We start from the raw sequence: 135,783 nt of genomic DNA on the forward strand, positions 1-135,783 counted from the left end.
TAAGATGAGATTGTGGAAGAGACATATGATTAGCTTTTAAGTGTGAGGGAAAATCTCTCCTCTTAAATTAATTTTTTTAGTGAAGGGAGGGCCAACACCACCCAATACTTTTGAAAATGAAATCATTCACGGACGAATGCATTCGTATCCGGGGAGGACGATGGATGACACTTACAGCGTCTCTCTCCCTCCTCTCATTTCGAGTGGGGGAGTAGGTTATCATAACGTTGCCAAGTGCTGGCATCATACACTATCTACACTCTGCTCCGTAAAAAGTTCTATTTGTCTACGTCATATCACGTGACGGGGACCATATCTTTTATGCATCGATGATCCCATAATTCTTCACGGAGAATGGTAGATCTCGAGGAGCTCAAGGAGAAAAGAAAGCACTGCTGCCCTTCAAAACATTCTCTGCAAAATTGAGACAGTGGTTTGGTGGGAAATCTCGTGCCCCGTTGCATTCGAGCTACCCAGATCGTACATGCGTTTTCATCGGTCTATATAACAGGCAGCATACAACACACTAAGAAGTGCCCGCGCTCTTCACTAAATATTGGATCGTATCCCAGCACTTGCAGCGCATAGATGGCGATTCTCGCCGACAAAGTCCTGCTCCGAGAGATCGCCTCCGCGGCTCTCCTCTTCGTCATTACCCGATTCTTTGTCAGCTCTCTCCTGCTTCGCTTGAACTCCTTTAAGCTCCCGCCTGGCCCGAAAGGGTGGCCGGTCATCGGCGCCATCCCTCTCTTGGGGAACATGCCCCATGTAGCGCTGGCCAAAATGGCCAAGAAGTACGGGCCGGTGATGCACCTGAAAATGGGCACGTGCGGCATGGTCGTGGCGTCGACCCCTGACGCCGCCCGGGCTTTCTTGAAAACCCTAGACATCAACTTCTCCAATAGGCCCCCGAATGCGGGCGCGACCCACTTGGCCTATGACGCGCAGGACATGGTCTTCGCTGACTATGGCCTGAGGTGGAAGTTACTTAGGAAGCTGAGCAATTTGCACATGCTCGGAGGGAAGGCCCTCGAGGACTGGGCTCGCGTCCGAACGTCCGAGCTAGGGTACATGCTTCAAGCCATGTGCGAGTGCAGCAAGCGAGGCGAGCCGGTGGTGGTGCCAGAGATGTTGACCTATGCCATGGCGAACATGATAGGGCAAGTCATTTTGAGCCGAAGGGTGTTCGTGACGAAGGGCTCCGAGTCTAACGAATTCAAGGACATGGTGGTAGAGCTGATGACAAGCGCAGGTATAGAAAGACATTTGAAACAAAAACACGAATACGCTTAGCTATCACGCGAGTTGTTAATTGCTCGAACATAAGGCAGGCTCACGAAAGTTACTCTAATTCCCTTACTTGATGTAGGGTTCTTTAACATCGGCGACTTCATCCCGTCAATTGCATGGATGGACTTACAAGGGATCGAAGGTGGAATGAAGCGCTTGCACAAGAAATTCGACGGGCTGTTGACGAAGATGATCGAGCAACACTCGGCAACTGCTCACGAGCGTAAAGGAAACCCGGATTTTCTCGATGTTGTCATGGCTAACCGAGATAACTCCGGGGACGAGAAGCTTAGTTTGATCAACATTAAGGCTCTTCTCTTGGTAAATACATGTCTAAGTGAATTGAACAAAATCTATCATGTCAATTCTTGGCTTCTTCATCAACTTGTGACGTTGATAAGTACTGATCTCGTTATCTCTTTTTCTAGAATTTGTTCACTGCGGGCACTGATACTTCATCGAGCATAATCGAGTGGTCGCTGGCCGAGATGCTGAAGAACCCCAGCATCCTCAAGCGAGCCCACGAAGAGATGGACCGAGTCATCGGGCGGCACCGACGCCTTGAGGAATCTGACCTCCCGAAGCTCCCGTACTTGCAGGCCATATGCAAGGAGAGCTTCCGAAAACATCCATCGACACCGCTAAACCTACCGAGGGTCTCGACCGAGGCGTGCCAAGTGAACGGCTACTACATCCCCAAGAACACGAGGCTGAGCGTGAACATATGGGCGATCGGGCGGGACCCGGACGTGTGGGAGAATCCTCTGGACTTCACCCCAGAGCGGTTCTTGAGTGGGAGGAACGCGAGGATCGACCCGCGCGGGAACGACTTTGAGCTGATCCCGTTCGGGGCAGGGCGGAGGATCTGCGCCGGGACGAGGATGGGGATCGTGCTGGTCGAGTACATACTGGGGACTTTGGTCCACTCGTTCGACTGGAAGCTGCCGGACGGCGTGGAGGAGCTGAACATGGACGAGGCGTTCGGCCTGGCGTTGCAAAAGGCCGTGCCCCTCTCGGCCGTCGTCACCCCACGGCTCTCCGTTAGCGCGTACGCACCTTAAAGCTTTCCCCAAAAAGCTTTTCCACTATGAGAATCCGACATTATCATGACACTCGGAGTTTTATTAGACTAGTGATGGGTGGTTCCCCAGATGGGGCCTATGGCGAATGCGACGTAACTCCCTCCTCTTTCGGTGTATTCTGTTTTCTGTGTTTTCGAATAACCCAGTGTCTTTGTGTGATTGTAATAATATGAACTTAGTGTTATATAATATACGTGTGTGCTTTGCTTTGATTATATATAACTTTGATAATAAGTTATATACATACATATATGTGCGCAGATGTTGTTATAATGAAAGACCTCTAGCAATGCTAAAAGTGATAGTTGCAGTTATTTACTATGGGCGCGTTTGGTAACGTTTCTGTTTAAAAATTGTTTCGGATAACAGAAATAGAAAAAACTATTTCTGCTCCGGGGAATAATTTTTTAACAGAAGAAGACGTTTGGTAAACTTGTTCTAATAAAAATGAACAGAAACACGTTTGGTAAATTTGTGTTCTTTTTTTTTGTTTCTTTTAATTTTTAATATTTTTCTAATTTTTCTTTCTTTTTTATTTTTTATTTTTTCTTCTTTTGGCTGGCGACCGGCCAAAGAAAAATAAAAAGAAAAGAAGAGAAAAAAGAGAAGAAAAAGAGAGGAGAGAAAATTTGTTCTTAAAAATTGTTCCAAAAACAAGAAACGTGTTTTTCTTATTTCTCGTTTCTATTCCAAATGTGTTCCTAAGAATAAAAAAATAAATTTGGAACAAAAATGCAAACAAACGTATTTCTATTATTTTTTTGTTTCCTGAAAAAAAAAAAAAAATTTGTTCATAAACAGGAAAAAAGAATGTTAACAAACAGGGCTTCTGTAACCCATGACATATATTTAATTAGTTTTTTTTGGCTCTTTACACAAAATGACAAAATGGTTTTAGTTGAAAGTTGTGGGACCCCGGAGAAATCGTGCGATGTCAAATCACTTTGCTAATGCTTCTTCCGAAATTACTTGCCTCAAGCTTGTAACTTACAAGAAAGAAGAAACCGACACCACCCAATTACTTGCTTTTTTTTTTTTTTTTTTTTGGTGACCGAGGATCCGCCGAAGCCTACCCTTGTCAGCTTATGCCGATTTGGGATCTCATGGGCCTTCACGGTGGAGGCTCAACAACACCATATCTCAGGAGAAACTGGCCTAGTAACCCACCGCCAGGGCTTCCGTTTTAATTGCTAACAATGCAAGATTTTGAACCATTGACTTCTTTTGCTGGAGGAGAGAACTCAACCAACTATGCTGCCCATGGTTGGGTACTCAATTACTTGCTTTACCTTATGTGTGAAGGCCAGGTTTTGCTTCCTATTACGAGATGCATCAAACGTGGGTTGAGTCGAATTTTAGTTAGGTTATAAATGATCTTATTTGAATTTATTTATGATTAATTTATTCATAAAATAAATCTTTTTAACCATACTCAACTAAATCAATACCCAACCCAACATATATTACTAAAATATTTTCATATTAAACCTAATGTGGGAAAATTTATATCCAAATTGAAATAAGAGCACGGAGAGAGAGAGAGAGAGAGAGAGAGAGAGAGATATGAGATAATCAAGGTGGTTAAGTCTTAAAAAGTTGTAAACCCAATTATAATTCAACCACTTAACATCTATATTATATTTAAATCCATTTATAATCCATTTACTCAATATAAACGACCCATATAATAACTTCGTCTATTATATATGAGTTAATAAATGGGTTTATAATTCACTTTAACATGTCTGTCTATAGATTGACTTCAACTAAAAAGAATACATCAACCAATTAATGAGAGGAATAATTATAAAAAAAAAAAACCATGAGTTTATTATATGCGTGTTAATTTAGTCTTAAATCTTTTAATTTTGTTAATTTAGTTAAAAATCATTGGATGACTTGCCAATGTAGTTTTTTCGGTCAATTTTGGTCGATAATCATTCATGTGGATGCCAAGCCTCTTACGTGGCATGGCAAATGCTAATGTGGATAACTTTTTTGTTTTTTTGTTATAAATTATAATCCTTTTATTTTCTTTCCTCTTTTATTTTTTTCTTCTTCCTTTGCCAATCACCATTTTTCTAAATTTTTTTGCTAAGAATCGACCTCGCCATATCTAGCGGGGTCTAGTGAACCTCAATAGAGGTTGGCCCTTGCTTGTGGCCAATCACTAGCCATTGCCAAGGCTCAACAACTAGTGGAGGAAGAAGAGATAGAAAAAAAGAGAGTAAAGAAGAACAAATTTAGAAAAATTGTTTGGAGAAAATGAACTGTTATTACCGACCTATCCATCAAAATAAGAGATTAACCTAATCCTTTTCCACAAAAAAGAGTTCCTTAGCTATTTAAAGTGCCCTTCACAATAAAGGTAACACCCGCATGCATGGTTTTAAAAATTTGAACCGTTCGATATATCCACACTTAAAGCAAAACAAAAGGAAAATTCAAGTGTAAAACTATCTTGAATTGACACTGTCAAAAGTAATTACGCAAATTTACTTCCATGATTAGAAATTTTCATGCAACACACTAAACAAATTCGATGCACTACAAGTTAACCACATCCAAGTTGGCGCATCACGTAGGTCCAACATGCAAAGTCACTGACTAGATACCCTATCTAGTCGTGAAAGTAATTTTGGCAATGAAATTTTAATTTGTTCAATATGATTATTGTAGCTTAGTATGCAATATTGTCATTGAACTTTTAATCCATTAAATATGGTTCTTGAACTTTTGATATTCATTCAATCATTTATCAAATTATATGAAAATATCAAATACCATCCTTTCATTTTTTTTTTTTCAAGTTCAATAATAATATTGAACAATTTCATATAGTTTAAGGATTAAATTGAATATACACTAAAATTTTATAGATCATATTGAATAAATTAAAGATTTAAGGGTCACATTGCACATTAGACTGAAATTTAAATATCAAATTATTTATTAAATCAAAGTTTATTAATTATTTATGTAATTTTTTGTTATATAAAAGATCGGAAGAAAAACTTGAATATGACCAAAATATCAGTGTATCCATCAAGGAAACCTACTCGAGCGATCAAGTCAAATCGTGATACGACAGAAGCGATGCCGTCTGGGCCCACTTTTGCTTGTTTGAAGTTGGGGCGGCTTCTCCCACCTTCCTCACGTCTATTATTTTATTTCCTTACGTTACCGTGTCCCATCTTATAATAATATAATAATAATAATAATAATAATAATAATAATGATAATATCTTGTAAACTATTATGTCAAGATATATCTTGGAAATGAATTACATAAAATTATAAAAGTTCATTTACAAAATTGACATAGCAACTAGCAAGTACCAAAAAGGGCCAAATATATGACCAAGTTGATTAAACAAGTCGTTACATTGTTACACATTCAAAATAGTAAAGAAAACTAGAGCATGGATCGATTGAAAGAAGACAAAGGTAAGCATCAAGATTGTGGATACCCACCTTGCATTGACACCAGGTCTATGTATGAATTTTCCATCGAAGAGTCGGCATCGTCTCACATAAATATGCTTAAAATTTAAAATTTGCCAAACGAAAGAATTGGGTTACAGCTTAATGATAGGACAAGGTGCACCTGACACAATTATAATATATATTTCTATCAATCAGATATTATCCAAAGCAAATCCTTTTTGAATAGATTCTTAGGAAACTATATATTTTTCTCTGGCGTGTTCATATGCGGAAAAAAAAAAAAACGTAATTTACGATACCCAAGAAATCCTGAAGGTAACGAAGGGTCTTGAGCCGCTCATACCCGGATCATATCTGCTTCAATAAAAACGAAATGGACATCTCGTACGCGGCAAGCAACGATACTAAATAAATAAAGGACAAACATCCTACCCAAATTCCCGACACGTGTAAGCCCGATAGCCTGGATGGCTCACACGCCGTGAACCCCCGACCTCGTCGACTTATAAACATAATGGGGTCGAGCTCAAATGAATTGGGAGCAAGCCACGGTACTAGCCTATCGAATTATATATAATTCCACTCGAAGCGCTGCGACAACGAAAGACGGCCCCCAAGGAGTCAGCACAAGCTCGCTGAATTCGAGCTGCCCTCTTGTCGGACATCGCTGGAATCACGACCACGGCAGACGGATTCGGGGGGCACATGATGTCCTGAATATGCGATCGCCAGCATTCAAAATGGAGAAATGGGGTCACGAGGAAGACGATTGGCTAAATTTCCTCCTTGCTAATGGTAGTGCGCATCTGCCGGAACCAAAATAGACTTGCCTGCGCACAAGGCGATAATTTATTAATTGAAAGGCCACTATGTATACTGTTGATAATGTGAATGCTAATGTACGTATCATGCTGTCCGTGTTAAGGTCATGGTTGCTACCCTACGATGCGAAGAAATTGGCCACAAAAAATATTCCAATTTTACTGAAAATGAGACATGAATCTGGTTCTTACTGGATATTAAATTTGCTTGTCTGTTTCACTATTTTGAAATGCAAGCGGATGCATTTTATTTTGCACATATTAAGATCGTGCAAATCTTCTAAACACATTAAGATTGGCGTTGGATTGAAGAGGCTGTGCAGTCTGGATTAGTTTTTGGTTTTGGAAAGAAAGTCAGTTCAAATATTGAGGCTTGTTTTATCTGATGAATTACACATGGTGGTGCAGCTGGGATTTTATGTTTACTAAATAATGCAAGTACTTTAAGGTTGTCCAGCGCCATCGGCTTCATGGTCTTACTTCTAAGAATGTTGTTTCTTTAAGTTTTTCCTGGTTTACGTGAAGTGGGGGGTAGCGGGAGCATTTTCTTTTCTTTTCTTGGAACATGTGCATTTTTAAAGAGCAAACATAGAGGAAACCTTGGCTATTTTGAAGTTTATATTGTTTTAGGTTGTACAAGTTTGCCTCTATGATATATCTACCATGTGGTGTTGAGGTCTAGCTTGAGTATATGAGATAGAGCTATTGAGGTCCAACCTATGCAGTTGAGATATAGCTATTCCGTTCAAGTGATCACTCCGGTCTGAAAATAGCCCCTTTCATTCACAATCTGAGTTTATTGCAACTGGTTGTTCAATGGTTTCTTTGGAGCAATCTACTTCACGTTTGATTGATTTGTTATCCTGGTAGTAGGAGAGTAATGGCTAGTGTAGCAATTCCCCCGCTGATGTTATCCTGGTAGTAGGAGAGTAATGGCTAGTTACAATGTAGCAATTCCCCCGCTGATGGCTAGCTTAATTTGGCCATAACACCACCCACCTGGGTGGCGTTACTGGCTTTGGGCCCTCTCCCCCTCGTGAAGGGGAGGGGTTCGAATCCCCAGTGCGTCCAGGGTGACTTAACCGCTGGCGTGAGTGTGGTGGCGACTTGCGTCGCCCCCCTTCTTCCCGCCAGCTGTCGGCTTTCGGGGTTTCCTAAGTCACCAAAAAAAAAAAAAAAAAAAAAAATTGGCCATAACTATGGATCCTGTTCTGTTTGCGATGTTTTTGAGTATTATTTCATACGATTGTTCAATGGTTGTTTTCGAGCACATGCAACAAGCCCATTGGACGGCTCATGTCCTCGGGAGTGGGATTACAACTTTCCATCATACTTTCGCAATTTTAGGAGGCACATGACAAAATTTATAGAACAAAAATCAATTTCTATTCCCCGGATGAGTTTCTAAGCAAAGAAATGCATTTGGTCATGATTCAAAATTTTTGTTTATGCAATAGAAATTTGTTTGACAACAAAATAAAATTTCTATTTCTACAAGGGTGGCGACAGATGATCGACGGTTGGAGGTCAGTGTCTGGCAATGAGCAGCTGGCCAGAGTCTGGCTACCAACGATGGGCAGTTGTACGTCCGGGCACGGGTAACAGACGTCCAACGGTGGGTGGCGGGCGATTGACGACTGGTGTCTCATGACCAGTGTTCATTGGTCGACGACTAGCAACCGACGACGCGCTTTCAATGTCCCACAGGTGGTGGACGAGTGATGTGCAATAACGAAAGTAAATGGCGATAAGACTTTTCTTTTCTTATTTTTGTACAAAAGTAAATAGATTTGTATGCAACAATGGCATCTTTGTACACAATAATGGACCCACACCAATGCCTCAGAAGGAGTAGGACCCACAACCTACAAACCTCAACCACATATCCGAGAAGCTCATAATTACAAGTTATTTCTTGATTGTACACAACAATGACACCTTCACCAATGCTTCAAAAGGAGTAAGAACTACAATCTACAAACCTCAACCACATCTCTAGGAAGCTCGTATTTACAAGTCATTTCCTAGTTGCGACGGATTTGTTGAATACCGTTACAAAGAACTCCAGAGAGTCTTATGCCAAGAGAATCAAACCATTCCTAAAGAAGTATGGAATTATTTTAACACCTGTCCCATGGGATCACTACAAACTTACATTTGCAACCAGAAAAGCATTAGAGGAATTCAATCGAGCATAGAATTAGGTAATAATACATTCGTCGCAAGAGCAAGAAATGACAGATATGGACGATCTTGCACGATCATTTCAAGAATCCTATGTCCAATTAGGGCTTCTCTCTCAAGAGCCCTATGATCAATGACCCTTGTCCTCATCCTTTGGAATAGACCCCGACACAATTTCCCATCATGCTCAAACATCGAATTAGCCCTAGCCAAACATACCTGAAAGAATAAACCAACACAGTGTTCCAAGATCCTCCGGAGCTCATGAAGAATCCTCCTCAAGTGGTCTAGATATGTGGAATGCCCTAATATCGCAAAGAAAATTCATCCACAGCACTTATAGTCCTCTTGCTCTTGACATTGGACTTGAAGATCTTGAGCAACAACACATGGAAGAGCAAATAGCACGGCATAACTCTGATGATTCAGACTATGACTACAATTCTCGAGATGGAAGATAGGCCTGTAGCAAATTTATTGTAGCACGGGTCATTGTAGCAGTGAGCTTGAAAAATCACTGTTCATAATCACTATTCATATCATCTTTAATAATTCTTGACCGGGATTCCCGAAGCCTATGTGTTTTTCAAGACCCATGAGTGTGATCTTTGTTTTATGTAAACCTCTTTGTGCCTATAAAAGGTAAGGAGGGTGTAATGTTTTGGGTAGAGTTTTTGAAGTAAAGTGTGGGCTTGTAAAAATTATCTCCATGTCTCTCTAAACACTTCTTTTTCTCCAGTCCGTGGATCTTCTAAGTAATGCAACCCGACTAGTTAGAAATGTTACTATCCTGACATCATTGCATGTCTCTATATTCTGAACTAAATTTCTAGATAATTCATAGTTGAAAGACAGTTCCTGAAAGGCCTGAACAAGAGGTTCGCCTAGTATGGGATATTTGCTGCATAGTTGCTGCAGCTAACTTGGTTTTTGGTGATCGGATCATTCATTCATTGCGTAGAAAATTGGGGATTAATTTTTAACCCATACAAAAAATATTAAAATTAAATAGTATAGCATGTAATTTTAGAAGCATTTTTTTTTTATTGCATTTGCATTGGAATAACGACGGATGTATTTGAAGTGATGGTTCTGAGGTTTAATTTAGTGAGTTTGACTAAGTCCATGGAGAGAGGGATTGGTCCAACTCCGATATTCTCTGAAGATCGAAAATTGACTTATGAAAAATGGCAATTTGATATTTTCGGAAATGATTCATATTATTCTTCTAATATTCGAAAAACCTTTTATATATTCATGCGGTAGATTTTGCAACAGATTAGAAGATTTCGAAATAATAAGAGTAATATCACGGGCGGAAACATATTTAATATCCTTATCGTATATTTGGTCAGTACCAGGGCAAGAAATTACCTGTTCTCTGACCAATCCGTGAAGAAAGAATTGAGCGTTGTGCCCTCGATTATCGGTGAACGTGAACGGAACAGGAAGTCGACATTATTTTGTGGTATTTTGGTCCCCACCTTTATTGCGTTTAGAAACAAAATAGGAAAGAGAGAAGGGACGATCTTTTCTTACTAGTTCCGTGGTGCAAGAGGGGCACTATAAAAGGACAAGAAGACAGACAACAAAAGGGCAGGTTAGATTTTCTTGTCTCTCGATCAACATGTCAACTAGGTAGCTTTTTCATTCTTCTCTTACCCCTTTGCAGAAAGGATAAGACGTGTGTGTGTGTGTGAGAGTGAGAAAATATTCAGTGGTTAGCAATCGTCCTACGTGGTGCGCACTTACCACTCGGAGATCGACACGCGTCCTGTGGGACCCGCTGGAAAATGGAGGGGCGGGCTCGGCTTGGCTCGGCTCGCTGAAGAAGAAGAAAAGACAGGTCAAGACTCCCGCCCAAAAGATTTCTCTCTCCTGCATTGAATTTTCTGCAATTTTCTCTCTCTCTCACTTTCTCTCCTCCTCCCTCTCGCGACGTCCGCTCTGCTCTCTCTCTCTCCCCCTCCGCGAAGTCGTCCGACGCCGACGCCGACGCCGACGCAGCCTTCGCTTCCTCCCCGAACCCGACTCGACGCCGACGCAGCCTCCGCTTCCTCCCGTGAACCCGACTCTGACGCCGACGCCCCTCCGCCTCCCTCTCGCGACCTCTAGTCCGCTCTCTCTCTCTCATCCTCGAAGTCGCGCCTCTCTTCCAGCAAACCCCGACGCCGACGCCCCTCCGCCGGTTGCCTCCGTCGGCGTCGAGTCCGTCGCCCCGTCTCCTCCGCCTCCGCCTACACGCCCGACGCCAACGCGTCGAACCACGACGGCGAAAATGGAGGAGAGAGAAACGACGAAGCAGAAGACGGAGATGAAGAAGCGAAGCGCGCGCTCGGGGTTCTGGACATGGGTCGTCGCGTCGGTCGCGTTCCGGCTCGCCCTCGTCTACCTCCCCAGGAACCTCGGCCTGTCCACCCGCCCCGAGGTCGCCAGCTCTCTCACCAGCATTCGCCGCCGTAACGCCGCCTCTCTTCGCTCCGTCGATCGATTCCCGATCCCCGATCCCCCTCCTCCCTTGAAATCTTGGAGGTCCATTTTCTGATACGATTTCTGGTTTTTCTTGTTTGTGCCGCCTGCAGCTTGGCGAAGGCTACTGGTTGAAGCAGTCGGTGATGTCTCCCTACGCAGGTTCGGCTCCGTTCGATCTCTGTAGGAAGGAAGCTGCTTGTTTGCCTACTGGTGTGTCGCTGTTTGATGCTTTGATCCCTTCCACAGGTTCCATGTATCACGGTTCTCCTTTGCTGTTGCTTGTTCTCGGACCTCTCGCTGTCAAAAGGTAACTACCGGAGTATAATCGCCGATGCATTTTGAAGGCTAGGTTGATTGTGAGCTTTGCTGGTTATCTGCTAGAACTGAACTAGATTTATCTGGCGCTATCTAAGCGGAGGCTGTGGCTTGTGCGAAAAGTTGTTTTCGATTCCAGAAATTGAATTTCTTTTAGGGAGTCTTAGGGCCCGTTTGTTTATGTTTCTTTTTTCTGTTTTTAAACACTTTTTCTGTTTTTTTGTTCCTGGGAACAAAAAAGAATAAAAAGCGTTTACGTTTCTTTTTTTGTTCTTACAAAAAAAAGAAACAAGAAAATATTTTGTGTTTCTTGTTTTTTCAAACACCTTTGAGAAACACCTTTTTTTTATTTTTATTTTTCTCTTATTTTCTTGTTCTTTTTTCTTTTGGCGGTCGCCGGCCTCGGCCATGGCCGGCGACCGGCCGATGAGGGCCGGCGAGGCCGAGGCTCGCCGTCCCGGCGAGGCCGAGGCTCGCCCCCGGCGAGGCCGACCTCGCCCGCGAGCCTCGGCCTCGCCGAGCCACCGCCAAGAGACGCCGACCTCGGCGGTGGCTCGGCGAGGCCGAGGCTCGCCGCCCGGGCGAGGCGGCCTCGCCGGATCTGGCGAGCTCGAGCTCGCCCAACCATGGCGAGGCCGACCTCGCGCCGGCCCGGCGAACTCGATCTCGCCCCGGATCCGGCGAGGCCGAGGCTCGCTCGCCCGGCCGGCCGGCGAGGCCGCGCCTCGCCCGCCGCCCAGGTGAGCCGGCCTCGAGGATCAAGCGCGCCCAACCTCACGCCGGCACAGGCGAGCTCGGCCTCGCCCCGGATCAAGGCGAGGCCAACCTCGCGCCGCCGGCGAGCCTCGATCTCGCCTAGATCCGGCGAGGCCGACCCTTGGCCGGCGGTCGCCGCCAAAAGAAGAAAAAAAAAAAAATGAAAAAAAAAAAAGAAAAAAAGGAAAAAAGAAAAAAATAGAAAAAATAAAAAAAATAAAAAAATTATCCAAATTTACCAAACATGTTTCTATTTATTTTTTGTTCCCGAACAAGTTTACCAAACGCGTTTTTGTTGAGAATTGTTCCGAGAACAAACACTTTTTTCTATTTCTATTCCCTGGAACAATTTTTAAACAGAAACGCAAACAAACACACCCTTAGTTTCTTGCGTGTTGTGAAGTTAATTATGTTCTGTAGCTTTCTCGCTATGCAGAATTGAAGGGCAACCAGAGCATCTTCTACTATGCAGGTATCTACTTCTCTCGTGTCTCGTAGGTAGTTTGCGATTTACTATTTTCATGCAATGTGATGTGTGGTGATCTTTATTGTACTCGTCTCTTGTTCAAAGCATGAGTAATTCAGTGTTGTCAAATACCTGGAAGGATCTAACCTAAGTACAGATTACAATGCTTCTGGTCCTATCTTTGATTCTCTGAGTCGAACATTTTGGGAAGTCAACTATTGGGTTGATTTCTGCTGGGAAAAGGGAGTCCGCCTCTGAAATGTGGATTCTCCTTTGGCCGACCCTTTTTTTTCTTCTACCCCATTTCGAGTCCACACTGATTGGGCGGATAATGTGTACCAAAGTAGTGTTTTTTGCAGGTTAGATAATCATCGTTCATTTTTCTCAGTGGGGTAACTGATTTCTAAGATAGATGTAGCCCCATGCATCAGGAAAACAGCGATGCCAGGGATACTACGATAGTTTGCGAAATTAGTTAGCTGAGTGATGTCGGAAAACTGTGACTGACCTGACGTTCAAGCTGGCGAGTCGTCTTCAAATGCCTAAAGAAGTCTCCGCCGCATTACTTAGTAAATCAATTTTGTAGCCCAGTCTTGGTAGTTCTAGTTCATGGTATAATTGGCGGATTAACTAAGGAACTCAATATTTTTCCTCTGTCCTTCAAATGCCTACTTGCGATGGCTAGAATATTTAGCTGGAACCACTGCCAATATACGAGCAGGAGTAGAAACAACTTCTTTGTGACTGGAGAGAAATTGAGTGGTACCCCGATTACTGATTAGATGTAAACTCCATGCCTAGGAATTATCGTGTTTTCATCTGCTTGATAACTTTGAAGCCGTTGTCTCACAATAAAGAGTCTAGTACTGATGCTATCCTGGACAGATAGGAATCTGACTCATCTATGTTATCCAGAATATCTGCCGATCAGTGAAGATTATGGCCGAGTCAGCTGATAACAATGCTGGGAAGAAGCTCATTTGAATTGACATTAGTTCGGATACTGTTTGCCCGTGGTGCTGTGTAGGCAAAAAGAATTTAGACAAGGCTATAGCCACTGCAAAGGATCAGTTTGATTTTGAAGCTCTCTCTCTCTCTCTCTCTCTCTCTCTCATTCATGCACATGTGTGCCTTTTCACCATGGTGTATTTCCATTCTCACTGATGTCTCATCAGGCTTGCAGATCAAATGGCATCCTTTTTTTCTGAATCCATCTGCCCCAAAAGAAGGTGTCAACAAGAAAGAGTATTACCTGAAAAAGTTTGGATCTCGATCAGAGAGCATGGAAGCTTGTATCCGCGAGGTTTTCCCTTTCTCCTTTTGAACACCATAAATTTGTTTACTTATGCAACTATTGATTTTATATCCTGCACGTTTTGCAGATTTTTAGAGGTATTGGATTGGAATACAACATGTCTGGTCTCACGTAAGATGCTTATGATATCATGTGTACATTGGATGTTTAAATTCCCAAAGCAAGAGGTTGTGCTGAGAAGATTGGTAACATATATAATATATGAGCAGGGAAATACTGTGGATAGCCACAGGCTTATATACTATGCTGGGACATGAAGGCTCGAGAAGCAACAAAAACTTGTGGAGGAGCTATTTATTGGCTACTTCACCCAGGGAAGATATATTGGTGACAGGTAGATTCACTTCCTGTACATGCATTGAGCTACATGTGGTTGTATGTGTCCACACATGCATCGAAGTGGATTGCTGAGCTTTGGAAAATCCCTTATCACTGCATCATCTCTTAAGATGCATCTTCTTCCCCTGTAATTTTTTCTTAAGAATTGGCTTTATTCCATTGGGAATAGTCTTTGTGAATCTAATATCCTCTACAGCCATATTGTCAAACATGCATCATGACCTTTGGCTTAACCTAGGTCTGAATAGTTTAAGCCTCTTCCCAAGATAGAAAAAGTTTGGTTTAGCTGATTCTACTGCCCAATTTGTCTGGAAGATAAACGTAAGATCTCTCCGAACCATTACGGTTGTTCTTAATAGTGTTTGAATGTGAGAGTAAGACACAGGAAATCATTGTTGGGTGTGCTGGTTATCCTAAATAAAGGTTACTAAGCTGGGAGAGAGGGGCCATTCTTCTCTAATTTTTAGCGTTAGATCCTCATATTCTGAGAAAATGTCAAAAAAAAAAAAAAAAGGGCTGACCAATTTCATCGTATGTCCTTAATTTTTCATTTGAATCATAAAGAGACCATTTTGCCAGACTTTACTCTATCCCCAGGGAAATTTGGTTAAGCTATACTTAACACGAAGCTAGAAATGAAGCTTTTTCCAACATTCTTTTGATGAAGCTCGCTCGTCTTCATTTTAATTTTTAGTGCACACTCGAACTTAACACTTTGTATAACGTGGATTCAGAGAATTCCTTGTGGAAGCTGCTGCCAAGGCTGGAGTAGACGGGGCAGCCGAGTTTCTGGATAATCCAAATAATGGACTGCAAGAGGTTCTCTCTCTCTCTCTCTCTCTCTCTCTCTCACACACACACACACACACATTGCTTCACATTCGAACCTAGAGATCAGGAGAGAATGCGTGACTAATTATGTAGAATATCTAGAAGGAGCTTTTCGGAGTTAAAAGATTTCATTTCTCTAAGCTGACTCAGGAAAGTGTTATCTCCTTTTTCCATGAATTTTTCAATGATCCTGTTGAAATCTACTGCAGTTAATCTCTTTAGTTTTGGCAGCTTCCAGATGTTTGCCGCTGATTCTAAGAATCTCACGAACCTTTTCATAATTTTCTTTTGCTCCATCAAGGTAAATGAGGAGCTCGAACAGTACTCATCGAACATTTCTGGGGTTCCGCATTTCGTGGTAAATGATGTTCTCTCTCTCCCCCCCCCGCCCCCCTGGCTCTCTGTCTCTGTCTCTCTCTCATATTTTGCCTTAATTTTTTGGATGACATAGAGATACCTTTTCTGAGATCATTATTTTCAACAGATAAATGGGAAGCACAGATTGAGTGGTGGCCAGCCCCCCGAGGTGTTCCTGCGAACCTTTGAGATTATCGCTAGTGGAAAGTAGATGAAATGAAAATGTCATCCTTGTGCGTTTACTTATAAATAAATAAAAAAGCAGGTTGTGTTATCTGTTTTACTATAAATACCATATAGGAAAAATGAGTGAATAAATTCTTACGGTTCTTGGAGATTTTGCTGGCTCTGTTTTTGCCATTGCCTGCCAACACCTTGTTTCAACAGATAAACGTCCACTTGTGATGTGCTTTATGGTTATGCGAATTCGCTTTTCTCACATACCTGACGATTGATTTCCTCGTTTCAATTACCCAAAGCCTGGCAAAGAAATGAACATCCGATCTTTTGCTCTCGTACTCTCTTTTTCTGAGTGAACAGAAAGTGTTGCCAGCTTCACTTGGCCGGAGTCTGAAAAACTACGGCATTTTGCTTGAGAATCCATAGGTAAATCAAGCTGCCGTTCGCTAAACTTTTGACTTAACTACAGAAGCGAAGTCATGCACTGGGACCGACATTAAGCATTTCATTGTAAATCTAACCCCAGAAGCCCAGCAAGCACCGATGTAACAAGTCGCAGAGTCTTACACGTCGCTCTACCAAGGGCAAAGCCCGAGCATCAGCAAACTCAGAGAAGAGAACCTGACAGCACCTTAACGCGAAAGCAAGACAGCGTGTCGTTTGGTTGGCCACTCATGCACTTTCTTTCATATGTAGTTTCTATAACTAAACCAAACCCAAAAATGGAAAGGCAACGACCAGACAATTACATTTACCAATATGCACTTGAGATATTGCTCGTATTTACAATTGCAGTTTCAAGCAGCATAACCAAGTCTAAACAAAGTAAAAGATAATTTAGAAGGAATGTATAATGGGTCTTTGGAGAGAGAGTCTGAGAAATTGGAATATGCACAGAGACTTCTTTACATTTCATCAAGTATATTAACAGGATTCTTTTTTCTCTTCCCAGTGTTGACAGTATCGTCAACATGAGCATTCACCTAAGATCAAGTCTCATCGAACACCATCACCTGTCAAACAGAAAAAGGTCCAATTAAGCACACAACTAGGAGAAGAAAACAGTTGAAATACCAGAACATCTTGATTTTTCTCAACTGCCCACACAAAATGGCACCACCTCTAAATCAATATAGAAGACATATAGCAATCCCATAACTTGTGAAGCCGCAAAATCATAGGAAGCCACAACTATCAGTCGGTGAGAGGCTGCCGAAATGTTGGCAGCATGCTCAACCCATAGAAGCTCATGAGGCTAGAAATGTACTACTATTTTCTGCCATTGTTTTAGGTAATTGTTCGATGATCTTTCTTTTTTATGACAACTACCCAGCCTGGCAAAATCCCCAAGAAAAGGAAAGCCTCCAATTATAAAGCAATAAGCTGCAAGCATAACAGCTTATCCTGGGTGTCAGTAGGACTTGTACAGGGATTAGTATGGAGGTTATAACCATTCAAAAGTTACCGATCCCAGTTGAAAACCAAATAGCATATCATCTTTTGTAAAAAGCTCTTAACGTGTCCTTAAAATGATTGCAACCCAACGTGCATAAAGCAGAGGGAGAAACAATCCCAATTCCTACCCCAAAAAAAGAGTTTCCCTGAGAAAGGTCACTCTGTGAGGTCAGACAACAACTAAGAATCGTGGTCTGTGCCACGGTGAAGCAATCATTGGAGCACAGTAATCACATGTGTATGCATGTATGTATGCATGTTTGCTGTTGGGATCTAGGAAAAGAATTACCTTGCCACATACAGGGCAGATGTCACTTCTCTCCTTCCACTCATATATGCAACCAAGATGGAAATGGTGAGAGCATTTTGTCATTATTCTTGGATTCTCAGGCGTATATTCTGCATTTAGTAAGCAGTAAAAATTGATAGAATTCATCAAGAACATCAACAATTTAATTAATCACAACATTGCAGTGACATGTTACAAAACTATAAACCAATACTGAACAAGCCAACTTGCACACAATACTTCTGCTGCCACTGTCTGAGGCAATAATCAGACCCAAATTCCAAGTTCATGGAAGTACTTCCCTAGTTTCCACATAAGCTTATTGTCAATTTTTATTCTTTTTTTCAGATGAAAGTTCTCTTCAAAATTTTCTCTAAAGAATCTGCATCTGTGCCAGCATATTCCCAGGAAAAAAAGGAAAGCACAAAAGCATACAATGGTAAGGTAATTTCTTTCAGAAAAAAAATCAAGTTCACCAGTAGATTGGATCTCTAAATAGTTTACAAGCTGAAAACTCAACTACATCTACGCATGAAAGTGAACAAGTTGAACTAGCCTAAGATTATGTCTCATCCCTTTTCTAAAACTTATTCAGCACTTCACGTTATTCAGAATTAGTTTAGCCCGCTAATAATTGTCAGCTCAATAAGAAAACAACAAGCAACCAATCTTCTAATACAAAAACTTTTACCTTCAAGACACGTCGGACAAACATCTTCCTCTTCTGATGTCGTATAAATATGCCCAATATCAGCATTCGCTTTTGCCAAGGATAGTTTAAGTGAGGTCTTATATGGTTGCTCTTTAAAACCTTTTCATGTGCATAGTTAGTCCATTTGCCTTCTGAGCAAATATTATCCGATTCCCCATCCTTGTCACTCCTAAGAGGTTCTGATTCCTCATTGGCATGACTTGAACCCTTCTCATGCCTTGGAACCAGTCCATCCCTCTGCATGCACAAACGCCTTGGCTCTACGTCATAGGGCAAAGGCCTTGGAGGAGAGTGGTACATGTCAGAAAAATAATTGTCAGGTGACGCTGTAGAAGTCATTGTGGATGCTTCCTGAATGGAAGAAGGGACGGCATGAATCTCTCTCCGAAATAACACTGTGTTGTACTGCACATCATGACAAGAGAGAGTCGAAATAGATTATCAAAATGCTGAGCTCAGTTAAAATATCCTCTTCAAGGTAATTATTTTTATTACTAATTGATGATCTCATGAAGGCTCAGCACAAGACGTGGGCTCGAAGCTCAAGTATGCACAACTCTATCAGATAAGTAGACCTAGCTAAACATAAATCTAAAGAATACCGTCTACCAAAAGGCGGGATTGACCATAGAGCAATATTGCTCTACAGTAACTAAATAACTTTTTCAGGGTTACATTGACCCATTAATTGTTTTTCTCGTTTCTCACATTCTCTTCTCATCTTGTCCTCCAACTGGTCGTATGCTTGTTCTTGTTCTCTCACGCTCGCCATGTGTCTGGTAGCAGGCAGCAATAAAGTGCTCTTAACCATATACCTTGAGCATTTCAAGTATCTCGTTATTACATGCTTATTCCCAGTACAGTAAATGTTGAATATTAGACTAAGTAGACATTAGAAAGCCATATAATGCCCACGGGCAATGACAGAGAATCCAAGTTCTTTTTCGATGTCACTTTTTCTCCCCTTGTTGTCATTTGAACCATGCTTTCCAATCTGACTAATGTGACAGAAAACAATGAACTGCTAATTCCATGGGAACAAAAATTTGCCCTGGTCAATCTCCAATTGCAGAGGTGCACTTATCAAGGCAACATAAAAGCAAGGGCATGAAAGCAGGAATATTTTTAACTGAACATGTATATTTTCAGTTCTCAGTAACAGGCTTTATCTGGGTGATTAATCAGCAACAATTGAAAACCAATTTTATCACTGACTTTTGTGGAGCTCATCATCCAAAGAAATGCTCACTGGTAAGGCATTAAAAGAGTAAGTGCGAGGTGCAACATACCACGTAAAAAAAATTATCAACCACGCAATTAAAGCAAATGCAGTTCCTATATGCAGAACTGCTCCGGAGAACATCTTCCAAGTCTCCCCTAAAAAGAAATTCAATTTCTGGAATCGAAAACAACTTTTCGCACAAGCCACAGCCAGATAAATCTAGTTCAGTTCTAGCAGATAACCAGCAAAGCTCACAATCAACCTAGCCTTCAAAATGCATCGGCGATTATACTCCGGTAGTTACCTTTTGACAGCGAGAGGTCCGAGAACAAGCAACAGCAAAGGAGAACCGTGATACATGGAACCTGTGGAAGGGATCAAAGCATCAAACAGCGACACACCAGTAGGCAAACAAGCAGCTTCCTTCCTACAGAGATCGAACGGAGCCGAACCTGCGTAGGGAGACATCACCGACTGCTTCAACCAGTAGCCTTCGCCAACTGCAGGCGGCACAAACAAGAAAAACCAGAAATCGTATCAGAAAATGGACCTCCAAGATTTCAAGGGAGGAGGGGGATCGGGGATCGGGAATCGATGACGGAGCGAAGAGAGGCGGCGTTACGGCGGCGTTACGGCGGCGAATGCTGGTGAGAGAGCTGGCGACCTCGGGGCGGGTGGACAGGCCGAGGTTCCTGGGGAGGTAGACGAGGGCGAGCCGGAACGCGACCGACGCGACGACCCATGTCCAGAACCCCGAGCGCGCGCGCTTCTGCTTCTTCGTCTCCGTCTTCTGCTTCGTCGTTTCTCTCTCCTCCATTTTCGCCGTCGTGGTTCGACGCGTTGGCGTCGGGCGTGTAGGCGGAGGCGGAGGAGACGGGGGCGACGGACTCCGACGCCGACGGAGGCAACCGGCGGAGGGGCGTCGGCGTCGGGGTTTGCTGGAAGAGAGGCGCGACTTCGAGGACGAGAGAGAGAGAGCGGACTAGAGGTCGCGAGAGGGAGGCGGAGGGGCGTCGGCGTCAGAGTCGGGTTCAGGGGAGGAAGCGGAGGCTGCGTCGGCGTCAGAGTCGGGTTCAGGGGAGGAAGCGAAGGCTGCGTCGGCGTCGGCGTCGGCGTCGGACGACTTCGCGGAGGGGGAGAGAGAGCAGAGCGGACGTCGCGAGAGGGAGGAGGAAAGTGAGAGAGAAAATTGCAGAAAATTCAATGCAGGAGAGAAATCTTTTGGGCGGGAGTCTTGACCTGTCTTTTCTTCTTCTTCAGCGAGCCGAGCCAAGCCGAGCCCGCCCCTCCATTTTCCAGCGGGTCCCACAGGACGCGTGTCGATCTCCGAGTGGTAAGTGCGCACCACGTAGGACGATTGCTAACCACTGAATATTTTCTCGTGTGGGAGAGGTCTTCTTCTTCAGTGGGTCTTTGAACGCCTGTTGAAGCCCGCCGCCCGCAGCTGCCCGTATTGAGCTCCTCCTCCTCCTTCAACAAGCTTGCTATTCAATCATCGACGATGCCATTTGCCTGCGTCGTACTGCCACCGTGACACGTCGCAGCAAGCTGACCTCAACATCCTTGCTGTCTCCAAGCTTCACCGAGCTCAGAGCCATCACCACAGCGATCCGTGCCAAGGTGTCCGTCGTTGCCGATAGTGTAGACCGTGAGCCATTATCGAACATCACCACGAGCCATCGTTGGTTCCACAATATGACGAGTCCAAATTCGGGAATGATATTACGAAATAGGTAAAGTTATTATTCAAATTTAATTTGGTTATTTCCTTACTTAATTCGTTGATATCTCTTTGAATGATATATCTTATCCAAAGTTTCCTGAAAAACCTTTTAAATTAGGGATTATTCTTTAATCTCACAACATGCATACAATTGACAGTCCGATTTCATGCCCGAAATATAACTTGCAATCACACGAAAAAATTGCCAATCAAATCTCACACCTGAGATATGATTTGTCAATTTAAAAAATTAAGTAGACACGAATGCCTTCGTTTGAATTGATTTTGTTTCCGTAAAAGAAAACCCTAAAAATAATAAATATATTCAAGTTGGATCGGATTCTCACAAGAATATCATATGTTTTAGGATAGTTTGCATATTTAGATTAGGCATTTTACTTATTCCGAATTTTTGAAATAAAAAATTCGGAAAATTTTGATTTAGGATGTTAGATTTTCTCTTTATTAATTTGAATTGCATGTTCGATTATTAGACAATTTTAATTTCGAATTTTATAAAAAAGGAAAAGAAAACATAAAAAATATCATGTGCGTCACCTGGAATTAGGTCATTTCTTGCAGTCATTGCATGATTAGGGTCATTTAAAAGGATAGTTTCATCTAATATGTGCCCATCATTAGATTAGGTCATTTAATTAATGTTGCATGACATATAGATTACATAGTAGGTTTATTTAATTGTACGTCACATGAGACATATTTTTGATTGCATTACACATAGATAAGATTTCATTAAATAATAATAAAATCCTAAAAAAGACTGAGCGATTACGTGCTAATTAGAAATCATATCTAGGACCGCAAATGTAAATTCTGAACTAATATTGCAGATGCTTTCGTTGCTACGAGGTAGGTCTTGCAATTTATTTATCATTTTATTGGGTGTTAAATTGGTTAATTGCGCATCCGTATGGTCACCTCATATGTTAGGAAAGAAATTAAAATTAATTCAAGCTACCTGAAAAATATTTTTTTAGAATAAAAGAGAAAATGTACTAAAAGGGCATTAAAAAAACTAACGTAATCAAGTCAGTAAAGTAATATTATTTTACTTGGTTTCTAATCGACCCACCAAAAATAGATTAATAGTGACTTTTAATTAAAAAATCATTTGCATGTTAAGAACTTGAATTTAAGTCGCGAGTTGATATGGACTTGGGAGAGTCCAAGCTAAATTTAGGCTTAATAGTTCATTAGCCAAACTCTAGGTGATGCATCCGAGCTTAGATCGCAACACTAAGCATGGATTCTCTCATTGCAAGAAGTTAATATAAAAAATTTTAGAACTAAATTTGTCCAACTTAAAAGAACTGAATTGGTATCAATGTGAAAAATTTTAGAACTAAATTTGTCCAACTTAAAAGAACTGAATTGGTATCTATGTGAAAAATTTTAGGACTAAATTGATCTAGTTAAAAAGAACTGAAATGGTACTAATTTAATAAGTTTATGATTTTTTTTTTCTTTTCCCATCATAAATCTTAGCTAACCAACCGTGCACTTCTTTTTATGTCATTGCCTTATTTTAATCCTATCCATTCCAGGCTACCCCGCAGTCAAAGATTCAAAGGTGCTTCGGATCACAATGAGAATGGTAGATGAAGTTTTCCCCCTTGGGGAGACAATATAATGTTGAGTTGAATTTTCTTTCTATCATGATTTTGTTTAGGGAAAAAGCCACGAAAAACCTAAACTTTGCCCAAAATGACACATTTACCCTAAACTTTTTTCAAACCGTAACATATTTACCCCATCAATGACATTTTTGTCTTTTTATTCTATTTTTTTTCCTTTTTCTATGTTTTTCTTTTTTTTCTTCTTCCCTTCATCGGCGTCCGGCGAGGGTCGCCCTCGCCGGCATTGGGCAGCCCTCGCCAGGCGTCGAGCAAGGATGGCCCTCGCTAGATCTGGCGAGGGCAGGGACACCCTCGCCCGACGCAAGCGAGGGCTACCCTCGCCGGCGACGAGCAAGGGCAGGGACACTCTCACCCAACACAAGCAAGGGCGGCCCTAGCCCAACGCCGACGAGGGTGACCCTCGCCCGACATCGGTGAGGGCAGCCCTTGCCGGACGCCGACTTCCCTTCCCGGAAAAGAAAAAGAATTTTTTTAAAAAAATGAAAAGACCAAAATGTCATATAATTTTGGGGTAAATGTGTCACATAACAAAACTCAGGGTTTTTGTATTACAAAAAAAGGTTTTGGGTAAATGTGTCACGGTTGGCAAAGTTCAAAGTTTTCACGTTACAAAAAAAAGTTTAGGATAAATGTGTCACTTTGGGCAAAGTTCGGGATTTTTCATGGCTTTTTTTCTTTTTGTTTATGTGGTAATTGAAAGCATATCAAATAAAAGCCTTACATGTGCTTTCAAATTTCAAAGAGCTCTCAATAATGTGAAAAATTTTAGGACTAAATTAATCTAGTTAAAAATGACCGAAGTTAGTTTAATAAGTTTAGAACTTTCTTTTTCTTTTCCCATCATAAATCTTAGCTAACCAACTGTGCACTTCTTTTTTTGTCATTGCCTAATTTTAACCCTATCCATTCTAAGCTACCCCGCTCTCAATTTAAAATTGAGTTGAATTTTCTTTCGATCATGATTTTCTTTATGCGGTGATTGTGAGCGTTTCAAATAAAAGCCCTACATGTTATTTCTACTTTTATAAAACTTAACTAGTTGCCGGAATATTCATTGACAAGACCGACCAAAAAAAGGAAAGACACAAGTTCTGTGAAATTTGATAAATGGAGATGCCTAGAGTGAGGATTAGAGATGGATGGACACCAAGTGCTGCACCATACAATTCATGAAAAATCTCAAATCTCCACTCTTCTCCGCAAAATTTTTACTTTTTCTGCCATCAAATCATGTGTGACCATGTATCTTGCCAGCATAGACATCATTTGGTATCATGTGCCGCGACGAGGAGAATGGTAGATATCGAAGAGCTCGAGGCGAAACCATTGGTGTCCCTTCAAAACCTTACCTACAAAATCGGCGCGCCGGGGTTTGGTGGGAAATCTCGTGCCCCGTTGCATTCGAGCTACCCAGATCGTACATGCGTTTTCATCGGTCTATATAACATGCAGCATGTAACAGAGGAAGAAGCGCCCGCGCTCTTCACTAAATATTGGATCGTATCCCAGCACTTGCAGCGCATAGATGGCGATTCTCGCCGACAAAGTCCTGCTCCGAGAGATCGCCTCCGCGGCTCTCCTCTTCCTCATTACCCGATTCTTTGTCAGCTCTCTCCTGCTTCGCTTGAACTCCTTTAAGCTCCCGCCTGGCCCGAAAGGGTGGCCGGTCATCGGCGCCATCCCTCTCTTGGGGAACATGCCCCATGTAGCGCTGGCCAAAATGGCCAAGAAGTATGGGCCGGTGATGTACCTGAAAATGGGCACGTGCGGCATGGTCGTGGCGTCGACCCCTGACGCCGCCCGGGCTTTCTTGAAAACCCTAGACATCAACTTCTCCAACAGGCCCCCGAATGCGGGCGCGACCCACTTGGCCTATGACGCGCAGGACATGGTCTTCGCTGACTATGGCCCGAGGTGGAAGTTACTTAGGAAGCTGAGTAATTTGCACATGCTCGGAGGGAAGGCCCTCGAGGACTGGGCTCGCGTCCGAACGTCCGAGCTAGGGTACATGCTTCAAGCCATGTGCGAGTGCAGCAAGCGAGGCGAGCCGGTGGTGGTGCCGGAGATGTTGACCTATGCCATGGCGAACATGATAGGGCAAGTCATTTTGAGCCGAAGGGTGTTCGTGACGAAGGGCTCCGAGTCTAATGAATTCAAAGACATGGTGGTAGAGCTAATGACAAGCGCAGGTATAGCATTCAACGAACATTCGAGACAAAAACACGAATACACTTAGCTATCGCGCAAGCTTCTAATGCTCGAATCTATGACACACGAAGGTTACCTAATTTCCTTACGTGATGTAGGGTTCTTTAACATCGGCGACTTCATCCCATCAATTGCGTGGATGGACTTACAAGGGATTGAAGGCGGAATGAAGCGCTTGCACAAGAAGTTCGACGTGCTGTTGACGAAGATGATCGAGCAACACTCGGCAACTGCTCACGAGCGTAAAGGAAACCCAGATTTTCTCGACGTCGTCATGGCCAACCGAGATAACTCTGGGGGCGAGAAGCTTAGCTTGACCAACATTAAGGCTCTTCTCTTGGTATATACATGTCTAAGTGGATTGAACAAAATCTGTCATGATGATTTTTGGCTCGTTCATTAACTTGTGACGTTAATAGGTACTGATCTCGTTATCTCTTTTCCTAGAATTTGTTCACTGCAGGCACCGATACTTCATCGAGCATAATCGAGTGGTCGCTGGCCGAGATGTTGAAGAACCCCAGCATCCTCAAGCGAGCCCACGAAGAGATGGACCGAATCATCGGGCGGCACCGACGCCTCGAGGAATCCGACCTCCCGAAGCTTCCGTACTTGCAGGCCATTTGCAAGGAGAGCTTCCGAAAACATCCATCGACACCGCTAAACCTACCGAGGGTCTCGACCGAGGCCTGCCAAGTGAACGGCTACTACATCCCCAAGGACACAAGGCTGAGCGTGAACATATGGGCGATCGGGCGGGACCCAGACGTGTGGGAGAACCCTCTTGACTTCACCCCGGAGCGGTTCCTGAGCGGCAGGAACGCGAAAATTGACCCGCGTGGGAATGACTTTGAGCTGATCCCGTTCGGGGCCGGGCGGAGGATCTGCGCTGGGACGAGGATGGGGATCGTGCTGGTCGAGTACATACTGGGGACGTTGGTCCACTCGTTCGACTGGAAGCTGCCGAACGGCATGGAGGAGCTGAACATGGACGAGGCGTTCGGCCTGGCGTTGCAAAAGGCCGTACCCTTGTCGGCCGTCGTCACCCCACGGCTTTCCGTTAGCGCATTTGTACCTTAAAGCTTTCTGCGGAAAGCTTTTCCACTACGAGAATGCGACGTTATTTTAGTATTGGGAGAACTCTTAAGACTCGTGATGCGATGGGCCGCTAGATGGGGTCTATAACGAATGTGGTGTAACTCCTTGCTCCTCTCGTGTGTTCTCTTTATTATGTATTTGAATAATTCGGTGTTTTTATGTGGTTGTGATAATATGAACTTAAGTGTTATATATACGTGTGTGCTTCTCTTTGATTATATTTATACATGTTGTAATGGAAGATCTCTAGCAATGTAAAAGGGGAAAAGTACTAAAAGTTTTAAATCTATTGTATTGGTACCAATTCAGTCTTAAACTTTTCAATTGGATCAATTTAGTCCTAAATCTTTCAATTGGACTAATTTAGTCATAAACCTTTTCACGTTAATACCAATTCAGTTTATCTAGCTAATTTTGGCTGGTCGGTACTAATGTAGACGTTGGTTGGTGGCCAATGAGGGCTTTATGGCCCTCGCCCAATGGCTAGCAAGCCTAGCCGGCTACTACGAGGAAAGTCCAAGGAGGATGAAGAAGGAAAAAAATAAAAATAAAAAATTTAATAAAAAAATTAAAAAAATTTAAAAATTGCCATTTAACGTCCGACCAATCGGCCGACTATTCACATCAGTGCCAACTAGCCAAACTTGGCCGAATTGAATTAATTGATACAGATATAAAAAGATTTATGACTAAATTGATCTAATTTCAAATTTTAAAATTGAATTAATACTAATGTGAAATTATTTTGTACTAAATTGGTCAAATTAAAAGGTTTATGACTGAATTTGTACCAATGCAATATATTTATGACCTTTTTGGTACTTTTACCATGTAAAAGTGGTATTGCAATTATTTACTAATCTCGTGACACATAATTTTAAGGGTTAATATCATAAGAAAATCTCAAATAAGTAAATCTGTGACAAATTTACCTCAAACTAATTTTTAATTATCAAAAACCCCTAATTGGTATTTCAATGACAAATTCATCCTAAATTAATTTTTTTACCACAAAAAATCTTAAATCAATACACCTATGAGAAATTTACTTAAAACTAATTTTTTGACATTAAAAATCTCAAATTAGTATACTTATGAAAAATTTATTATTTTATCATTAAATTTGTTGACCTAGATGGCACATGGTGATATAGCAAGTTTACGTGGAAACCCATAGGGTAAATATCATGAAAAACCTAAAATTGTAACACTTGCGATAAATTTGAGATTTGTCATGGCATTAAAACCTTATGGACTTACCACGTCACCACGTATCATCCATGTAATCAAATTTAATGTTAAAATTAAACAGAATTCAATATAGAGTAAATTTATCATGGATATACCAGTTTTGGATTTAGTTTAAGATATATTTGTCATAAGTATACCGATTTGAGTTTTTTCTTCGTGACATTAATCCTGATTTTTTTTTGGCTCTTTCAAACGGTATGGTTTAATTGAAATATAGTAGGAGGCCGGACATCTCCTGCAATGTCAAGTCACTCTGCTATTGCGATGAATGACCAACCCCACATCCCCCCGGGCGGGGCCCCTAGGGCTCGTACTACTTCCCTCGATACCTCCACGGGAGGGGACCGTCACGCGACGAAGGACCATGCTTCTATGGTTCTATCGAGGGAAACCAAGTAAAGGAAAAGATCCCATAAGCTCAACCTAATTCTAAAGCATTTCCTGATTAATCATACATATCGAACGGCTCAATGTTAACGTGTCCCATCTTAATAATAATAATGATGATGATAAATATCTCGTAAGCTATCATGTCGAGAGGTATTTTACCGAATAAATTACACGAAATAGTAAAAGTTAATTCACAAAATTGAGATAGCAAACTTTTGGAACGGTCGAATATATGACCTGGTTGATTTTATAAGTTGTGATATTATTACGCATTTAAATTAGTAAAGAAAACTAGAGCATGTTTTGATTGAAAGAAGACAAAGGTAGGCATCAAGATCGTGTATCCCCTCATTACATTGACACCGAGTCCATGCATGAATTCTCCATCGAAGAGTCGGCATTGTCTCACGTCGATATGCATAAAATTCAAATATGTCGGTCGATTGAATTGAATTTCGACATAGAGTTTTGTGGTATAATAAAATATTGAGATTGATGGATGAAGGTATATCTTTATCTTGCACGTTCGCAAGCAAAGGAAAAAGAGAAACACGTAAATTACGAGATCCGAGAAATGCCGAAAGTGACGAATGGTCTGGAGTCGTCGTATCAGAACTTGAACCCGGATTACTACATCTGCTTCAATTAGGAACGAAATGGGGATCTCGTACGCGGGAAGCAACGATACTTAATCAATAAAGGACAAACATCTTGCCTCTTTCCCGACCCGTGCAAGCACGAATCGCCTGGATGGCTTCCACGCCGTGACCCTCACGGAGGCCCCGACCTCATGGATCTATGTATGACGGGGTCGAGCTCAAGTGAGTCGGGAGCAAGCAACCGTTACCAGCCTATCGAATTATATATAAATCCTCTCGATGGGCTGCGACAACAAAAGACGGTCCCCAAGGACCAGCCCCTCGTTAAATTGGGATCACGAGGAAGACGGCTGCCTAAAATCTTGCTCCTGCTAATGTGTTTTGCTTGGTCTCGTGTTGCACCACATCGCTACACCCTAACCAATCACGAAGTACTAAGTACTATGAAATCAAGAAGAAGATGTACCATTTCAGGTTTCGGCTTAGTTGTGCAAACGTTTGACATTATATTTCGTGAACACCGAAGAATTTTCCGACTGCAGACATGAATCGGGTCATGGAGCAGCCACGTTTCTACTAAGACCATTTTGTGTTCGCAAGATTAAAAAGGAAAAGCGTACCAAACTCAACCGTACTTCAATATACTAAAGTTGATGGAACCGCTTTTTAAAGCTAGCTAGCACAAGCAACAGCCCGATTAGATGGCTCGTGTCTTCGGAACTGGGATAACAACTTTCTGCCATACTTCCGCAATCTTAAAGTCCACTCTAAGTTTGTCGCACGCTAGCCTCTCACTAATCTTAGGTGAACATCACATTACCAAGACAGGCATGAAATCATCGCAATCAATAGAGCAATTTCGTACTTATGGTAAATTTATACTCCGATAGCTTTCATCAAATTTTATCATTAAATTTACTAACCTAAATGACACATAATGACCCGATATGGTAACGTGGCAAGTTCACATTAAAATTTATATGGTAAATATTACGAAAAATCTCAAATTGGTGCACCATTAACAAATTTAACCGTACACTTGTAATGAATTTAACAATATACCTATGAAAAATTTGGGATTTTTTCCATGATAATTCTATGGATTTCCACATGAACTTACCATGTCACCATGTATCATCAATGTCAACAAATTTGATAGTAAAAATCGACAGAAGTTGTCACTGAGTATATTAATTTGGGTTTTTACTGCTAAAATATTAATTTGAGGTAAATACGTTATCTATGTATTAATCTATAATTTTTTGTGATAAAAAAATTAGTTGAGAATAAATATGTCATAAATACAATTATTTAAGGTTTTTCAATAAATTAATCTTAATTTTTTTTTTTTTCTCTTTTAGACAAAATGATCTGGTTGAAATATAGGACATCTCGTGCAATGTCAGATCACTCTGCTATTTACTATGGATGACCCACCTCCTCCTCGTTTTTGTTGGCTTGTCACAGACGTTCTGTAGGAAGCGAAAAGGCCACGTGACGAAGGACGGTCACTCCTCCGTTGCAAGGACGTGCGAATCCTAGAAGGAATCTGCACGAACCCCCGATTCCTTAATGCGTGAGGACCACTACCTTGCTCCCCATGACTTAAAGGTTCAACCGAAAAGAATACATCTGCCAATTAATGAGAGGAGAACTATTAAAAAAAAAATCATAAATTTATTTTTTATATATATAAGATAAGTTCTAAAATTATATTTTAATTATTTATTAATGTAATATTTTCGACTAATCCTGATTGATAATCGTTGATGCGGACGTAGGCTCTCTTACGTGACACGAAGTCGTTAACTTAGACGGTCTTTTACATTTTTTTTTTATAAATTTATATTTTCTTTTCTTTTCATTCTATGTTTAGAATTATTTTCCTCTTCTTCCTCTTTTGATTGACATGGCCGATGAGGATCAGGCTTGCTGGATTGGGTGAGATCTAGCGAGCCTCAATGGAGGCCAACAAGGTCAACCCTCACCTATGGCTAGTCGCTTGCCATTGCCAAAGCCCAATGATTGGAGGCGGAAAAGGGAAATAAACAAGAAAGGAAAGAAAAATTCAAAAAAATTATAAAAAACTTAGAATAGTATGTAAAAGAATCATTTATGTTAGCATCAATCATATTATGTAAGATGGTTAATGTCTATGGCAGCAATTGCTAGCCAAATTTGGTTAGAAGAGCTAATTAGTCAATCATAAAAAAGGTTTATGACTAGATTAGTCAAATTAAAAGGTTTAAAACTAAATTGAAAACCATATAATATGTTATAGATCTTTTGGGTTTTTCTCCATTAATGAGATTAATCAGCCTATTTGGGAATAACTTATTTGGAGAAAATAAAATGTTTTACCTACTTATCCATCAAAATAACATATTATCCTAATCCTTTTTCACAAAAAAGAAAGTTCCTTGGTTATTTGAAGCGCCTGTCTTTAAAAGGGCTACACACTCGTGCATGGTTTTAAAAATTTCAATTGTTCAATATATTCATACTTAAAAAGTGAAACAAAAGTAGAAAATTCAAGTAAAAGTGTAAGATTATTTCGAATTGACAATGTCAAAAGTAAATACCCAAAAAATTAGTTCCGTGATTACAATTTGTCATGCAACACTTAAAAAACTCAAATTTGATGGACTAGGTATCCCACCTATCCCATCATCTTTGCAAGTCTTGTAGGTCAATATTCTTCTGAGCAGTCATTTTAGTTTCCCCCCAGAGGGAGGCAGAATTTATCGTCATGCACGAAAAGCAAACAGGTCATTAATTCGTAACCGCTAGGGTCTAATCATCGCACAAGAACTCTTAAGAAAAGAGAAGTATCATTGTCAAGGAGTACGAAATCCGAAAAAATCAAATGATTTGACATATTACGTGGAATCCCTTACCAATTACAATGGTCTGGTTAAAGGAAAACAAAAGACTATTTGAGAATCTTGAACCCAAATATGTCCTCAAATCTTGGTTCTCACCTAGACCGTGGGGAACGGGATGTAAAACTGCTATAAGGTATTCCCTTATTTTGGGGAAAAAAAATAATGGGGGAATTGAAGGTGCAAGGCCAGCAGACACCAGTACGTTAAAATTAGAATCACATTCATGTAGCATACTAATCCTGCATATCAAATCGACAGGTCTTGGATCATCGGTGTTTGGTTAAGAGGTAACCACAATAAGACTGAGGTTTTTAATCCTATGAGAGCTTCCGACACCTATTTGTTTGATATACAAGGATGACAGGCTGTTAGGATACGTTTTTTATTTTAATGTGTCGATATTAGCACGCCTCACAATCTAAGTCCCCTTCTATCTTTATTTTCCCCAAGATGAATGAATACCCTTTGAGTACCCTCTGAGAGTTTTACATCACATTTATCCTAGGGTTCAAACGATCAAAATGAAGCATTTTAAGAACTTGCTTTTGTGGGTCAACGTACCGCTAAGTAATCACTTAGTTTCTTCCAAAGGGAGACAATATTTATACTCATGCTCAATAGGCAAATTGGTTGTAAATCGTAATCGCTAGAGTCTCCTCATCACACCGAGGCTCTTAAGAAAATAACAGTATCATTATCGAGGAGTTGTGAAATCTGGAAAAATCAAATGATTTGACATATTGAGCGGAATCCCTTAAAAATTACAATGGTCTCGTTAAAAGATAAAGAAAGACTATTCAAGGATCCAACATGTCATTTTTGCCTAAAACAATAATTAAAAAAGAAGAAGAGATAATTATATAAATGATTTTTAAAGTTTGACTTAATATGCAATGTCATTCATGAACTCTTAATTTGTTTAATGTAATCCCTGAACCGTAACTTAATGCATAATACCATCTTTCAATTTTTAATTTGTTAGATGTGATCATTGAACTTTTGGTAAATGTTTAATTTGGTCTCCATATTATATGAAATTGTTAAATATTATTCTTCATTTTTGTTTTCAAGTTCAAGGACAACATTGAACTTTACACATATTTTAGAAACTAAATTGGACATGTAACTAAAGTTCAAGGGTTACGTCGAATAAATTAAAAGTTAAATGACGACATTATACATTGTAGTAAATTTCACAAAGCATGTTGCTAATTGAATCAAAGTTTAGAGTTTATTTGTGTAATTTTTTGATTAAATAAAAGATTGGAAGAAAAACCTAAACACGACCAAGATAACAGTGTCCCCATCGACGAACCCCACTCGAGCGATCAAATCAAATCGTGCCATGAGAGACGGGATGCCACCTGGGCCGACTTTTGCAAGTTTGAAGTTGGTATGGTTTCTTCGACCTTCCACTTGAATATGGAGCGGATGGCTTTTTCCGCTATTATTTTATTTCCCTCTCCATGCTTCAATCGAGCGAAACCAAGTCAAGGAAAAGATCCCATGAGCTCAACCAAATCCTAAAGCATTTCCTGATTAATCTTACATATTGAACGACTCAATGTTAACATGTCCCATCCTAATACTAATAATAATAATATCTCGTAAGCTATCACGTCAAGAGGTATTTTACGAATAACTTACACAAAATAGTAGAAGTTAATTTACAAAATTGACGTGACAAACTCCTAGAACGGCTTGATTTAATAAGTTGGATATTATTATATAATTAAATTAGTAAAGAAAACTAGAGCGTGTTTCGATTGAAAAAAGACAAAGGCAGGCGTCAGGATCGTGTATTCCCTTATGAATTTTCCATCAAAGAGTCGGCATCGTCTCACGTCGATACGTTTAAAATTCAAATATGTCTGTTGATTGAATTGAATTTCGATGCAGAGTTTCGTGGTATAATGAAATATTTAGATTGATAGATGAAGGTGCACTATAGCAACTACTCTATATTTTTATCTTGCGCGTTTGTAAGCAAAGAAAAAAGAGAAAAACGTAAATTACGAGGCCCGAGAAATCCCAAAAGCAACATAGTGTCTTGAGTCGTCGTATCAAAACTTGAACCCGGATTACATGGGCTTCGATAAAAAAACGAAATGGGGCTCTCGTACGCGGGAAGCAACGATGCTAAATCAATGAAGGACAAACATCCAGCCTCTTTCCCCGGCACGTGCAAGCACGAATCGCCTGGATGGCTTACTCGCCGTGAGCCTTCCGGGAGGCCTCCTCGATCTCGTCGAATTATAATTATGATGGGGTCGAGCTCAAATGAATTGGGCCCGTCGAATTATATATAAATCCTCTCGACGGGCTGCGACGACAAAAGATGGCCTCAGGGACAAGCCCATTGAATTCGAGCTGGCCTTTTGTCGTACATCGTCAGAATGGGGTCGCAAGAAAGACGGCCGGCCGAAATATTCCCCCATGCTACTTGCTAATTAATGTGTTTTGCTCGGTCTCGTGTTGCGCCCTGCATCGCTACACCCTGATCAATCACGAAATACTATGAAATTAATGGCAAGAAGTACCGCTTCGTGTTTCTGTCATTAATTGGGTAAAAGCTTGACCTTGATCTTTCGGAGCACTTAAGAATCTCCCGACCACATATACGAATTAGGTCTTGATTGGTCGTCAGGCAATCAGCCATCACCGAAGCACACGACGACGGCAGAGGAAGAAGGAGGAAGGAGAAGAAAAATAAAAATAAAAATAAACTTTTTTTGTTCGATTAAAAATTAAAAACCGATTTTTTTATTTTTTTGCAATTTTCCCAAAAAATCAAATCAAATATTGAGCAATGAAAATATTTTTCACTCCATTTTCAAATTTCAACCGAATATCGAAAAATATGATTATTTTCTTGAGAATGACTTCCCCAAAAACAATTTTAAAAAATGTGATATTTTCTACAAAACAACTGGGCCTAAATCCACTCTGAGCTTGTCGAGCACTAGCCTTTCACTTATCTCGAGTGAACATCGCGTTACCAGGACCAGCACCGACCATTCAATGGATTGACCTGGCTTTGGTTTCTGTCGGGACAATTTGATCCATTATTATCATTTTTTTAACGTCATCAAAAGGGTTCTAGCCAACGAAAAACTCGAATCATACGTGTAGATAACTAACAAGTAACAAGAGATGTATACACACGAGGGCCACAGTAAACACTTTCTGCGTACTTGAAACCATGTTTCTGTCGGACATTAAACCAGACGACTTCTTGTATCCTCCATTTCCATCGCTGATGGCGGTGGCTTCGATGCAGACAGAGAATGCCAAGGAACGACATAGCTTTACGTAAGCAGACGAGAAACCCTGACTCAACAAGAGGAAAAAGAAAGCCAGAAAGAAAAAGAAGAAACACACAGACAAAAGAGCTTGGGAACTCTGCTGCTACGGTAAGCTGCAAATGAAAATGAAGGTTTCGTTCTGAAAAAGAACTGAAAGAAAGAAAAAACGAAGAGATTTAAGGCAGAGAGAACCGAAACTTTTATGCCAGCAGGAAATCATAGGATCTCAAGTAATCAAATTGATACTTCAGGAAACAATATGGAAGGCCAACATACTGCATAACCTAGAAACGCTCCAGACTTCATCTTTCTTCTTTTCAACTGTACAAATAGATTTTAGATAATCTGGGTTGTTTGTTCTGTATAACCAGGATAAATCCCCGTTTTTTTAGATTGCAAAGCAGTGAATTATAGTTAGAAAAAGAGGGTTTGACACATCTACTTGCCACCTCTACAAATCTCTGGACACAAATTCTTGAACACAACTAGATGCAGATGGTATTCACAGGGGGTATAATGGCTCAGGATAAAGGCTTGATGTTTATGGAACAAGTTCGTTTGCCTACAAATTTCAGCAACCTACCCATATACTTGGAGGCAATGCTCTTAAAGACTGGGCTCTGATTGGAAGGAACTTCTCTAAGTTCCCCCAACATCGAATCATAGATTCACCTACCGAATTGAAACATTGAGGGATAGTATATAGCTGCTCTGATTGGAAGGAACTTCTCTAAGTCCCCTCAATGACGAATCATAGATTCAACTTCTGAATTGAAACATTGAGCAATAGTATATAGCTTCGTATCAGTCAAGTCAATGAGTAGGAGGATTTCGAAAAGTACATCAAATAAATGGCTATGCTACATTCCTAGTAAGTCAACTGACTGTGAAGGGTTATTGAGAGGGGCCACTGATATGTGGTAGGATCCCCCAGAACTCATCCTGGAAAGAATCACCACTTGAAAGAATGAGAATTACATCACTGCATGAATGGCTTTATGTTGCAAACCCACAACATCTACATGAGCTGATAAGGATGATAATTACATCTAAAACTCCGTAAGTATTATTATTAAAGGGTTGATTCAGTAGTCTAAGTTGCTTAAAGAATCCAGTCAAATTTTTGGCCAAGATCAAACAGATTGAGCTCATAGAAAACGAGCTTTCCAGGAAACTTGAATACCAAAAACAGAAACAGAAGATTCGCAACATCCACCTAGACTACCTAGAAGTACATTACTCCAAGTACCTCAGTAAACATGGCAATTCCCCACTTCAAACCCTAAAACAACGGTAGCAGGACAGCTCCAACAAACAACTCTCGACAATGTTAGCCATGCACACAAACAAGATCATTTAACTACCAAAAAGGAATCAGTGCAAAGAAGCCTCACAAAATCTGCTTCTCCAGCTGGTATTGAATCTCTAAATCTTTCACAGTACTCTCACTAGCGCACAACAGATCAACTACCTATTACTACCACTATGATGAGACATTGATCCCATCCGTAATTCTCACAGAATCGGCAAATAGGTCATCTGGACAATGCAGATCCTCCTGCAGAAGCAAGACACTGCACATGACCTCGTAGCAACCTGTCATCTTCTTTCACTGGCAGACACAAACTGAAATCATAGATTGGCTTGTTCTCAGCTCTTATAAACATTCTGATGTAAAACAATCCCTATGATAGATGACACAGATTAACTCCTAACAGCAAATATATCTGCATCTCCGCAGCTTACCCCCTTACTCTATTGAATTCAGGAAAACTCAAATTTCTCGGCATAGCACGGAGCAGTGCAGGCAAGTGACAATGACCAATCACTCAACAAATCGCTTCATTGAGACGTCGCTGCGTGAATTTTTTCGCGGAATTTCAACATGTCGTTCCAGTGCACAGAAATTAGCTAAACCACCACCGTCAGAATTCACATATCCACAGAAGAAGTCAAATAAGGGGCTTCATTGCATGATCTGTCAAAAATCTACATCACACCACAAAACATTCCGATACTTTTACACATCGAAAACCTCCTAACGCTGCCGGAGACAATCACGCGATTCATGACCGGAGTCTACTTATCTTTGGTGGAGACCCCGTACTTCTCCTGCATCTTGGCGAGCTCCTCCTCCTTCTTCTTCTGGTCGAACTTCTTGTTCATCTTCGCGGGCTGGTAGTAGAGCACGATCAGGTACCGGTTGGCGACGTTGAACCCGGAGAGGTGGTCGACGGCGGTCTTGGCGTCGTAGATGTCCTCGTAGACGACGAAGGCCGTGCCGCGGGTGTCCTTGCTGGTGCCGATGCGGATCTGCCGGATCGCGCCGTACTTGCCGAAGATGTCGTACATCTCCTCGCTCGTGATGTTGAACGGCAGGTTGCGGACGTACAGGGCCCGGTTCACCTCCGGCGGGAGCCGCGCGTTGCCCTTGCGGAGGCTGATCGTCGTCATCGGCGGCGGGGAGGTCGTCGATCGGCGGGGTGGGGACTCGAGAAAGTGCGGGAAGACGTTAGGGTTTCGGTTGGGGAAATTGGGGGAGGTTGCAGTTGCAGAGAGGAGGAGGAGGAGAGAGGCGATTTTCGTAAATTGCCGCGAGCGAGTCGGTGCGGACTGGACTCGGGCCGGGTGGGCGGGTTCGGTATGCTGGTGGATCGGGCCACGGTCGGTTAGAAACAAGAAGATAAATGGATTTTCTGGGGTAACCGAAAAATACTTACAAATCATTTTTTTTTTTTGGGGGTTATTATGACAAGAACTAAAAGTTTAACGAGAATTAATAGCATAAAGGGATAATGACACAAACAATCCCTGAACTTTAATTTAATGTACAATTTGGTCCTTAAACTTTTGATTTATTTAATATGATCCTTGAATTTTAATCTAATGTATAATTTGGTCCCTAAATTTTTAATTTGTTTGATGTAATTCCTGAACTTTTTTGTACATGTTCAATGAATTAAATATTTTCATACAATTCGAGAACTGGATTTAACATATACCAAGAGTTCAAATATTATATTAAACAAATTAAAAGTTTATGAATCAAATTACACATTAGACCGAAGTTCTATGATTATTCATTTTAATTTCCCTAGTTTAAATGTAGGAAGTATATATGAAACTAAAACAAGTTTGGGTCAAGCCGGGCCATTTCAAGCTATACAAAGGTTACCCTATTCACTTAATTGATGTAGGGCACGCTAACATTGACGACTTTGGTAATTTTTTCGTTGGACTTCTTGTTATTAGATTAACCACAAAAAATTATTCAAAAAAGTATAAAATCTATTTCTAATTGAACTTTAAACGTTTTGATAATCTATCGAAATATTTTTCTCGCTAATTTTGATTGGAAGCCACTAATGTTGATGCTAGTAGACATGGCCACACACGACGTTGATGTGAATGAGTTTTGCAATTTAAAAAAAAAATATCAGATTTTTTATTTTTAGTTTTATTTTTATTTTTGAGTTTTTTCCCCTATTTCCTGGTACGTTGGCCAAGCAGAGAAAAATAGGGGGAAAAAGAGAACAAAAAGGGGCAAAGGAGAGGAAAATTATATATTTTCTAAAAAAATTACGAATATTGTTAATGCCAACACCAACCATTTGTCATGTCACATAGAATAGCCATGGTTTACATCATAAAATTTTTAGCCAATTTTGACTAAAACAATTACATTAATAAATCATCAAAAGGTTTAGGACTAAACTGATCAAATAGAAAAATTTAATAATGAATATTTTGTCACAAAACAACATATTCAGGATTTTTTGGATAATTACTCTAATAAACAAGATATGAAACTATTTATATACCCTTGCCCATTAGTTTAGTCTCATCATTTTGCTCGAATTTACGAGGCGATCTAACCATGGCATGATGCCAATTGGAATTACATTTCACGAGGCCATTTACCAAATTTTTATTTAGCAATTGGATCAAACATATGGCAATTTCAACTAATGCAAGGCTTAACTTATGATCATGCTCGGCAAATTGCCAACAAGAGCATGCCATAGACCTACACATGCGTCATTTTCAATAACACTTCCATCTCCCCCACGTTGCTTGACTTAACGAAAAATTCTCCTTCTTTTGGAGTAAAATGCATCATGTGCATATATAACACATCACATAAAATTACTCGCGTAAAAGTACTTCCGACTTTTTACGGCCTTTCTACATTCACCCTAACTAAGTCATGTCATATTCACACAAGTAAAGATAATATCCTTTTGAATTATCTTTATATAATACAAAAATAATAACAAAATCTGATTGTCAGATGCTATTTTTTATTTTTTTTATTTAAAAACTTACGAGCAAAATAGGCAAATAGTTTATGTACGAATTTTGCGTCTTACGATCAATGTAAGCTCATGCCAACAACAGTTATACTGAATTCCTTTTCACACATTTAATAAGGAAAGAGGTGATATGTTTTTGCCCATTTAGACCTAAATAAGTCCTTAAAAAGTATTGGATTCTCGTACAGACCTTGGATCACCTATATGTAAGACATACGGAGGGTATTGTTGAGTACATGGCAAAGAAAATAACCTTTTGAATTATCATTATTTAATACAGAATTAATAACAAAATTTAATTGTCCAATACTATTCTTTATTTTCCAAATTACAAGCAAAATAGGAAACATTTTACGTGCGAATCCTTTATAGGACAATCAGTGTGAACTCGTGTCGACAACATTTTTACCGAATTCTTTTTCACGCATTTTATAAGAAGAGGGTGGATATATGTCCGCTCGTATGGCCTGCTTGTTTAATTTATGTCCGTCTCCAGCTAATAGAGCTCACGGCATTGCTTAACGATGACATTATTATATTTTAAGACTAATACCACTCAAAATATTAAATTGGCACATTGGTACCATATTAATTTCAAACTAATTTTTAGTCCAAAATAATTTTTATGCCAAAAAAAAAAAAATCCTACACCCGTGAGCATTGATCTGTCACTTGGGGCTAAATGCAGCCGGATATGTCAGTGTTGCATTTTGCCCGAATTAAAGTAATTCTTCATTTTTTTAAAACGATTTGGAATTATCTATAACATAAAAATTAATTTGGGATTAATAAGTGCACCAATTTGACAATGAATACGACATGATATGAATTTGAGAGTTTTTGTGACACATAATTAATCTGAAATAAATGTGACACGTATATATCAGTTTGAAATTTGTAATATACTTTTATTTTATTTTGTCTCATGGGCCAAGATTGAATAAAAAACGAAAGGCCGGACCTCACGTCACACTTATCCCGATAAGTCAAAATTATTTCTCCGGTCAATTCCAAACCTAACACAAGTGATTTGGATATAAAATTTTCAATACGTCTTATCAGAGTCATAGGATATTGCTAAATCTACCGCAACTAACAATATATTTGAATAGATATATTTTTTTTGTACCTCATACAATAAAAAATTTACAATCACAACCATTTATTCGAACCTTACTTTTATTGCGGAGCTCAAATTAGGATGTCGCCAAAATATACATGACCGTAAAAATTTAAACCGCATAATAATGAGAATCTAAATCTAACAACTGTGAAATGATGTACTACATTGAAAATTGCAAATGTTGCTTGCTTCAGGTGTCGTTGGATACTCGTTAACAAAATCCTCCTTGATTTTTATAACCATGCAAAGCCGCACTGAATCCGGGAGCATCGTCTTCCGCATCTGAATACACAGCAAATTCAACGAACTTAAAGCCCCATATTTTGACCGTCATAAATCGAATTGAGTGCCGTTTACCTGCCGGAAGAAGCAAGCCCAACTCCAACCAAGATGCACCGCCGAACAGCCGCACTCCGTTGGCCGATGGCCGAGGATGGCCCGGCAGGGGCGACCTGAGAACACATGCGACGCAAATGCCAAGGGGCGACGGCATATCACCGGGCGGCCGGCCGACGCACGCGCCCGCATGTGATCTCAGGTCGCTCCTGTAGGGCCCTCGGCCAAAACCCGCACTCGAGCCCCCCCTGCAATCTCCGCCGGCGGATGCACCGGACGACGATACTGTGCCTTACCGGTGGCGGATTCCTTGGAGCTTTAATAGGCGAGAGAGGAGCCCGAAAGATCTGGTACTGCGCCCGGCTGTACTGCCAAAGCTTGACCTGCCCTGCCCGCAGGGGTTCCCCGCGAGTTCAAGCAAAATCGGGAGTACAAGTGTGTACTTTCCTACAACATTGTACTGGAAGATAAAAATATCAAACTAAGCTTTCGTATGGAAATGATGCAAGAAATCGCAAGAATGCAGTACGTGCGTGTACGACTAGAAGTGCCCATGGCGAAACGATTCGCGTGGATCTTCGCGGTATCGGATTGTACGTGCCCGTTGAGTCGTAAGTCGTACTGGCATTTTGCAACCGCCAATTGTACGCTGCCCCATGCGAAGATCCGAAATGACTTTCCTTTTCCGAGAAAAAGATATTTTCCCGAAAATGCTGGCGATTCCGTTTATTTTCGCCCTGAAATTCGTTCCAACGGATAAGGTCTTTTTAATTTTTTTTTAAAGAAAAAAGTCACAAAAAATTATAAACTGTACTCATACGATCCACTCATCCAAAATTATTTATTGTTATACAAGTAATCCAAAACTTATACTAATATAACACATTTACTCCGAACTTGTATTAGTATGACATATTTATCTCAATTTTTTTTTATAACACTAATAACCTTAACCTTGTATTTTCTAGAATGTATGTGTGAATATGTTGTGTTAAAAAAATCTCACATCAGAGAATTAATGTGGTGTACAACAATTTATATATTCTAATTGACTCGTAACTCATAAGTTTAAGTTTTTGAATGGATGTGGATTAAACTAGATATCATATGAGTACAAGTTTGGGATTACGTCATGAATACATCACACGGCTATAAATTTGAAATTTTTTGCGTCACAATTTTTTTTTTGCATTAAATATGTCGTGTGGCTATCAGAGGTATTACAATTTTTTTCAAGACAAAAATTTGAAACAAATGTGTCACAATGAATATAATTTAAAAATTTTCGGTGGTCTTTTCCCTTTTTTTCTTAATTGATTGTTCAACTTATCCTGCATTGAGGGTGTGCAATGCTCGAAATCGATTTTCCGCTGCCTGATTTTCCTGCTCGTACTAAGGTTGGAATTTGCAGGATCGATTTTAATTCGCGTACAGTAGCATTTCCCCGGTTCGACTGATCGAAGACGGTGTGATCCGCGGCCTGTGTTACCCACGTGAAATGGTTCGTGGAGATTGTCCGTCTTCCAACATTGGACTTTGGACTTTGGAGATGAGAACTATCGCTTGTGAAATTGCAGCTCGAATTGCAGAACTTGGGCTGCGCACAAAGGATCTGCGTAGCCAGTCGGCTCAAATAACTGGGCGAGGCCCTTGAAACGAAACCCATCATCTGGGTCAGTCCAGACGTTACAATCGTGGCATAATCCAATCTTTTAATGGGCTCTGCTCTTTTAAATCTTAGGGAAAAAGACACTAAGAACTGTGAATCATACCTATTGTGACACATTCACCTTAAAAATCTTAAACTATGCTCACGATACATTCACCTTAAAAATCTCAAATCCATACTAGCGTGACACATTTACTTTCGCTGTCAAATGATTTCCCTGCCAAAACCACGCTGTTTTCATTTGACTTAAGTAGTGCAATGCCATGTCAACAACATTTGACTCTCATTGTCTTTGTAGATAGATTTTTAATAGTAATTAACGATGAAAACGGAGGATGAATATATCATATGAGTATAAATTTGAAATTTTTTAGATAAATGGGTCGAGTGGGTATGATTTGAAGTTTCTTTTGGGCTTTTTTTTTTTTTTTTTTTTTTTTTGAGGGGGTGTTTCTTGTAATTTTAATTTTCGACCCTATTCTCAAAGCTTAATTTTGTGGTCAGCGGTCACTTGTCACGAAAATTTGGTGAAATATAGTAATTTCCGAAGATTGGATGGGGTAGTGGGACACTTGGCATGCGCAGAGGGATTGGGCATTGGGACCACTAGACGAGAGTCCAGAGGAAAAGAAGGGTCTTTGAATCGAGCCAAATATATGTGCAAATCACATGGCTTTCAATTGATAATTTCGAAGAGGAAAAGAGAAGGGTTGGAGATAAAGATATTGAAAGCCTGCCTCGACTTTAGCAGACAAAGAATCTATTTGACTGGTCATGCAGCCCTTGAATTTTGGGGGCCTTTGCCATTTTTCTCCCCACTTCTAGTTGTATAAAAAATAAAAAAAAAGGTTGCACACCATGCCAGGAAATGTTTTTGTTGGCCGGGATAATGGCGTTGCAAATACTGAAAACTTTCATCGTTTGAATGATAAGAAGCTTTACTCTATTCTTTTGATTCCATTAGGTAACTCGACTTTTCAAATTTGGCTCATTGGGAGGAGATGTTTCAATAGATGAATTGTTGTGTCTTGTGATTTTGTTTGTGGCTCACTTACTTTGCAAGAGTTGAGCTCGACCACCGGCATGACTCGCTTGACATTTTGGTATTGGTGAGGGAGAGAGAGTTTTTTTTTTTTTTCCTTCTCACTCACTTTCGGACTTTTTGCCCTACCTTTACAAGGCGTGGGAGTCGAAACCCACTTCAAAACTTACGCGTCCCCACCCCATCCCCTGAGATGGGGATTTGAACCCCTCACCTCCCCCTTCCATGTTGGAAGGGTGGCCACTGGGGCGAATCCCAGTGGTTGAGATAGAGAGTTGATTTGGACAATTTTATTGCTGCCCAATATGTCTGTTGGCGCATATTGGGCATATATATATATAATGTCTATTGGCGCGGTATTATTTCAAGGGAACATCGGAATGATAATATGTATTGAAAACAATTAATGTCTAATTGACAAAATTAACATCCAGTCTTGTCATTTTCCCAATGTCTAGCATTGGCTTGTACTTGACAAGTCAAGGAACTTAATTGAAAAAAATAAGTTGTTTAAATTAAGTCGATTATAGAATGGCCAAAAGTTCAGAGAATTAGAGTGTCATTATTCCTCGATTTTAATGATATATTCCGACGGTTTTGTCCAATTTATACTCCATATGTAATATCATGCGAAGTTCATTTCTCAAGTACATCAAAAGTAGCATAGCCCTTCTTATGTTATGAGGTTGACACATATACACACGAGACTACATGTTGTCTGGAACGTTTGGAATTGGCTTCCTAAATTTTGTAGATAGAATCTTTGCCTCGTAAGGTATCACTCGCTAAAGAAAAGAGTGATTTTGAGCTTATTTATTTGAAATATAGATTTCACATCAGAAATGGTTGAAGTCACGCCGCAATCCATGGGATATAGTTATTATTTAACTAAGGTATAATCGCCCAATTTCAATGACATCCACCCAAACTGGATCAATATATAAATTTATCCTAATTCACTTCACTCTTGGTCAAGCCCAAGTAGACACATCGAATTGAAAACCCTAATTGCCATTTGCCCCTTTCTGGTTACTTCCTTAAGTCTCGCACCTCTCACTCGCCACTCATGACACTCGTCGCTCCTTTTGCAATCTTGCTTGTCACTCCTTCGCTTGTAAATCCAGTCTCTCTCTGAGGTGAATAACGAGTGGCTATTCTCTTGATGGTTAGGTGCAATTCCATGTGAAGTACATGTGCTCATGTTCGATTAAGCTTTCAAATAAGTTTGTCTAGTCCAATCAGTTAAAAATTGTATTGATATAGATGACAACCTATTCCTAGACCCATTCGGAAACTAAATCGGACTAGATCCAATTCTTGGGTAGGTCAAGAAAACGGAAGGCCGATTGCTGACTTTAGGGTGGGAATCGAACCTAGTACTAACAATCAAAAACATTAACAGGTCCAATATGATAACAATAACATGAATCGGCGAAGTTTCGAAGTCAAATCAAGTACTTGTCAAATATATTAATCAGTGTCCATATGTTTAGTAGTGGTCCTCTTATTAATCATCCAATAATATGACCCGGGGTGGATTCGTCTGGGCCGGCAGTGATCTCCCCCTCGTGGGGGCCGTTCCCTCCACATAGCCGTCGTCGAGCCACGTCGGCACCACTATTATCCACCAACTGCGGGGATCAGATGAAGAGTCACCTTTCCTCGTGTCAATCGCCTATAATTAAGAAATTGAAGGCACACTTCTCGTGCAACGGTCAAAGTGGGTCTGCTACTGACCAAAAAAAAAAAAAAAAAGTGGGTCTGCCATCGACCGTCTCAATCTCGCACCATTGTCCCCTTCGCAATTGCTGGCAACATACGGGGAAATGACTTTTAAAAAAATCACAAAATCTATTCAATTTAGACATTTTAATCGTATCAATCAAATTAAAAATCATTTAATAATTTATCAATTTAGTCATTCCGATCAAAATTGATAGAAAATTACTAATGTATACATTGAGCATTTTATGTGGTATGATTGTTGTAAACGTGAACAATTATTAAAATAATTCAAATTGTTTAATTTTTATATTATATTTTTATTCTCTTCCTTCTTCTTTTTCTTCTTTTTCTTCTTCCGATTATTATTAAGCCTCGATGATGGCCGGTGATCCGCCGCTAGAGAGGGCCAGCAAGGCTTGAGGGCGAGGCTCCACTTCGCCGGCCTCAGGCAAGACCAAGCCTCCCACGAGGCCAGCAAGGTTAGCCCTCGCAAGCTCTCTCGTGGCTGGTCGTCAAGGTCTAGTGACCAATGGAGGAAGAAGAAAAAGAAGAAAAAATATAAAAAAATGTTTATCGACGCTATAAGATGGCGAGATCCACATCAACAATTTCGACTAAATTGGTCGAAATAACTAAATTGACAAAATATTTAAGACTTAATTTGTAGAATTGAAATGTTTAGAACTATACTAGATCTTTTTTTTTCTTTTATAATAATTTTCCCACAACGTATACTATTCATATTCCTCTGAAAATATAATGACATAAATGATTCATGAATTTTGACTAAATATGCAATGTGATCCCTAAACTTTTAATTTATTTAATGTGATTCCTGATCTTTACCTCAATGTACAATATGATCCCTCAATTGAAAATTTATTCAATGTGGTCATTGATCTTGTGACATATATTCAATTTAGTCTGTAAATTATATAAAATATTCAATATAGTCATTCTATTAATTTAAATTCATGAACAATCTTAAATATTTTATATAATTTATAGATTAAACTAAGTACATACTAAAAGTTAATGGATCATATTGAATAATTCATAAATTCATAGACAACGTTATATATGGAGCTAAAGTTTAAGAATTATATTATAAATTGGTCGTATTATTTTTCCTTCTCTAAATAGTAAAGAATTTATAAAGTGCTCCAAAAAAAAAAATCACGAAATACGCGACCCACGACAGAAATTCCCCAAAAGATTTTCTCGAGATACGGTCGTCCAAGGAACAGATCCCCATCTTGCTTTGTCGGCTACGTGTTCGTCGATTCGCCTCTCTGGAGGTGTCCCTGACGGAGGAGGATTGGAGTAGAGGGTCCGAATGACCCCACTCTCCATGTATCGTACATTTTCTCTAAGCCAAAACTCGTATCTTGCATTTACAGATACATGCATATCGTATTATTATACTTTTGGACCTTAGCTTGCGAGAATACTAACACATCCGGTGGTGGGATCGCGCCAAAATTGTACTATGCCTCGCCATGATGCTTCCAAGCACTTCTTCGAAGACTCCCACGTTAGGAATTCAAAGATCTTGGAGACAATGGAGATACGGATCTCTGCACCTGGACTTACTTTTAATCCATCTACATTTTTTGCCATCGAGATTTTTCGATTTTTCATGTGCTTAGAAAAGGACATCGGCTCTATCAGCACATGCTCCGATGGATTCACTCAATCAAAGCCCCCGCCAGATCTTTACTAGATAGGAGAGAGAAAAGCGTGTTTGATCGGGACTAATCCTCGTATGGAGTTCTTGCCTATGTAAAAGTCTGAATCAATTATGGCCCTGCGCATTTACCTTGCCCGGTTCATATGGGACATGATTGGTATTTGGACCCGGCCTAGGATCGGCTTAACACCCTTATCCAAGACTATGCAAACACATATCCAAATAAGGTGTGGGTGGCTTTGGACGAATGCGCTTGGATGTCCAGGCTTGGAAGCCGCAAAGCACATATCCAAATATGTGCACCTTTGAAGTTTGGACGAAACAAAAGATTATGTATGGACCTCATGAACATGTTTTTCTGACAACAAAAAAAAAAAGAACATGTTTATATTGTGAAACATTATAATTCATGACTATTAACCCATTAAATGTTGTGTTTAATACTTGTGTTGAGATAGTATCTGAAGAATAGTACCGTGGCATTGGAACATGATTACTGGCTCCAATTCTTCTCTGCATTTAGACATCACCTTAATTAAGGGATGTTATATATATGCTTGATTATATCGTGTCGAGCCTCATGAATTAGATTGATAATAGAACCTTTAGTCAAGTGAGAGAATGTCAAGTGAGAGAATGTTGGGCTTGACGAGGTCCATGGCTTATTAGGTCTATTATCTAATATTTGATATATGCCCAATTTAATAAAATATATTATGGGCAATATATTTTTGACATTTAATTAAGCATGTAGAATCCATATTTTAAACATTTATGGAAGGTTGAGATTTGTTAGCTTTATGATTGGTTCCATCACTCCCGCCATATAATATCTTTTTTCAGTGAAGAATGAATGTATTCCGTTATCGAGTAAAATATATTATGGGCAATACATTTTTGACATTCAATTAGGCATGTAGAATTTATATCTTAACCTTGATGGAAGGTTGAGATTTGGAGGTTGGTCCCATCACTCCCATTCTATAAGATCTATTTTTAGCGGAGAATAAATGTATTCCATTATTAGGGTTTCGCTATATCCACAAAATTGAAAAGAGAAACATACACACCCATGGTAGAATTTCTATAAGATCTCTTTTAGGCATGTAGAATTTATATCTTAACCTTGATGGAAGGTTGAGATTTGGCGGTTGGTCCCATCACTCCCATTCTATAAGATCTCTTTTTGGCGGAGAATAAATGTATTCCATTATTACGGTTCCGCTATATCCACAAAATTGAAAAGAGAAACATACACACCCATTGTAAGGATTATAGAGGAGAGTACTGAAGATTTATACACACGGGAAGACATCTTATTGCTTCTTGGATCAATAATATTTATTAATTTTATATCATATTCATGTGATTGAAATCCGTTTATTCTAACGGTATTGTCAATATTAATTTTCGTATGGAGTTCTCCACATGACCTGCGCATTTACCTTGCCTGGCCTAGGATCGGCTTTATACCCTTATCCAAGACTATATACACACATATCCAAATGAGGTCTTGGAAATGGAATCCGCAAAGCACAAGATCGCCTCTTGTTGAGACCGCGGCCGACAGAAAATACAAGTGATAATGGAGGATTTTGTACGCTATCCTTGAATAATGATGCTAATCATCACGTTTATAGCATTTCGGACCATGAAATTCGTTTTGTATTCAAAAGGTGGCGGCGTCGACCGAAGCCATTCTAGCTTTATTCTAAAGGAAGGACCTCTTCTTCTTAGGCTTCCTTGATTCTGGGCCTGGTGGTGGTACTAGGCGGCTTCCTACCTAAGTTTTTCTTCTTCGTATGTGTCAAACGCAGGGCAACTTTGACGCATTCCCAAAATTATTATCCTAATACAGGCCCCACCTGTGGGAGAGTGGCTGTCATCGAGCCAATAGGATCCCACGTTTCTGCAAGATCGGCCAATAAGATTCCACGGTTCTGCAAGATCATCACGATATAAATTTCTCTGGCAAAAGGAAAGAAATGAACTCACGTCACGGCACAAGAAAGAGAGAGCAAGTTTTCGTCCTCCCTATTCATTTGCTCTCTCTCCGTTCATCTTTTTTCAGGCTTATCATTCACGCCTAACTTTGATATCTGACCCTACAAGGGCGGGCATTTCATTCAACCTCCTCTGTGATGCTCTCTCGCTGCTTGATCACCTCCTCCCTCTCCTTCCTCTTCCTGTTATTGGAGTCCCACCCTCTCAAGATTCTCTCCTCGTGGACATGCGCCTGCGCCTCTCTCTTCCGCAGTCGCCACCCTAGTCCCAGTCATAGTCCAGTTCAACCCCCGAGATTGTCGTCCTTGAAGGAGAAGATGAGTCCAGCTCCAGAACCAGGCAATGCAGAGGAGTCCCAAGGAGGAGCGCCGTCGCTGCTCGACTTGCCGGAGCTCGCTCTGGAATACATTCTCGAGAAGCTCCCCCCAGAGGGGCTCTTGAGCATGTCTGGGGTGTGCACAGCTTTGAGAGATAGGTGCAGGAGCGACTATTTCTGGGACAAGCACATGAAGCGGAAGTGGGACAGAGTGATTGGTCCATCAGCTTATAAGGTGTGGCAATTGTGCCTTTCTCCTAGAAGGGATAACGGTGATTCGAATCAGGGGAAGCAGAAGGGGTTGCTGAGGTTGTTTTCTCTTGTTTGGCCCTGTTCATGGGCTGGTGAGAGGATCAATATCGGTCAAGACCAGACATGCTCTCTGCCTTATGATTCATCGGTCATGTCTTGGTATATTGCCCTTGAGACTGGGAGGTTCTGGTTCCCTGCTCAAGTCTATAATCGCGAGGTATTCCACGCTGCTTTTATATATTTTTCATGATCTTCGTCTGGTTTTGATTTCGAAATATCCAAGGTTGTTGATATACTTGAGTTTGCTGATGCAAATCTGTTAGGTTCAGTTCTCTTGCTCATTCTACTCTTCTTCTGTGCAAACTTCTGTCCTGTTTTGCCCTGCGATTCAGTTGAATCTTCTGCTCTGTTTTCTTTTTTGATCTTCTCTGAGAATTTTTTGCTGTTGCAATTTATGCAGAATGGGCATGCTGGGTTTTTGTTGTCTTGCTATGATGCTGAGCTCAGCTATGATTTTCGAACCGACACCTTCAGAGCCAGGTATATTGCTGATGATACCTCCCTTCAAACATAACCATGAATCGTTCCAACACTTGCTGAATTGACATATTCCTACTGTATTATACTAGTATGGGTACCATCACAATCTTGTTGATTTTCGTGTTCCTGCAAGATTTAATTCCTCAGTTCATTTAGAGGCTTGATTGTTTGGATCATTTGGAATTTGGTTCTTCAGGTACCCCCCACATGGCAGGAGGGCGATGGCGCTGGAGACCGGGGTGACGTGGGAAAGGCTGAGGTCCCCTCAGGTCGATACTTCTCCACACGACCTTCACTTGTCTGATTGTTTGAAGGATCTCTGCCCCGGTGACCACGTCGAGATTCAGTGGAGAAGAAACAAAGAGTTTCCATATGGTATGCTGTTTCATCACAAGCTGTAGTTTTTCAGTCTCGATGCATCGACTTTCTGCTGAGAAGCTCGATCAATATTTCAGTAGATTGTTCGGGGTCGTTCCATTTGATCATTCATTCTTTTCTTAAATGGGTATTTGTCACTGGGACTTGAAGTAAACATAGATTTTGGAAGAAACATACGACAAGAAAAAAGTAATCCTAATCCTAGCTAGTACACTTATTGAGAAGCCAAGGACAAACGAGTTAAATGCACGTCTATGCAGTGCCAAACTCCAAAGAGGACCTATTCAACCTTCATCGTGGCACCACACTACCCCTCACCTGAAATTGAAATTAAAATTAAAATTCGTTGTACCTAATTCTGAGATTACTAGCTCTTGCTGGCTTGGGTCCTTCAGGCTCTTCCAGTCTAAAATTTTTATGATTAGTCAATGCAGTACGACATTCAACTGCATCCTGTCTTTCCCGAGACAGATTCTGAATGGCAATGTACATGACTGGATGTCGTTACGCGTATTGCAGGTTGGTGGTACGGCGTCGTCGGTCATCTGGAATCATGTAACAGGAACGAAAGTTACTGTCGTTGTTCTAGCAGCGGTGAGTTCATCATTTAGCCCTCTTTTTTCTGCAGTGGAACTCGATTCTTTGCGTTGTGTTGGCACAATCAGCACCAGAGACCACCACTTCTCAAATTGACCCCTTTTGAAAACAATATCTAGAAAAAGAAACTATAGACCGAGGCAGAGTTTTCAATGAAACCATTCATTAAATGTGAGAAGCTTTCAAAGAGGTGGATGAGATGATGATCATAAAGCTAGAACTTTCAGAGAAATAGACCGATGTCTCGGCTGCTCCGGTAGCTTTCTTGATTCCCCAGCTTTCCCATGTATGGACCACCCTCCCTTCTGGGCTAGTTTTGATTGGTGCTCTAGGCAAATGATTATCGGTGTGCCATGCTTTTCACCAACAACGTGATAAGTTGTGTCTAAGTGGAACATTAATGGCCGACCATGATGAAAGATCTCAACCTTTTTTCTCTCTTTAAGGCTCTTGTTTCTACTCGAAGTTGGAATCTCGTGGCTTTGTGGGGTTAATATTTTAATAATGATCGGTATAGTTCTCTTCGATGTACCGGCGTCATATGCCATCTAAACGGATCCTAGGGCGCTGATTCTTCCTCATAAGATCCGATACACAGCTAAGAACACGAGAGAGTTGACTGCTCTTCGCCAATTCACTATATTCACTAGGCATTTTTGTAAGAATTTTGGTCACCATAGACAAAGGATGCGTTCTGGGTCGAAATGCATTAGAGGAATGTTTTCCTTGGAAACCACGATTGCTTTCATCAATCTGCTTTACAATGATGTTCCGTAAAACATTACCCACTTCATCTGTTAGCTCTTTATGGATGACCTGACAGTCGATTGATGATTTGGCAAACAGGTGCTGTGGTTCTGGAATTCAATCAGTATTCAGCAGGGTCACCGTGGAGCCGCACAACCATAGACAGGAGAAACCACAGGGAGGAAGGAAATGAGGTGGACGGATTTTATGGAGGAATCAGAAAGCTCAGGACCGACGACGAGATTTCCGCATGGAAGCGGCTCTGGCCAACTGAGCTATTAGAATAGGCTATGATCCCAACAGCCTGCTTTGAGCGCAGGGCGAGGATAAATTTGGAACAGTTTCCCATTCAAGAGGAGCTCTGTTGAATCTTTCACCAGGCGAAAGTGGCTGGATAGAAGCTGATACTCAGTCGGTTGGATGAATGTGAAAGTCTTTTTCCCCCTCTCCACCTGTGATTGAAGATTAATTTACATCTCAGCAATTCTGACGAATCGCTTTCTTTATTATGTACAGATGATATGGCATATACAAATGAAGGTGTCAAATGTGACTTTTGCCTACTCTTTGAACATCTGCTTGTTTCAATCCTAGAAACACGAATCAACCTAGCAATAATTGAACCAAAAGAAATAGATGAACGGTAGGGGAAGTGAAGCTTGAGCAGATATAATTGATGAAAGGCGATAGTACCTCTCGTTCCTCCACTGTAATGGCTGGGCTTTTCATACATTGACAGGAGAAAAATACCTCTGAGAACAGTTCGTGGCGAGGGAAGTAATGCGTTTTTGTCGAATCAACAACTGTACGGTGTTCCTACTGAACAGGAGACGATGTTTACCTTGAACTGAGGTGCGATTGACAACACCAAAGAGCACATTCAAGATGACCATGGATTCGCCCAGAGTGCTCCTGAAAAGCCTCACAGAAACTTCACTTCACATGCATGGAGGTTTTGACCCCATAGCCCAAGCAAAGCAGCATTCTGGGTGGTAGCGGACAAGCGTCATCCGACCTGCCGTGCTCACTTCTTTGCCCTCGCTGCACTGGCCTGATGGCTTCGACCCGGCTGACCCAAAGCTCAATCTTCTCAAAATGTTTGGTTTCCTCACCGCTTCAGCTGACGGAGAATCTCCCCTCTTCTCTTTTGTCCAGAGCTCTCTCCCCATGGACGTGCTCCTTAGGAGGAACTTCTTTATCCTCTGCCTATTAGATTGTCTTGTGAATCTAGCAGACCCTCCATTTTCTTCCCCCTGATCTCTTGTGCTTATGACTTCAGGTCCTGAGAGAGCGGTGAAGGCTGGCTTGCATGGACTTGCATGGTTGTCCATCTTCACTAGCCTCACTCTCCTTGCAAATTCCACTCCCCTTGGCTCTGCCAATGCCAGCTTCCTTTGCCTCTGCGAGGTACAGAATCAATTTCTCCACGTTACTTCAGAGGCAGTAAGGATATTGGCTTATGTAGTGGTGAATGAAAATCACATTCGAAGCTAAAATAGTCTGACACGACAAGGAATTCCAAATGAAAGTCGATCCATTTATGCAAACTGAATGTTTTTAATCATATTATCACATTCCACGTGATGAAATATTTCGTCATTAAATTGAAAAGTTAGCTGAGTTGGTTAAAACTCAATACCAGATTACTTTTGAGGGGTCAGCAAATCCGAGCTCCTACAAAGGCTACTTTTCTATGCTACTGCCAGGGGCCTCTTGTAGTCAGAATTGCCTGATTATGGCGGACTTGGGCAATGTCGTGAACCGATTACACTAGTAATGCTTGGACACCTAACTTGATCTAAAATGAAAAATCTTGATGTTTTGATCTGGTTAAACAAAAATTCGAATACCTGTTTTTCTTCTTCAGGGGAGCCCGTTTGGCTGGTCTCGTCGTGGGCCGGGCCGAATTGCTCCACGGGCTCCACCTTCTTTTTAGCCCTCCAGAACTGCGCGCCGGCTTCGGCTCTCTCTTCCCCGACGCTCCCCTGCCGAGTCCACCGAGTCGACTCGCTGGGCCTCATCCCCACCGCCTTGTCGCCGTCGCCGCCTGCGCCGCCAAATCCCCTGAATGGAGACAAAGACCTGCTCCTCCGGCGGCCCGAATCTCTCTCCTCTGCCCTCACCCTCTCTAGCGCAACCTCGAACGGGTCGAAGTTGTCGTCCCACAAGCTCCTCTGCCTCGCGAGCCTCTTCCTCACGCCGGCGTAACGCGGCGACGACGCCGGAGAAGCCCCCGGCGTCTGAACCCGCGACCCGTCGGCGCCGTCGTTCTGGAGCCGCGGCGGGAGCTTTAGCGGCTTGACCTTCCAGTCGCAGAAGAGCTCGTCCGCGAACGCCATGCAAGGTGGCTCACGTGGCCTCTCTCGCGGCTGCGGCTCTTCTCGCCGCGGATGCTGCTGTCGTTTCACGGGGTTCTCAAGAACGATGTCGGCGAAGCGGCGGCTGGTCTCGAACTCGAAGTCGCCGCCGTCGTTCGAGGAGGCTCCAGGAGTGGGGGGCTCGGTCTTGGGGCTCGCGGGGGCACTGTAAAAAAACAGTGCTTCGAAGCTGCAACCGTCTGGGCTTGCGGGAGCGCTCAGATGGGTGTTGGAGGCGGCGGCGTGAGAAACCATGATCGCCATTACTACGATTTTCTTGAAATTTTCTCGGCTGAGAAATTGAGGAGGGAAAATGAACGTGCCGAGTATTGCAAAGAGCTTTGGTTTGGAGGCCAACTTGGGTCTTCAACCCTTTTCTTAATCCTGAATTCAGGGGAAAAATCTTGGCCTAATATAAGAGAGAGTTTTCGTGTGCCTGCTTTTGTGGCCAAAGCAATCTTCAAAGTTTTGCATCGTAAGCTACTGCATTACTAATAAAATTTATGTTTTTGTGGTCCGAATAAATACTAAGATTGATTTATAAAACATAACTGGTATCCGATTAGCCGGATCTTTAGTAGGTTTACAGCATATAATTTATTTTACTCCATGTCCACTCGAAATCTGTCGCATTCCTCGGTCTCATTCTTATTCTGTAGGCCGGTTCAAACAATCGATACGATTCCTCGTGATTGGAGGGTTCGCGTTCGTCCATGCCATGGAAGTCGCAGAGGGAAGGCCTCTGTTTTTGGCCTTATGCAAGCGCGCGGGTGTGCCGTGATCTTTCTTGTGTTCTAAGTTCTGACTTTATGGGTCGAAAACGACATGGAATTGTTCACGCCAACGCAATTTTTATATCTCGGGTTGGGCGTGATTTGCTTTATTGGTCTCTTCCGTAGTGTTGCGATCTGTTGTTGATGTCGGAGAGGTTGAAGATGCGAGGTTTCGTAATTCTCGCGGAGGACGCAAAGATACAAAGCAGGAAACGCCAGGGGACGAGTCCTACCGGTTGGAGCCAGGAGATTTGCCAGGATGAAATAGGAAAGGAGGGGTCGAGACAGGCTTCCGAGAGAGAACTGACGGCAGCAATGATCACACACCCTCTTCAGCCTACTGAAAGTGCAGCCGAGAGGTTCGAGAAAGCCACCAGAGGAATTTGACTTGATGGGATTCTCTTACAGGCTTGTGATCCTTATCTGATCCATTTACAAAAGTTACCAACTTCATAATCCAAGTTATTAGCCTACATTGGAAACCTTGCTGACCGATATAATGAGAAATGACCATCATGGAATTCTATCTCATGAAGACGGGAAAACTCAATTTCTGTTTGCTTCACGAAAATCACAAATATTTCGTAGCCAAAAACTCAGCAAGAACTCTCAATGAGTGCCATTCCTCTTCTTAGCTTGATAAACACGCCAAAGCTAATGCAAAGAAGTCAAGGGTGTAAGAGATTTCTCCCATTTTTTAATTTCCACGAGGAATTAGGAAAAACTTAGTCGTTTAATCTAATATAACTTGTTGTGGGATGTTCACGACGTGGCATGCATACATGTAACCCCATAGACAAGATAGAATTTATATCATCAATGTTGTCGTGTGATGGCTTTAATTTTTTTTTTTTTTTGACATGATAGCTTGGTTTAAATCTTATAATTTGGAATAGATTTGCTCTATCACACCCCCTCAAGTGAAACGGTGGCGAAGTCACTATGAACTTGTCACGTAAAATAAGAAATTGGGATTTCCATAAAGGCTTTGTCATGACATCAGCCGTTTGTGCCTGTGTAGGAATTAAACTATTAACTGCTTCTTGTTGATTAAATCACGAACAAAATGATAGTCAATTTCCATGTGCTTGGTTCGTGCATGAAAGAGGGGATTTGTGGCTAGATAGATTATCCCTACATTATCACAAAGAACAAGTGGTGATTGGTGGAGAGTGTATCGAAGATCTCGGAGGAGTTGTAATAGCCATGGTAATTTAGAGACTGCAATAGCCACCACTTTGTATTTTAATTCAATGCTTGACTAAGCAACAATAGGTTGCTTTTTAGAACTCCAGGATACCAAGTTAGGACCAAAATAAATGTAATAGCCACTAGTATACTTTCGGTCATCAGAACAAGCAGCCCGGTTAGCATCCGTAAACACAGTGAAGGTCAGTTGGCGCATAGGCCACAAGGTAATCCATCACGAGTAGTAGTTTTGAGATAGTGCAACATTTATTTGCTAGCTGACCAGTGATCCATGGTTGGACAATGCATAAATTGATACACTTTATTGACAGCAAATGATAGATTTGGCCTAGTAAGAATGAGGCATTGCAGTGTCTGAGACACTGTACTCCTATATGTGGAGGCATCATTCATTGGTTCACCACTTTGCTTCGACAACTTAGAAGCCGAGGGAGCCATAGGTGATGGGCAAGGTTTTGCATCGGCCATGCTGTGCGAGTGAGAAGAGTAGTGGGAAACTTGGATTAAGTGAGGGACAGCCCGATAGAGGATCCGTAGGCTTCGATACTAGGATTGTAGGATAGATTTCCCAAATCATTAATTGCAAACTTAGTGCCAAGTCGAGTGATTAATTCAGTGATGGAAGAGGTAGAACTCCTAGTAATGATAATATTGTTAACATATATTAAAAGAAGTAGAATATGGTTAGATTTAAATTGAATGAATAATGAAGAGTCAGTAGCAGAGGTAACAAACCCGATGAATAATAGGTATGAACTTAGCTGAGAAAATCAAGCTCCATATAGAGCTTTTCAAAAAAGACATAGATGGCCAAGATAATGTGAATCAACAAATCCTAGGGGTTGCTTCATATAGACTTGTTCTTTAATGGGTCAATGGAGGAGTGCATTCTTGATATCCAATTGGCATAGAGACCAATTATCTATAACAACTAAGAAGAGAACAACTCGAATCGTTGTCGGTTTGATGATTGGATTGAAAGTTTTATCATAGTCTAAGCTAGCTTGTTGAGTAAAGCCATTCGCAATAAGTCATGCTTTGTATCTATCAACGGAGCCATCATTGGTTTTTAGTTGATAAATCCACTTGTAGTTGACCACATCATGGAAGGATGATGATGAACTAGTTCCTAAGCGTTATTTTGAATGAGAGCATTAAATTCACTGGCCATAACTTGATGCCACTTAAGGTCTTTGTTTGCAACACGGGTGGGTTCACTTGGTGTCAAGCTTAAGTGAAAACAAGAATACATGAGGTGATTAATGGATAGAAAAACTTTTGATTTATGAATGTTATTTTTTAGATGAGTGACCATTGGATGGGTAGAACTTCGCAATTGAGGTTGAGAAGATAGTATGAGTGGAGCTTTTGGAGAAGAAGATCCACATGGAATTGTGGAAGTAAAAGATTGTTGAAGTGGTGATGAGGAATTACCCTTGATGTTAGATGGATGTAATGGAATTGATGTGGTAATGGACACCCCTTGAAGCTGTGGGGGCTTAATAAAGGGATAGTTAATGCAAGCAAGGGTACTTGGCAATGGTGATGACAATTGACTAGATTCTAGTTTAGCCAATGGGAACAAGTGCTCATGGAAAATCACATGGCGAGAAACATATCTTCGGTTAGTGCTGCGATGCAGACAACGATAACCACGGTGATGAGTAGAATAATCAATAAAGGCACATTGCATTGTCATATTATCAAGTTTATGGCAGTAGAAGGGGGCAACCAAAGGTAGCAAGCACATCAAAAAACATGCAATTGTAAATAATCAGGTTTCTAGCCAAACAATTTCTCATAAGGAGACCATCCACTCAACGTCGTTGTAACTATGCGGTTAATCATTAAGACTGCAATGAGGAAAGCATCGGCCCAATATAGATGAGGAACAAAAGCTCAAGTAAGCAATGTGATGCCAAATTACACAATGTGATGATGCTTGTGCTCAACCCGACCTTTTGTTCATGTGTGTGTAGGCATCAAAGATGATGTAGGATGTTGCGAAAACGAAGGTAAGGATCAAATTTCTTATACTCACCACGTCCATCAGTTTGAAGGGCATTAATCTTGCAATTAAAATATTTTTCCACTTGAGATTTAAATTGCACAAAAGTAGAGAGAGCATCATATTTCATAGTAAGTGGAACAAACCATGTGTATCTACTATAAGCATCGATAAAATGATATACTAATGAAAACCATTCATTGAAGTAATAAGAGATGGTCCCCACACATCTAAATAAAGTATTTCCACGAGAGCATTGCAAGTTGTTGATGATCTAGTAAAGGGAAGAAGACATGACTTGCCTAAGCGACATGATTCACAAAACCTAAAGGAGGAAAAAGGAGATATTGACATACCATACTTTGAAATAACTGAAGAAGTAACATGGGCAGTCGGATGACCCAAGCGCTCATGCCAAATAAAAGTAGAAACTCGTTCACCAATAAAGCAAGATGGAGCTGGCGATGATTTATATGATTGCAAAGGGACCTCATTGGTGGTATTTGCATTATTAAGATAATAGAGTCTATTCTTATTCAACCCTTTGAGCGGGAGGTTCTGAGGATCAATCCCTAACACAACAGAAAGTAGGATGAAATTCAAATACCACATCGTTGTCTTTAATAAAATGATAAATATATAATAAATTCTTTTTGCTAAATGGAACATGATAAACATTCCATATTTTAAAAGAACTTGTAAGAGAATGTAAGATTGAAGAATCGAGATGTGATATTTGCAACCTGATTTGTAGTATAGATTTGATCTATGCCAAAATAGTTGGTTCGAATGTTCAAATTTGCTATGTTAGCTGTAAGATGATGAGTGGCGCCAAAGTCTGGGTACCACTATGGGTCAAATGACTCACTAGTTGAAAAGGCATACGTTGCAGATGGAGAGCCGGTATTGGCTTTATAACCATGATTAAATTGTTGGTAGCATTGAAGAGCTAATAACTTGCACAACCACAAACTTGATAGATAATTCAAGAATGAGTGTAAGTACTATCATAAAAATTGTGACCATGGCCTTAGTCGCGTCCTCAACCATTTAAGGGAGTATTTAGGTCATCGGATGATTTGATGCAGCATTCATAATTGGAGAAGACTCTATTGGAGATATAGTGATGCGGCTTTGAAAAATAACTTCCTAATAAGACTGAGAAAGTCATCAAGAGGTAGTTGATAAAGACAAGATGTGACTAAGGCAACAAATGCATGATACTCTGAACCCGAGCCACCAAGAATGTTGAGAATTAATTGGGAATTAGAGATGGGATGAGCAGTTGCAAAAAGTTAATTTGCAATGTTCTTAGCTTTTTGAACAATGCTTTCATGGAAAAAGAGCCATTCTTTAGAGATCGAAGCTAATACTCTAATTATATTATGTGGGCTTGAGATTGAGGAGCATAAAGTTTTTCAAGCGAAGTCTCAAGATCGATAATGTCTGAGAAAACTAATTCAATAAGAGTCGAGAATGCAACAGAGGATGAGTTGACCTTGATAATGCCTCGCAATATGATCCGAGTTGTTCGTCATAGTATTAGGAAGACATTGTAATGAAGAAGAGAAAAAAATTGAGAAGCTCTAATATTATGAAAGATTAAAAATTTGAATTTGATCATACACTCATCATTGTGGAGATTTATATTTTATATATATATATATATATATATATATATATATAATATACGGGAGCGGGAAAATCACATTTGAAAAGATTTTACAAAAGATAAGAATCCACAATATTATCATAGATTGAGGAAAATATACTCTATAAATGGAACTACGCAAATCAAGAAAGATCGAGTTTATCTATGAGATTGGCGCAAATTATGGAAGAATCCTATGAGATTTTCTCTATCAAAAAAGACTATTTGATGTTTTTGGTCCTTAATTAGTTGGAAAAAAAAAATGTTGATTTGCGATGAGGTTTCTTATTTTCCTACTCTCCTTTATGGCCAAACAAGGATAGGATTGCGCTTAGTGGGTAATTTTTGCAAACATTAAATTCACGCAAGTAATCTAATTATATTTTTAGATTTTTTCAATTCATTCTTGTTTTCATTTTGGAGAAATTATTGAGAGAAATAATTACATAACAGTTTTTAATTTATTGTGAGGATAATGGTTTATTATGGATTACAAAAAATTAAATAATAAATAATTATAAAGTGTTGTGAAATTTACGGAGAGATCCTGAGTTCGAATCGCTGCGTCGTCTGCCATGCGAGAAAAAAATCCACGACTTATCCGGGGCAGCAAGGATGATGGTGACTCTATTGCTCCTTCAGAGTTTACTTCGACGCACGGAGGTTTTTTGGGTACAAAAAAAAAATTGTTGTGAAATCCACTCATTCAAAAATTTATAACTAATGACAAATTATTATTATCATAGTGCCAAAAAATTATCATACTAGCAAAATCCATTTATAAATCATAGGGGTTAATATGCTCTCCATCATTAATCACATAAATCTTGCTTAGCCTCGACCAATCAGTGACCGCCACGTGAGGCTAGAGACCAAGCGTGCGGCTACGGACTAGGGGCATGAAAATGCCTCTCCGACCAGCAGCTACAGCGGAGAGACAAGACGGTTGAAATTTCGGAAACCCGCGCCTATTTTCGGTTCCTCGTATTTTCCGAGCAGGTTTTTTCAGACATGCGAACGCAATCCGAGAACGGCAGACACTCCCGGGCACTGTAATGGAAGCCCTCCAAGTCAAGCCCCGCCAGCAACGACCAGCCGTCCAGCTCCAGACCCATCTCATGAGCCCTCCCCTTCCCCTTCGCTCTCAGGCCCAAAGTCTCCTTCGCCGCCGCGCCCCGCTTCGGCTCGCTCTTCTGTTCCTCCGCTCCCGCCGCGAATCGGCCTCAAGTTCCGATCTTGGACGCGCCCACCTCGCGGAGTCCCGATTCGAGGAAGCAGGGCGTTGGCGGGAGTGGGAATGGGAATGGAAATGGGAGAATTAGGGTTAAGAGTAAGTCCGCCGCCGATGCTCAGCTGAAGCAGAGGTGGTTGGACTCGCTCACTTGCCCTGTCGCCGCCAGTTCCGGGCAGGTGGGTTGTGATGGAGGTGGCTTGGGCTCGGATTGGGTTATCGGCATCGACCCGGATCTCTCGGGTGCGTTGGCGCTCTTGAAACCTGACGAGTCCGGGTTTTCAGCTCAGGTTTGGGATTGTGAATGGCCTTTTCATCGTGCTCTTTTGTGCGTTCTAAGTTCTTTTCTTGATTACTGAGTGCGCGGCTGAGTAGGTAGTTGATGTAGCCTCTATCGTTTTGACTGCACGAAAGAGTGCTCTTTGAGGTCCTAGGTGTTTGATGGATGGACAATATTGGGTTTTTCTCTAGAATTTCGGTCGTAAAATATCAGGTTATCGAGTTTACCATTAGACATTAAATTTGAAGATTTTACGTATTTCAGAATGATGTCTTGCTGGAGTGGCCCCTTCATTATCCAAGAAAGAAGGGGTTCTGTTTTTGTTGGTGATTGGTTGAAGCAATATTGTGCAGGTTGGGCGAAAAGCCTCCCGTAGGAGGCATTGTGTTTACGTTGAGCCTATCGACGATAAGCTTTAGAGTAGAAATAATGGGGCAATATATGAGAAGCTGTCAATTGCATAATGATTTTGCCTATCCGATCTACTTTATTTTTCCATTTTAGATGTAATTCCTTAGCTTCAAAACGTGCATAATTTGTCTATCCTAGTCTAGAGAGAGACTGCACTTGATCATGACTTCTTCAAACTTATACTGATCCTTATTCTTAAGCTAGAAATTTTAATTGGTATAGGTGTTTGATTCTCCTGCTGTTCCAGTACTGGTTGGTAAAAGAACTCGAAGGCGATTGGATCCCAAGTCTATTGTTCAGTTGCTTCAGAGCTTGGATGCTCCCATTGGTACTTTTTTGAAGTTTGGATCCTGCGTTTCACTTTCTTTTATCAGTGAATGCTGCATCTCACTGTTCGTTTTGTCATCTAAAAGATTAAGTTGTTAGCCTGTTGTGTCAGCTTTTTGTTGGGTGTTGTGGTAGTTGTTAACTGGTCATACTGTGCTTCATGTTGTTGTTGTTAACGGTTATCCCCATTGTCTTCTATTTTGCTGGTCTTGGGCTGGCTGCAGGCTGTATATGATACCAGTTTGCATATTAAAAACTCTTTTGGACTTTATAAGTAGTGGATCTGCTTGATATATAGAACTTTGTACAGTATAAATAAGAATGCAAACTGTTGGGAGGCGGACTAGTGAGATTGGAATGGTCGGAAATGCATATGAGCTTTTATTTATGCTTCCACTTGCATGGTGGCTAGATCCATATGAATTGAGTATCTTTAGCTTGCATTGTTGGTCCAAGAAATCATTCTGGAAGTGCAATTTCAGGGCTGATCATGTTTCTCCTGTTTTGGTGCTAGGAGATCAATACAAAATATATCACTTATTTCCTTTTTCCCATATAATCATGAGTTTCGAATCAAGCCATCAGAAAGGAACGCATTCATTTTCTTATATACATTGTTCTCCCCTTTAATTGAAGGTCACTGACTTTTGGAGCTTTTTAAATTAGGGACAAAGGCATACTTAGAACAGTCAATTCCATTTCCTAACGATGGTAAACAGGTTAGTCTGAATAAAATTGATTTTCTGATCTTTTTGAGATGTTTGTATGCCTACTCACCAAATATCATCCGTCTCTTCTTTCATTCTTCTCTTGTGGCTGCATTTACATTGTGGGAGAAGAGTTGAATTGAACTAATATGTACTGACCTTGCCTTGTGTCTTGACATTTGGGATCATTCACATGAATTTTAATGCACCATGGCTCAGTGCAAGGAAGTCTGCATTAAAGATAAAAAGAAAAAAAATGCTTATTAAAGATGCACTTTCGATCTGACCAAGAATTTAAAAAAAATGAAAAATAAAAAATCTGATCAAGAATGACCCATAATTCAGTTATTCATTCTATCGGGCTTTGAGTTTGTAAACAATTGTGAAGTTCATGACTGTAAGCAAGTTGCATGTCGTCATTTGGAGAAAGGTGTACGTGCCAATTCTTCCAATTATTTTGTATCTTTCTAATCTAGTGCACACACTTTTTCTGAGTAGTTTTTTGTATCATACCGGCAATGTTGTCAGAGCGACTGTTGTTTGCGCATAGAGGAGTAAGGTGATTTTTCTTAAGTATTCTCTTTTTATGGTTTTCAGGGATGGTGGAGTGGAGGTTTTGGATATGGCTTGTGGATTGGAATCTTAGTTTCGTCCGGATTTTCTGTGGTTCCAGTTGCATCTTCACTGTGGAAAAATGTATTTGAGCTCTCTGGGAGTGGCTTGACAAAGGTAGGTTTGGTTTCAACTCAATCACTGATATAAAATTACATGCTAGTTTTGTTTTGGGAAGTTGAGCCTGTGAAAAAGTGTCCATCTTCTCCTTACACGCAGGTTCTAGTTTGGCATTCCAGATTTTGACACTTAAATAAATCTATCTCAAGAGTAGTTAGATTCTGTAATGTTGATACGGTGACTCTACTGGTCAGAATATTGATGGCTCTCTACTAATACGCAAGTCTAACTCATAGTAGAATCATCTTCTCTGCCAATTCAGTTTTGGCTAGTTATCTTGTGAGAAAGAGCCCCCTGGTTAGCGTTCCATGTTTCAGATGGATGAAATCGTGGCTCATATTAGCTGTGGCCCCAATGAATGGATTGCTGTATTATATAGAAGTCCCACAGTGAATCAATACACATGTGACTTTGGGTTATTCTGTCTCCCTCATCATTGCTTCGTCTGGTGGACTGAGTTTTTTTTCCTTTATTTTTTTTTTTATAATCACCTGAAAGTATTGTGGCAATTTACTTTATTGAGATGTTTAGTTGGTATGCTCACCTTGGAGATGCTGATTGGGACAGGATGACAGTCGGAGGGTTGCATCAAGTTTGTTTCCTTCTTTAACTGATCAACTTAAAAGGAAGAAAGACCATGGTAATTGATCTTTTCCTTATTTTCTTGTTTTCTTCTTGGTCGTGCCCTACAATGTTCGCATCATATTACTGTGTTGAGTGACATGAATGTTTTCAAAATATGCCAAATGGGAATTTATTCATAATTATTATTTAGCTGGAGCCACGGACTATGCATTTATGGTATGGACATTGGGTTTTTTTAAGGCGTGGGAATTTGAAACATAGGAAAGCTTATCTAGCCTCAGCCGCCATTGGAGAAATTCGTTTCTAGCAAAACTGTCACGATAACACACTAGTGGTTACTTCCCGATAGCCTAGTTTAGTAGATTCAGTCACGGTGATCTACTGAGTAAGTTTGATAGGATTTGTCTGAAGCATTCTCTTGATTTGCCACGATGCAGGTAGAGCCGAGGCTCTTCTTATTGCTGCCTATGGGAAAGGCTTGAAGTTGAAGTCAGATTCATTATGCATTGTTGAGGAACTGGTCTCTTAGCTTTTCTCTTGGTCGCTCTACTTGTTTTCACCAATTCACTTTTCTGGGGGAAACCTCAAAGAATACTCTTACGAGCGAGCAGATGAGTCCGGTTAAGCTATTCCACGGGTCAGGATCTTCCTCCAAACATGATTTAAGAAGCTCCAAATTTCCACACCCGAGATTGAACTTCATCGGGAGGCGAAAGACTAGACAAAGGTCAATTCCAGAAAGCCAGTTGAACACATCGCTTCTCTAGTTGTTCTTAGATCTTGGAGTATTTAGATCACCATAGCAATTGTTCCAGGACGTGTTCGCATTTATACCAAGCCAACGATGTAAATATGTCATTTGAGGAGGTAGAGAAGCTGCTTGAGGCTTTCAGTTCGTGGCTCATGCACAAGTAGGAGAGCTGATGTTCGGGATCAGAGGTGAGCGGTCCTAGGTTTTGTCCAAGTGGAACTTGAAATCTACCCATTAGAATAGGTTCTCTAATTTTTGAACTTGAAAATTACTGTGTAGGAACCTATAATGTACTCGTCATAGGTTTTTAAGGTCTGTTTCAGGATTTATCAAGGTTTCACTTATACTATTTATTAAATGATTATAATGAATTATCATTTTGAATGATCACTATTGGTTACAATCCATTGGTTACTAATATTTAGACACATGGAGATTATGAAATATTAATAAAGTTATTGATTATGAATAACATTGGAAATGAAAGTTCAGATTAGTGATTTTCAGCTATATATTTATTATTGAATGTCATGAAATGCAATAAGATCGCTCGAAGACATAGAATAAAAAAAACACAAATTTAGTTTAGGTTTCAAATTTTCAGATTTCTGGGAACCATGCTCACCCTTATATGGGACAGGTGGATTAGATCATTGAATTGGAGGTCAATGGGCTGTTGAGTCGGTGAACAACTCAAGCCCATCTCCAGATTCATGGGTTTTTCGTGGTCGTAGCAAACATGTACAACCGACTCCAAAACTCCACAGCAGCCACCCACTTGGCACAGACATTCCCGAATGATGTTCGCGTGGGTGTCGACCGCGGACGTGTAGCTGTAACCCCCTCTCGCTCTTTGCATCGGTGATGCCGACTACCACAATTTTTTTCTGTAACTTGGACGTATCGTTCGAGACAGCTCCGCATGAATGATTTGGCCCACGTTACACGCTTTTACAAGGTCCAGAAGTTGGTAGGTGATCAGGAACGAACTCTCCCATTTTGTGAGGCGTGCATCTGATGTGAGACGGAACAACGAGTGGCGTTGGTCACGTCTCTTTTAGTCTATAGAAACAGGTCCATTTCTCGGTAAAGTCACCTCGAAATCCCTTCATTCGACCAGTGTCACGGAATTTCAATATGGAAAACGATTCAGTCTGCCGAAAGAGATGGCCCGAATTCGCGCGAGACTGACGGCTTGCTTACCGCCCGCATTTTTCCGAGAGCATATCATTACTCATTCCGACGGTTCACCAAATCTTTAATCACCTATCGGCTGGAGCGAAACCTCCATGAAATGGAATAAAACACGATAAAACCGTGAGGATTGTCCACAGAAGAAGCCAGGAGAAACTCGTGCGGTGGTTGGGAACCGAGTCCCGTCGAAGAGGCCCCGCCGAGGCCGGCCACGCCGGGAGAGGCGGGGCCGTTCGCGCACCTGTCGCCTTCTGATTGGAAGACGCTCGTCGCCTTCTGCATCCACGTCGCTGTCTTCCGGACGCGGCAACTTCTAGAGCCATTCGTGGTAGGACGGCTTCTTCCACGCCCATCGCGAGCCCCTTCAAATAAAGGGTCCACTTGGACTCTACATTCGTGTGGCTCTCCCTAATGTAGCGCCGAACATCATAGGATATTCATTCGGCGTGTCTAAAAAGAACCACAAAAAACTTTTTAAAAAATAATAAAAAAGGGATTGTCTAAAAAGAACCACAAAATAAATGCAAGAAATTTTCAGACTCCTTTTTAAGTAAGAAAAGAAAATAGTGGCTTGCAGCGGTAGGTTCGATAAAAACTAGAAAGAGAAAGACCTACCAGTCTAGTCCACCTAGTCAGAGCGACATGGCCGGCGTGAAACTTAGTGCATCTAGAATCAGAGAACTCCAAAATTAGGGGGGCATTGGGATCCTGGAAGATTCTGTCCTAGGATCGCTATCTACATGAACCTATTTTGGTCGTGGTCAACGGAATTCAACCAGAAGTAATTCTCCTCAACTAATTTAACGAACCGGCTTGATGAAATCGCCTTTTCCTTTTTCCTGACATCTGGAAAATAAAAACATGTGGTCAATCTCCGCAATTCATGAGTTACGTCGTCGCACGTTGTCGAAAGGATGAGCTTCTCATTCTATTTTTCGAGCGTTTTTTTAACATGCACTTAAAGAAAGAACCTTCAGTAGTAATTTGAGTTATTTCATCTACTTTTTTTTTTTTAAAAAAATTTGGCGTGAACTTTTGTGATTGAGTTCAAAATTCGATTTAAATAATTGACCGGAGCCTTCGGCGATTCTATTTGCAAGTCTAAAATCGACACTAAAATGGAGGATGATCACTAAAAATTTACTAAACTTCACACTCACATATTAAATGCCCATCCACACTTTCTTGTAACTTGTATTTGAGTTTTGTCATTTTTCATATTTATTTACATCCTTACGACCCCACTTATTTATACAAATTGTACTTTTTTTTCCCAGATCGCCATTCCAAAAAACCTAACATGCACTTCTCTCTCCTCCATTGTCTCTCTCATATCCCATCACTGATCAGCCACTGTTAGTCCTAGCCCCCTATAATGTCTAACCGTCACCAACCTCCAACTCTAGCTAGTGACAGTTGCCTCCCATGGCAGACCTACGAGTTTATGACAAAGCTTGAAAGGAGTTTGCTCATACCAGCTGATTTCATTCTACATTATTTTAGATAATTTAATTTTCAAGATATTGATTCTGTACAACACGAGAATGATTAATGTATTGTAACCTTTAAAGTTTTCTTAATATATCACTTTACAAATACTCCTACGACCTTCTTTTACAAAATGCAAACAATAAAGTTTTAGCCTTTTCTTAAACTGGCTCCAGAATAGGACTGGTCGAACAAATTTGTAACACCAAAAATTGAAAAAGAAATTGCTCCCGCGCGTGCAACGGAAGTGGAGAGGAAGTCAAGAAATATCAATGAATTAATTAAAGAATTAAAAAAAGAATGTGGACAGAGAAAGAGAGCCAACTTCATTAATAAAAATAAATAAAATAAAAAAAGATTGCGGAGAGAGTTTAACTTCCAACTGAAAACTACCTACCACCCTTCTCCCACCATCTTTCCCACCTTCTCTGTTTCGGGGCGATTCAATTCATGTCTGTCTCTCTACCTTCTCTCTCTCTCTCTCTCAACGCCCACACTCAAGAATTAATTCTCTCTCTAAAGGGAAAAATAAAAACAAAGAAGGTCTAGAAAGGCAATTCCCAGATTAACATCTTCCACCAAACACGAACAAAAAGGCTTTTTGAACGACTCCGTCACGTTTCTTGACCTTCTCTTCTCCATCTTCTTCTTCTTCTTCCATCTAACACCACGCCCAATCAAAAACTTAGGACCTTTTCTTTCCTATTTGGCTGTCCACTTGATTGGGTTCCCAGAAAAATTCGATCTTTTTCTTCTGGGGTTTCTACATATCCAACAGAAACCCTTGCTTTGCCTCGTTTCGATTTGGTACTTTTCTTGGTCTTCTCTGCTTTTGATTTGAGTTCTCTTTAGTTTGTTTTCTGTGAACTTTTTACTTGCTCTGTTGGTTGATGAGAAAGCGAAGAAGCAGATGCTAATATGAGAGCCAATTGCCAGTTGGGGCTTTGTGATCCACGCTAGGAAGCTAGAGTAATGAGTGAAAGACAATGCTCTTAGATCAGTCCAATTTGGCTGGTTTTGTTGTTCTTTTTGACGAAACCTTGCGACTTCGGAGTAATGTGTGATCTGTTGTAGTTCAAAAGTGGCATCAGTGAATGATGTGTAGCTGTTTTCAGATGCTCTTGTTCATTTTCTATCAAGTCACCTGCAGTCATGTCTCAATAAATTGCTGAATTTACGGAGGAAGCACGAACCTATCTTTTACCAAAGAAATTTCTGAACACCGTCTATGCAAAAATTGTTTGCCTCATTATTGGTCGAGGAGTTTATGTTTCGCATCAATGCCGTCCCACCAGAAGGTATCTGTACTTTGATCTGTGAGCATTAATCCTCTGGGGGTGGCTTAGATTCAACGACATATTGGTCACGAGTTTTGATGCTTACACTGCACGGAAGTTTGAAAGCTGCTTATCAGAACAAAAGATGGTAACTGGAGGGAGCTAAAATGATATTAAAGAGAAGCATAATGTGGTCCTTTTTAGATGTGCGCTAAATGTATTGAGTAGCCGATATTTGTGTTGTCCGACTCTGTTATCTTGGTAAGCTGAACAACATGTACTGTAATATACGTGAACTAGAATCTGGTATTCTAATGGTTCAGATGAATCTGATACTTGTAATCATTATGCAGGATTTCCAATTACTTGTGTACCCGTTTTCACAATGTCGAGTTTGGAGGAACCACTTGGTCTTGACAAGTTGCCCAGCATGAGTACTATTGATAGGATTCAGAGGTTCTCATCCGGTGCATGTCGACCAAGAATGGATGATATGGGAATGGGGAGTTGCTGGATTGAAGGAAGGGATTGTAGCTCATCAAACAGTTGCAGGTATTCTTTTGAATTGCTGAAGATGACCAACAAGCTTAAGCTGTCTTCTCTGTTTCTTCTGATAGGATTTAACCCGGAATTTATTAATGGACTTAGGAAATGACATGCTTGTATTTGAAGGGTTTGTAACATCTTTTCCTTTTCCTTTGGTGACGGCTTAACAAAAATTAGATCATGAGCAATGGGCGACCCACAAGTCCTCTTTTCTGTAGTTAAGAGTGAGAAGTGCATTCCTGTATTTTAGGTAACATCTAAGGTGCCTAAAATAGTTCATGCTAGATTATGGGAGCTTGATTCTAATGGCTTGGGAGTATCAATCATGAAGGAAGAAAAAACACCTTCTATTTGGGAAATTTGGGAAGAAAATCCTATCGAAATTTGGGATAGTCATTCTTTATAAAATAGGTAGCTGATATTGAAAGCTGACTTCTTATTCTTCCATTCAGCAATGATTATGACGAGTTTACAGAAGACTCATTCCCATGGACAAGACATACCCGAAATGGGTCCAAAAATGACTCCTACGCTCGATCTTCAAATGGAGGCAGGAAGGACTTGGTGGCTGGCAGTACATGTACTTCCTGGTACTTCCCAGACCATCAGTATAGATCCAAGTGTGATGAAAAAAGCATGCGCACCACGTCGAACAAGGTGACCTACTGGCCACCCACATGCTTATAATTTTTTTTAGCATCTAAGTTCGAGAGAATCTTTCTTTCTATTGTCAGGTGTTGGTCATCTGAACATTGTCGTGCTTAATCAGTTTTTGACAGGTATTCCGAAGTTTGTGAAGATTGTGGAAGTAGGTCCAAGGGATGGATTACAGAATGAGAAAAATACGGTGCCTACCGCAATTAAGGTGGAATTGATACGGAGATTAGTGTCTTGTGGGTTGCCTGTGGTTGAAGCCACAAGCTTTGTATCACCTAAATGGGTTCCCCAGGTTAGTGGGCTTCTCGATTCCAAGTGATGCCATAATTTCAAAGCATTCCTTGTTGAGAGCCTCAATGTCCACAATACAGGAATTACTGCAATATTATCTGTAGTTCTAGTTGCCTGTTAGTTCATAAACTCCATTAAGCAGTGATGCGTACCTATGATCCTACATATTTGGAATGAAGATCAGTCAAAATGTTTAGAGCTCATTGATTTTCAATTCTGTGAAGCTTTCTTACGCATCTTCCTGAAAGCCTATTTATATTTGTCTAATCTGTGAACTTGGTTTCAGCTGGCGGATGCAAAGGATGTAATGGAAGCAGTACACGATTTGGAGGATGCCAGATTGCCTGTTCTGACCCCTAATATGAAAGTAGGTAGTCATGGGCTGAATCAAGAAATTATTTAACATTATGCTACTTGAATTAAAAGATGTATCATGGATATTTGTCCTATATAAATTGGCACATCTTTTTCAGGGATTTCAAGCAGCTGTAGCAGCTGGTGCTAAGGAAGTAGCAGTGTTTGCATCTGCTTCCGAGTCCTTTTCAAAGTCAAACATTAATTGTAGCATTGAAGAGAGTCTTGCACGTTACCGTGCTGTTGCTCAAGCTGCTAAAGCGCTCTCAATCCCTGTCCGTGGGTAAGTGCTCTCTCTCATGTGTGTGCGTGTGTGAGAAGCCACACAGCACAATCTGCAGATCTCCAGAGTATTGACTTTTATTATATTAAAACTGTGATGTTGTGAGCAGTTCCCTACCAGTATGCTTGTGTCTCTTTTATTCTATTGAAACTAGATACAACCTTACGAAGCTTTATATGATTGCTAGAGTCTAAACTCTGGTAACAAAATTGGTGTACCAAAGAAAATTTTGCTGTCTGTGAATTATGTCGGTTAGATGATAATAAGAGCAAATCCCTTCGTTAGGACTTTTGGTGATTCCCTTCTTGGAATGCTTTGGTTTTCTACTTACTCCAGTTGTGCAGGAAGGAGGATGCTGGAAATTGACAATGTTTTCGGCTGCATTATTAATACAAAGGGGAGAAGTGGTGGAAATAATTTTCTAGATTTTGTCCTTAAACCTTGTTTTCTTGATATTGTCCTAAAAACCTGTTACTAGGTGTGAGACTTATTTTTTCAGGGCTGATTTCAATCCCTACTTGGGTGTTTGTTTGAGTGATTGTATCGTTTCCTTTTATCTACAATGACATGTTGCAGCAGTTCACTTCATCAGGCTTTGGCTGTTCAATTGAATGAGCTTTTTGAAAATCTGTAGGTATGTCTCGTGTGCCATTGGATGTCCAGTAGAAGGAGCAATTGCACCTTCAAAAGTTGCTTATGTGGCAAGAGAGCTACATGACATGGGCTGCTTCGAAATTTCCCTTGGAGATACAATTGGGGTTGGTACTCCTGGTAATTTTCAGAAGCGACAAGTGCTTGTCCTCATTATTTAGCTCCAGAAAGTTTTGCCTAGGATATACTTCTTTTCGTGACATGATGCATTTAAGTAAAGTCTCTGGGTTTTATCTCGATAGAAAGCTTTTAGAGATGTTAGAGAGTCATCAGTTTTAGTTATGTCCAGTAATCAACAAAGATGTACTTTTCCAACAAGCACATTGGATGAAGATGAAAGTGTGATGATTCGGTGTTCTTGGCATGTATTGAAAACCTTCGACTATTCACTTCCATTTGTCTTACCTTCATTGCTCTGCTCGATGAAAGCACATCATTCTATCTTTTTACTCGGTGAATATTCAAAATTCGTTTAGTGATTAAGATGCTATGTTTGTTGAGGACACTTGTTCAGTTGATTAAATGCCTTAAAGTTATCCCAAGTAACATCCAATTTCTGGAGAACATGACAGTTTGTGAAGCTCTTTGATCTTTGCTATTACTAATCTTTGCTATTTTTTAAATTAAAGGGAGTTTCCTTTATTCACATTCTTTTAGTCTAAAGCAGTTGTCCACATGATTTCAACTTTCCATTGATCTTCTTGCTTTCGACGTGTGTTTCAGGAACTGTTGTTCCAATGCTTGAAGCTGTAATGGCTGTTGTCCCAGCTGACAAACTTGCTGTTCACTTTCATGACACCTATGGGCAGTCTCTCCCGAATATTTTGATATCCCTCCAAGTAAGTTGCTGAAAAACCATCTTTTGTCTTGCCTTTGATCTTCTAATACGCATATATTATGCCCAAAGCGGCTTACAGTCTATCTTTATTCTGTTTATCATTCCGTCTATGCCGAAAATGGAAGCTGTCTTTGCATGAGTGGTTTTCTTGCCAGCGAACTTTCTTTGAATTTGGATCTTCCTGTAATTTTATGGCCTTTCACTAAATTTGGAAGACCGCTTCTCTATTTGAATGTGATACCCGGAGCATCTTGGTATACATATGTTATGGATCTTCCTGTAATTTTATGGCCTTTCACTTGAATTGGATTGCTGCGGTTTCTTAAGCATTTTCTTTCATTTCTTTTTTCATTTTGTAGCTCATTTTCGATAATGCGGGTCCAATTGAATAATTCTGGTTTCATAGTCTTATAATAAGTTTCTCAAAAGAGGACAATGGAGAGTCTCTCATCTTGATGCATAATTTCACTCTGTTCCAGCATATTAGTATTCAGTCATTTTTTTGGTTGAATATTACCTCGGAATGATATATCTTACTGAGTTTTTTGCTGCTTAGCCCCACGAGAGACCTTCGTGCTCAAGATGATATTTGTTTTCTAATTCTTGCGCTGAACTTTGACAGATGGGAATTAGCACAGTAGATTCCTCCGTTGCGGGATTGGGCGGTTGTCCCTATGCGAAGGGAGCAACAGGAAACGTTGCAACAGAGGATGTGGTTTACATGCTCAATGGGCTCGGCGTGAAGACCAATGTGGACCTTGCAAAGCTCATGAAGGCTGGAGAATTCATAAGCAAACATTTGTGCCGGCCATCTGGTTCAAAGACAGCCGTTGCCTTATGCCGTGCTACAGCAGATGCCTCTAAGATATGAAGAAATTAAAGTGCTATGTTTTTCCATATCATTTTCTTGCCCAAAGCAAGATAATTTAATATATGTATTCTGGTCAGGATCGTATACTATCTCACGTCTAGAGAAGTGTAGAAGAAACTGGAAAGTGTATTTTTCGATGATGGTCGATATAGATGATTCAACATCATAATCTAATTCTTTGTTCAACTCAGAAACTGAGATAAAAATATCCCAAAGCTGATTTTCTTGGATCTGTCCTTGCAATTTCAAATAATTTGTAACGGCAACCGGATGTGTGACCTTCAACCAGAGATAAGAGTAAGTTGCAAACTTATTATATCAAGTTGGGCGATGGAAATGTAAGGAAGTCAGAGACGAAAGAACATGCCAAAAACTTGATAGCGATAACATCATGACTCGTTCAAATTTGTTAAACTTCATTTTATTAACTCAGTCACAATATCACCTCATTGAGACTTCAACGGAGCCCCTGAAATTGTTTTATGGGAGTAGTTGAATTTCCAATGATAGTGGGTGGCACCATGACCTTGACCAGTTAAGCAAAAAAGAGAGAATAAAAAGGCGAAAGGAAAGAGGTGGTGAAAAAGGAGACTGATAATTGCTAGTCCACCAAAGATGCATGTTCTTTGCCCTAATGATGCCTCAGGGTACTCAATTAGCCACATTGTCTCATCTCACCTGTGTCCTCCCCTCCCGGTCAAAGCTATTTTGGGCACTCATGAAATCCATCAAGATGTGTTTCACTGATCTGCCCCAAACCCCTCTCTCGCTTTTGTGGGGATCAGTTGTTGTGACTCATTATGAAAAAGCTGGAGGGCTCAAGTTTGTGTCGTTGAATAGGAGCACTAAGGCACTGTTTCTTTGTAATTTTGCTGTATCATCTATATCCTGTACGAAAAAGGAAGCTTATATGGGTTTCCTTTCTTTTCTTTTTTTCTTAGGGTGGATTATCACGCTGTACTCCTGATAAAAAAAAAAATCAACGTAATAGACATGTTAAAAGCACTGCATGCAGTATATGGGCATCAACGGGTGCTGAGCATTTTCCTGCTAAGTCAGCTGCTTGTTGTATGATGTCAGATCATCATGTCTAAGATCCACAAACCAAAAATCTCTCAAATAACAAATATTGACTCTGAAACCTGGAGTATTTTTGGACCGTCATTTGAGAACGCCAAAATTTCGCGATATTTTTCTTTCTCCTGTGAGGTGAATTTTCGCGAGTGTCTGAATCTTGATTCGGTACCCCTGTCTCGATGTGTATACACACTATTTATAATTTTCTTGCCCAGAAATATATGGCAAACCCCATGAATCTAATGATCCCTCTATTTGTCTTCTGTGCATCTATGATCATATCGGACCTTGTGTGAAAACAGTGAATCAAGCAAGAAATCTTGTTTGCTTGTGAAGAACTCATCTGCTGGGTTTGGGTTTGTGGTGGCCTACACAACTGGCAAAGTTATAATTTTGGGTTCATGTGGGTTTCAAATCAAGATTAAGCTCCTTTTGAGATCTCTGAGTTTTTGGAAAGGAGACGGTGAAGTTAGAGAGAATTAGACGGAAAAAAAAAGAAAGATGAAAACTGAAAGATGATCAGTGGGCAAAAGGCAAAAGAGGAAAAGGTAAAGAAAAGGAGGTGATCTTTAAAGTAAGATTTTCTATTGCATTGTTAAACAAGTCACCGGGCCATCTGAGGAGTGCGCAAAAATCAATTGTCCATGACTTTCATACACTTGAGACTTTCTTTTTTCATTGCGAATGAAGACAACATCATTTGCCCTAAGAAAAAAAAGAATACTCCGCATATTCACCGCCCCCTTCCTCATGGCCCACCATCAGCTCCTACTATTTTGACTATTTTGAGCATTTGTTTTTCTCTTTTGACCACGAAAAGAAGCTCTTTTTATCAATGTCAAGATGCCTAGCATAAAGAAAAAAGTGAATGTATTATTTTACTTCATTAACGAAGAAAAATGAGCTGCTACAACTTCTGAAATGCTAATACCCATTATATTGCCCTGACTGATAGTGGGGAGAGACGGAGAGAGAACCGCTAACATTCTGTCTCATTTGATCCAAAAATACAGTAAGATAAGATGATTAAGAAATTTCTTTTTCTTTTTAATCAATGTGTGCATGTCCTCACTTCTATACATGCCTTGGGAGACTCTACATGTATAGATGATTCATAATTATGGGACAGGAGTGAATGAGTAAATGGCATCTGCTACCTGGAAAGTGATATGAGATCAATCTCTCTCTCTCTCTCTCTCTCTCACACACATTTGTTCAACGTCTTGACATAAAAAGAAAAAGAAACAAACAAACAGAATTGTCTTTTAACCCCAACAGTACCATCACTCACTTGGCTTTTAGAGGCTTCCCAAAGTCGAAAACGGGCTCTGAAATCAGAAAGCAAGCATCTCCTGCAAACTCATTTACTATATCTCCTTTCAGGCACCAAGCCCTATGCAAAAGTTGACTCTTTCCCTTCATTGACCCTCCTCCATTTCAGCCCCCCTGAAGCTCGAACTCCAAGGTGAAACACCAGAAACCAAAATACAGAAACCCACAAAAAGGGGGAAACCAAAAGGGGTCTCTTTCCCATGTTATCACCCCTCGAAGGAAAACACTGATTTTGCTTTGCTTCTTCTTGGGATCAGATCCAAGAAAATGCAAAAGTTGCTTCGTTCCCACTTTTCAGTATCTTGAGGCTGACAACATTCCATGTACGGATTAGGCCACACTCCTGAAGTTGATGGGCTCGGGAAAGGAGTTTGCTTGCTTCTCTCTGCTGTTCTTGTTGTTGTTGCTGTTGGAAGCTTCCATTACTGTTGATGGTTCTGCTAGATTTGCAAGCTTCAGGACTAAGCCCAGTCCTTCTGGGTTGAGTCCAGTGATGCCAGATAATGCAAGCTTCGGTGGAGCCAGATATGGAGAGGGCGATGGCCCTTTTGGTGATGAAAAGAGAAGAGTTTACACAGGTCCAAATCCTTTACATAACAGATGAACTCTTGAGGCAGAGTTTTTGCCTTCTGTGCTGCATCAAGCTATGAATTGAAGGTGTTTCCTTCTTGAAATTTGATTTTTTCTTTAAGATATATTTTCTTGACTATCTCTGTTAATGATATCTGAGGTTTGAGTATGTACTGTCCATAGTTTTGCCCTGAGCTATATATTCAGAATTTCATGTAAAAGTTTTGGCCTCCAGTTTTGGATAGCGATAGTTTGTCAAGTATGAACAGAGAAGATGAATCAAGAACTGGTGAAAATAGCTGCCATAAATGGAGTAGTTGGGTAAATGAGTAAACTGGGTTGTGTTCGTTATGAGTGGTTTGGTTGTTTTTTTTTTCCACTTTTTGGTGGTTGTGGATCAATGGCCAAGGGGGTTAATTAAGCTGTCATTTTCTTCTGGGGCTTTCGAAAGCTGAAAGCTGCGTTCAATTCAGTTTGAGCTTTTCCTGTGGAATCGATTCGTTGCCTTCCTTTCAAACTAAACAAAGCAAAAAAGACAAGAAACAGTGAAAAATCTCATACAGCTCAGGCAAGAAAGAACCGAGCTTATCGGTCTTGGGTGATTTGAAGTTGTCCAATTTAATAGATGGTACTGTTGCTTATTGCCTGTCAGAATTTAGATATTTATCCATCAAAAGGTATAGCTTTCATTTTCTTGATTTTTCATTTAGCAAGTGTGTTCCTCCATGAGAGAGAGAGAGAGAGAGAGAGAGAGAGAGAGAGAGGGAGAGGGAAGTGGGGGCAAGTTCTGGCAGACAAACAAAGGTCACAAGGCTGCAGGTAAGAAGGTGTGTGACAGAGGCAGACTCGAAAATGGTGTATCTATGCTGCGAAATTTACGTCTCTGCATGCCAATATGTATGCGAGTCATGAGCCGTGCATTTGAAATTGAAAAGGGGAAAAGGCCAAAAATAACAGAAGAAAGAAAGATAAACAGGGAAATTGTGGCTGTTCCTGTTCCATCTGAATCTGAAGCTGGGACTAGTGCTGCAGAACTTCCTCTCAGACAGCTGAGCAATTTACACCATCTGGTGCTCACTTGGCTGATGCTACACTTTCGCACCCAAAAATAGTGTGGCATGCAATGGTGAAGTGCAGATTTGACTCCTCCTGAGTTTTGAGCTTTCATGTACGTGCGATTCAATCTCCTGGGATTTGTCTCATGCAATCAAGTCTCTATCATCTTTGATTCGGGTCATTTGGCCCTGTAATGTTTTTTTCTTGATTTTGTACAATCAAGTACTTGGTTTACATGTCTTAACTAAATTAGGATTAGTTTTTTTCTTCTAATTCTCCTAGTTTGTTTTCGGTAAATCGACGCTCATTTGATGCCATCTTAGCATCATGGGACAATTTCTCCCATGATCAAAACGCCATGTGATTAATTAATCTGACGATCCAGTGAGAGCGATTAACTGGATGATTCGATTGTACAAAATCGAGAAAGTTAGAGTTAAAACCTTCTAAAATTTTCGTCTGAGGGCTATAGAAACTGGGCCTTGTTTGACCCCAACAGGAAAATGGCTGGGCCTTAAAATGCGTGCAAGGTCCTGGGCATTGTCCGGTCGCTATCCATCTGCATTTTATTTTGAGTCTTGTTAAAGAGTTTCCCGACTCCCGACAGACTTGTAATATGAATTATTTCGATTTTTAAACTATTGATTACAGTCTGAGAGTTTACAACTTTATTCTGAAATGGCTTCTTAGCAAATGTCTAGGGACTCTTTTCAACAAAGCCCTTTACTTGTTTTCATCTTATGACCGCCGAAATGTTACTTTCATCATCGAACATAGAAATTCTTTTGAAATCATAGCAATTTACAACATGGGAGAATTTTTTGGGTTAAACTATTTACTTCATCTCTGTAATTTTAGAGAAAAAGAATAAGAGTAGACTCAATAATATGGTCATTTTTTGATTATTGCTTATGATTGTCTCAAGACTTATTTCAAAGTTACATAATATGAGGTCAACTCACAATCTACTTCACTCATCATTAGGGGTGGTAAATGGGTGGATCAGGTTGGGTATGGGTCAGGTCAACAATGGGTCAACCCATATTTGACCCATTTAATCCGTTTTAACTCATATTCTTGTAGTGTAAATCTAATTACTCATATCTGACCCGACCTGTACCCGACCCATACCCGATCCGACCTGTATTGCTAAAACCTACTTATTGTTAAAATATTTTTATGCAATACAAATTTTTTAACAATTTTTATGCAATACAAATTTAATGGAAAATTTTTATAATTCTTTTTAAAAAAATTTAAAAAATCGAATTTTTAATTTTTTTTAAATTATTTTTAAAATAAAATTTTTAATTATTTTATATTTAAAATATAATTTTAAATTTTTAATAATTTTTTTAAAAAAATTTCTTCTTCTTCGGCCGGCGACCAACCACAAGCGAGATTAAGCTCGGCAGCATCGGATAGGGCTCGATCTCGCCAATCCAGCGAGGCCAAGGCCCCGCCCGACATTGGTGAGCTCGAGCCTCGCTAGATCCAGTGAGTCTCGAGCCTCACCAATCGTCGGCAACCTTCGAGGGAGCGGTGGAGGCAAGCCACGGCGGCGAGTGGCGGAAGCGGCTCGGAGGCGAGCGACCGAGGACAAAGGTCGAAGGGCTGTGTCGATGAGGATTTTCATGTTTTTTTAGGTTTTAAAAATAAGTCAAAACGTGTGACCCATTTTCGACCCATATAAAACTGAACTTAAAATGGGTCGAATGTGGGTCATGGCCCATTATAATTTCATAACCCACATTCGACCCATTTGTGAAAAATATGGGTAAATGGGTCCACCTCTACTCATCATATAATAGGCGCGACATCAACAATAACATCTGAGTTTTTTCGCAAGGGACGAAGCTTCACCTTTTATATGGTCATGAGATTTTCCGTCTCAATAGTTATACCAGTTGAGTTCCTGCAAAGAAGGGCTTCCTAAGTCAAGTAATTAGGAAGTGATTTCTCACAAAATCTTCCACTTAATTGGAAATGGTCTAACTTTGGTCAATTAAGGTCTGCACGGTAACATTTTTATTTCTCCCAATTTTTGTTTTTTTGTTCCCCGAACAAAAAAAAAAAAAAAGAAATCTGTTTAGTAAAACTTTTGTTCCTAACAATTTCTCTATTTTTTATTCCCGAGAACAGTTTTAGAATAAAAACAAGAAACAAAAAAAAAGTAACTTCTTGTTCCCGAAAACAATTTCTAGAAATAAAATAATTTTTATTTTATTTTTCTTTTGTTCCTCTCTTTTGCCACAGCCACCTCCAACCGTCCGGAGCCACCGCCAACCGCCGGCGCCCACCGTCTCCAGAGGTCGATGGCGGTCGGCGATGACGGTTGGTGGCCGATGATCGTGCGGTGGTGGCGGCGGGCGGTGACGAGCGGCGACGGTCGATGGTCGGCGATCCGTGAATAAGAATAAAAACGAATAAATACAAAAAAAGAAATTATTTCGTACCAAACGCATTTCTATTATTTTTCTATTTCGGAGTATAAATTTTATGTAGTTACCAAATACCTTATTTTACTAAGAAATTGTTTCTTGGAATAAAAATATAAAAAAATTATTTCTCAAAAAAAAAAAAATTTCCCAATCAAAAACGTTGTCATGCGCATTTTAAGAGTCCATCATTTAATTTCCTAGGGATTATTTGTGCGTCTACCTAATTCTTCCATAACCAAACAGGAAATTAAATGTGTGTTTATTTGCAGGAAATGAATAATTATGAAAATATTTTTCATTAATTAGTTATTTCAAATGATTTTTCTAATAAAATAATTTTCTACGTCATTCAACACGGTGCGTAAGGGGAAAAAAAAATGCCGTAAATGACGAAAATATGCAAGTTTCGGTGACCGAGAAAAGAGTATACACCGCAGGGGCATTTTCGAACTTGCACGCGCCCATAAATCCTCCTAAAACGGTAAAACCCTACCTTCTCCTTCCCAAACCCTTCACCCGGAGCTTAGTTGCAGAAACTTCTAGTCACTCCCTTCCCCACTTCCCCCTCTCTCTAGCTCCTGCTCTTCGGATTCCTCTCTCCCAATGGCGAAGCGTCTGATTCCAACTCTCAATCGCGTTCTGATAGAGAAGATCGTGCCTCCGTCCAAGACCAATACCGGGATCTTGCTCCCTGAGAAGACCACCAAGGTTCCTCCCTTTTCTTCATTTTTCTTGATACGGTGTTATCAACTAGAATCCATTTCGATGACGTGCTGGAGGACGAGAAACGTGTCGTAGGATGTCGGATTCTTTCGTGATTTATGTAGCGTGGTCCTTTTAGTTCCTGCTGTTGCCATTGCGGAGCTGCGGTGGCAGTCTTAAACCTTGTGATTGCGGATTCTTTTGTTTCCAGTTCGTTGAGTAATTTCGTGTGTGGAAAGCAACTTAATTGTCGAATGAATCGTGCGCAAGTTTGCATCTTGAGTTGATAAGTGCTTTATCCTCTCTTCGATGCCCATCCGAGTGCATGAGTTCTTCTTGACGTTGCTGATTCTGTTTTCCCTTATGGGTTATTCTACGTGCTATGCCGGATTTGCCTTCTGCGGCAATGTTATTTGTTTTTCATTTCTTTTTCGCCCCACTTTATCGTCTGTGAGGAGCTCAAGGATCGTTTCTGCAATTAGTCGAGTTTGCTTAAAATCTCCCTCATCTTTTTCTTTGCTGTTATAATGAAATGGCGGTAGTAACATTGGGAATAGTCCTTTTTCTGAAGATTTCTCCGAGTATGGGGGAATCTGATTTCTCAAGTTTTAGCTAGAACAAGGTTTGGCATTAGCAAGGATCAAAGGAGGCTTTTCTTTCTAAGATTGTGAGCGATAATAGTGGTTTGGTCAATAAGTATGAGTTCTTAATCCACGGTGAGTAGTTGAATAGGTCGGAAGACATTGAGTGAACATTTTCCATATCATTTGAGCACATAGTGGGTCTGTTAGCATGATGCTCTACCTCTACTGCCATCCATTCTTCCGGTAGGATTAAAGTCATTCATTGTTCCCATCTAAAACAAGGGTCTTCTGTTCTTTTTGAGAAAATTCATCTTCTTTTCTCAATAGAGTGAGTAAAGATAGGTGCTCTCTCTCTATACACACGCGCATGCGCGCGCGCAGACATATGGGGATATCCATTCAATACATAGTTTTGTCTAGACCACTAAAATGAAGATTTTATGGATCGAAACCCTGACATGTCTCAATCTACGGCATTGTCTTTTAACCGATTTTTGTATCTCTGTTAGGATTAATGACGCTGTTTGTTGTCCAAACATTTTAATGCTTGGTTGGTCTCATTATTCTTCCCAATGCTCGTGGTGCAGCTGAATTCTGGAAAAGTTATGGCAGTGGGTCCTGGAGCTCGGGATAAGGATGGGAAGATTATTCCTGTTAGCGTGAAGGAAGGAGAGACGGTGCTTTTGCCTGAATATGGTGGAACTGAAGTAAAGCTTGGTGAGAAAGAGTAAGTTCATAATCTTGCGTGGCTTTGTGCTTGCAGGTTGCAACTGGTTCAGTTAGCGTGCCTTTTGCTCTGTCATGAAGTTAGCGTGCCTTTTGCTTCTGTTCTGTTAATACTGCAACAACTGGTTTCTTCATTTGCTCTATTTGATCTCCCTCATGAATTGTGCCTTATCAATCACTTGCCACTCCAAATGAAATAAATGGCGGAGGCTGATAGAATACTGTTCCATGGGTAACCCCCCCTTAAAGATTGGCCACTACGATGACTTTCATATTTTTGCCAATCCTGACTTGTCATATCATGTCCATATTTGTAAGGTTCATATCGGCGGTAGAATCATAGTATACTTTGCTGCTACACTGAGCCTGTGGCAACCGACCACAGGGTACAACATTTTCGTTGGCTCGCCTTTTTGAGCAAGAAATCGTGCTCACGATTTCTTCATGCTTCTTTCTCCTGTTTTTGCGATACCTGCTTCAGGCTATTGTTTGTGTTAGCTTTAGATTTCTCATTTAGCCACATCTTCAATGATGCAGGTATCATCTGTATAGAGATGAAGACATCTTGGGGACACTCCATGATTAGCCTGCTCTTCTTTTACTCTGGAGGCATTGAACAATTACTGTCAAGGAGTGCTGTTGTTCTGCAACTTCGTTTTCTTTTTCAAATGATCCATGAGACTTCAAACCTTAGCTAGAACTGATTTGGACTGAGCTTTCAGGAACACTTGAGTCTACGTTGCAATGGAAAGCTATTGATCCTCATTACATAAATCTTTCTTTTGCCATCGTTGTCAGCGACTGATTGGCAACATTATCACTTTGAGTGTGATGTCGCGCCGAGTGTTCAGACACCGTTGGGTGGGACCATGTCTTATCAGGCTCTCAAGGCGCTTGGCTCCTACAACTGACGCGTAGTAGGCCTTTCCATCAATCCCTGCAAAACATAAATGCTCGTTTGATCGAGGATCTTTGCAATCGAATCGGGGAAGCTTAACGAGGCTTGATCATGCTGGTCAGTGTTTAAGATAAAAAGCACAGCACAAGTCGGTAAACTCTTGGCAAACTTTAGGTGACGGACCAGAGCGTGCGTTACATGCCCCTGTTTTGCAAGATGCGCGCGAAGCGGTCTCTGTCGCATGATGTCACGAAAATGTCCCAGTGCTCAGATCCTGGAGGCAGGAATTTGCTGCCAAAGGGTATCAACTACCGAAGTTTACCTCATTATGCTTAGTGTTTATTTAGCCTATGCTTCTCATCAGAAGCAAGAGTTTTCAACAGACGCATCACATCACCAAACAACAAGGCCTCGTGAACTTCATAGGTACTTTACCAACGGACGGCCACGCTTTCAATTGTCACAAGCTCAGCTCGTGCTGAAACAGATTCAAGCCCTTATACTGACAATTTTGCGTTATCAAATGAAAAGTTTATCTATTCAATTGCTAGATAAGTGCTTCCAAGGCATCCGCTGATGTAATCTTGTTGGTGTATTCTGTCTGATGTTAGCAACAATGAATTTCTTGACCTGTACAAAGCTGACTATCTGTATGTGCAGCAACGTCCACAATTTTTGCCCGAAGAAATTTCTTCATTGTCTAGAAACCAAACATCAACAGGGGAAAAGGTAATGAATCCCAGGCAATTGATGAACCTTTTCCTAACAAAATCAAACCCCTGCTCTTTTTTATAAGCTGAGCAGTGTTGTTTCACCTCGTTTCCTTGTCAAGAAAGCAGACCTATCGACTGAATGTTTTACACTGCACGAATTGACTATCCGCAGTGCAAACAGCCAACTAATCACCAGCTGGTATTGGCAAATTTCTCTTTGACATTATCATTATTGCGTCTCTTTCATATAATAAGGTCAGGACAAGGGTGACGAGGACTGATTAACTGCTATATATATATATACTCATTTTTGTTAGGTGCATCCTCATGAATTGTGAGTTAAATATGACACAGCATCTCATTCAGAATCAAAACACTTCACTACAGTTCGGTTCAGTAAGCAAAAGCTATGTCGTCCGGAAACCTTACTTTAAATGAGAAATCATGTAGAGATGACTGAAACCCCTGAACAACACCCCATGTGCACCAGTCCACCATTCATTATGCACTAATGTATACGTGTCCGCTTCACATTTCTTGCAATGTATTGAAATTTCTGCGAAAGATTGCAGTTGCAATCATTGACTGATCTGCTCGTCTTCTAGAAAAAAAAAAAAAGGCTTATGTTTTATATATCTGACAATCGTTGAATCATTTTCACTCCATGTTCTACAAGAATACTGTATAGCGCATCAAGTAAACATTTTGAATACAAATCTGTATAAAAAAATAAACAAAGACGAGGATGATTGATAGATCAGAGAGTACGAAGAACTCAAATCATCAGGGTCTGCAATGTAGTCCCCAAAACCATCAAGAGCAGTCCATTCAAGAACTTATCACCCCAAGCTGTTAGAGCAACGGACCCAGATGGCTCATCGTCATCGGCGCTTTGTTCTTGGGGATTGTTGAAACTGGACGGAACCACAGTGTCGGGTACCGAGTCATCCCCCGAATCAGGACTGACCGGACCTGGCGACTGGTCCGACGGGTCCTTCAGACTTTCAGGCAGGCCTTGCCCGTGCGTCACATTGATCATGAAGTGTTGGCCGTTCTGGCATTGCTCGCCGTCGTAATCGCTGGAGAAGAAATAATTCGGCCCCTCCTTTACGAGCGGAACGGGCACAGTGACGGCGTGAGTGGCGGTGTTGGAAGGATCGCTGGACGACCATAGGATGGTGTCCTTTTCCCGGGCATCCTCATAGTCACAGAGCTTGTACGTGGTGAGGTTGTATGTCTGCACAACCGAGTGGTTGGTGTCGGTGTTGAATACTGCATAACCCAAGAAGGTTCAACAATTATAAGAAAGAAAGAAAAAAATCCACTTCAGACATAACTCCTGTGCAATCATACAATATTTAAAGTTAAAATTAGCGAGGGAACAGCACTTGGTCAATTAGGATGGTGCTCATCACTTAACTACCATGATCTAGTTACTGAATTCATTTCGGCGTGAACAGTGAAAATCAGACCCTTTGCCTGATGTTCAAGCAGATCCTGACAAATCACAAAAATTGTCTAATTTGCAGAGCCACGATCACAACTGATGGGATCAAACACTTGTAATAAACTCACTCCAAATAAAGGCAACAACTCCGGTGGCACCATAATCAGTTTCCAATAGTTTCACAGGCCAAACAAGCCCCAACGGCAGTGTGTAGTAATGCCAAATGTGACTTAAAGCAAACAAGAAAACCCCCCACGAGAAAGCAGATGATGTTTGAGATTGTTGTGGTGTGAGAGAGCTTACTGAGGAAATCTCCCAAACTGAAGTTCTTGGCAGAAGCCCACTTCTGGTAATCAACCTCAGGCTTTTCTTGGTTGTCATACCAACCGAGGGAGCCGCCCACGGTGTAATTCTGATAAGCCTCAGCACATCCTGAGAGGGAAATGAGAGCAATACAGCCGGAGATGCAGAAAAAAGAGGTCACCAGCCCAAAACCGTACCTTCGCTGTGCCATTGTTTCTCGGGATCCGTGGAGCACAGGAAGTCGCAGTTGCTGAATGTTATGTTCGAGTAAACAGTCGATTTCAGGACAAGAAAAGGAGAGAGAGGGTGGACATGGAGGTTGAGTTGTTTCCAGCCTTTTCTTGCGACTAATATGACCCCACTGCCGTCTTAAATTACCAAACCAGTCTCGTCCGTGCGTGTCCTTATTCGTGAGCTAGCTTCGAAAACTCTGTGGTACCTACAATGGAGTCGGGGTGGTTAATGTGGGAGGACTTCAATTTCTTTTCCGAATAAGACTAGAGACTTATTGTCCGGACGCTTTATCCTGTCCAAATCACGAGGGGTTTCACAAGTTAAAAACAGGGATAATTCAGGAGATAACCCTGTGAGAGAAGTAACTCTGCTTGCGGTTGTACCTTTTCTCTCTTTTATATGCTCACATGAATGTTTCCGCACTGGCGCAAAGATAATGTCGGCAATCACGTAAACTCAAGGAAGGCCAGCAGCTAAAGAGAATTAGCCTACCCAATGATTCATATTTGCGTAAGTTCAGCTACTATTTTGTTCCATCAAAGCTAGTGAAGAAACCCATTTTAGTGAGAATCAAGCAAGGAATAGATCTTTTAAGCAAACCCCGCCCAAAACGCAGTTCAACCGTAAAAACCTCTGCACCGGGAAAAAAAGCAAAGACAGACCCCAGAAAAGAAGAAAAAGAGCGAAAGTTCGTGGGAGATGCTTTGCTTCTATAGCGAGCTTACTCCATTATTGCATGGTAAATATTATCCCCTCGCTTTCAAGCAATTTCCCATCACGATCACCGGCGATGAACGAGCCACGTGAGCTCTGACGGAACGCATTTCAGTGCGGGTATAAATTCGGGTTCCTTTTTCTAATCTTTTTGGGAGGGTTTGAGGTTTCGTTCTGAAGACATGGCTGATCTCGGCTTCTGCATTTGCATGTTTGTGCGTACTAAAAGATAAGATTGCAAAAAGGGGTCCAGACAGGTGTGCGACTTGCAATGGACACCGCCCTGTTCACGACACGAGGCATCACATGCGCTTGCTGATTACTTTGGGGTCTTTTATCAAGGACCAAGGCGTCATACGGGGGCTACTATACGAGATTGATATTCGTGGGGCCGATCGAATTCCGTGAAATCAGTGGTCATTGAACGGGTGCGCAGGATGGTTATGGTGGTCTGGTCTCGACAGTGAGCCTTGAACCAGAGGATAAAATGGATCACGAACTCCATAGACGTTAAAAGCAAAACCTTTCAACAACACGCATTGAGTTGTTTAAATATGGTATGCCTCGTACACACAGATTTTTTTTCAATCTTATTATATTATTACTCTAATTCTCACTTTCAAATTTTTACCCCACTTCCTTACGGTCAAAATCAACACTTCAAACAAAATCATTTTTATCTTAACCCTCTGAGAATGTGAGAATTCAAACTTCCTATCTCTCCCTTCCCCTATGCGAGAGTGGAATGCCAATAGTTAAGAAATATTTCAATTGCTAATATTTCAACGGAGTTATGATGATGGGCTCATCAATCTCGAATCATGAATATGCAAAGTTATTATCATTCAAATCAAAGATTTCTAATGACATGGGATCTTTATGATAACGTGTATAGGGCCGCTAGGGCCCCTGGAGGTCGCCTCACTCCATTCTTTTACTATAAAGAAGGAAGAAAAAACAGTGCGGAGGAGAGTGACATAAAAGTTGGTGTCGGTAGTGTGGGGTGGGGTGGAGATCCAATTACATGGAGCTTTTTTCGGTCCATTTCACGTGGAGATGCCAAACGTACGTTGAACTTGACCTTTCCTCCGCCCATTGCCGTCCGCTCTCCTTTAATTACGAAATGCAAAATATCAAGGCGAGTGACATTCTGTAAAACGGCCCACCAATGAAATTTTGTCCGGAAACATTAAAAATCTCATCGGTTTCATAAGTTAGCTAGCCAGATGTTCTCACTTACCGGCTTCCTCGAATTCTGACCCGGCTGGAGGCTCCAGATTTCAAAGCAAATAATTTAAAGAAGGGGCGATGGTTGCTGTACTTATTTTCCATGCCTATCCCTGACGAATTGACTCGAGATCGGTGCTGCAATCATTGGGCGAATTCAAACCGGAGGAGCGTATTGCATCGCAATCATATGTACCTATCATGGCTATCGGTTGCACATGCAAGCCAGCTACTCAGTTCACAGATACCAAAATCGAGATCTGATTGCGGTTCAAGAATCGTCGTTATTTTCATCAAGCTGAGGATCGAGTTCTCGTATTTGATCTGGCGGAACAGAGTTCTGGAGTTCTTGAACAGCCTCTCGAACTGGAAGCTGAGAGTTCGCTTGCTTGGAATCAGAAACCACTTTCTATGAGTAGCGAAGAACAGATCATGCATCGCTCCGTGGTCAAGAGCCACTACTCAAGAGAAGTAAATGATACTATTAATAGCCGCAAGCAAGCATGAACAGTGACAAAAGTAACTTTTCCATATCCAAATACTGAGATTAAACTGAAAAAAAAAAAGGCATTCTTCAGACCCCCTCTCCGGATGAAGTACTTAGACATCAACCACCATAAATTGCTGCAACAAAGGTGTATTACCCCTCTCGATAGCACATTTACATATCCTGCTCAGCATCCTCCTCATCCTCATACTCGAGTTCCTCATCGGCTGTTGCATCCTGGTACTGCTGATACTCTGACACAAGGTCGTTCATGTTGCTCTCGGCTTCAGTGAACTCCATCTCGTCCATGCCTTCGCCAGTGTACCAATGCAAGAAAGCCTTCCTCCTGAACATAGCCGTGAATTGCTCGCTGACCCTCCTGAACATCTCCTGAATTGAGGTCGAGTTACCAATGAAAGTCGATGCCATGGAGAGTCCCCTGGGAGGAATGTCACAGACACTAGATTTCACATTGTTCGGAATCCACTCAACAAAGTAAGAGGAGTTCTTGTTCTGGACATTGATCATCTGCTCATCGACTTCCTTGGTGCTCATCTTGCCTCTGAACATGGCTGATGCTGTGAGGTAGCGACCATGGCGTGGGTCTGCTGCACACATCATGTTCTTTGCATCCCACATCTGTTGAGTGAGCTCTGGGACAGTCAAAGCACGATACTGCTGAGAGCCACGGGAAGTGAGAGGGGCAAATCCAACCATGAAGAAGTGAAGACGGGGGAAGGGGATGAGATTGACTGCAAGCTTTCGGAGGTCAGAGTTCAGTTGCCCAGGGAACCTGAGGCAGCATGTAACCCCACTCATGGTAGCAGAAATCAGATGGTTCAAATCGCCAACTGCAATAGAGTACACACGTATAAGCTTATGCCCCCATTATTCATCAATTGACTCGAATGACAAATAATGAATAACAGCAAACAGAGATCACAACTGTCCAAGTTTAATTACAGTTGTAAGGCATTTGACAGTCAAAAGATGATTGATGGACTCTCTCGAGAATATTATCAGATAGCAAAGTGGTAATGAAGTCAGTCAAAAGATGAATCCACTGCTTCTAGACTGAATTATATGAGTATGATACTCACAGCTAGGAGTCGTCAGCTTGAGCGTCCTGAAACAAATGTCATATAGAGCCTCATTGTCCAAGACCATGCACTCATCAGCATTCTCCACGAGCTGATGCACAGACAGGGTGGCATTGTAGGGCTCAACCACTGTGTCTGATACCTTTGGTGATGGAAACACTGAGAAAGTGAGCATCATTCGGTCAGGGTACTCTTCTCTGATCTTTGAAATCAACAAGGTTCCCATTCCAGAACCAGTTCCACCACCGAGCGAGTGGCAGATTTGGAACCCTGCACAATAAACAAATCCTCGGTAAGACAGTTTTGCAAGTAAAGTGGATAAATCAAACAGCACACGCCACATCCTCGCAAAACTAAGTTTAGTTACAAAACTTTAACTCTCTGCCTCTGCTCCACATGTTCATTACAATAATAGCATTTACCGAAAGCAGATTAGATCCAGCACAGACAATGCCTAAGCTGGCAGTTAAAATCAAGAAGAAAGCTATGGATGTACCTTGAAGACAGTCGCAATTCTCAGCTTCCTTCCTCACAACATCAAGAACGGCATCAATGAGCTCTGCACCCTCCGTGTAGTGCCCCTTGGCCCAATTGTTACCAGCACCAGACTGCCCAAACACAAAGTTGTCTGGCCTGAAGATCTGGCCATAAGGACCTGTCCGGACACTGTCCATAGTACCAGGCTCGAGATCCATGAGCACAGCACGGGGTACGAAGCGCCCGCATGAAGCCTCGTTGTAGTACACATTGACACGCTCCAACTGGAGATCAGAGGTGCCAGTGTAGCGTCCAGTAGGGTCGATGCCATGCTCATCACAGACAACCTCCCAGAACTTGGATCCAATCTGGTTGCCACATTGTCCACCTTGGACGTGCAAGATTTCTCTCATTTTCGTTTATCTGGTAGGACATCAAGAGAAAACATGCCTCAAAACTCAAGAGGACCACGGATGAGACCAATAATTGGGCAATAGAAACCCTCGCATGAATCAAACACATGATTTCAGCACATAAATCAAGCAGGTCCGAGAAACTAGTAAAACGACTCTGAACCGACAATTCAAACGAGCCTCAGAAGAACAATCAAATGAATCGACTGAAAGGAATCTCCGAGTAAGCATTCGCGATTTCTCTCTATTCCGACACTGTCTCGCCCGCGAACGATCTCCTCATCATCTCAGCATAACATCACACCACCATGCATGGAGGCGCCTATTCAAAGCCCAGATCTCAAGTTCCTCGAGAAATGCAGCACGAAATCGGACGAAACGAGGCGCTGAACACCAGAAAATCATCTGATCGAACCCAAAACGAACAGATCCGGGCCGTTCTCTCACCGACGGAAAGGCCAGAAACAGTGACATTCTCGAACGGCACCGTCGGAACAAACGAAATTTGCTCAAAACAATCAACATCACTTGTCGAGCACTTCATTTTCACTCTCACTGACCAGAAATAGCGAAGCAAAACCGCAGTAATCGAACTCGACGCACATCTTTTCAAAACCCCAGCGGAACCAAACTGCACCGAACGGCGACGGAAAAACGAGAAGCGCGTCGGCGGAACTTACCGGCGAGGAGATTCCGGAACGCGAGCGAGGCGACGGCGATCGAGCGACGGGGAGCGAGGCCCGATCGGGGTTGCGCGATGAGGAAGGGCACTGAGAGGTTGCGGAGGACGATGGCGAGAAACGACGGCGTTTTATAGTGGGGGTTTGAAGAGAGGGAGAAGACGGTGAGGGGAGGCTTGGCTGTGAGATCGGACGGCCCTGGCTCTTTCCCTCCCTTTCCGTTGCGGACCGCTGGATGCCGTCCGATGGCGGGGCTTGGACGGTGCGGATGGGCGCTTGGCCGGGCGTGGGCGCATTATTTGGTTTTTTGAAATATTCGGACGTTCGGCTGTGCTTGACGTTTGTGACCTTTGACCGAAATGACGATGTTGCCACTGTGACCTGACGGTGTGCGTGACTCGGATTTGTAAGAGAATTTATTAATTTATTTCGGAAAGGTATAGCTTACCTATGGCAAGAACAAGTATAGCTCAACGGACGAACAAACGTTGGCGCAATTGATGTGAGGCTATTTGGATTTTTTAGGGACAATTTTTTTAAGGGATAATTATAAATATGGTCCCTAAACCTGGCGCAATGTGCAATATCATCCATAAATATTTAATTTATTCAATTTAGTCTATAAATTTTAGTTCAATATGTAATATCGTCCATGATTTTTTAAATTTGCTTAATGTGACCCGTTCATTGCATCAGTCTATTCTTTAAATTATCTGAAAATATTTTATCTATATAAAAATGTTCGATGTTATCTCGAACTTAAATTGACGGAATGACGACATCAAATATTTTTATATAGTTTTATAAATTAAATTGAACATGTATTAAAAGTTCAAATATCACATTAAATATTTTCATATAATTTAGAAAATAGATTAGCATATACCAATAATTCAATTTTCATATTAAATAAATTAAAAGTTAAAAAACGATATTGTATATTTGATCAAAATTTAAGAATCATTTATATTATTTTTTCCATTTCCTTTTAAAGTATTTTAGGCCGCTTTTAGACAACACCCTTTAAATCTCGCGGACCGATCTAATTTGAATCTCTTGTACGTGTTGGAAATCCTTCTGCCAGGAATGAAAGATAATCAAACTTCTAGCTTGATCGATCTCATATAAATTACACCGAGAATCGTCACGTTCATATCAAAGCCCCATCTAGCATTGCGGCAGCACGAAAGGGACAAGGCTCGAGGAGATGCCTATCGACATTCCCTGCCCTGGCCCTGGCATCACAAATCTTCGATTGTTAACGCGAGGGGGCAAAGTGGGTAAAAAGCTCGAATGCGTATTTAGTATTCTCCAAAAACCAAAAAGTACGCAAGCAATGAGATGATGAACATTCTTGGTATCCATTCTTTTTGGGAAATTCGCATGGGAGATATTTTTCTCTTGCTTCTCGAGACGATGGATGAGCGCAAGAGGACAGAGCAAGTGGGAAGAGAAGAGCTGGGCTGGAACGGGCGGGGGCCGCAACGAGATAGCGATGCGGCCATGTGACCCGCCAACCACTCCCCCTCCTCCCTTGTAAAATCTCACCCTCGCCCTTCCCACCTACATTCAATTCGACCAACCAAATTTCGCTCTTCGTTGAAGCGTCCCTTTCGCTTATTGGTACCACATGGCGCATCGCAGATTGGGATCGGGAGGTGTTGAGCTCGATGGGAGGGAAGGTGAAATGATAACAAAATCGGAAAGATTCATTGAATTGGCTGTTTCGAAAACAGCGACTTACTGACTCCTGAATTCTTTCGGATATATAAATTGTTAGATTTGAAATCTCTTAGGTTCTAATCATATATGTGTTGGGATTACAGACTATTTTTAGTGATTTGTCCCTAAACGATGTATGGATTTGGCTCCTTGATCGACACGTGTGTCACACACGTCTCTATCTAAGCCTAAGTAATCATCGGGCGCGAATTTATCATCAATGTAACGACGCTTGTAAAAGATTTCCTGTTGAAATATAACACATTGACCATTCTCGAGATTTGACAATTGCTTTTTACCTAGCTATATCACTTTCTTTTGTGATCGCAACTTTGCAAGCATGTGGCATCATCTGACTCAAAAGGCGATAATGTTTCTAAGTCGTTGAGTGGGATGTTATTTGTCTAAATTGCTGGGTAGAATGAATGTGGCTTGTCTTGATGTGCTTCTGTTGGTGATTGCTCAACCAAAACCAAGTGAACCAATGCACTCTTTCGCTAGTACTATGCAATTAGCCTGTTGAATCGATCTTGGATGATCGAGTTCATTTTTCCTCGATGCACGAGTGATCGATATCAAGGCATGAATGGATAAGAGTTGTACATGGTCCCAACAGCAAGGATAAAAGCTTAGACCTCGGCCCTTGGAAACGCTATTCTTTGTCAACTAGGCCGTTTCTGGGACCACAGTACTCCTTAAAGAGTTTCAAGGTTCATGTTTCAGCTCAACATGTCCAGAGATCTCACAAGACATCTCATAATAAATATCCTTCGAAATTCTCAAATGGACTCCTCTAATATAAATCATATATCCCTGGAAAAATCAGGCATAGGAAATGAATTTGATCTTTAGTCCGATAAGCTACCAAAGGCGGAGCTAAAATTCACGAGCCAAGTATTCTGAAGCTCCAATTCCATTGTAACATGTTCACGTCTCAGAAACTCTGTGCAACGACCGCGGATTTCTTTTAAAGGGTTTCGAGCGTCTCGGATAATTGCATGGCACGTGGTTGCACAGTGCGTGATGCCTATACGTTAAACAAGAAAACATCGAGCACCAGGCAGGATCTCGCCACTAATGAAAGAGAGAACGGAGCTCGTTCATGTGGTCCTTCTCACTTGCCACTTAAAACTCAGGAGGAAATACTTGCAATTATGTGCAAACACATCGTGTGGGTTTCTCTGTACACTCGAAATTCATGCTGAAAACGCCATATTGCCTCTGTGCTAGAGCTGGTTTCTGCGCCAGATCCGAGCGACAGAAGCGGATTATATAAATCGGCAAGGGGGGTCGGTGGGATTGTGACGAGATCCCTTGCTTTATCTTAAGGAAGAATCATTACGGGGGATGTTGAGATGGGTTTGGAAAAAGAAATTTCCTCATTGGACGGTAGCACTGGTCCACCCGCCTTTGGTGCGAGCAGGACGTGGCCGGGTTGTGTTGGGTGGAATAAGGAAATCAATGTCATTTGGCAGGGCTTGCGGGGTGAGTTTGTCTGTGGTTTTGTCTAGTGCCCAGGAGGAGTGATCTTGGCCGGAATTGGTTTATTGAAAACTTAAAAAATCCGATGACCCGAGCTGCTCCGGAATCCATTAGCTTCTGTCGTATCGTCAGGGGGCTCAATAATTGCTGCACAGTACAGATTGGCAGCTCAAATTAGCACATGAGCTCACCGAGGCAAGTGAAGAACACAGTACTAACATGGACAGCTAAGTGGGATTAGCATCCCCAATTCTTTTTTATTTTTTTCTGGATTTCCATCCACCATTTCCACTTTCTTTTTTCTTCTCATGGTTTTTAATAAAAAGATATGAGGAAAGACACACCAAAAGTGTTAAAGACATTTACACAACGCTCAATTTCATTCTGAAATTTCTCCAACGCTAACTTCAACTTCAAAACTTTTGAAATTTGACCACGGGATTGAATCATAAGCGCCACTTTTCTAGTTATTAACATGCCTTTTTGCGCACTTGTTTACATTCCACTACTAGCAATTCATATTTAATAAAATGCATAGTAATCAGCTGAGACGAAGTCAATTTTTTGTAAGTTTGCTTGATTACCAATGAATTTATTTGCTTGCCCAGTGCCATAAGACTTGGTGGTCGATAGTTTAATTCATGACTTCGACCAATCCTATTGAAGGATCTCCGGGGGAAACCGGCCGGGCAAATTGGGCCGGCTTCTGAGAGATCGAGGCTCTGTTGCTCGGGACGGTCGAGGATGCTGCCAAGAAGATGAGTTCACGTGAAAATCTGCTGGAGGAAAAAGGCAAGTCTCGATCATGAATTCGAGATGCTCCATTTGCTGTCCAGCCTAAGATTGTAAAGACAGCGTTGGAAAACGACATTTCTGTGTGATTTATCTCTTTCCTTTGTTTTCTCAGATTCAGCCGCACACGTGTCGCCATCCTAAGGCTCCTACGTTACCGTCATCATTTCCATCCCACTGCAGAGTAGCATATGTCGACCCATTTGAGGCCTCTGCAACTGCGTTCCCTTCCATTGAAGTGCAAAATTATATTATGCCTGTAAATTTCAAAGGAAAATAATTCAAGATAAATGAAAATAGTTTCTATAAAAAATAAATATTCATTTATTTGCCGGTTTAGATCCTTTGGGAAAAGGGATATTTATTTTACCAGAGGAGGAAATTTTTCTCATAAATCTTAGAATTTTGTTTTTAGTCTATGGAAATTAATTTTTTGTCATCTAAACGTCAAAAAGTCGAATAATAATTTTTCTTCAAACAAATAAATCATAAATTTTGTGCCATGTGTGACGCCTCTCGTATATTTGAACAATAAAGAATGAGAATCAGCATGCTGATGGAGGTAATTTGACTATGCGTGAAGAGCGTCTCGTGTATCTTCAATTACAAGGTCGGTCGGAATTGTTGACCTTGCAATAATGGAGTCTTTGACCGCTAGCCCATGATACTCTCTGTCCCCCCGCCTTTTGGTCCTTGCTCCGCTTAGATTCCCAAATGGATTGCTTTTCTTTCATATTCACCTTTTTGCCACTCTACTTTTCTTGGATCCCGGACGTGTCATGGCGAAACAGGGACACGAACCTTGTCATTCCACACGATTTCACGACACCAACTCTGCATAGTAGCAGATCCCAGCAACCGGACCTCGCATTGCGATATCATTCACCAAACACGATATTTGCTTATCTTATCACATCGCATCATATCAAATCCTGCAAGTGATCCAAAACTTGATCATCCAACTTAAAGTGTGGACAATGAAAAAAGTAGCTATTACGGTAATCGTGTTTAGCAAAATCTTTTAACGTACGGAAAAGTTATTGCTCTCTCCAATGAAATGGGTTGTCGATGCTTTTGAAATTTAGAAAAATTATACTTCGTGCCACTTTGAGCATTTGGACAACTTCCTCAATCTAAATTAGCGAAGATCGGATTGCATGTGGAGTTGAATTAAGAAATGATTACTCGAAATGACACTCGCTATAGGGATTTCATTATCATCAATGTTGTTGTTGTTACCATTTGTCGAAGTACACATGGCATGGGTAGATTGCAAGATAAGATGTCGAGAGACTCAATTACGGCTACTAACTTTTCAAAATTCAAAATTGCCGGCAGCGTTTAATAAAGGAAAAATCACTGCGAACATAATTTTTTAAAATTGAATGACGGTAGGAGCTGAAAAAACGAAGTTAATGCGAGTCCCTTTCCAAGATACCTATGCGATCGGAAATCAATTGCTTTAAACCTTTGTGCCGACCTCTTCTCTAGGCTTACGTAAACAAATTTGGACTTATTAGCAATACCACCATTCTCTCTCTCTCTCTCTCTCTCTCTCTCTATCTTTTCTAGCCCCTCCAAACATGGTAAAAAGATATTTGATACCTAAGCAAAAGGTTCTCAATTTAAATACTAATATTTGGTTAAGAAAAACAACTACTAATATAAAAGAAATTGAATTTCAATTTGCAACTAATAATTTTGAGAATAGTATATGTTTGTTAAAAGGAAAAGAAATAATTTAAAAAAAATGCTAAATCAATCTTCCAGAAGCTTATAAGAAATGGCCTAGCCCAAGCCCATCGAGTATCAAGGCCCGTGATTGAGCTTCTCTTTCCTTAATTGGGGGTTCATGATGGAGCTTGTCCTCACCAGCATTAAGCAAATTACTGCTTCCGTTAATTTCTCTCTTGGTAATGATCGGAGGGATGAGGATAACCATGAGAAATAGGTTATTACATGATATTAGGTATAAGCATGGTTCGGGTGAATGGTCATGGTTCAGGTGGATGGTTCCCACCTTAGAACATAAAACCATCTACTAAGTGTTGGTTCCAAAAAATTGAAACTGAGGCCTGCCATTGATTCGATGGATCCACCTAGGAATTGAACCGCTGATCCGATTCGGTTCGCGAGTGGATTTAAGGAATCGGTCCTTAATTTTTACAAAACTTATTTGGCCTAATATTCGAGTCAAATTGCGAGCTAGTCATTTTGATTAAGAATTGAAAACTACAAGGTAGAATGAATAGATAATACTTGTTTGCTAAAATTTTAATTTATTCGAAAATTGTTGAGTGATCCTCTCAGGCTGCGCATGATAAAATTTCTGTTTCTTGATTTCTCTGTTTCTCTGCGTTAGGAATATGTTTGGAACAAAAATCCGTTTAACGCAAATTGATTTCTCTATTTCTGAAACAGATTTTTGTTTCAGAAATTGTTTTGGGGGAGAAATCAAAAGCTAGAAATTGTAGCTTCTCTGTTTCTGAAATAGAAATAGAATTTTTTTTTTTGAGACTCTGTTTAAGAAACATGCATGACTTATGTATTTCATTTCATGACTTATGTATTTGAGATTTTGTTTATTTATGTTTTAAAGTTGCAATTATGATGATATTATTGCTATAGCCATTCTTCTTTAAGGAATGTCATTGAAAGATCATTTGGGGCATTGAAGAATCGCTTTTTCATTTTGAGGCACATGCCCTCATTTGCACTTCGAAAGCAAGCACATATCGTAATTGCATGTTGTGCCATCCATAATTACATCCACGATCAATACAAGATGGATAAGAACTTTTCCCTATATGGAGATCCGATGTACGTGGCTGAACCTACGCAGGATGAGCTTGCAAACATTCAGTTGACCGAGGAGGGAAACCAAATAAATATGCTTAGGAAAACCATTGCCAATAAAATGGCAAGGGAATAATATGCCGGAAATTCCATGAAATTGTATTTTCAACTTTTATAATGTATTAGTATTATTTCGACTATTATTTTGTATTTGAGAATTTCCTGTGTTGTTATCTAATCAATTTCTATTTCTAGCACAACTTTCATTTTATTAATTTCGAATTGCTCGCAAATTGCGCCTCCCTCCATGTCAACTAGTACCTAACATAAAATCACTTTGTGGTCTCAAAAGAATGCAAAAAGTGTAGTGACTTAAACCCGAATCTTGAATGAGGAGAATAAATACATTCACTATTTGCATATTAGCATTTGAAAATACCAAATCTTTTATAGTTTGCATATTAGCATTTTTATACTAATTACTAGCTTTTATTTACATAAATTGCTAATGTTTTGAAGTTCCTAACTACTCTATCGAATTACCAATATAAATTAAAGTGATTTATCGACTTTTATCAAATTAAATTACCATCATAAGCACCAAGAAGAGTGAGGTAAAAGGATGGGGACAACATGATTCATAGAAATAGAAATTTTTTTCTGTTATCAAACGGATTTACTTTTTAAATATAAATTTTGAGTCGTTATCAAACGGGTTTCTTTCTTTCGAAACTTGGCTGGGAATAGAAATTGAGAAATTGATTTACGGCGCCGAAATCAATTTGTTTCAAAAATTTTATCATGTGCGGCCTCAAAGTTTCTTGACACCGAAAACAAGTGGAGAATTAGACTCACGCTAAAGTCCTAACCTCACAAAGTTAAAATATTAATCGCCTTATTCATATTTTTTTCAATGTTAACTTAATTTAATCATGGAAATGGTTTAGGAAAAACCTACTCATACTATTAAAATAAGCCATAGGCTCTTATGGACATCTCCAATTGGTTCTCTCTTTCCTCTATACTTGTTTATTTTGTTTTAGTTGAGAAAGCAAGTAAATGGAGTATTAGAATAAAAAAGAAAAGTAGGGGGTTTATCCTATCACACACATAAGAGACAAAATTAATTCATAATGTCCAATAATTATAAATACACATATATGTACATAAATATTTGGTCGAAAAAACTACAAAATAATAAAGCAATTGAAATAAAATTTCTTTTTAAAAATATATATATACTGGTCTAATGGGCGCGTGGTTCCACACCTAAAATAGGGAACTGAATTGGTACTCTCTTGTTCTACTAAATTTGAATTAAGAACTCAACCAGCCCCCATGGGAACTGTAGTTCCAGTTCGATTCAGGCAACTCAAGTAGTTTCCAATTCTTTTGCATACTCCTATTGGACATCTAATATATGATGTATACTCTATATTTCATGATGAGCTGAAAATACTTTTCTTTTGAATATTTATCAATGCGTACAACGTGTTATTTATCATCACGTCAATCACCGGGTAAAAAAGTGAAAGGTTTGGTATGTCTCTTAATCCCTTTCTCTTCCATCTCTACTAAGACCAAATAGACAAGTTGATACGTATATCAGCCCTGGTGACATCGAATGGCATACATGAGTTCGCCTCGGTAATCCGTATGGGGAGGACATTACGTTGTTCATGCATCGACATGCGGAGCTCACGACTTGATTCAATGTAATCGATAGAGAAATCAGGCTGAGCTTATGTGAAACTGTCATGGCCCATTAGTAAAAGTGGATCGTGTCTTGACTTCGGGATCCCCAAAATTTGTGTCTGAGAATCCATTACGAAAGCCCGCAACATTTGATGAGTTGGGTCGGTCCCGATGGAGACGGGCTAAGCGAGGGAAAACGAATAAAAGAAATCCAAATCAAGGTAAAATAAAAGGAAAACAAAAACAAGGGAAAATGTCAAAAAAGATGCTCAGATTTTTAATTAATGGCAATAACTTATATTTACTTTCAAAACTGTAAGTTATGTGTCTCGACTCAGCAAAATGGTGCACTTATTTAGAAGATCTTCGCAAATGTCCCCACTCATTTCTTTTCACATGTATCAACGGTCAAAACCTAACCAATAAAGTAAAAAACATAAACACTGCCTCCGCCCACCACCAATGTCTTCGGCCACTGGCTTAGCCCCCTTTTATGTCTTGGAAACTCCACCCAAAAGAATTGTCACGGTACCCACCGTTCTCCTTTCCACTTCCTCTCTCTCTCGTTGGAATCATGCCTCGGGGTCTCATTGGAGGTCGTCGTTGGCCGTCACGACCTTTGAGAAAGGAAGAGACTGCAAAGGGAAGAGAGAGAGAGAGAGAAGTTGCTAAGAAAGGGAGAGAGATAGAGACTGACTTGGCCCTGGTTGGAGGAGATAGAAAGCAATGCAGCTGCTATGGTGATGGGTGCGGTATGTGAAGGTCGTGGGCGACAGTAAAGGGGGTGCCGGTCGAGAGCTCGGGTGTTTTGACTGATGCGAGGCTAGGAGCTTTTAAACAAGAGAGGGCATTTTGATCATTTCGTTCCAGTTAGTTAAGCAAAAGGCATCAAACTTATAATTTCAAATAGAGTTATGTTTTTCGTATATAATTTAAAATACGAGGCATTGGTGTTTTTCCAAAATGAGTAGTTGGTTGAAAGACTTGAGCCTAAGCTTAGCTCATTCTGTAGTGGTTTTGAAGCCACCCTACTTCATCTCAGGTGTAGATAGCTATTATACTTTCATAGGGACAGTGGCTAGTATTAAAGTATTGACATGAGATTTACCTTTATTACCGATATGCCTCTTAATTCCCACCCAAGCTTTTCTTTTTGGGTGAGTGGGAATATGAAAGGTGATATTGCGAAGTCTCTCACTCCCGGACGGATTTCTTGCTTATTTCTTCTCCCATTAGCCTTTTAATGACCTATTTAGATCTAACAGTATCAAATTTATAATTTTGAAATAGAGTTATGTTTTTATTATACAATTTAAAAAATGAGGCATGCTTTTAGTATTTTTCCAAATAAATGAGAAGCCCTCGTGGAGTCTCTCCCCCACTCTCACTATCATGCACATGAGAAGCCATTGCAGGTCGAGTGAGAGGTCCTCCAATCTATTTAGCTCTAGGTCTTTTAATCAGGGAATGACGACCTCTGTCGAGGTTGCTATTGTCCTCCTCTATTACGATTGTTCCCCCCATTATTTTCCTAATTCTATTGTTTTGAACTACTCTTCCTCCAAATTTACTTGGCCGAATTAGTTTTAGTAATTGAATCTTTAATGTATATAAACAAATACGCTCCAGGTTCCAATATGCTGGTGCAATGGTACAATCGATCAAGCTCGCTTCTTTCCTCGTTCATGGACATCGAATTGTAGAATAGCAAAAGAATTATCATCAAAAATTGTTCATTGTATTGGTGAAAATTGCACATTGCCTCCTCCGTGGAGCTGTCTAAGTTAACCCCCATAATTTAAATTGTCTAGTCAATTCGCTACAAATTGATTTTTGGCTCAAATTTTGCCCAGAGTTTAATATCTAATACCTACGTGAGGAAACTCACGGTCACTTTATATAAGATGTTCTAATTTGGAGCCACTGATAAGATTGAAATGATTAACATATACTATTTCTCTTATGGAAGGCATTCAAAAGTCACATGCATTTTCTTTTAATAACTCCAAATTCAAATAGGAATAAAATTGATTTAATCCAAACTTGCATAGGAGAAATGAGAATTAAACTAGCTATTAAGAGCCTTTTTAGTCACCATTCTCCTTTCATAAACAATTTCTACTTAGAAATGATTTATTTATTTATTTATTTTGTTCCTTAAACGAGTTTTTGAGTATTTAAAGGTATTTGGTAAGTGTTCAAAATTTATATTATCGATATAGAGATGCATTTGGTAAGATCACAAATTCTTTTATAATTTAGAATTTCTTTTAACTTTTTAAATAATTTTATTATATTCTTCTTCTTTTTTTTTTCTTTTTGTTTTCTCCTTCTTGCTCTTTGGTCAACGATCTCGTTGGAGTATTGCTGGCCCCGTGCAAGGCGAGCCTCCCGGCAATTGAGTGAGGCTTGGTCTTGCCTTGGCCTTGCCCAGCCAAGCTAAAGGCAAGGCTAAGCCTCACTAGATTTGGGTGAGCCTTGGCGAGGTTGACCTTGTGATGGCCTAGTGAGCCTTGTTGGCAACTAGGCGAGCTTGGCCTTGCTAGATCTGGGCGAGGCCAAGCTCACCTAATAGCGAGGGAGGTTTGGGTTTGTCAAGGGCTGGTGATGCTCTGATGAGGTCATTGGCAAGGCTAGGTCTGTGATCGGCCGAAGAAGAAGGGGAAGAAGAAGAGGAAAAAAAGAAAATAAAAGAGGAAAAAAAAAGAAAAAATGGACTTGATTCTATAGTTATTCCGGAAATAAAAAGTGTTTTTCTTTTTTTACTTTTTGATTATATTCCAAATTTATTTCCAAGAACAAATTCATTCTCGATAATAAAAAAGTTATCAAATAGATTTCTGTTATTTTTTTATTACGAGGAACAAAACAATATAATTGCACACTATTTGACTACTTAACAAATAAGCCCTAAACTACACCACGCAATGTCACACGCTGAAGCCCATCGAGCTAGGATTTAGAATTGAAACACAAGCCCAATTTGGATTTGTTTTTGCTATTTTTTTTTTTTTTTGCTTAATCTAAATTTTGCTGTCAGTGCACTCTGACTTTTTCCGGAAGAGTTGATGGTAGATTCTTACATGCTTTTTCATAATTTTAAAAATTTTGAATATATTACTAATTTCGCTTCTGTGCAAATGCTAACAAACCTGCCCCCATAGAAAAAAATTTCCAGGAGTTGGCCGAGATAGAACTAGATTACGAGGTCGATCGCGACAAATCCTGGAAATACGGGGGGACGAAATGCAATTAACCCGTTGTCATCGCTGGATTGGTCAAGATTCCGGCCTGACCGTTAAAAATGCCCGCGGCGCAATATATTTTTATGTCCGAAAATTCCATTAAAACATAGGACGCGGTTTTTTTTTCTTTTTTTTTTTTTTTTACTCCCATATCATTTTCCTTTTCGAAAAGCAAGCAGTGAAACAGAGCAACTACTCCGTACAACACCCGCCTGCTCAGTTCGTCCCTTGGTTCCTCTCCCGATTTCTCTCTCGACTCGCCGTCGCAATGCGATTCCGCTCCCGGATCGTCGAGCTCGAGGCGATTCGCTCCTGATCCGAGCATCCCGACGTCCAAGCCCGGCTCGTTACTCGCTCGTTCCCGCGAGATTTGTAAGTCCGACACCTCCTGTTCTCGGCTCTTGCTTCTCGATGTTACTGTAACGAGCATTGGATTCGACTTCGTCTGTTTGTTCTCTGTTCGAGACTTGAGTTCGATTGCCGTGCTAGGCTCACGGCATTTTGTTCTTGATCTCCGTCGTTCAACTGTTATGGTTAATAACCATCTTTCCCATTTTGGGAATTGGAAGCTCGGTGTACATGGATATGGAAACTAAGCCACAATAAACCTTCGAAAACGAAAATATTCAGTTTTTATTTATTTTTTATTTTTTATTATGAATTTTTGGGATATGGTAAGCTTTGGCTTCAGCACCGATTGGCATTGCAGCTAATATTAGTGGGAATGCTTTTCTTTTGGTGAGTAATTCGAAGAATGCACGGAATGGTAGCTCCGTTTTGGCAACTGGGCCTCTTTCTGCTAGTCGTACTGTGTATTGGGGTCGTTAATTGCATAATGCTTGCTGTTGTTCACCTAATGAAATTGAGTAGGTTTGGTGTCCCCTGTCCCACATTGCTTTGTAGGTTGAGAAGCCCTTTTCTTTTCAGCAATTTCTTTGGCTTCCTTATATTAGAAGCTTACTTATTGTTTCAGACGGGTTGATCTGCCCCCCACCATGACGAGGATAACTCGTGAATTTGGCACCGCAATCCAAAGACCGGTCCCTGCTGTGTCTGCTGACGTGATATTTGCATCTACTCGGTTTCCAAAGTATAAGATTGGAGCCAACAATCAGATCATAGATGCAAGAGATGATGCGAATATTCTGTCCCTGAAAGAAGTCGTTGCGCGTGAGACTGCTCAGTTGTTAGAACAGCAAAAGCGTCTGTCAGTGCGTGATCTTGCTAGTAAATTTGAGAAAGGGCTGGCTGCTGCAGCTAAAATATCTGACGAGGTAGGTAGATTTAGCAGATTTAGTATTTTCGCCTTTTGTTTGCCATTGTACTTCAAACTGATGAATTTAGGATATATTACAATCCATTTCCAGAATAATGTGCAATATACTCTACATTGAAACAATGATTTTCGCTTTCATACAATCCTTGCTTATGTTCTTAAATTGAAACTAAAATGTACACATTTCTCTTTGCAAGTAATGCTTATAGAGATTACAGATTTTCATCAGCAGTGCATGTGGTAACCGTCCCTCCATAGTGCTGTTAATGCAACATGCCGTTTCTTTCTTATGGAAACAAAGGGAAATCTTGCTTGTTACTTTCTGTGAAATTGTTTGATTTGGTGTACCTACACAAATGAGGTGATATGAGCAGGTTGTTTCACTGCTCGTATGGTGATGGAAGTAGCTGAATAGAGTAGATATGATGTTAACAATTACTTTCACCTTTCGGTCATGCAGTGAATATATAACTTGGACGTCAAATATTCTTCACCAGGGCTCTTCTTTGCCCTTTAATGCTAACAAAGTCATTAGTGAATCCATGTAAATAGGCTCGACTCAGGGAGGCTGCTTCCTTGGAGAAACATGTTCTTTTGAAGAAGCTTAGAGATGGATTGGAATCCTTGCGAGGATGGGTGACAGGTAGAAGCAAGGATGATGTCGAAGAAGCAATTGCCATGGTCAGTATTCATGCCCGTTCCTGATATTACATTTTCTCCTTTTGAAACAGTCACTCTTGTATATGTAAGGTCTCTGTCTATGTCCTTTGCATTCCCCCTCCCTCCCTCCCTCCCCTCTTTTAATGGCATGATCCTCCAACATTCTTCTTTTGTAAATATATGCATTTCTTGGAAACAAGAAAGCAATATGAAGTTGACTTGTTGACTCCCATGAACTTATTAAGCACACAGTTCATCAGACTTTGCAGGCTATATGATGTAGCACCAACTTTTTTAGTTTTCTGCATGAGTGGTTTTAGGCTCCCATGCGGCCTCTTCTCTGAGTCTAGCAGGTCACAATTAGCTCACCATTATGACAGAGAAATATAAGTACAGGTGGAAATTAAAATTGTAGAATATAGTTGAGTATTTTAATAATTGTATCCTTGTTTAACCAGGAAAGAATGCACACCGTTGAGTTGCTTGGTAATTTTTTTTCTTTTTTAGCTCTTGAGTGCATTTCTTGTAATTTCCTTTGTAGCAGTAGATTTTGTTTGTTGGATATGTTAGCTGCAGGAATGACTAAATCCATTGTAATTTTGGAAAGCACAGTATAATATTTTTAATAAAGTGGGTGCTGCAATGCCAAAAAGGTAATTGGAGTTGGCTTCTTGTAGGTGGAGTCTTTGGCTGCTCAGTTGACTCAAAGAGAAGGAGAGTTAATCCAGGAGAAGGCTGAAGTAAAAAAATTAGCAAATTTCCTCAAGCAGGTGCACTTCTTTCTGATGGAAGTTTGTCAATCTATGTATCATCTGTCAACGAGTGTTGATGGATCCTACTTGCTTTTGAGTTTTCACATGATGCTCTCTTTGTAGATATCAGGCTCTCTGTTACACATTTTCCAGTCAAATTCTGTTTTATGAATCCTTTAGACATTATAAACAACCTCTGGTAAAATATGAACACTCAATCTGAGAGTTTTCAGGGGCCATTGGCTTGAATGTTGGAATGATACCATCATGTAGTTAGCTACATATAATGGTACCCAGTAGTAGTAGAGGTTGACTGCAGTTTTAACTGTTTGAGGGCAAAATGACAAGTGATGGAAAATTGCTGATTTAAAATTGTCTAATGAGACATGGAGTATATATTTAGAGGAGTGACGGGTATTAAATGAAAGTTCAAGACATGTTTTTTTCGTTGACAGGGTTTATATTTAGGCTTGATGTATAAAGTACCAAATTGAGGGGACTTTTCTAGCCAGTGCATTGTGCATCTTGTTGTAATAGGGGCTACAGGCTATATCGCATCGTTTGATTTTGCAGGACAAAAGGGTGGATTGGGTTTGTCAAAATGAGATTTCCTTAAAAAATGATACTAAACAAGGGCTTTTTTTTCTTGGGGTATAGGTTTTGTGCTACACTGCTATAAGTATACCCTGCAAGAAATTGACGACAAGCATGTTTTAATATGAGCAAATAACTATGGGAGATCCATTTTTGACATAATTGCTTTTACCCCCTTAATTTTCTGGGAACTGCATGAACTTGGCCCAGTGTATTTAGAACCGTCAAGTCTCAGAGTAATGAAATTGCTTTAAGTAGAAGCTGCTTGGTTGTGTAAGAACTCTTTGTAAAAGTGGACAGCAGCTCAAAATTGACGAGAAGGAAATTATCTGTTTGAATAGGACTTACTTTGCACAAATTCCCTTCTGCTATTGACCGGTTGCTTCCATGTTAGGCTTCGGAGGATGCCAAAAAACTTGTTGATGAAGAAAGGGCTTTTGCTCGTGCTGAAATTGAGAGTGCCAAAGCTGCTGTTCGAAGGGTAGAAGAGGCCCTTCAGGAGCATGAACGTACATCTCGAGCATCAGGGAAACAAGTATGAGTTACGGAGGCCCTGCTGTCTTCATGTTCTCTGATAGCAGTACTGTTGGAATTGATCTCTTGTCTAGTTTGGTTTTCTGATGATGACTTACCATTCTTTTAAAAATTCTTTGGGCACCATGATATTTTTTGCATGATTACCCAAAGTTGAGCATTTTGTTGCTTGTATCTTGGAAATTTGAATTACGATACAATGGCCAGTGGCATTTGGAATCTGCTGTTAATTGCATATCTCACTTTTTTAAACAGTTCGAAGTTAGCCTTTGACAACGGATAACAAAACTCTTTCCAATCTTTTAGGACTTGGAAGGATTAATGAAAGAGGTTCAAGAGGCCAGGCGGATCATTATGCTGCATCAGCGAAGTAAGGTAAATGTGCCCGCTTGATGCCCTTTCGAACTGCACCCATTTGTTGCCTTGATAAGCATCTTAAAAAAAAAATAATTTATTTTCCTTGATGCATGTGGGCAAGATACCTACTCCCTTTTTTAGTAGTTTCTGCAATTTAAGAGATTCATGCTACAGCTGCGGCAAAGTAGGTTTGTTTCAGTTTTGGTGGTCCTTAGATGCAAATACTCACGATTCATGACCCTATACGAGTTCCAGAGGAATGGGTAACTTGGGTGGTAGTGTGCAATCGTGAGGAGGAAATTTCTCTAAGTGAATTTTCCATTTTACCACTGTGTTTAATAGTCAAAGTTAGAGTAAAAAAAGTTAAGAGTAAAAAAGGAAAAGTAAGAACAAAACTAAGTTGATGCATGATAAGGGGAATATCGGGAGTGATAAGCAAGCCAGAACAAAAAGAAAAGTGGCTGTATCCCAAGCTCAACAGCTATAAATTGCCTCAAGATACGTTTTTTGTTGTCGTGATATATAAAGAATAACTTTCCCTGGATAGTAAGGGTAAAAAATACAAAAATTACCCAATAAGTCGTAAACCTGTTGTATGGATGTGAATTTAATTCTAAACGTTTTAATTTTGCCAATTTAGTCTTATAACTTTACGCAAAATTCCAATCTGAACTTTCTGGTCAATTGTCACCTGTTAAGCAATATAAGTTATATTTCTGAGGAGAGAAGAAGACAAGATTTCTTTAATAGTAATCACATAGCCAAGCTGGGACCAAAAAGGAAAATTAACCAGATACGTGTGCTTAAGAGGTCAAAGATTTAAACCCATTATAATTTCCAGAGTGTGGCAGCTGCAGCTAAAATATTAAAAGTGGAGCCACTCCATGCAATTATATCAAATATATGGAGGAGAGCATGCTTCATTTCTTCATAAAAGTACAAAGGAAATACCTGCTGTTTAATATACAAACATGTGAAAAGTTTCAAGGATTGTCAAGTCGCAACTAGATTGTTTATGATATAAGATGAGATCTTGCTTTTGCTTTGATTGGGTGTATTTTACAGATTCAGTTATTCTTAGTTACTTTTTCTTCTTTTTTTTCCTTATGTTTATGGTGATTGAATGTATCTCGTGACATAGGTCATGGACATGGAATATGAGTTGCACGCTTTGAGGAATCAACTTGCAGAGAAGTCCAAGCGTTCACTTGAGCTTCAAAAAGAGGTTCCTTCAATGTTTACCTTATTCTTGCAGATCTGATGTGAAACGATCACAATTCCTTCTTTCCTCAACTTCCAAATTCAGTGGGAATTTACTTATAAAACATTTATCCCGTGGGTAGAGCCACCATAGAAATGTAAACTTGTTTTTGTAAAGTAATCAATTACCTTTTCCTTTATTCCTTTTGCTTTCTCTCTTCATCCAGCTTTCAGTGATGAGAAAGGGAGAGATGAGCTTGCTTCTATATGAGTTAGAAGGAGCCGAAGCACTGGGTTCCTATCTGCAGATTGTGCCATGCTCTGACAGCGCTCCAGGACTATCTGAATGTACAATTCAGTGGCACCGGATGTCATGTGAAGGTGGCAGAAAGGAACTTATATCAGGTATATGTCTGTATATCTTTAGGCTGACATGCATATAGGGAGGCATGCCTGCATTCTGACATGCATATATCATGAGATTCAATTGTAGCATGAACTCAAAAACTGCTATATGAAATGCTACTGCTGATGCTTAATGGTTTTTAGCTTACGTAGCAGGAATTTATTGTGTAAAAGTCTAAATTCGCTTGCCTTTTCCTGAACTGGTATTATAGTCATTTTGCTTTATCTCTGGTTTACTGGAAACTCATCTTCATAAGGCAGAGGACTAAAGCATGTGGCCAGCTTGTTCATGTAGTTAAGTTTATCCCAAGCTCTTTGCTTCAGCTTAATGACTCTAATGGCTATTTTGATGTGAACTTTAAGAAACACCTCCTCATGGACTACTTTTTGTAGTGGGACATGATCAATTTTGCAAATATCCTTTTCTAGGTGTCAAACATAACATGTATGCAATGTGGTTGGTTATAGTGAAACTTCAAAACGTTGAGACCCTATCTCTTATTGTAATGGTCATGGAATTGAATAACTTCTTAATGGTGTTTTTCCCTTCTGTTGTCTGAGTTGTGAGAAGAAATTAAAATGGCATGGAGAAGAGGGAGACTTACCTGCATTTTCTTTGAGATACATGGTCGATCCTAATTTTTTTAACCTTGTATGTCATGTGCTATTTAGATGCTTTCCCACATAATTACATTTTGTGCAACATATGCTCCATCTTATGTCAAAGGTAATGATCATGGATGTCTTAAGCAAAAAAAAAAGTTTCTTTGCGGTTCCTTGATTATGTTGAATGTATCCTGATGACTCTGTACGCTGGAACCATGTTACTTATCCTTTCAGAGAACATTTCTTTTGGGTAGCATTATTTGAATTTGGTGTCACTACTTGGTACTATTTTAGGAGCTACCAAACCTATCTATGCTCCAGAGCCCTTTGATGTGGGGCGACTACTGCAAGTTGATGTTGTTTTTGATGACCAATGCATTGCCTTGACAACCACTGGTCCGATTGACCCAGGTCTGATTAGGCTTCTCTCTATTTCTTTCCTACTATATAGGACACTGTTTTGGTTTCAGCTTCTTTATTGCTTTATGCCACCTGTGTTCATTCTGCATTGTTTGGTTTTTCCATGCAGCCGCTGGTTTGGGCAGTTATGTTGAGGCACTTGTGCGGAAACATGACACACAATTTAAGGTATCCCGTGCTTATCCTATACACTGCTTTTGAACAAAGTTTACAAACTAATGGAATCTGAAACGTGCGAAAGCATTCATAGCTTGGACAAATATACTTGTTACATGCTAAGTTCCACATCTTATGTGAGAGGGCTTGTCAAGTGATGTATAATAAAGTTTTCCTCCAAAAGATCACTACTTAAGTTTTTTTTTTCTCTTTCTCTTCTTCTTCTTCTGATGGGGTTGGCCTCTTTAGATTAAGTTAGGTCATTATAGGAACTAAAACTGAGTTTGGATGCATTGAAAAGTGGGTTGACGAATAGCTAAGGAAAGATTTGGGTTGAGGATTTGAAAACTCGTCTGATTGGAATGGCTATGGAAATACCAGGTGTAGAAATTCAATGCCTTTAAAATCTTCTAGGCCCACCGCAAGTGTTTTCTCAACAACTGTGAAGAAAACTTAGAAAAGCGGTGTGCTAAAAACTCATTTTCCGAATTCACCCTTGCCTTTTCAACAAAATTCCCGAACTGCCCGAGCCTTTTCTTTCATCTGGACATTATAGTCAGTTTGATAATGATCAAGTGACATTGCTTCTTCGGCTCAAACCAAGGAATCCCTTAAGTTGATACAAATGAATCATCCTTTCCACAGAGGTAAATCTTTGCCTGCTAGGCAAGAGGATGGCAAGTTACAAATTCTGTTTCGGTAGGTTATGGACCCGAATCCATTAGTATGGAACATTTTCTTTTCCAAGTGAAATCCCCTAGTATATGAAAGGGTGAAAAAATGCTTTCGTTGTTGTGTCTCATTATTTTCTCTCTTTCGTACTTTTCCTTTATTTTTAAATAACACATGATCAACTTTTGTCACATCTTCTTCACCCTCACTTTCTGCCCTTCCCAAACAACACTCAAAGAAACCATTCCCTCACCTTTCTTTTCAAAGCTTCCATTTTTCTTCGCCTTAAATTTCCTCACCTACTCCAAAAAACCTATCCAAACATAGTTTAAAGGTCGTGCAGGTTAAAATTCTACATCACATGAATCATTTCTTGAACCTACTCATGACAAAAAGCAACACGTGAGAGCTGCCTTCTCAATCTGTACGGGCACCTAGTCTTGTTCTGGGTTTCATCGAGCATGCAAAGTGATGCTAGTGCTATAAGTGAAAAGCTTGTAACATCTCAAATCCTACATTTAGTTGAAGGAGGCTTGTGAAGTGATACATTAGTTGTGATCCAGCCCAGAAGGCCATTGCCTAAGTACTAGAGGTGTGCACGAGAACCTATGGAACCTGCCAAATTGACCTGATCGGATAGGTTTGAAAGTGGGTGTTAGAGTTTGTATGGTATGCCTGTGAGTACAGGTTAGGTTCTACGATTTAGAGGTGTACTCTGTACCCTCCCCACAACCTGTATCTTATGCGGGATAAATAATTTTTATGACTTTTTATTTTTCTATGTGAAGTTTTCACATTTATTTGTTTGAAAATTCCAACTTATCTGAAATCTCCGAGCCTTATCACTCTAACTAAGCTTTTTTCTCTTCTTTTTGCTGTGTTCAGATGTTTGTGTTTAGTTTTGTCTTCATATGTGAAGAGTAATTTGTCATGTGAAAATGGAAACGAATTGATTTTTGGTCTGGAAGCTTCAACTAGATATATTTAGGGAAGGTACACAGAAAAGGCCTACCAGTGCCCATGTAAAATTCTCATCCATTGACATCTCTGTTGGTCCTTGTGGCTGTTGATTTGCAGGTGGTGGTTGCTCAGACCAATGGTGTGGAACATCCATTAGAATCTATTCACGTTCTTCACATTGGGAGAATGAGAATGAAGCTTTCTAAAGAAAAGACAACCGTAGCTAAAGAATATTATTCGAGCTCAATGCAGGTATCAAAACAGTGTGGCTAGTTATTCTTTGTTTTGCAGTAATTATTCTTGTGTGGTCCAAGGAGTTATTATCAGCTTGAAATTCTGACACTTACTTTGAGGGACTGTTGCTTTTCCACATGTTCACTGTGGCTTTGGAAAGGTACAGCCTTATGAGATTCGCTGCGGTTGCACTCAACAGCCGTATTTATTGACTTTTAAGAATGTTATGATTGACAACTTTCTAAATTCTTACTCTAATCATATCTTTTTGTCGGTGGCATTTCTTTGAAAGTATATATCTGGTGGCTTGTTCAGTTACATGTTACTCCCCCCACGCCATGCTAGTTTTCTCTTCTCTCTTTTAAAACCCATGTGTCTTGGGCGCCACTTATAATGTCCTTCGCTGTCTCTTTAGCTGTGCGGGGTTAGAGGTGGTGGCAATGCTGCAGCTCAGGCATTGTTTTGGCAAGCTAAGCAAGGAGTGTCCTTTATATTAGCATTTGAATCGGAAAGAGAAAGGAATGCTGCCATAATGCTTGCCAGAAGATTTGCTTATGACTGTAATGTAAGTCCTTGCTAACTTTTTCTAGCTGCTCTTCTTGTACATGCATGCAACACAACGCCTTTGACCATGATGCTGTTTTCTGCTGTCCAGTCCACACCGCTTGATTTATTTCTTACTTCTTTTCCTGATTTCTTCTGTAACTCTTCAAATTGCCCTTGCCAGATCATGCTCGCTGGACCAGATGACAGAGCACCTATAGGTACCCGATAATCTGATCAAATCTTTACCTTTTTGTAGAGTGTAATTACATTGCCCTTTGCTTTGTCTACTGTATTATAAGTTGACGAGCTTTCGATCACCGTATGTCTTGTGGGATCGTGTTCCTTTCCCCATTGTTTGTCATCGTTTTGGGTGGTTCTAATTCCACTTTCCTGTATCCTGTTTTTCTGCCGTTTGGAATCTTTGTAACGAATCTGATTGCACATGGTGGAGCATTTGTCCCCCCTATGAGACTATTTCAGGCTTTGGGTGACCATATCCAGCTCATGCCAGACCTTTTCTGTGCAATATGTTGAAAGTGATTACATCGATATAGATAAGATCGGATGAAGCGAAAAACTGTAGCAATTTAAGGACAGGGCCTGGATGTGAAAACTTTGGACGCATAGGTATATCGGCGAAAGTACAGAATTTAGGTGCAAATAGCGAAGTTGCAAACTTCACAATATGCATATCCTTTAGTCTAAAGGAAAGCAAGTTGGAAGTACACGATCCGATGACAAGTACGGACAGCAACTTCACAATATCCATGGATTCCTAGGCAGTTTTTCGATACTGACGACGACAAGACCAAAACTAAGAAGAAAGAGAATCATAGCTTCGATGCGATAGGATTGTGCTCCGTCATTCGTGGCCCCGGGAGGGAACTAGCTAAAACAAGAATCGCTAGCATCGAGAGCAACTTGAAGAGAGGACCATCATCAATGACCCCGAGAAAGATTGGCAGAAATCATCATCTCGGGAACTAATTATATGGATCTTCTGTCGAGTGAGATCGAAAGTGATTGCTATTGGCGATCGGATAATGCCCATAAGCACGTAACAAAAAGGAAGCAAAATCCGAGGAAAAGGTGAAGCTTTTGGAGATGCAGGGGATCGAACCCTGTACCTCTCGCATGCAAAGCGAGCGCTCTACCATTTGAGCTACATCCCCAGCTGCTCTACTTTCCCCAACAAGATAATAATATTGATTCTAAACAATAGACCTGTCTTTCTCCCTCACGCTCCAAAATCAAAAGGAAAAAGAGTGAGAAAAAGAGCAGAAGGATCATTCACTTCAATTCAAAGCCTTTCTCTCTCTCTCTCGCCCGCATCAGCGGACCGACGGAGCCCTGCGATTCGCCGCCGCCGCCGATGGATTTCCAAGTGGTGGTGTTGGCCGGCGGCTTCTCGAAGAAACTCGTCCCTCTCGTCTCTAAGGTCGCTCCCTCCACCTTCCCGCGGTTCGGAGATTTTCTCCGAGGAACCGATGCGTTCTACTTCGAGAACGATTCTCGAAGGTTTTTCTCATCCTTCTTCGTGTTTTTTTTTTTTTTTTTTAATCATCATCTCGGTTCGTATTCGTTGCAGGAGGTGCCGAAGGCGCTGCTTCCGGTGGCCAACCGCCCGGTCCTCTCCTACGTCTTGGAGCTCCTGGAGCAAAGTAACCTCAAGGATCTCATCGTCGTGAGTTCTGTCTCCCGCTCGTTCTCTTTCTTTGACCTAATCGGGGTTGCCAGCATGTTGTGGTCCGCATTCGCGAGCGCTTTTTGGTGCTTCTTTCGGAAAGAGAAAAACTAGCTTTGATTTTGCTGTGCCAGATTTTTGTGCAGTGCTTCCTAAGGGTAATTGGATTGCAGTAGATGATCTAACTCAAGTATAAGTGTATGAGTTTGTTCCTTCTGTGATGTGGACTTCATGATTGTTTCTGGTACCGATGCTAGCTTGTGTGCGTGTTGTGGTTTTAGGTTGTCGAGGAGAAGATGCGGCTTTCCTTGTTGGAGGCTGGATATCGGGCGCTTATGTGGACCGTCTGCATGTTGAGGTATGGGACTGTGGTTCACTGCAGTATGGCATTGGGTGGTTCTAATCATGGTAGTTGTCCTTTATTTATTACTAGCCAATTTGAGCTGGGGAGGAGAGAAATAACATTGAAACAGCTTTCAGAAGAAGAGACGCAATGTTATGATATGTAAAGCTTAATTTAATTGACATAGTTGGACATTTTTCATAAAGAATGTTTAAGTGCTGATGCTGTTTTTTGGAGGTTAAAGAGGTTCCTGAAGCATCTTGATATATTGGAATCATTCTCTCTTTGCAAAATCCTCAAGTATGTCTGATGCATGGAGATTGGACTGTAGATATTGGAAAAATTTTGCGAATGCTTTTACACTGCGCTCACATGATAGTAACTGAAAATAGGCCGCTTCCAGTCCGTTTTAAGTTACAGTACATGGATTCTGGAGCATTTCAAAGTTGCAAGATTTTCCATTGAAATTTCAATCTCCAATTTCGAGTCCTTGAAAACAGCTTTATGTTTCCTAATTCTTCCTGAAAGCTGGGCATTATAATCCTTGGTTATTTTGTGTCTTGATGATTTACACTCTGATTAAGCTGAGTACTGTTATTTACTGCACAAACTTTTTCTGAAAACATTTTTCTGGTGAAAGGGAGTGGAAACTCTAATCGAGACCAAATCATTCTAAAAGTCTGGGAAAACTTCTGCATGGCCTTGTGATCATCTGATTTTGACTTTCCTTGATTTTACTCTTGAAGTTAATAGCTGTCCCTTTTGAGGTTTTTGCTTCATTTTCTCTGTTCTAGTGATATATATTTGGCTGATGGCACTCCATCTAGGATGGGGCCACTGAAAGTAGAGTAGCGTAGCTAGTTATGATGCACTGACAATGTTAAGTTCTGAGAATTGATTTGTGCCAGTATTGTTCTGTTTGATGATGCAGACTCAAGCTGGCAGTCTAAAATTACTTAGAAATCCCCAGATTTGAAGAGTTCAACCATTTAGATTAAAATCCCTATTTATTTCTCTTTATAATTTGCATGTCTGGCTTATACCATTCAGTTTGGAAAGTATTTTGTTTAGGAATTGGAAGAATGCAACTGTCTTATGTACTTCAGGTTTTGCCCTTCAATTAATTTTAGCAATTAATATCTTGCAGCTTGTGGTACATTACTGTGCAATAGCATGATCTTTTGATTATTTGGTCTACTTCAGGCCTTCTAGCAGGACAAGTTATATAAATGTGGTTTTGTGGAATCCAGCCACTCGGACAACATACTATTAGTTGTGACGGCTGGTGTCATGCCAATAACGCAATCCTGTTATGCTCCCCTTTTCTAATCTAAGTTATGCTTCAAGTAAACCAATTCTTTGTGATAATCTTCTTCATGAAAGAGTTAGGGAATACTATTTGACTACAGGTCGCTGCCGTACCTGAGGACATCGGGACAGCTGGAGCCCTTCGAGCCATTGCACATCATCTGACTGCAAAAGACATCTTGGTAAAGCATGTTACCTGTTTAAAATTCTCATATGCAACATAAATAATCAATTCTGTTGCAAATGTTTCTGCAGGTCGTGAGTGGTGATCTTGTTTCTGATGTGCCTCCTGGAGCTGTGGCAGCTGCACATAGACGACACAATGCTGTGGTAACTGCAATGCTTTGCTCTGCTCCTGTAAGTGGTCCTGCAGATTCAGGATCCTCTGGGGTAAAGGACAAAACCAAGAAAGCGGGACGTTACACCTCATAGGCTTGGACCGCTCAAAGCAGTTCTATTATACATTGCCACAGGTTCAGCATTTATTTAATGTAACAACAAATTAGAGATATAGCGGAGACATTTGCTTACATACTTAGAAACTTCATAGGGTAGCCTCTTTTGCTAATTGCAGGTGCTGAACTTGAGAACGTCTTCGTATTCAGAAGAGTATACTTCGTGCAGTAGGGGAGGTAGTCAATGTTTCTTGAACTTTTCTATGGTTAATCTGGTTAGTGGCATAATGCCTAGAAACCTGTTGCTTGATATGGTGACAGTGATACCCTCATGCATGTCTTCATTATGTTGTGAAAGAGGAAAGAGCAGTCTACCCTGGTTCTGCACTGCCTTAAGCATCCACTGTAGCATGGTGCATTTATGCATGAGAACTAACGAGATCACATTCCTAATGTCTTTGGAGTATTGGCATCAACTAGTCATCCTTCTCTCTAATGCAGATGGAAATCCGTGCTGATCTCATTGATGCTCATTTATATGCCTTCAAAAGGTTGGATAATCTATTGCCTCTTAATTTGCGAGTCTGAATAAGTGGACACCTTTCCCTCAACTTCCCTGGGTTCTTTTTTCCTCCCAGGACTGTGCTGCAAGAGATTCTAGATCAGAAGGATACATTTCAAAGCCTAAAGGAGGATTTATTGCCTTATCTCGTGCGGAGCCAGCTGGTTAGTTTCTGAAGTCCCTAGATGAATTGTTATCAGTGGTTGATAATTTCATATGGCCAGAGTTGATTCATTTCCTATCTGAACCTTAGAAATCCGAAATATTATTTAATGGTGCACCGCAACCCGAAGAGAATGCAAATGAAAAGGTTGCTTCCCAGAACAACCAAGTATTGCTGTCACAAATTCTGTCTAATTCATCGAGGCCAAATTTCCATGAACTCCATGAGTTAGGTTCATATGGTTCTGCCTCTTCTCGAAGAACGCATAAATGTTGTGTATATATTGCCAGCAAAAGCAAGTATTGTGCCCGCTTGAACTCCATCCAAGCATTTAGCGACATCAATCGAGATGTGAGTGTCTTTTTTTTTATTCCTTTTTTTTCTGCCTATCCAATTTCAACTTGAAATATCATGTACTTCATCTTGTTGAGTCGAAATTTTAAATTGTCTCAGGTCATTGGAGAGGTAAATCATCTGTCAGGCTATTCTTTCTCTGCTCATAACAATATTATCCATCCTTCAGCGGAGTTGGGATCTAAAACTACTGTGAGTTGTTAATTTAATTCAACGTATTCATCCTATTGGCATCGCCCATGTAAATAGAACTTTACTACTTCCTTTAATAGGTCAAGGGTGATTATGAGATGCCTATTTTTGGCTGAAAAACCTATTGTTTCATGTATATTACAAGTTCCTGTATGAGTGTTGTAAAGTGGTTTTATTGTGATAGGTGGGACCACATTGTATGCTTGGGGAAGGATCTCAAATGGGGGATAAATGTAGCGTAAAGCGATCTGTTATAGGCCGTCACTGCCGGATAGGTTCCAATGTCAAGGTATTGTAATTTTACTTGAATTGTAAGATCAAGCTAAGGAAATGATTAAGAAAAGGCCGAAATAATGTCTTCCATCTTTCTATAACTTATTTTCTATCTTCATTTGAAATCTGCCCAAAATATACGAAGTTCTTGGGAAATATTGTTTTTGAGACAATTTCCTCTGCTTCTCCCTATTCTCCTCTATGCAGATTGTTAATTCTATTGTCATGAACCATGTTACGATTGGAGATGGTTGCTCGATACAAGGGTCTGTAGTTTGCAGTAACGTACAGCTTCAAGAACGTGTTGTTTTGAAAGATTGCCAGGTTCTCTCTCTCTCTTGCTCTCTCTGACACATGCGCACGTGCATGCACATGGGCCACTCACATGTGCAAACTGAAGCCTGCATGTCCTTTAATAACCATGTAGTCCTGTGGTAGGCTGAAATTAACTCGTCAATACATTGCATTTGATTCCAGGTTGGAGCAGGCTTTGTTGTTATTGCAGGCGGTGAGTATAAGGAGAGTCCTTGGCTAAGAAGGAGAAATGAGTAGATGGTTACTTATCATCTAGGAAGAGAGCAATTAGTATTGAGGTACTTAACTGAGGTATCTGGGTTTTCCATGATCCACAGGAGGGAAGATTTCGTGTTGACTGCTGTGGTTGCAGTCAATATAGAGAGGGTTGTCAGTGGGGATGAAAATGCCCATGTTTTGGGTCTATTCTCGTGCTCGTTTGTTTCGCCTGTATTAATTCATTGAAGTTTCCAATGTGGTGCTACTGAATTTTGCAGAAAAATTCCGTTGATTAGAGAATATCAAAATAGAGTAAGATCAGTTTTGTCAAAATTTCTGACTATCAAAGATAATCTGTTTGTAAGGCAACTGTGAAAAGTTTCTCATGTGCAATTGTTGGCAATTTCTGTCATCTGCCTTTTTGGAAGCTGGTTTACCTTGATTTACCAAGTGATATGATACTCTTGATGAGTGTTATCTATGATCCGGTAATTTAATTGCTACTTGCATTCTTTCACATCATTTGGTGTACGAACTGTGCAGACAAAGTGTTAATTTACCTAGAATTACTGTATCTCATACGAGTTTGCAATACTTTATGAACATTCTCAACAGTGTCAATATAAGTGGGGCTTGCTTTCGTGCCTTGTTGATTCATCTTCTTCAAGTCATCTCTTTATTTTCTGGATCTTGACTTACTGTTGTTCCTCTGTCCTCTATCCAGTTTTCAAACTGTGGGGCATATGGTAAGTGGCAATCAATGAGAGAATGGCCGGTGCTTATCGGTCCTACTCTTGCAGGGTCAATGAGCCAGTATTCATTGTATGGGGAACGACCCCGATTTTTCCCTGCTATTCAAAGTCCCAAATCTGAAGGTTTTCGTTCAGTCTGCCTTGTGATTGCTCTATATGGTTAAGACATTTTGAGGGGAATCCCCGGATAAGATGATCTAGGCTTTTGATTTGGGGAGTAATTGTTTGTGCCTGCCACTACACTCACCACTAACAAAAAGCACCCACACAGTTTTTTACGGGAACTATTATTGCTGTGGCATGTCTTTTCTCCTTTTTAAATGCTTTTGCAGCTGGAGAGATGCGGTTCGAAGGTTAGGATTGGATGAGAAGGGGTGATAAGACAGTCTCTCGTGCTTCTTCCCAGAGAATCTGAAAGTAGGATTCCGACCGATAGAGCCATTAAGGAATCTCGCTGCTTTCTGGATCAAAATCGTCGGGCCTCGCCCTCTCTGACATCACGTGATGGTGCGACCGCAGAATATGAATATACCGTGCTTGCTTTAAAAGTAGCACAACGCTCGTCCCATCTTTAAAGGAAACAAAAGAAAGATTCTGTAGCCTGAGTGATGCTGATCACTGTATATAAATGTATATATTGTTGATGAGAGGTTAGCGAGTATGTATGTAATGAAATGCCGCCCAAGCCTCTAGTTGATTAACACTTGCTTTTCAAGATTCATGCTTCGATATGAGCGATCTTTTGCACTAGCCACGGTCAGGAAATGCCTTTTTTTAAGCCCATGGGTGGGTCTTTCGACTCTTGGTAAAAACATTGGGTAACACGGATTTAATGGGCGACCTAGGCCCTATTTGGGTTTCCAGCCCATAGAAGCTGGGAAAGCCTAACCCCAAGACGTTCTGTGGTCCGAACAGCTGAACGCGCCAGGCCCAAATTCGAGTCTAACGTTTGGCCAAAAATGGCCCCGATTGTATTTTCCAAAAAAATGGGCTGGGCTAAGCACAACTCAAGGCCCAAAAAATGGGCCATAAGAGGCCCATAATAGAGCTCAACAGGCCCAAATAATTAAGTTAGGCCATGCCCAAGTTAAGGCCCATTTAAGATTCATATTGGCCCAACCGGGCCCATCATAAGGACCACTGGGTTGTGCCCAATTTAGCCCAAAGACTTGGGCCGATAAGAGCCATATCTTGGCCCACCTTAAGGCCCATTTGACGTTGATATCGGGTCAACCTCGGCCATCATAAGGCCCACCGAGCCAACCGTAGCGCAAAATTGTAACGTGTCAGGCTTGGCCCAAGTTAAGGTTATCCAAGCATGCAAATTGGGCCAGGTTGGGTGGTGCCAACTTTAGGCCCAATTTAAGGTTTGACACATAAGCAAAGTTCTCAAATGTACAAGAGGTGTTTACCTTTTTTGGCTCACAACAGTTGCGAGCATAGTGACCTTTCTTGTCACAATTGTAACACCTCACCCTTGACATTTTCTTCACTTGAGGACGTTTTCCTCTCTTATATTGGTTAACTCTTGATTTCTTGCAATAATGACTTGATCCTTTGCATTCACACATATTGAACGAATCAATACGCTTGCGCTTATAGCTCAAAGCCCTTTTTGAGCTACAACTAGCATTGCAAATATCTATTTTCGGCTCAAATGCCGTTAGGTAGTCCTCTACTAGCTCAAGGTGGCGCACGGCATTCTTAAGATCTTCCATAACATGGTCAAGAGCTTCTAGTGCTTCTTGCTTTTCCAGCATATATTGAATCTTCATATTTAATATTTCACAATTGTTGCCGTTCATATCAGCAATTACGTTCTTGGTTGTTGAAATCATCGATCTGAACACATCAGACATGTATACACGAATAATTAATGCCTATCATTTATGCATTTACTTTGCACAGACTCATCATATCAATGAACAATTTCAAGTAAGGTTTCAGAATTAAAATGTCACTATATTTCCAATCATCCTCCAAAAATCCTAACTTAAAATTATTATTAATATAATTGTCTTATGCAAAATAAATTTTATGAAGTTACAAAAACTTCTATGAACTACCCACAGCAGCCAACAATGACAAAAAGCAAATAACATTTGACATCCAATAGAATGATAATGCTTTCACATAATACAACTATTCACTACACTAAGTAATATATACAGAAGAAAACATCAACATAGAAAGAGATATTCACACCCAAAAAGCATCTCAAACTAATCTAAGAAATAAATAGGGAATGTCCATTCTAATCTATTAGTCAAAATATCTAAGAAATCTGAAGGCACATTTGTCAACCATGAAAAAACTTTTGGAGAGCTTTCATGTTGCCTCCAAGACGCATTTACTCTGCGCCATGTGGCGCTCAATCTAAGGATTGATGTTTTGGTTAACTCAATCATGTAGTACTCTCTTACAAAAGCTACTACTAGCCTCCTATAACCCGGGACCACGTTGACCTCCCATAGGCGATCTAACACTGCTTGCCATTCAGGTGGAAGAGTGTTCATTAAGGCCGGCACCTTCTCAAAATCCGGCATAAGATAACCATTCTAGATGATTTCATGTATCATCTGATTGACCCTAACCACATGTGATACTAAATCACCATCATGCCACCGGTAACTAGCTAACTCTGTCATCAGCCTTTTAAGTCTTGCACTTCCATCGTCCATTCTCGGAATTGCAGGTATCCGTGCATAACGCATCATATATATATATATTTTTTGTGATCCAGGGAACCCCTCATAGCCGACAGCTGCGTAAGTAAATCCTGGGGAGGCACGTAGGAAACCACCATCCACGTACCCCGGGTATGTCGCCAATGATTCGCCTGCCTCCTTGCAACTTGCGTTGCAGGGGCTTCAAACGACCTCCAGCGTGGAAGTCATGGAGCCTACCAGCGGAGCCACCGCGGCGAGTGGTCATAACGTATCATAGTTCCTGCAACAAATGCAGAACTAAAAATGGATCACTTATAATTCATAATGAACATAAGGGAAAATACATAATTTTCCATGATTCATGCAACAAATGCAGAATAAAAAATGGATTACTTATCACCCACATAGACATAATTGAAAAAGAAACATATTTTTTTTCTTCGGGTCAACGGTCAACAATCAAAGTCAACGTTCAACGGTCAACGTCGGAGTTAACGGGCGGCGGGTCGAACCGGACGGGCTGGTTGTGTCGGGTCAGATAGACCGACCCAGCACGTGCGGCACACGCCATCGACGGCCCCCGCGCACGTGCGTCGCACGTGCGTGCGTCAGCTCCACGCACGTGCCTGCATCTTCGTATCAGCGCGTGCGTTGCACGTGCCGAAGACGTAGGTTCGTCCGGCTGCGCGTGGGGGCGCGTCCGATGGCCTTTGGCGGCATTCCGCCACTGGGCACACATGGCGTTCTCGTTGCATCGGGCCTCGTCTCTTGACTGCACATATATGTCAAAGCGTTCAAACCGTCCGGGCCACGAAAAGCCGCAAAAGAATAAGGTTCTATCAAGGAGGCTGGGTCTAAGGAGAACTCCCAGCTGTCCTTCACTTGATGGGTTCCCAGATCGTCATCCTTCGATTTGCAGTGGACGGTGAGAGTGGTTCTGACCGGCAAACCGTTCTGGATCTCCACGTGCGTCTTCTTCCAGGTGCCTCCGAGGCAGCTACTCATGAAAAAGGAGCAAACAAGCAGGAGCACAACCAATGGCTTTGTCATTTTGACGGCGGGCAGCGACGAAATTGAAGGCACACCCCTCTGCCCCTGTTTCTCTCCCCTGTTTTTCTTCCCTTGCGTATCTCAAGCTCCAAACGCCGTGGGAATGCTCTCTTAAATGTCTGGAGTTGGAGTCCCTCCTCAACCGTAGTCTAACTTTGGATGCCATTTTTGCACTTACTTGTAGAGAAAACCTCTGCAAGTCCAAAAATGGCTAACTTTAACTTAGGCTTCCCGAACGAGAACTTGGTGGAGAAGATGGGAGAGAGATGGAGTGGAGTTTAAAGCCCGTCAACTTCGATTCTTCTTTTTAAGGAAAAAAAAAAAATGATGACGCGTTTTTTCATTGAAAAAATTAAGCTTCTACATATTCATTATCTGATGACTAACCCCCATCCAAAACTGAGCAATTCCATACTTCCATCGCACTAAATGAATCCGCACATGGGTTGCTTTGCGAGACTAAAACCTACGACATATGACTTGCAACTGCAAAATAAATGAATTTGTCAAAACTACAAACAAACATAGTGTCTCACTACTTCTTCAGTGATTGAGTCATTTGCAACTGATAGAACGCTAACTTTCCCGATAGGTGGCAGCCGGAACTCAATGCACCATCCAGTCAGCATCAATGCCTTTGCCGGTGGAGCCGTGATAATGGATGAGAGACTTGTTAAGGCCAACGCAATTGCGGGGATGTTTACTGGAATGTATGGGGCTGTCGCTGCCTACGGCCTTGCAAAAAAAAAAATACATACTTGATGTACGAGGAAGTACCGAAAAAAATCGTACCTTCCCGTTCTTCTGTCCGCACCTTGACCTCTGTTTTTCTCTTTCGTCACGTTGATGGGATAGGGCAGACTTGGGGCTACGCAACGAGGGGAAAGCAAGGCCACGTGGCGTCGCCCCTCCACCCGCCGGTTCACTTTCGACGGTCATGATGGAGCCCCTCCCCGCAGCCTCGAAAATCACTGCCCTCAATCTGTGTGTCTCCATGCTCGACTGGATGTGGATTCGCTAGGGTGGGGTCCATGGAACTAATTTAAGAGCGTATCACCGAGAGAGAGAAGGCGAAAAGGTTGCGCTCTTAAGTGATGGGGGCAACAAATCAGATCTCGATCGAAGAGAAGAAATGCGTCTGCATTTTCCAGTGGGTCCCTTTATTGTTTAGGAGAAAAGAGAGAGAGAAAAGAAAAACACAGGACCGCGTGTGAAATTTAATGCGTTATATATTTAATTTAATATATGTATGGATTATCTTTCGTGACACGCAACCGCGTAAATGATTTTTAATGCAATTTGGCCGAAAATGACTATTTATAAATTTTGTGCGAAGTTTGGGAATTAAATCAATAAAATTTCAATGTTTAGGAAATTTGTTATCAATTGAGTTTGCGACATATTAGATAATTTTTAGCTTTTTTTTTTTTGTGTTGCCAAAATCTTTAAAAATTTGTATTGCTGTGATTAAAAAAAAAAAATTTTGAGGGGTTTGATTGTAAAAGATTTAGGACATTGGTGTCATTTTAGGGTTTTTAGATGGTGTTATTTTCCAAAAGATAATGCTAACATAAAAACCAATTGAATCGGATGAGCTACAACTGATGAATATGGAAACAACATACAAACAAACGAGAGTGGGGATGGAGCGATTATCATTATGGCACGAACAAACGAGAGTACGAACAACGTACGAACAAACGAGGGTACACTTATCCCGCGCTCTCCTTTTGCACTTTTTTACCTTTTTTCAATTCTTTTTTTAAATATAAAGTGAAATTTTATAGCAATACATTAATAAATATATTGAGTGGCGATCCTAACTAAATGGTCTTTTTCAAATATATTTAGGTTGAGTTAGATGAAACTGACGTTGAATCTATAAATTATTCAGAAGGAAAAAACCCCCAAGTTTTGCCTCCATTGGTGGTGTGATTGGCAAACACGTTACATATAATGAAGGGTTAATATCATAAAAAAATATTAATTCGACATATCATCAAAAATCCCAAACTAATATCTTTATGATAAATTTATCACAAATTAATTAGTATTAGATTGAATTAATATTATAAAAATCATAAACCGGTACACCTATAATAAATGGAGTATATATATATATATATATATATATATATATATATATATATATATATATATATGTCAATTACCAAATGTTATCCAAATCATCAATTTGATGATAAAATTTAACGAGAATTAACAATAGATAAATTTGTCATAAACGTCTGATTTGAGGTTGGTCAAATTTTTTTTTATGAAATTTTACGTGACATTAAGCATTTAATAAATGACAAAATAGATCACATTCATATTAATCAAATAAGTAAAAAAATCATAAAATTATTGTAATTGTATCCAATTTTCTTCAAAAATCATTAGTCATGGATGTGGGCTATTCTAGAAGGCACGGCTGACATTATATTTTTAATTATTTTTCTGATTTTTTTTTTTTGGTCCTTCATTCCCTACTGTCGCCATTTTCTTTATATATGGCGATTTTTTAATTTTTTTTTATTATATTTCAATTTCATTTTGATTTTGGTGAGGGAGACGGTCCCTTCCTTGTGGGCGTTGGTCATTGGTGCACGGATGGAAGCGTCGTCGTCCAGAACGATGGAGCGGGCGGGCGGCGGCGGCGCCACGTGTCCGCGCTTGCAGGAGGACAGAAGGCGTTGCACGTGTGCGTGAGTGGGGTCCAGAACGCAGGTGGGCCCCACGCATCACCAAGCCCAGACGCGGTGGGAGATGTCGTTTTGGAGATCGCCGTCCCCGAATTTGCCATCGCGTGTTAAAGAACATTCGACGACGACCAATTAACATCTCCACTTTTCAGGAACATTAAATACGAACACACGAGTTTTTGTTTTAAAAGGCTTTGCTTTCTTCACATCAATTATTAGTGCATCTTTATTTACTAAAGTGTCGTTTTCTGTAAAAAGAAGAATCGTCCAAACGCGGAATCCTAAATTTTTCACACCTATCAAAAACACTTGAAACCAATAAAAACCAAACCTCCCCTAAACTATAGATACTAAAATAAATTTACAAGAAAGGAGCGATTTGATTTTTTTTTCTTTTACTTTTTAGGTTTTGCTTGAAGTCTATAAAGGGTATTTACCAAAAAAGAGGTAAGTAAATTATCATTGATTCAAACATGAGGTGTGTTTTTTTTTTTTTTTTCGCTTTATAAGAGCGAATCAATCCAGATGTATATAATTGAGAAAAGAAAAAAATGATGTTTATAGATCGAACAAATATCGAGTTTCGATATATATTATTGGCCAAGTCCCATTTTCTTTGGATTTGGTTGCGATACAGAGGGGATGTCACTCTTTGGTTGAATTAAAGAGATATCATGCACCTAATCAATGATTTATCGGTGCAATTGTACACAAGTAGAGAATTAATGGGTAAGCCAAGGGCATATGTGTCCTTTGACCGGGGATCAACCCTCGTGGTTTTCATCTTTCCGTGGGGGGAATAACGGAAAACGAGACGGAGGGGTTACCGTTTCTCGTGACGTGAGAATAGCCGTTGGATCGATTTACCTTCGACTGCTTCGTTAACATCGTGAGCAGGGGCTGTTTTTTGCTGGCTCCACAGTGCATGTGATGAATGTCTGCTTCTTTCTCCATTTATTACTACTGATTTTTCCGTGGATTATAATTATCGGATTATTTATTGTAGATCACGGGCGGACTCCCCTGACAATATTAGTCAAGCAACGTCCATCTTTGATTACAAAAAACTGATTTATATCTGAACCGAATATGATAATTAAGGATTTGTGAATGATTTCTTGAACAATAAGAGCAATTGGAACAATCCCACTCCAAATATTCATTTTATTGATAAATATACCAGAGCTAGCTAAAGTGAAATTGATTTTCTTCAAGTAAATCTGATTTAGTCCAATGGAAAAAAAATACACTGAGTAAATAAGTTCAATTAGTTTGAGAAGCAACCCAATTTTAGTAAATTATTGCTAGTTTATAGCTGGATTAGTTAATTTTATACGAGGATATTAAATCAATATCCGGATTAATATGTAAGTCCCTTTAAGCTTTACAAATCAAATTACAAATTACGGCATTCCTTGTGGGCGTTCGGTACTCTTCTCAGCTTCGCTATGAAATAATTAAACTAGAAAAGATTACGTTGCGATTTGGTTAAAAAATAGATAATTTGTCACTTTCCTTCTTCTTTTTAAATTTCGAATATGGCTTTCCTTAATGTAATTGAATAAAAGGTATATGATAGAAAAAATTATTTCACCACATAGATGAACCCATTGTGTTTCATAATATATACTAAGGGAAGTTAATAAGGCTTATACGTAATAGTACCTAATATCAACTTAATTCGATTTGAATGCGTATGTGTACGCAATAATTAATACATTATTTTAATTTTTTTCCTTAAATAAAGTGATTTTAAATTAACAGCTTTAAATACTGATTGTATTGATTAAAATTCATATAATTTGATTAAAAAAAGAAGTAGACAGATGCTTCTACCTTTTATCTCGTGTTTGGTTGTGGAGGTTGGATGTCCCTATTCCGGGTCAAGCAAATCTGTTTGGAAGCAAGAGCATACGTGAGATTAGCACAAGGCGTGCGATAGTAAGTTTGTATATTTTAGGATTAACCTTAGAGCATAGAGAGCAAAGAATTGTTAAGGAGCAAGATTTGTAATATTAAATGTCTAATCTATAATCGAACTTGAATTTTATCTCACTAGCAAGGTAATCCTTTCTTCACATTATCATGATCAGTTCGACAAAAATAAAGTTCCACGTGATTTTCTTTTTTTTTCTATGTAGAAGCAATTTGCATTTGAACCTCTATCCATCTTATTTAGAACATTACTTGAGAGTTTCGTTTTAGTTGAACCAGCTAGGAATACGAGTTTTAAATGGTTAAAATATAATCCTCAACTTGCTGACCAGAAACCATTCGGCGATAAGCTTCATAGAATATTTCGTGAAATGGCTCCTTTAGTTAAATCGGAAAAGTTGTGGTGCGGTTTGATGCGGTTGGTGCATATGTTTTTCCTTTGCACAAATGCCCTCATTGTGGATTGAGTAGCGGTAAAAGGGGTCTTTCTATTTCAAAAAAAATAAAAGAATCTGTTGGAACCTGGAACCGATATCGGAACCTATGACAGGGTAAGTTCCAGATTATTGTTTTTTACGACGGGTAGGTTCGTTAAAAAAATGATGAACTTGTACTCCGGTGTAAGTTCCAGATTCCAAACGAAACCAAACCGGAACCAGGAACCGCTCACTCCTAGACTAGCCTTGTTGCCTCTAGCCTTTCTAAGGTCGACTAGAAACTAGTAAGATATGGGAGAATATCTTATCATTTACACAATCAAAGATTCTAAATTCAACCACTTTATTATGTTAGTTCTAAGACTAACCCCTTTTGGTACTTGACTAGATCATGTGCTAACAAACGCCATAATAGCCTATTCCAAAGAAACCAAGGTTTGTGCTAACCACTAGAGCAAGAAAGTAGCACCCAAAATATTGAAATGCGCAATTAATTATAATATCAAAAAAAAAAAAGCACACAAACATCCTAATATCATCCCTAAGAATTAATAAAAAAATCCAAAACAAAGAATCCTATCGTAAAGCCTAAAAGCTTGTCCAATTTTCGGGATTCAATTTCTAATGTTTATGATTTTAGAATTCATTTTTGAAATTTTTAATTATTTTCTAGATTTTCAAATTCTTTTAATGATTTTTTGAAATCCTATTTTTTATTGATTTTCGAAATTCATAATTTTTTTATTATTTCCTAAAATTTTCAAAATTTTTAAAATTTTCTGGATTTTTAATTTTTATGATTTCTTCGATTTTTTAATAATAATAATAATAATAATAATAATAATAATAATAATTATTATTATTATTATTATTATTATTATTATTATTACATTTGGAACGGGTTCGGACTGGACATACCCGATCTGATCTGCCGACCCAACTCGTCGACCCAACTCGTCGACCCGGATTCGACGGAAAAAATAACCGAAATTTTTCTATTTTTATATTTTAATGAATTTTCTATATTTCTTCCTTCTTTTTTCTCTTTTGTATTTTTCCTTGTTTCGTCCTTTTCCCTCTTTTGTCTTCTTCCCCTGCACTCCCTCTTCAACCTCCAGAAGTGCTCCTCCCTCTTTCACCCTGCACTTACCGAACCAAAGACCACGCGCCTCGACACCCCGCCATTGCTCCGGCCGCGACCGCCAGCGCCTACATCACCGCCAAACTAACTCTCTTCGCCGGTCATCCACTCCGACCGGCAACCCACCCCCAACTCCAACCACTCATTCCGGCGACCACAACCATGAACAAAAATGCCCATCCGAAGCTAATCCCTTCCATCCTAGCCTTTCTAACAAGCAAACAATCACCAGTACACAACAAAGCGAAGAGATAAACTGACCGGGTAGTTTTGAATCGCAAACCTCGCCGGCCAGAGGAGACATCTCTGACGAACAGCTTCCAGGCATGGGGATATATATACACGTTGAACTCGAACATGGGATTTTGACATGCGTAAAAAACACAGAGAAAACACTAATTTTAGGCCAGATTCAACCTATAAAGAAGCAGAAGCAAATCGATCTTAAGATTCAACAACGAATGAGTTTTAGCCTTCTCTCAAGCATTTCATCAAGCGACTGATGTGCTATCTAAAGGATGTGTTCCGGAGAGAGATTCGATGCAATTTTCGAGCCAAAAAAAAATGTACAAAGGCATGGTTAAACATATTTCATGTCGACTCGGTCTTGGATCATCAGGGCTCCCTTGAAACTTTCCATTAGAGTTCGGTGTTCTTGAGTATTATGTATTTCATTCGGACAATAAGTCGAACCGATGGCACGCATTGAAGGACACGAGCTTCAGACTTAGATTTACAACATCCGTTAGTCCAAATATGGCATATTGACATCCAAACTATCACGCATATATCATGGGCATAACGCGACTTCGCTTGATGCATTCGAAAATCCAATGATTCAATTCGGTAATATCACGTTGCTAGGACAGGACAGAACAGAACAGGGCTTCAGCGAGGGGATTTACCCGGGTCGGGAGGATGTTTTGCTGGGAGGTTGCTTGTGAATCGTGAAATGGTGGAGTCAACGAACGCCGAGTGGCATGTCAATACGAGGAAAAGCGCCGACGTTGCTGATCGAGCAAAAGAGTTTTGAGTTGCTGGGCTTGTGTCTTTGTCCCTGCAAGGAACCAACTTGTCTCAGCAATGAAGGCTCCAGGGAAGGTGCAGGAACACCAAGAAGATTAAGAGATTCGCTGAGGCGGTTGGCGATGCGATGGAAGCCAGCAGCATCGACAGATCCGAAATGTGACCGGGCGGAGCATACGGGGTCGTGGACGACGGTTCACAGTACGAGGGTTTCTTGATAATCTAGATCTCTTGTAATTCAGTAGGTCTCAGATGAGGAGTCCTTTGAATTCTCTTGCCATGTGACGGGGGACATCTGGGGCCACTGGCTCTCTTCTTCTTCTTCGTGGTCTGGTACACTAGCTTCCCACCAGAGGTTTTGAGGACCCTCTGCTGATTGGACTTTGGGTGGCGTAGCTGTGCCGTTTCCTGTACGTGAGACGCTGCACCATTTCTCCTCGCCTCTCTCTCTCTCTCTCTCTCTCGGCGATCAGATTTTCCTTACGCCCAAACACCAGGTGAACTCCTTCTCTCTAGTCCTCGCTCTCTAGCCCAACTTTGCCATTGCTCTCTCCAAATTACCAGCTGAGCCCCTCACGCACTCTCTGCGTCTCTCCTCCTTCTGTTACGCGAACAGGATCCTCTTCAGGCGAGCATCCTTTCCGGCGAAGATGTTCCTCGGCGACCAGCTCTGCGATCTTCTCTTTTTTTTTTTTTTTTTTTTTTGTCCTTTTTGCCAAATCCGTCAAGCCGCCGCCCTCATCTTTTTCTCTCGGATCAGCACGCTCCCCTTGCCTCACCGATCGAATCCTTCTGTCTTTGCTCTCGCCCGTCAGCTAGCATGGTAGATCCCGTCGCAGCTTTGTCGCGCCTCCTTCGCTCACCGACGCACGCTTGGCCTTCTTTCTTCCTTGCGTCACGGAAGCTGGGCCTGGGCTTTCTTTTGTTCGGTTCCATTATGGGCCAAAGGAAATACAAGAGGAGATGGGCCTAAATAAGAAATAAAGAGAGTCATTTTCAAAAATGAGTTAATGGTGCCCTCCTCGGATTCACCTATATAAGCCGCGGCTAAAGTTGTAAAAATAAAAACTCGAAGACCTCTTGTAAATACTCCAAGGAACATGACAGGTATAGGAACCGCTAAATGTACTAAAGAAACAATAAAAAAAAAAACAACTACCAATTCATCAGCAGCTAATATATTTCCACAAAAGTCTAAAACCAAATGATAAAGGTTTTGTGAAAAACGATTGGAGTTCACTTCATTTTTTTTTCTTTTTTCTTTTTTTGGTGAGATTTGCATAAAGATACGCCATCGACATGAGTAAAGTTCAAGCAACGGTAGTATTTATGTCATTCATGGGTGCAACCCCATGAGGTAACTCTGATTTTTTTTTACCGTGCAAGAGCACTTGATCAATTCCAAACAAAAATAAATAGAAACATGGTTCCAATAAAAGGAAACCATGGATCATATTTGTCTCCTATATGAGTTTTGCTAACATCTCAAACGAATTCAATGACATATTCGAAGAAATTCTAACTATCATTCTAAATTGTTTGTGGATTCCGAATATCTATACTAGTTGAACCTAATTAGATAGCAATTACAACCCAAGAAGTAATGAGGACCTGGCCATGGACTTGAAATCCTCCTATTTGGCAATAGAAATGTTGGCCTACTTCCACACCTAATATATCGTATTACCCTTTAAGTGTGTTGCTGGAACACGATAAAACATCCATGTTGCCCTCTAATAGAAATAGAACTTTGAAGGGAATAATTTTGATTCAACCATCTCTTTTTCAACTTGCTTAGTTGAATTCTATTTTGGATACAGTTAATCACATGATATCTATAGTAATTTGGATCTCTTTTATGCAATTCAAGAGTAGCAACTGCTTCTAGAAATTTATGAAGTTCAAAAGATAATTTATTTACCTTATTATTAATCAAGGAGCGTCATCATTTGCTGTAATTAACATATCTGCAAGATCTAGATTGCAATTTGAATTGATTAAACAAATTGTTGAAATTCCCAAAGTGATACAGTCTTGAAGAGCCGTATATTCTTCTTGTTGATCAATTATAATTGCAATATTAGGTAACCCTATCAAATGTTTAATCCCGCCCAAATATGTTTGCAAGTGAGATAATTGTCTCTTCGACATAGCTGTGTCTCTTTTGAATATATGATCGAGTCTTCCTGCCTTTTATTCCGTTCTCAAGTCCCCGAAATTATAAAGTCTCGTTTCTATAGTGGGCTAATTCCTTAACATACCACTGATCTACTTTTTATTAACATAATGACACTTAGCCCATATTGTAGCCTGTGCTATTGAATCAGCTACTTTACTCTTAGCACAAAAATTAAAGACTGTTTTCACCTACTTGCTACATGAAAAACTAAATCACAACTTGGATGAGCAATCTTAGTAAGATTTATGACATCAAGACCTCTACACTTGATAGAAATATAAGGTATTATCCTAGGATTTCACTTTCTAGGAGACAAAACTATATATGAAGCACCCACTCCCTATTCTTTTGTATTTCATTCATTGACTTTCCTTTAATTAAGATGAAATTCTATAAATAAAAAAAAAAGAAAAAAAGAAACCCCTACCTTCTTTAAATTATCATAAATAGTTCCATAGGTTGAGTTTTCAAGAAAAATAATAGTAGGATTTGATTATTTATCGGATCATAAAAACCACTTTCCGAAGATCTCTTCTTTCTCTTTGGGATCGAGCATCAGTTGCAACAATTCAATAAACGACTCATTGGGATGGACACAGATAAACTAGAATCCCCTCTTCCCTCCACCCCCCTTTGAAATGTATATGATGCCTTCGCTTTGTGCAGCTCAATCAATTAGAAGATATGTCTATGTATACAATTATAATGTCAAATAGATCTATAAAAAAAAATTTCGAATATGATTATTTAATACTTTTTTTCTCATTTTTCTTTATAAAAAATCATTTGTATTCTCAAAACTCAAGTTGAGTAACACTGAAATATGAAATAGCATAACAGAAAACTCTTAGGTATTTTATTTTATGAGTGGTCTCTAACCCCTTTTTCTTTGTCTCCTTAAGAATGTATTTGGACTCCCTATTTTTGGTCTAGTTGTCAAGACAATTAAAAAAATGATATTTCCTTGTTCCAAAATATTTAATCTTTGCCTTGAATCATTGGGTTTAGACACTAATTAGGTGATTTTTAATGTTTCAAAATGGCAGCAACATGGCCCTTTCTCTATTTTATTTCTATCAAAGAATCATAAACGGTTGATTCCCCCGGGTATACTTTTGATAATTCCAACAAATTTTCCTTTTTTGGATGTGAAACTTGCTTGAATTGGATTCTTTTGATTTAGAAATTGAAAACAAACTACATTTATGAAGTTGTTTCAACTTATTAATTAGCATGAACCCTAGATCCTTGCCTTAAGAAATGAATTGATACTTTCTCCTCAAGTCACATCATATGCTATTTACACTACAAACCCAAGAAAAAAATGAGGGTTCTAGTGGAACAAAATGAAGAATGTTGAGTCAAGAGCACCTTCATTCCTATGTAATAAAAATGATGGGTGTAAAAATCCACAACTGATCACGTCCTTCAATTCGCACGTTGCTTTCTATTACATCGTTTTGAATGAAGTTTAAAAATGATTTTCCTCTAGCTTGAAACCGTTATATAAATTATTCAATTAGGTAATCATGAATAGTCACTATTTGGTCTTTACATTAGTTTCTGAAGAAATCTTAGAAAGAATTCAATTTAATCCTCGATTTTCTTTTTATTGGATGGATGCAATATTTTATTTTATCTATTAATTATTAATTTCTAAAGATTAGGTTTCTAAATGTTAGGAAGAAAGAAATTATTTGTATTGATTCTACATTGCATCTTCAAGTAAAGCTTGAAAGGATGAATTCACAATCTTAGACTTCTTCAAATATCAAACACTCATAAGAAACCACTAAATTCGGATAGTTATTGAATTGAAAAGAAAAAAACTACATAGATATCACCATTTGAATAAAGTTTTACTAAATATTGCATCTATGATCATAAATAATTCATCTTTGAATTAATCCTAAAAGTTAGTAATTAAAAAATATAGATGCTTATTTCTTATTTTCATGGAGGGATAAAAAAAGTTTGATGTAAAGGAAGATTTAGGCTCTTTTTCTTTCATTTCATATTGAAAAAGAAAATCATAAAAAAAAAAAAAAAGAGCTCATTCTATCAGATAGATTGAACAATTGTCATTGGAATGAATTGTGAATATTCAATATAGGTTATTGCAATAGATCCAAAATCTTTTTCAAAAAAAAAAAAAACTTCATCACTGAAATAGAACGACAATAATACATTAAGCACTTCCTCATTTTATGCGTAATTTCTTTGATTGATGGGGATTCGTTCAATATCTTCTTCTTTTTTAAGTAAGGAGAATACAAGATGTATGAATTACCCCATGTCTATATTATTACATATATTTACAATAATTTATGAGAACCAAATCAAATACAAAAGGAAACACCTAACAGTGAGGTGAGGTTCAAAGAAGATAATTATGTTATATATATGTAAGTTGATTATGTCTTATTTCATTATGTACATGCATAGCTATTGAAATTGCTATCTTATATTGTTAATTAATTCTTGTTATATGGGATGTAAGGCTTTTTGAAGTAACTAACTTAAACTTCAATATGGATATTGAATATTCATTGTATAAGGGGATGTGCATACAATGAAAAGCAAATTTAACCTCTTTTGCATCATTTTTTTTCTTTATTTTAAAATTTTCAAATCTATGTTTCTAGATGACAACTCAACTCGGTTCCATCCATATGTATTTTAGTTGAATCCAATTTGTGAAAAATATGATTTAAAGAAGAAAAGAATCGATAAATCGGAAAGGAGAATCACAAAACATCCAATATTGGAATCTTAAACAGTAGAGAAAGTAGTTCAATAAGAAAAACTTTCTATATATATATATATATATATAAGGTATTCCCTGGAACGGAAGTATTCAAACCTCTAAATAGTAGTATCAAAACCCATTGCCTTTCCACTTGACCATGCCCCAGTTCAATTTACATTCAATACTAATAAACTCAAGTATTATTTTTGGTTGTTCATCAATTCCAATCTGAAATATCTATGGATTCTATTGATCCTAGGGTTTTGACCAATGTATATATACAATGAAACTGAATTTATTGATCATTACATACAATTTGATTAAGCTATTGTATAAAAGCATGCTTTCCTCTCTCTCTCTCTCTCTCTCTCTCTCTCTCTCTCTCTCTCTCTCTCTCTCTCTCTCTCTCTCTCCGGGAGAATTGAAAGATTTTTTATAAGATGAGTTCAAAGAAGGATTTTTTGGGATACCTTACTCTCTCTCTTTTTTTCCCATTTTTAAGGGATATCAATTATCAATAACAACAGCTCGATCATGAAACAATTATCTCCAAGTCCAAGAAAAAAAATGTTTGTTATGCTTAATAACTTTAGTTTAATGTGTATCTGTCTTCATTCCCCTCTTTATTCAGTAGTTCTTTCTTAGCCAAATTGCCTAAGGCTAAGGTCATCAAATGAATGGATTTGGGTTGGGTAGAAAATGGTTTGATCCATATTGACATATTTAACTCATTTCAATCCATTTTTCATATTGACATATCTAACTCGACTTATACTCGACCCGACCCATATTATCGAGACACATTAATTTTTAACTCAATCTACTTTAAGCTCTTAACACACACACACACACACACACACACACACACACACACACACACTTTTTGTTACTTGAATAAAAATTTCACATCAATTTTAAAAAGTAATTAAACAATAAAAAAATTAGTAAGTAAAAAAAAAAAAAAAAAAGCAAAAAACCTTAAACTAAAATACTTCTAAAAAAATTCTTGATAAGAAAAAAGTTTGATTAATTAATGATTGACATGAAAATAATATGTGTTTGTAACAAACTTCTTGGATACGCAAATGCATAGCTTCTTAATTGGGATTTATCAAATTAAAAATTACATTATAACATTTAGAATTTGTATTTTGATATTGATTGAATTTTGATCTAAGACAACATCGGGGATAGCTTCCTCTAAGAGTACTTCTTTGATATATATGTGGTAATCTATCGCAAAAACATTTTTTAAAAATTTATTTATTTTTAAATTTTTGAATTTTTTATTACCATTTATTTTATTTTATTCTTTTCTTTCTTCTTCTCCTTGTTCCTTTGTTGGTAGCGACCGGGCCGACCTCATTGGCCCGAGCCCGATTGTGGCTGGCAAGCTTGCGGCTCGCTAGATCTAGGCAAGCTCGAGCTTTGTCATGGCTGGCGAGCTCGCAGCTCGCTAATTGTAGGTGAGCTATGGCTCTACCAAGGTTAGTGAGCTTGTTGCAAGCTCAATCTCCATGAGGCGGAGCTCACCTATAGCCGTTGCCAGCCTCCATGTCTCCATCTCCACCACCGCGTACCTAAGCACCCAAACGTCTGAGGGTGAGCTTGGAAAACTAGGAGGGGTCGAGGTCGACGATGCCACTAAAGGATATGTAGATCATGAGCGGGGCGGATGGCAATGGAGCCAACCAAAGACAGTGGAGGTGGTGGTTGGGGTGAAGAGGTTGATGTTGTAAGCGGTATTGTCAAGGAGGAGTTCATTTGGCTAGGGAAGAAGAAAGAGAGAGAGGGTTGATATTGGTGACCCATATCCGATCCAACTATGACCCATTTTGTTTAGACTTTTCTTTTTTAAACCCATCTCTGGCTCATATCTCAATTTTAAGATGAGTTATATGTGACCTACTTTTATAAACGTGGATTAAAATTTGGGTCTTTGACCCATTTTGATGGCCCTACCTGAAACCTATGCTTTTCAATCTAACTATAGATTTTATACAAGTAATACTCCTCTTTTTTCTCTTAGTCTTTGTTTGGCAAGCTCTATAAGTTTTCACTTGGATCTTTAATACTACCCTAGACATGATTAATTAGAAAGAAAAATTGAACAATGGATAAGATTGGATAAGTCTTACAACATGAATCCCCGCTTCAAAAAATTCTTAGATAGTTGCAAAAAATTTTATTCACCCTCTTTCTTTTTGTCATTTTGAT

General features: G+C 40.1%; 13 protein-coding genes, 1 long non-coding RNA gene, 1 other non-coding gene and 1 pseudogene across 18 annotated transcripts; 9 read left to right on the forward strand and 7 right to left on the reverse strand.

The window, feature by feature from the left end:
• The first annotated feature begins 413 nt into the window (after positions 1–413).
• On the forward strand, positions 414–2,616 carry LOC104433882 (flavonoid 3',5'-hydroxylase 2). Its single transcript, XM_010046775.3, has 3 exons — positions 414–1,252; positions 1,370–1,611; positions 1,719–2,616. The coding sequence occupies exons 1-3, from the start codon at positions 589–591 to the stop codon at positions 2,349–2,351; spliced, it is 1,539 nt and encodes a 512-aa protein (XP_010045077.2). The 5' UTR covers positions 414–588; the 3' UTR covers positions 2,352–2,616.
• Positions 2,617–11,406: 8,790 nt separating this feature from the next.
• On the forward strand, positions 11,407–16,012 carry LOC104433883 (annotated as a pseudogene).
• Positions 16,013–16,580: 568 nt separating this feature from the next.
• Positions 16,581–20,701, reverse strand: LOC104433886 (E3 ubiquitin-protein ligase At3g02290). The gene is given in 8 exon segments (XM_039306185.1): positions 16,581–16,868; positions 17,600–17,709; positions 18,291–18,413; positions 18,416–18,716; positions 19,838–19,898; positions 19,986–20,033; positions 20,167–20,463; positions 20,597–20,701. Coding segments are annotated over 7 exon segments (777 nt in total). The 5' UTR covers positions 20,277–20,463; positions 20,597–20,701; the 3' UTR covers positions 16,581–16,844.
• Positions 20,702–24,439: 3,738 nt separating this feature from the next.
• On the forward strand, positions 24,440–26,438 carry LOC104433887 (flavonoid 3',5'-hydroxylase 2). The gene is made up of 3 exons (XM_010046779.3): positions 24,440–25,103; positions 25,221–25,462; positions 25,570–26,438. The coding sequence occupies exons 1-3, from the start codon at positions 24,440–24,442 to the stop codon at positions 26,200–26,202; spliced, it is 1,539 nt and encodes a 512-aa protein (XP_010045081.1). The 3' UTR covers positions 26,203–26,438.
• Positions 26,439–36,475: 10,037 nt separating this feature from the next.
• LOC104433888 (splicing factor 3B subunit 6-like protein) lies at positions 36,476–37,216 on the reverse strand. The gene has a single exon (XM_010046781.3). The coding sequence runs from the start codon at positions 37,102–37,104 to the stop codon at positions 36,730–36,732; it is 375 nt and encodes a 124-aa protein (XP_010045083.1). The 5' UTR covers positions 37,105–37,216; the 3' UTR covers positions 36,476–36,729.
• A 2,831-nt stretch (positions 37,217–40,047) lies between these two features.
• On the reverse strand, positions 40,048–40,791 carry LOC104433889. The gene is made up of 2 exons (XR_723580.3): positions 40,444–40,791; positions 40,048–40,368 (listed from the first exon to the last, which is right to left on the reverse strand). It is a non-coding gene; the product is annotated as an uncharacterized LOC104433889 (long non-coding RNA).
• Positions 40,792–48,524: 7,733 nt separating this feature from the next.
• Positions 48,525–52,946, forward strand: LOC104433890 (F-box protein At2g32560). Of its 2 annotated transcripts, XR_005548632.1 has the most exons (6): positions 48,525–49,337; positions 49,581–49,660; positions 49,857–50,035; positions 50,558–50,632; positions 51,482–51,808; positions 51,899–52,946. XR_005548632.1 is itself a non-coding variant. In XM_010046782.3 (5 exons), exons 1-5 carry the CDS (start codon positions 48,690–48,692, stop codon positions 51,667–51,669), a joined length of 1,170 nt encoding a protein of 389 aa, XP_010045084.2. In that variant the 5' UTR covers positions 48,525–48,689; the 3' UTR covers positions 51,670–51,945. The 2 variants fall into 2 exon arrangements, 1 of the variants encoding a protein (XP_010045084.2); XM_010046782.3 differs by having other exon boundaries at positions 51,482–51,945.
• On the reverse strand, positions 52,288–54,266 carry LOC120290888. The gene is made up of 2 exons (XM_039307612.1): positions 53,233–54,266; positions 52,288–52,782 (listed from the first exon to the last, which is right to left on the reverse strand). Exons 1-2 carry the CDS (start codon positions 54,001–54,003, stop codon positions 52,321–52,323), a joined length of 1,233 nt encoding a protein of 410 aa, XP_039163546.1. The 5' UTR covers positions 54,004–54,266; the 3' UTR covers positions 52,288–52,320.
• Positions 54,267–59,955: 5,689 nt separating this feature from the next.
• LOC104433892 (Holliday junction resolvase MOC1, chloroplastic) lies at positions 59,956–64,794 on the forward strand. Its single transcript, XM_010046784.3, has 7 exons — positions 59,956–60,043; positions 60,504–60,901; positions 61,525–61,630; positions 62,296–62,348; positions 62,934–63,065; positions 63,636–63,708; positions 64,091–64,794. The coding sequence occupies exons 1-7, from the start codon at positions 59,956–59,958 to the stop codon at positions 64,180–64,182; spliced, it is 942 nt and encodes a 313-aa protein (XP_010045086.2). The 3' UTR covers positions 64,183–64,794.
• A 2,702-nt stretch (positions 64,795–67,496) lies between these two features.
• On the forward strand, positions 67,497–73,048 carry LOC104433893 (hydroxymethylglutaryl-CoA lyase, mitochondrial). Of its 3 annotated transcripts, none has more exons than XM_010046785.3 (9): positions 67,497–67,893; positions 68,717–68,915; positions 69,362–69,566; positions 69,679–69,858; positions 70,144–70,224; positions 70,331–70,494; positions 71,129–71,265; positions 71,869–71,984; positions 72,606–72,854. In XM_010046785.3, exons 2-9 carry the CDS (start codon positions 68,749–68,751, stop codon positions 72,852–72,854), a joined length of 1,299 nt encoding a protein of 432 aa, XP_010045087.2. In that variant the 5' UTR covers positions 67,497–67,893; positions 68,717–68,748. The 3 variants fall into 3 exon arrangements, with proteins under 3 accessions (XP_010045087.2, XP_010045088.2, XP_039163728.1); XM_010046786.3 differs by lacking the exon at positions 67,497–67,893 and adding an exon at positions 67,923–68,624; XM_039307794.1 differs by lacking the exon at positions 67,497–67,893 and having other exon boundaries at positions 68,749–68,915; positions 72,606–73,048.
• A 6,759-nt stretch (positions 73,049–79,807) lies between these two features.
• Positions 79,808–82,116, forward strand: LOC104433894 (10 kDa chaperonin, mitochondrial). Its single transcript, XM_010046787.2, has 3 exons — positions 79,808–80,038; positions 81,204–81,343; positions 81,880–82,116. The coding sequence occupies exons 1-3, from the start codon at positions 79,934–79,936 to the stop codon at positions 81,926–81,928; spliced, it is 294 nt and encodes a 97-aa protein (XP_010045089.1). The 5' UTR covers positions 79,808–79,933; the 3' UTR covers positions 81,929–82,116.
• Positions 82,117–83,552: 1,436 nt separating this feature from the next.
• LOC104433896 (blue copper protein 1b) lies at positions 83,553–85,232 on the reverse strand. The gene is made up of 2 exons (XM_010046788.3): positions 84,704–85,232; positions 83,553–84,225 (listed from the first exon to the last, which is right to left on the reverse strand). Exons 1-2 carry the CDS (start codon positions 84,912–84,914, stop codon positions 83,729–83,731), a joined length of 708 nt encoding a protein of 235 aa, XP_010045090.1. The 5' UTR covers positions 84,915–85,232; the 3' UTR covers positions 83,553–83,728.
• Positions 85,233–87,388: 2,156 nt separating this feature from the next.
• Positions 87,389–90,121, reverse strand: TUB5 (tubulin beta-5 chain). Its single transcript, NM_001302737.1, is given in 4 exon segments — positions 87,389–88,216; positions 88,466–88,735; positions 88,962–89,365; positions 90,036–90,121. Coding segments are annotated over 3 exon segments (1,341 nt in total). The 5' UTR covers positions 89,356–89,365; positions 90,036–90,121; the 3' UTR covers positions 87,389–87,539.
• An 11,804-nt stretch (positions 90,122–101,925) lies between these two features.
• Positions 101,926–111,649, forward strand: LOC104433899 (stomatal closure-related actin-binding protein 1). Its single transcript, XM_010046792.3, has 13 exons — positions 101,926–102,139; positions 102,741–103,041; positions 103,596–103,724; positions 104,381–104,473; positions 105,444–105,584; positions 105,890–105,958; positions 107,082–107,165; positions 107,368–107,545; positions 108,446–108,562; positions 108,681–108,739; positions 110,477–110,611; positions 111,009–111,158; positions 111,321–111,649. The coding sequence occupies exons 2-13, from the start codon at positions 102,763–102,765 to the stop codon at positions 111,366–111,368; spliced, it is 1,482 nt and encodes a 493-aa protein (XP_010045094.2). The 5' UTR covers positions 101,926–102,139; positions 102,741–102,762; the 3' UTR covers positions 111,369–111,649.
• A 138-nt stretch (positions 111,650–111,787) lies between these two features.
• On the forward strand, positions 111,788–117,353 carry LOC104433898 (translation initiation factor eIF-2B subunit gamma). Its single transcript, XM_039305792.1, is given in 14 exon segments — positions 111,788–112,577; positions 112,728–112,827; positions 113,105–113,181; positions 114,576–114,656; positions 114,730–114,887; positions 114,889–114,965; positions 115,063–115,106; positions 115,371–115,420; positions 115,508–115,595; positions 115,685–115,945; positions 116,048–116,140; positions 116,325–116,429; positions 116,621–116,737; positions 116,891–117,353. Coding segments are annotated over 14 exon segments (1,392 nt in total). The 5' UTR covers positions 111,788–112,511; the 3' UTR covers positions 116,966–117,353.
• Positions 112,239–112,311, reverse strand: TRNAA-UGC. Its single transcript has one exon. It is a non-coding gene; the product is annotated as a tRNA-Ala (tRNA).
• Positions 117,354–135,783: the final 18,430 nt, after the last annotated feature.

This window comes from Eucalyptus grandis, chromosome 2 (assembly GCF_016545825.1).
Source record: "Eucalyptus grandis isolate ANBG69807.140 chromosome 2, ASM1654582v1, whole genome shotgun sequence".
Taxonomy (NCBI): Eukaryota; Viridiplantae; Streptophyta; class Magnoliopsida; order Myrtales; family Myrtaceae; genus Eucalyptus; species Eucalyptus grandis.

Coding starts and splice junctions, on each gene's coding strand:
- LOC104433882 (XM_010046775.3), top strand. CDS start 589: ATGGCGATTCTCGCCGACAAAGTCCTGCTCCGAGAGATCGCCTCCGCG. Junction 1,253..1,369: donor AGAGCTGATGACAAGCGCAG/GTATAGAAAGAC, acceptor TACTTGATGTAG/GGTTCTTTAACATCGGCGAC. Junction 1,612..1,718: donor ACATTAAGGCTCTTCTCTTG/GTAAATACATGT, acceptor CTCTTTTTCTAG/AATTTGTTCACTGCGGGCAC.
- LOC104433887 (XM_010046779.3), top strand. CDS start 24,440: ATGGCGATTCTCGCCGACAAAGTCCTGCTCCGAGAGATCGCCTCCGCG. Junction 25,104..25,220: donor AGAGCTAATGACAAGCGCAG/GTATAGCATTCA, acceptor TACGTGATGTAG/GGTTCTTTAACATCGGCGAC. Junction 25,463..25,569: donor ACATTAAGGCTCTTCTCTTG/GTATATACATGT, acceptor CTCTTTTCCTAG/AATTTGTTCACTGCAGGCAC.
- LOC104433888 (XM_010046781.3), bottom strand. CDS start 37,104: ATGACGACGATCAGCCTCCGCAAGGGCAACGCGCGGCTCCCGCCGGAG.
- LOC104433890 (XM_010046782.3), top strand. CDS start 48,690: ATGCTCTCTCGCTGCTTGATCACCTCCTCCCTCTCCTTCCTCTTCCTG. Junction 50,036..50,557: donor AAACAAAGAGTTTCCATATG/GTATGCTGTTTC, acceptor CGCGTATTGCAG/GTTGGTGGTACGGCGTCGTC. Junction 50,633..51,481: donor CTGTCGTTGTTCTAGCAGCG/GTGAGTTCATCA, acceptor TTTGGCAAACAG/GTGCTGTGGTTCTGGAATTC.
- LOC120290888 (XM_039307612.1), bottom strand. CDS start 54,003: ATGGCGATCATGGTTTCTCACGCCGCCGCCTCCAACACCCATCTGAGC. Junction 52,783..53,232: donor CCCCTGAAGAAGAAAAACAG/GTATTCGAATTT, acceptor TGTACCTCGCAG/AGGCAAAGGAAGCTGGCATT.
- LOC104433892 (XM_010046784.3), top strand. CDS start 59,956: ATGCGAGAAAAAAATCCACGACTTATCCGGGGCAGCAAGGATGATGGT. Junction 60,044..60,503: donor GTTTACTTCGACGCACGGAG/GTTTTTTGGGTA, acceptor CCATCTCATGAG/CCCTCCCCTTCCCCTTCGCT. Junction 63,709..64,090: donor TAAAAGGAAGAAAGACCATG/GTAATTGATCTT, acceptor GCCACGATGCAG/GTAGAGCCGAGGCTCTTCTT.
- LOC104433893 (XM_010046785.3), top strand. CDS start 68,749: ATGTCGAGTTTGGAGGAACCACTTGGTCTTGACAAGTTGCCCAGCATG. Junction 68,916..69,361: donor AGCTCATCAAACAGTTGCAG/GTATTCTTTTGA, acceptor TCTTCCATTCAG/CAATGATTATGACGAGTTTA. Junction 70,495..71,128: donor CTCTCAATCCCTGTCCGTGG/GTAAGTGCTCTC, acceptor GAAAATCTGTAG/GTATGTCTCGTGTGCCATTG.
- LOC104433894 (XM_010046787.2), top strand. CDS start 79,934: ATGGCGAAGCGTCTGATTCCAACTCTCAATCGCGTTCTGATAGAGAAG. Junction 80,039..81,203: donor TCCCTGAGAAGACCACCAAG/GTTCCTCCCTTT, acceptor CTCGTGGTGCAG/CTGAATTCTGGAAAAGTTAT. Junction 81,344..81,879: donor GTAAAGCTTGGTGAGAAAGA/GTAAGTTCATAA, acceptor TCAATGATGCAG/GTATCATCTGTATAGAGATG.
- LOC104433896 (XM_010046788.3), bottom strand. CDS start 84,914: ATGGCACAGCGAAGGTACGGTTTTGGGCTGGTGACCTCTTTTTTCTGC. Junction 84,226..84,703: donor CAGTTTGGGAGATTTCCTCA/GTAAGCTCTCTC, acceptor TGGGTTATGCAG/TATTCAACACCGACACCAAC.
- LOC104433899 (XM_010046792.3), top strand. CDS start 102,763: ATGACGAGGATAACTCGTGAATTTGGCACCGCAATCCAAAGACCGGTC. Junction 105,585..105,889: donor CTCGAGCATCAGGGAAACAA/GTATGAGTTACG, acceptor CCAATCTTTTAG/GACTTGGAAGGATTAATGAA. Junction 110,612..111,008: donor ATTATTCGAGCTCAATGCAG/GTATCAAAACAG, acceptor CTGTCTCTTTAG/CTGTGCGGGGTTAGAGGTGG.